This window comes from Cetorhinus maximus, chromosome 14, assembly GCF_964194155.1.
Source record: "Cetorhinus maximus chromosome 14, sCetMax3.hap1.1, whole genome shotgun sequence".
NCBI lineage: Eukaryota > Metazoa > Chordata > Chondrichthyes > Lamniformes > Cetorhinidae > Cetorhinus > Cetorhinus maximus.
Genome location: NC_135892.1, coordinates 36762713 through 36906891, shown reverse-complemented (window position 1 = coordinate 36906891; position 144179 = coordinate 36762713).

Sequence of the window (144179 nt, the reverse complement as noted above, 5' to 3'; positions counted from 1 at the left end):
CTTTTTATTTAAATGATCATCTAATGCCCTCTTGAATGCCTTGATTGAACCTGCCTCCACCACACTTCCAGATAGTGCATTCCAGACCCAAACCACTTGCTGTGTGAAAACATTTTTTCTCACATCACATTTGCTCCTTTTGCAAATCACATTTTCTCCCTATCTACTCTATCCAGCTCCCTCATGATTTTGAGCACCTCTATCAAATCTCCTCTTAGCCTGCTCCTCTCCAAGGAGAACAGTCTCAACCTCTTCAACCTATCTTTGTAACTCAAGTTTCTCATCCCTGGAACCATTCTTGTAAACTTCTTCTGCACTCTCTCCAATCAATCAATCTACAAGATCCCTATACCACTGACTTTATTTGGACTTTAAAAACTGCTTAATTTATCCTCCCACTTTGTAACTTACTTGTGTGTGTGTGATCCCTTGAATGCATGTGTGTGTGAGAGTTGGCGTGCTTTTATTATTTTTCTTTAGATTGGGTGTTAAATGCAATAAATAATTATTTTTTCTTTTTTAAAAAACAAGGAAACCTGTCTTGTGTGTGTCTTTTATAGTGACAGCAAGTAAACAATTAACACTCATGCAGTTTGTAAGCACATTCTTTAAACGAGTCATTCATGTAAGCACATTCAGTCAAACGAAGAGTGGTAAATGAGAGCGGGAGTCATTCTACCCCTCCTCACCCGATCTTAACACATTTTAGAGGCATGAAAATGCTGTGGTGGGGCTCTGTAGGCTTTTCTAGATGAATGAGTTATGTTGAAACAAATGGTCCTCTCATTATCTTGTGATGATGGGTACTAAGGGACTATCGTACATTTGTAACAAGTCTTTGTTTGAACAGATGTTTCCTCCTACCATAAAAAGGATTCTGTGAATTCATGTGACCAACCAGTGAGATAGATTTAATCAGTACATGTGAAAGTGCAGGTGAATGCCAATCAGGCGTATTCTCTGGCTCACTGAAGATAAAGATTATATTTGAAGAGAGTTATAGTGTAACCTTTATATTACTAAATGACCAGTATTAAGCAAACAACTTTTCTCATCGTAGATTAATGTTAAAATACTAAATGTATTAAAACTGTTCACAGATTATAGCAGTCACTCCAACTGAGCTTCCACATTTCATCTTTCAGGTCTAGCCATGATTACTGATATCTCCAAGATATTCAGTGTTCCTTGAATGTAGCTCTTGCTACATTCTGAGGTCCACACCCAACGCCTTGTGGTGCCACATGCACGCCCTCGGCCTCTCGCTTCAGTATCATCAATACACTCTATTTCAAACCTATCCAGGTCCACAGTTTCATTTCATCCTTTGCCTCATTCAACACTTTAACAAAACAACTTTCTCTTCCTTTCAGCTGCCATGGATCACAAACTTCAACAAATCTTGTATACCAACACCCCTCCGAATCTTTCGTTCCCTTCACTTTCCTTCGAGCTCTTCCCCCCCTTCCAAGTTCATCCTTTGTCATGTTTTTGCTATCTCCTCTGACCTACCCTCTCTGACCCTGATTGTTCTGTCCTTAGCAAAGGCCTCAACTTCATCCTCTTACAGCCTCACTTCAAGGAATTTTGAGTTCAACATGATGCTGAGCTCTTCTTCTGTTGCCTTTGCCTCTGCACCCACTTCTTTGGCCAGGAGTCCTCTCCCTACACAGTGGACCCTTTTACCTGTCTCCAGAAATCTCATTCCAGTTGGCCCTCTCCCTCTGCCCTCTTACCCTCTCTAGATCTTTTCATTGGGAACTGTCAGTGTGACACTAGTTATTTCAGATTTCTACTCCCCTCACTCAGTGTAACCTAATCCCCACTGAATTTACAGCATTCCATTCTCTCAAGTGCAACACTGATATTGGCATTAAACCTTCTGACAAAGGTGCCATTGTTATTTGGTGAACCAGCCTCTACTGTGCAGCTGCTGAACCCTCTCTGATCCCTCCTCCTACCTCCCCTTGGACAATGATTCCACCACAAAACATCAAGTAATTGATTCCCAGGCTTGTCACTGACCTCATTCCCTCAGGAGCTCTTCCCTCCATCACCTCCAACCCTGTACAGCCTGCTTCTACTCTTTCTCAAGATCCACAGACCAGATCGGCGTAGTGGACCCAATGTTTCAGCCTGTTCCTGCTCCACTGGACCTGATATCTTCCAGGCACGATTCTTTTTATTATCCTCTTGTCCTGTTTCATCCACTCTATATTTGCAATTCGAGCAACACCCTCATGATTTCAATATTTTCCTGTTTCCTGGCCTAACTGCCTCCTTTTCACAATAAGCATCTAAACCCTCTGCACCTTGATCCTTCACCAGGATGGCCTGAGGGCTCTCTGCTTTATCCTGGAACAGAGAGCCAACCACTCCCCATCCACCACCATCCTCCTCCGCATGATTAAGCTTGTTCTTAAACTGGACAATATCTCTTATGTCCTTATTCTCTTCATTCAGCTAAGAGGTGTTGTCATGGGGAGCTATATAGACCCTAACCATGTCTAACTTTTTATGGGCAATGTGAAAATCACTGTTCCAGCTCCACTCAGGTTCTGTCCCTCATCTTTTTTTTCCAGTAAATTGATGACTGTATTTCCTGATCTTGCCCCAAACTGAAAACGTTCATCAACTTTGCTTCCAATTTCCACCTGTCCCTTGCTTTTGCATAGTCCATTTTCCACTCTTCCTCTCCCTTCCTTGACTTTTTTATCTCTATTTCTTGAGATAGGCTATCTAATAATGTCTACTATAAGTCCATTGACTTCCACTGGTGCCTTGATTATGCATTGTCCCCTCTCTGGAGCTCTGTGCCCAGCCCCTCTGTCCTGTGAAGTGGAATGTGGCTGAGGAGAAGGCAGCTGCTGATGCTATTGTAGCTGCTCCTGCAGTTGCTGGGACTTGCAGTTTTTACATAAGATTACGTAGGATATGTAATACGATATGGGGTGTGAGGGAGGAATAGCACTTCTCACAGGCGGACTCGCCACATGTTTTGGAGTGGCTCAACCATGCCTGAGTGGTTGAAGCAGAGGCTTGGTGCTGGTAAAATGCAGTATGAGGCCTTCCCACTGCCTTCCCGCCCATCCTGACCTGTTTCCCATTTTACAATGGATGGGGAGGTGTCAGGCAGCTGTCTGCCCTTGAGTCTATTGAGGCCTTAAAGTGGCCAATTAATGGCCTCCATAGCTATTTTACCCAGGGCAGCATGAGGCCCATGTCAGGTGGTAGCCCGGCAGCTCTACTTGTGCAGGCTGGTGTCGGGCAAGGGGGGAAGAGCTTCCTTTGGGGGCCCCCTGTGCCCATTGGAGGTAGCCCTCCAGCTCATACCTCACCCTGGCCTCTCAAACCTTGCCTCCCCATCTCCCTCACCCCCCTCGCTGGAGTCTACCAACCAGGCCCTGCTGATACCCCGACTTACCTTGAAGACCAGCTCCATAACTTCCCCTCCTCTGTAGCCTGGTTGTAGCACCAGCAGTTGCCACTGCTTGAGCCTGGTGCACCTGGGACCTCCGAGCTGCTGCCAATCAGATTGGTTGGCAGTTCTCTAAGGTAGGACTTCCTCCTCAAATGCAAGGGCAAAGTCTTGCCCTGAGCTAATTAACGCTCTGCGGCAGCCAGCTTTTTGGTAGGCAGGCTCCCTACTGATGTTTTAGCTGGGTCGGGGGTGGGGAGGAGGTGCGGCGCAGGGAATATGTCACCCTGTAAAATCCAGCCCTAAGTCTCCTAAACCCAGAAAAATGTTATCGGTATCAAGTCATAAATAGTTGTGCTGGAATCTGTCCCTTTGTTTTAAAATGAAAAACGTAAAGGCCCCGTGGCCTTTTTGCTGTCTGCCAACTGTAAGTTTGGATAGGCAGCATGAAATTCAGGTTAATTACCTGGTTAATGGCCTTAATAGGCCTATTAATTATCAGCAGGCGCGCAGCCAACTCCAGTGTGCACCTGCCGAACGAAATATCGTGAGACAGCGTGATGACGTCGGGACACATGCCTGACGTGGTTGCATGTCGGGCCCATCCCCACATGCCGAATGTAAAGTCCTGGCCCTAAAACTAGGTTCAGCACCGCCCCCTCTCTTGTTGGACTTTCAATGCGCTGGCTTAAAAAGGTCTCCTGGATACATTTTAAGAATTCCGCCCCCTCCAAGCCTTTCACACCCAGTTAATATCGGGGAAGTTGAAATCCCCTACTATTATTACCCCATTATTTTTACACTCCTCTGAGATTTTCCTACATATTCTGTGATATCTACCCTTCTATCTCTCCCTGACTGTTTGGAGGCCTATAGTACACTCTCAGCAATGTGATTGCCCCCTTTTGGTTTTTAAGTTCTACCCATATGTCCTCATTTGAGGAACCTTCTAAGATATCATCTCTCTTTATTGCAGTAATTGATTCCTTGATCAATTGCGACACCACCTCCTCTTTTACACCCCCACCACCACCTCCCCGCTGCCCCCCCGCATCTGGCCTGAAGGTTCTATGCACCAGAATATTGAGCTGCCAGTGCTGCCCCTCCCTCAACCATGTCTCCATGATAGCAATGATATCACACCCCCATGTGTTAATCAATGCCCTTAACTCATCTGCCTTACTCGCAAGACTGTTTGCATTAAATAAATGCCAGCCAGCCTTGCTATGCTCCCTTGTGCCTTAACTTGACTATATATGGTCTGCCTTCCAGGCTGACTTGGTTTTTCTTCTAAACTTGTCTGTACATCACCCCCTGCTATACCTCCACTCCAAATCCCATCCACTGCCAAATTAGTTTAAACCCGCACTAACAGCACTAGCACCCCTCCCCACCCCCCCACTCCCACCCCCCACCCCCCACAAGTATGTTGGTCCCGCCCCAGTTCAGGTGCAACCCATCAGACTTGTACAGGTCCCAACTTCCCCAGAAATGGACCCAGTGATCCAGGAATCTAAATCCATCCCTCCCGCACTAACTCTTCAGCCACACATTCATCTGCTCTATCCGCCTATTCCTATATTCACCAGCACGTGGCACCGGGAGTAATCCAGAGATTACAACCTTTTTAGGTCCTGCTTTTCAATCTGCTACCTCATTCCCTAAATTCTTGTTGCAAGACCTCATCCTTCTTTCTACCTATATTGTTGGTACCAATGTGAACCACGATCTCTGACTGTTCACCCTCTCTCTTCAGAATGCTCTGCAGCTGTTCAGTGACATCCTTGACCCTGGCCCCAGGGAGGCAACACACCATCCTGGAGTCACATCTGCGGCTGCAGAAACGTCTGTCTGCACCCCTCACTATTCAGTCTCCTACCACTATTGCTCTTCCCCTCTTCCTCCTCCCCCTTGTGCAACTGGGCTCTGGCTGCACTCCCCAGAGGAACCGTCACTCTCATCGTTTTCAAACAGAGAAAAGCTGCTCTAGAGTGAGATGCACTCTGTGGCTTTCCTGAAGCTAGAACTCTTACCTTTCCTTAATGTAGCTTTAAAGTGAAGAAAAACAACTTACCTACTACCTACCAATCAGCTCTCTGCGTTGCGCTGACTTCACTTTTGTAAGCCTTTTCAAATTCTGGCAGAGTTCCTGTTGGGGTTAGCTGCTGCGCTGATTGGCTCGACCTGGGTCTCAACCCTCAGGCTTTTATTGAGAAGCTCTACTGGCGCCATTCACCCCCGGTACACTCCACTCTGCTCCTGCTACTGCTCCAACTGGCTCGATCTGGGCCTTGACCCTCAGCTCTGCTGGCACTGTTCACCCTCTCGATCTGGGCCTTGACCCTCAGCTCTGCTGGCACTGTTCACCCTCTCGATCTGGGCCTTGACCCTCAGCTCTGCTGGCACTGTTCACCCTCTCGATCTGGGCCTTGACCCTCAGCTCTGCTGGCACTGTTCACCCTCTCGATCTGGGCCTTGACCCTCAGCTCTGCTGGCACTGTTCACCCCCAGGTTTGCTTTGCTCCGCTCCCACTGCTGCTCCAATTGGCCTAGCCAGTGACGCCTACATCCCATGAGTTAATTAAAAATCACATCTTTCTTGTAGATTTCATTGAGGATTTCTCTTAGAAAGTTCAAACTTTTATCACTATCAAACTGATAAGCATCCATCTCAGAAAATATCTTATTTCTGATTTTACTTTGTGTAGGAAGCAGTAATCCCAGGGCCATACCGTGTTATCTCTTTGATAGAGTAGTAATCCATGTCTACTTTCTTCCACGGGTCACGTGATTCAGACTCCGAGAACCTCGGAGAGTGATTGTACCCTGACAATTGCTTTTTGCCATTATCCACGATTTACATCCGGGAATAAAATATTGGCATTTCCAACCTTCACCTTTAGGCGACCATCCCCTGCTATCATGTTACAACTCAAATAGACTGGCAGTGAAGGCTAGCACTAGAGACTAATGTTTATACACTTATATGCCATTATTTATAGAGGAATGCACATTACATATGGGAGGTCTTGTGGTGCAATGGGTAGCGTCCCTGCATCTGAGCCAGAGCTCTGGGTTCAAGTCTCACTTCAGGACTTGATGGCCATGGAAGGTGTGTTCATAATGTGGCTAAATGGGCTGAGTATCAACCTGTAAAGCCTTCACCTCACATTGATCATCACTATTTAGGGTAGTGATGAAATCCTTTGAACACACACCAATGGCAGGTGATAAGAGCGGGAGAGATTCCAGGTCAGCAATGTGATGAAAAGAATATTGGAGTCTCTACCATCGCTATCCATAGCTCCAGACTACAACATGCATGTAAAAGTGTATGTTGCCATGGCAAGTTCGACTCCCTGAGTGAACTGTAACACACCACCATCACTGCACATAACGTATGAATCTCCAAAGCTGATAACCATACTTTCAGATTGCTCCTATAGCGTTGAAGAAGATAATGATGAATCTGACACAAGGTGTTTTAATCCTGTGATGAATGTTTTAATCACAGACTCCTTCAGTTATGCAGTATTAGAAAATGCATGTAATTCAACAGCACATGTGGTAGCTTGGTTAAGATACTAACTTGATTCCCTACGTAGTGTTGATTGATGTGAGTTGTCCCAACTTCAGTCCCTATTTGGTCTTTCCATAATTTTGTCTCTAATAATTCTTGTTCTCACTATGTGTTAATGTAGAAATATTAAATCTCATAGCCAGGGATGTAGAATTATGCGAGGAATATAAAAGTACTACTTGCTTTATTTTTGGCAATGACAACACATTGAGATCACCAAAGAGAGTGGTAATTTCACATAAAGTAACAGGAATAAGCCATTTTACAGATACTGATCGTGAGATTCCTATGCTGTTGAGTAAACATTCTATGAAAAAGGCACAAATGAAGCTTGACATGGAGAATGATAAAGCAATTATTTTTGGTAAATCAGTTGATCTGCAGTTTACCCAGTCAGGACATTATTGTGTCCCCTTAACAAAACTTATTGCTTCTCATCAAAGTGTCAACATAAGAACATAAGAAACAGGAGTCGGCCATTTAGCCTTCGAGCCCACTCTGCCATTCAATGAAATCATGGCTGTTCTTCTACCTCAACACCATTTTCCTGCACGATCCTGGTATCCCTTGATGTTTTTAATATGTAAAATCTATTGATCTCAGCCTTGAACATACTCAACGACAGAACCTGCACAGCCCTATGGGGCAGAGAATTCCAAATATTCAGCACCCTCTCAGTGAAGAAATTCCTCCTCATCTCAGTCCTAAATTGCCTGCCCCTTATTCTGAGATTGTGTCCCCTGATTCTAGACACTGCCCAGCCAAGGGAAACATCCTACCTGCATCTACCCTGTCAGACCCTGTAAGAATTTTGTATGTTGGAATGAAATTATCTCATTCTTCTAAACTCCAGAGAGTAAAGGCCTAGTTTATTTAAACGTTCCTCATAGAATAACCCCTCCATCCCAGAAATTAATTCAGTGAACCTTCATTGCACTCCCTCTATGGCAAATATATCTTTCCTTAGGAAAGGAGACCAAAACTGCACACAATACTCCAGGTGAGGTTTCAGCAGGACTTTATATAACTGCAGTACTCCTATACTCAAATCTCTTGCAATAAAGGCCGACATACCATTTGCCTTTTTAATTGTTTGCTGTACCTGCATGTTAGCCTTCAGTGATTTATGAACAAGGACACCCTGGTCCCTTTGAAGTTCAACACTTCCCAGCCTCTCACTAATTAAGAAATATTCTGCCTTTTTTCCTACCAAAGTGGATAGCCTCTCCACATTGTATTCCATCTGCCAAACTTTAGCTCACTCATTTAGCCTCTCCAAATACCCTTGAAGTGTCTTTGTATCTTCCTCCCAACTCATGCTTCCACCCAGCTTTGTGTCATCTGCAAACTTGGAAATATTACCTTTAATCCCCACATCCAAATCACTGATATAGATTGTGACTAGCTGGGGGCCAAGCAATGATCCTTGTGGTACCCCATTAGTCACGACCTGCCAACCTGAAAATGACCCATCTATTCCTACTCTCTGTTTTCTGCCCATTGGCCAGTTCTCAGTCCATGCCAGTATATTACCCCCAATTCTATATGCTCTAATTTTGTTTACTAACCTCTTGTGTGGGACCTTATTAAAAGCTTTCTGAAAATCTAAATATACCACATTCACTGGTTCCCCTTTATCTATTCTGCTAGTTACATCCTCAAAAAATTCCAACAGGTTTGTTAAACATGATTTCCCTTTCATGAGTCCATGTTGACTCTGCCCAGTCCTACCATTATTTTCTAAGTGTCCTGTTACCACATCCTTTATTATAGAATCTAACATTTTTCCAACTACTGATGTCAGGCTAACAGGTCTGTAGTTCCCCATTTTCTCTCCCCCTCCCTTCTTAAATAGTGGGGTTACATTTGCCACCTTCCAATCTGCAGGAACCATTCCAGAGTCTATAGAGTTTTGAAAGATGACCAGCCAATATATCTACTATCTCTATAGTCACCTCTTTAAACACTCTGGTATGTAGATCATCATATCCAGGGGATTTATCAACTTTAAGTCTCATTAATTTCTCTAGTACTTTTTTTTACTAATATTAATATCTTGCAGTTCCTCATTTACACTAGTCTCTTGATTCTCCATCATTTCTGGGAGGTTTTTTAGTATTTTCCTCCATGAAGACAGACACAAAAGCTGGGATATTCCCTGGAATCGGCAAAATCCAATATCAGGCGAGGAAATTGTTGTTTGACCCACCAACGGCAATGGCGGTATTTCACCCCATTGTGAAATATTTCGAAAAGAATCAGAAGCACGCGTTTTATGTTGGATCGCTGGCGGGTGGCCTTGGATTTGCCTGCCTCTCCATGACCGTTCTATGATTAAATGTTTGTGAATGCAGTGCTGAGCTTGTTGCTAGTCTTCAGTGCTTCGGAAAGGGTCTGGGAGTGGCAGTGTAGATTCCATGCTTGTACCAAGCTCTGGACTTATTGCTGCTTCACCAGTGTTGCTTGTTGATTCTGGTCTGTTCTCGCTGCTGTCAGGACTCCAGAGTTGTGTTTCTGCTTGCATCTGCTGTACCCACGATTCTTGTGTCTGCTGCACCCGTGATGCTCCAAATTTTTGATGAGTCTTTAACTTTTTCCTTTCATCCTTCTTTCAGGGATCTGTAGGCTTGTCAGGTCTGTAGCCTTTTCTTGGAGTTTTTCTGGGTCTTTTACTCATTGCCCACTGCCACCATACTTCATCATGTGTTCAGGTCTACATGGTGTTCTTTGGGGTTTCTCTATTTTTCCTAACTAAGTTTCTCAAGGCTGTAGTTTACTAAGACTGTTATTATTTATTTATGGCTCTATGCACATCTTTGGAACTCTGCACAAGGTTGGAACTTCACCTTCCTCCAGATCTCTCTTAGTCATTCAGCATCAGAAATAAAAACAGAAAATTCTGGAAAAACTCAGTGCGTCTGGCAGCACCTGTGGAGAGAGAGAAACAGAGTTAATGTTTAGAGTATATATGACTCTTCTTCAGAGCTCTGTTCAGTGGGGACAGTGGTGGGGTGGTGTTGGGGTGGGGAGGGAGCAGCAAGGAAAGAGAAGTGGTACCACTTTGAGAAGAGTCCTCACTGCCGTGTGCCCTTTCTCCATCTTCCCTCTTATGACCCACCTGCTCTTATATACCAAGAGCTCTTGGCTGCATGTTAATGTGATGAGGCTTACATCCTGTGTAAAATGGCAGGCAGGGTGTGCAGGCCATTGGTCTGGGTCAACATACACTCAATGGCCTACCATGTCTGATTCTTCATGAAGGTGGCCACATTTTCCTTGGAGGTGGACATCAGCGCAAATGTCAGAGACATCATGACTCTCACGGTAGAGATGGACTCCTCCAATCTCTGTAAGGGTGTACAGTCTCTCTGAGAATGCTGTCAGCAGCACGCACATTTCCTCTTGCTGCTCCACAAGATCCCTTTTTGTGGATGGCCCCTCAAGGCTCAGAATTTGCATCCAGCTGAGCAGAGCTTGGAGTATCTTGTGTCTTCTGATGGGGACACTCTGCTGCTATCCTTGGTTCATTTGTGAAGGGTGACTGCGAGGGATGTGAGCAAGAGGGAAATAGGATGAGGGTGAGTGTTGTGTTGGCTGGCTCAGCTGGAAATTTGCGGAGGTGCCTGGAGAGAAATGAATGTGTTTGTCGGAGCAATACTGTGCAGGAAGAGACTAGGGAAGACAGAGAATGTTGGATGCAACCTTCACCTTTCCTGATCTAAGGAGGTCATTAAACCTTTTCCAGCAATGAACCTGTGTCCTGGGCACGACACTTTAGCTGCTCTCAGTCTCTGTTACTTCCAGCCATACCTGCTTTGTTTGGGTGGCTGACCTCTTCTGGCTGGCCACAGCTGTAACAGTAGACTGCAGTGTAATACAAACTTTCAAAAGTAGTGATGTAAACGATCATAATACAGTTAGAAATAAACTTTTGCTGCTAAAAGTCAATGTTTAAATAATGACTATAAGGCAGATGAGTTTCAAGGGATTGGAAAGTATTAAATAATGGGTGAAGCACACAATAAGGATATTTCGTAGCTGTGCAGCCGCAGGCTGAATGGTGCTTTCTTGTTTCCATGCCTTCTAATGCTCCTTTAAGGCAAGGCTGTAAAATAGGAAGGCCCAAAGTTTGGTAGCACTGCAGCATCAGAGATGCTAACATTATTCTATTAAAAAAGCTCAGATTCATCCAGTCTGACTCCTTTTTTAAACTTTATTAAATGTCAACTGTATGCTGCTACTATTTAGCATTGGACATTGTTGGAAGTGGTGGCATCTTGAAAGAATACGAATGCAGTCCAGACCATGGCAGCAGTGGGAAATTAGAGACTGCACAGGAGGGAACAGCAAAGAGTAGAGAGTAACTTGTTCTAGGAGGTTCCATAATCAGGGGTCAGGCAGGCAGTTCTGTCACTGTAAGTTCATATGGTGCTTTGCCTCACTGGTGTCACGGTAAAGTACATCGCAAAGAAGGTGCAGGATATCCTGCAGGGGGAAGGGTATGAGCCAGATGTAGTGCTACATATTGATGTCAAAAACATAGAGTGGGCAGCTATTGTGGTCCTATGGTCACGTTTTCAGGGTCTGGAGAGGAAGTTAAGACATAGGACCTTGAAGGTAGTAATCTCTGGATTACTTCCAGTGCCCCGTGCTGCACATGGAAGAACAGGAAGAAATGGAGCACCAATGTATGACTTGAGGCATGAGGGTTTCAGATTCTTGGGGCATTGCGACTGGTTTTGGGGCAGGAGATTCAAAAGGGACAGGTTGCATCTCAACAGGGCTGGGACCAATGTCCTCATGGGGAGGTGCTCTAATTTGTTTGGGGAGGGTTTAAAATAAATTGACAGAGGGATGGTAGCAGCATATAGAGGTAGAAAACAGGAATAATGTACATAAAGTGAGAGCGTTTGAGAGTACAAGAGAAGGACGTAGCATTTGCAGCAGGGTGGGCATTAGATTCCTCGGACATTGGGACCAATTTTAAGGGAGACGGGACCTGTACAAGTCAGATGCGTCGGACCTGAACAGAGCCATGATAAATTTCCTTGTGGATGATTTGCTAGTGCTATTGGGGAGGGTTTAATCTAGCTTGGCAGGGGTAAGAGAGGAAAAACAAGGCACATTTTTGGGATTTGGGAGAGGCAGATAGCACCAGAACAGGAAATGGTAAGGTGTTAGGTGGCGTCAGAGTAAGAGGGAATATTATATGGTCTAAATTAGGGTTACTGTGCATATGAATGTGTATATGAATGCATGAAGTGTGATAAATCATGTTGATGAGCTGTGGGTGAGGATTGCCACGTGGAAATATGATGTTGTGGTGATAATGGAGATCTGGCTCAAAGAAGGGCAGGATTGGATACTAAATATTCCTGAATACAAGGTGTTCAGGAAAGATAGGGAAGGAAAAAATGGAAGAGTGGCAGTATTGATTAGGGAGAACATTGCGGTGCTAGAGAGAAAGGATATCCTAGAGGGATCAAAGGCAGAATCTATTTGGTTTGAGAAACAACAGCAGCACTTTTATAAATATAAAACAGAAAATGCTGGCAAAACTCAGCAGGTCTGGCAGCATCTGTGGAGAGAGAAACAGGGTTGAAGTTTCGAGTCCGTGAGACTTTTCTTCAGAACAGCATTATTACATTGCTGGATGTATTCTCCAGGCCACCAACTAGCGGGAAAGTTATAGAGGAACAAATTTGCAGGAAATTACAGAGCAGTGCAAGAATTATACAGTAGCAATAATGGAGGACTTTAATTATCTGAATATAGCTAGGGATAGTAATAGTGTAAAGGGCAGAGAGGGACAAGAATTCCGAGAATGGCTCAGGACAATTTTCTGCATCAGTGTGTTTCCAGTCCCATGAGAAAGGAAGTATTACTAGACCTGGTTATTGGGAATGAGGTGGGCCAAACGGATCAAGTGTCAATATGGGAACATTTAGGGGATAGTGATCACTGTATCATAAGGTTTAGTTTGGCTATGGAAAAGAAAAGGCACCAACCCAGAGTAAGAATGATTAATTGGGCAAAAGCTAACTTGAATGGATCTGGCCCAGATATGTTGGAATCAACAACTGGCAGACAAAATTGTAACTGAACAATGGGCTGCCTTTAAAGATGAGACAGTTCAGTTACAGTTTTGGGTACAGTCAAGGTGCATTCCCATAAGTGGGAAAGGTAGATATGAATATGAATTGATATGAAAGAGATAAAGAGTCAGATGAAGCAGGAAAAAGAGTGCATATGTCAGATGTCAGGTGGATAATACAGTTCAGAATCAGGCTCAATATATAAGGTTTAGAAGGGGGAGTTGAAAAAAAACAAATAAGAGAAGCAAAGAGAGTATGAGAAGAAACTGGCAGCTCTAAAAGGGAATCCAAAAGACTTCTATAGGCATGTAAATAGTAAAAGGGTGGTAAGAGAAGTGAGGCTGATTAGGAACCTAAAAGGTGATTTATGATTGGAGGCAGGGGAAATAGCTAAGGTATTAAATTAATACTATGGATCTGTCTTTATCAAGGAGGAACATGCTGCCCAGGCCATGGTGAAAGAAGAGGGAGTTGAGACACCTGCTGGGTTAAAATTTGTTAAAGAGGAGCTATTAGATTGGCTGGCTGTATTTAAAGTTGATATGATGCCAGACCAGATGATTTGCATCCAAAGTTACTTGCATCCAAAGGGATAGAAAGAGTGGAAATTGCAGAGGCACTGGCCATAATTTTCAAATTCTCTTTAGATATAGCGGTGATGCCACAGGAGTGGAGAATTTCAAATGTTATACTTTTGTTCAAAAAGGGGTGTAGGGATAAGCCCAGTAACTACAGGGCAGCCAGTTTAATCTTGGTGGTGGGAAGCGTTTATAACCTATAATTCAGGGCAAAATTAGCAGTTACTTAGCCAAATGAGCATTAATTAAGGAAAGTCAGCATAGGTTTCTTAAGGGGAAATCTTGTTTAACTTGCTTGAGTTCTTTAATGAGGTACCAGAGATTGTTGATGAGGGTAATGTGGTTGATGTGGTGTGCAGAGACAAAAAGCATTCAATAAAGTGCCACAGAACATACTTGTAAGCAAAGTTAGACCTTGTGGATTAAAAGGGACAGGAGCAGTATGGATGCAAAAAAGACTGAGTGGCAGAGTAGTGGTAATTGTTTTTCAGACTGAAGGAAGGAAGGGGTTCCCCAGTGGTCGGTGTTAGGATTCTTGCTCTTCTTGGTATACATTAATAACCTAAACTTTGATGTATGCAAAATCAATATTTATGCATCACACAATACTTGGAATATTGTGAACTGTAGGAGGATAGTGTTAAACTTCAAAAGGACATAGATTGATGGAATGGGTGGAAAACTGACAGATGAAATTTAATGCAGAGAAATATGAAGTGATTCATTTTGGTGGGAAAAACAGGTACAACCAATCTAAAAAAAGGGGTACAATTCTAAAGAGAGTGCCAGAGCAGAATGGCTTGGGGGTACATGTGTAGTTAATAAAGCATTCGGAATCCTGGGCTTTATAAATTGGAGCATAAAATACAGAAGCAAGGAGGCTATAATAAACCTGTGAAAAAACAGTGGTTCAGCCTTAACTGGAGTATTGCACCTAATTCAGGTCACCACACTTCAGGAAAGACATGAAGGCATTAGAGAGAGTGCAGAAAAGATTCATGAGAATGTTTCCAGTGATAAGAAACTTCAATTACATAGATAGATTGGAGAAGGTGGATCTGTTCTCTTTGGAGAAGAGAAGGCTTAGAGGAGATTTGATAGAGGTATTCAAAATCATGAGGGAGTTAATCAGAGTAGATGGGGAGAAACTTCCCATTGGTGGAAAGATTGAGAACCAGAAGACACCAATTTAAGGTGATTGGCAAAAGAAACAACAGCAGCATGAGGAAAATAATTTTTACGCAGCAAGTGTTTAGGATCTAGAATGCACTGCCTGAGGGTATGGTGGGGATATCATTATCTGAAAAGAGAAAATATGCAGAACAATGGGGAAAATGCAGGTAAGTGACACTAGGTAAATTTCTCTTGCAGAGAACCAGCACAGACACGATGGGCTGAATGGCCTCCTCCTGTGCTGGAAATGTTCTATGAACCTGTGATTCTATTTTAGATAGGAGCAGACTAATAAGAGCTATGGGGAATACAAAGACAGGTTTAGAAGGCATGTATAAAACTACACAAAGTGTGATAAATAAGCTTGGTGAGCTTCAAGCGCAAATTACCGTATGAGAATATGACCTAGTGGCAATAAGGGAAATGTGAATTAAAAATTGAGCACTGGACACATAATATTCAAGGATATAAAGTGTTCAGAAAAAATAGGGAAGGAAAAAAGAGGAGTGGAGTAGCAGTACTGATTCAGGAAGATATTGTGGTGTCGGAAGGAAAGGATGTCCTTGGTAGGGTAAGGACAGAATCCATTTGGTTAGAGTTGCGAAGCAAGAAAGGTATGATCACACTGCTGGGGTATTCCATAGGCCTCCAAAAAGTCAGAAAGATAGAGGAGTAAACCTGAAGAAAATTACAGAGAAGTGCAAGAACTTTGGAGTGGTGATATTGGGGTCTTTAATTACCTAAACATCAGATGGGATAATGTTAGAGTAAAGGGAAAGGAGAGGGAGGAATTTCTGGAATGTGTTCAGGAGAACTTCCTTAACCTGTATTTTCTCAGTCCAACTAAGAAGGAGGCATTGTGATGGTGAGGAAGTGGGCCAAATGGACCAAGTGCCTGTGGGGGAACACTTGGGTAAGAGTGATTATTGTATCATAAGGATCATACTCATAATGGAAAAAAGGAAGGAATAATCTAAAGTAGAAGTTCTAAGTAGAAACAGGGCTAACTTCAGTGGGATGAGAGGGGATCTATCCAGGATAAAATGAAACCAAAGATCGACAGGAAAATCTGTAACAGAACAATGGGGGATCTTTAAGGAGGAGATATTTCAGATACAGGTAAGTACATTCCAACAAGGGGGAAAGGTAAGGGAACCAAAGCCAGGGCTCTTTGGGTGGCGGGGAAGATAGAGAATATGATGAAACAAAAAAGAGGGTGTGTGATGCATGTCAGGTAAATTCTTCGAGCAAGAACCAAGCCAAATAGAATAACTCGAGAGGGGAAGTGCAGAGGAAAATAATACTGGCAAAGAGAGAATATGGGAATAGAATGGGAATTGACATAAAGGGGAACTCAGAAATCTTCTACCAGCATGTAGACAATAAGCAGGTAAGAGGCGGGGTGTATCCTATTAGGGAGAAAGGGGGTGATTTCTGCTTAGAGGTACAGGCCAAGGCCATAATCTTATTGAGCACTTTGTATCAGTGTTTTCAAAGGAAGACAATGCTGACAAAATATTGGTAGAACCGGAGATTGCAGAGGTAATGGGTGGGGTGAAAATTGATAGGTGGGATGTCCTGGAAAAGCTGGCTAAGCTTTGAGCAGATACGTTCCTTGCTTCGGATGACTTGTATCCCAGGTTGCTGAAGGAAATAGAGGTAAAAACCAATCTCCCCTAGATACTGGCGAGGTGCCAGAGGGTTGGAAAGCAGTAAATCTAACATTCCTAGTAACTAGACTGGTCAGTTTCACATCAATGGTGGGTAAGTTTTTAAAATCATGGAAAAATATCTTCAGATTGGAAAGATTTGAGTTAATTAAGGAGATCTAGCATGGATTTGCAAAAGGCACACCGTGTTTGACTAATCAAATATAATTTTTCATGAAGTAACAGAGGAGGCTGATGAAGGGAAAGCAATGGATGTTGTCCAAATGGATTTTGAGAAGGTGTTTGACAAAGTTCCACATAAAAGGCTGGTAACAAAATTGAGACCTTGGAATAAGAGGATCAGTGTCACCTTGGATATAAATTGACTGAAGGACAGAAAAGAACAATCCATGCTAAATAGTTATTTTTCAGACTAGAAGATGGTAGGCAGTGGTGTTCCCAAAATGTCAGTGCTAGGACGATTGCAGTTTTTTAAATATATGTAAATGACTTGGAATTGGAAAATAGAGCCAAATTTCAAAATTTTGCAGTAATATCAAACTTGAAGGCATAGAAAACAGTGAGGATGATACCTAACAACTGCAATATGACATATATTAGGTTAGCAGTATGGGCAGACAAGTAGCAGATGGAATTTAATAGAGAGAAGTGTGACAATATATTTTGGCAGAAGATTAGGCATAGTTCTAGGGTACTGGAACAAAGGGTCCTGGGTGTTCTTGTACATAGATCTTTGAAGGCGGCAGGATATATTGAGAGAGTAATTAACTAAACAGGTGCGATCTTGGGCTTCATAAATAGAGGTATTGAGTACAAAAGTAGGGAAGTTATGCTGAACTTTTATAAAGCTGTGGTTAGACCACAACTAGAGCATTATGCTAACTTTAGGAAGGATGTGAAGGAGCTTGAGAGGAGATTTACCAGAATGGTTCCAGCAATGAAGGAATTTAGCTACAAACTTAGGTTGGAGAAGCTGGAGTTGTTCTCCTTGGAGCAAAGGAGATTGAGGGGAGATTTGACAGGTGTTTACAATATTATGACAGGTTTATATAAGTTAGGGGGTATGTGGGGGTGTGTGTTAAAGATTGTCCCTTTTGCAGGAGTCAGCTGCATCCTATTTCATAGCTGGATGGATAACTGCCCCTGGTCCTTGACACTCATCCAGCTCTCACCTGTGGCTCCACCTAGCTGCTTGTGCATGGCAGCTTCTTGAAACTTACAAACTCTACTTGATAAAGACAACAGCTCCCAACTCCAACGCAGAACTTCTCTGATTGGCAGGAAACTATCACGATACAATATTGACATTGCTGCTTTAAACGAAACCCACCTAACAGAGGAGGGCCAGCTAACAGAGCTATCAGTACCCTGTACATTTTTCTGAATAGGCAAGTCAAAAAGTGAGAAGCAAGAGGCAGGTGTCAGCTTAGCCAATAACTCTGACATTGTAAAAAGTCTGGATACTCTCCCTAGGAGCATAAACAATCACCTCATGACTCGACGCCTATCTCTTGTGAACAATAAGTATGCTCTGAAGAAGAGTCATAAGGACTCAAAATATTAACCCTGATTCTCTCTACACAGATGCAGTCAGACCTGCTTAGTTTTTCCAGCATTTTCTGTTTTTATTTCAGATTTCCAGCATCTGCAGTATTTTGCTTTTAACAAGCATGCGAGAATCAGCAATGCATATCTTCCAACGATGACTAGACCTGAGGATATCAAGGACAAATTCTATGAGGACTTGGACAGAGCTCTTGCAAATACTCCACAGGAGGACAAGCTCATAGTGATGGGGGACTATAATGCAAGAGTATGAGCTATCAGGTTTGTGATGGTGTCCTGGGCAATCAAGGTGTGGGAGAATGCACAGCAATGGCATGCTTCTCCTGAGTCTTTGCATCTGCTGTACATTTGATGGCCAAACACTACCACCATGTTTAGACAGAAGGCAAAGTGCAAAAACACTTGGGTGCGATCTAAACACTGGTATCAGATTAACTTTATCATCACCCAGCAGAGAAACATAAAAGATGTTCTGATTATCAAGGCTATGAGAGGAGCATAGTGCTCTACAGAATTCAGGGTGCTATGCTCCAAGATGAAGTTTACTATTGCACTGAAAAGAAGACCAACGTCCACTAGTCCCCTGAGAAAGCTAGATGTGCAGAAACTGGCATCTGCAGAGCGCTGTGCACAATTCAGGCTCAGACTTGAGGAACAGCTGTCCTTCAAAGAAAACCGAGCGATGATGTTGAAGTAGCCATGGCAAATCTTCAAATCAACAGTCCTGGAAACTGCTAAACATGCCCTGGGAACACAGAGAAGAAACTACCAAGATTGGTTCGATGAAAACCATGATCAAACCGAGGAGCTGTTGCAGGAGAAAAATGCAGCATATGCAGCATGGCTGGGAAACAAAGATATATCTGCTGCTAAGAAATAAGTCCAGGAGAGCAAAAGGAACCTGCAACAGAAGCTGCTTAAGATACAAGGCACATGATGGGCCAACAAGCTAGAGATGAGCTTCAAGCCTATGCTGAGTAGCACAGCATGAAGATTTCTATAAAGCCCTTAAGACTATGGTCCTCCGTCATGTGGCTACTCACTTGTTCTCAGCACTGATGGGGAATCTCTCTTGACAGACAGGACAGTTATCAAGAGTGCTGGGCTGACCACATTAGGGGTGTGCTTAGCCACCCATCCACCATAAACAGAGTAGCATAGAGAAGCGTAGAGTAGAGTAGAAAAGCTTCCAGACTGGCCCATTTGTGAAAACCTGGATAGCAAACCCTCTGTTATGCAGGTTGATCCCTACCCTCAAGAAAGCTCCAGGCTCTGACAGGATCCCAGGAGAAATTTACAGATGTGGAGGACCCCAGCTACCTGTCAAAGTAACACAATTATTTCACAAAAAATGTGGGATCAACAAACCATTCCTCAGGAGTTCAAGGATGCCACGATTGTTCATTTGTATAAAGAAAAAGGGCAAAAAATTGTGACAATCACAGAGGAATCTCGCTGCTTGTGAAAGCCGGTAAGATTCTAGCTAAAGTTCTACTTAACAGACTAAGTCACATAGCTGAATGTGTACGGCCAGAAAGCCAAAGTGGGTTCTGGAAAGGCACGGGCACTTATGACATGATCTTCACCGTTGGAAAATTCAAGAGAAATGCTGCGAACAACAGATGGGACTCTACTGTGCCTTTGTTGACCTGATGAAGGCCTTTGACACAGTAAATAAAGAGGCCTTGTGGAAAGTCTTAGCCAAACTTGGATGTCCTGATAGTGCTGTAAATCTGATTCAGTAGTTTCGCAATGAAATGATGGCCAGAGTCACTGATGTGAATACACTGACTTCTTTGGCCCCTGTGCTCTTCAGTATATTCTTTGCTGCCATGCTTTCTGGGCCATTTGATGGAAATGTTGACAGGCTATACACCCAATTCAGAACAGATGGCAATGTCCTCAACCTGCGATGATTGAAATCCTCAATTAAGGTACGAGGGATGACGATATGGGAACTGTTTGCCGATGACTGTGCCACGTGTCACACTGTGCATGGACTGTTTTTCAAAAGTGACTGATGACTATGGGCTATCCATCAGCTTAAGGAAGACAGAAATACTCCACCGACCACACCAAATTCTCATTATATCCCACCTACTATAACACCAAATGACATGACCCTGAAAGCTGTAGATTACCTGACTTGGAAGCACAATCTCCAGAAAATTCTGTATTGTCAGTGAGGTGCAAATAGAGTTGCCAGAGTAAGCTTAGTATATATCTATTTACACAACAGACTGTGAAGGAAATGATGTATCAAATTTACAACACAACATAACTTGCTGTGCTCAAAACTCAGGTTATACCTACCGCCCTAAATGCCTATGAGACATGAACTACCTACTCCACACGTATTAAGCAGTTGGACAGGATCCACATGAGGTGCATTTGGAACATCGTGGGCATTTAATGGAAGGACAAGAGTCCAACACTAAGGTATTTCAAAAGGCAAAAATACCTGGAATTGAAGCACTCATCATCAGAACCTAGCTCAGATGGAGTGGACATATGACTGATAATAAAATCCCTAAGGTGGTTATGTATGGACAACTCAAACTTGGACACAGTCTGTGAGGTAGGTTGAGATTAAGGTACAAGGGCCCCTTGAAGGCAAGGACTCCTCAGGAAATGTGGCACATCCATCACAAACTAGGAGAAAAATGCAAAAAAATCTCAAGTAGTGGCATTGTTTCTTTTAAACAGCAAAGAATACAGGCAGCAAAAAACAAAAGGCAAGCTAGAAAGACTGGGTAGTCCCAAAATAATTAGATAATTTATCCTTGCCTGCACTGTGGAAATCCATGCAGGCCTGTAATCAGGTTCCAAGCCACATTAGAGAATACCACAGATGACTGTACATACACAAGAAATGACCATTCTTGGTAATGAAGGGAAACCGATGATGATAAGATAAAGCAGAAAAAGAAAAGCTGTTCCCATTAGCTGATCATACAAGAAGTAGGGGACAAAGATTTAAGGTTTTATTAAAGAGATGCAGGGGGTATATGTGGAAGAACCTTTTTAATGCAGGAAGTAATAATGACCTGAAACTCCCTGCCTTTAAGGGTAGTGGAATTGAAGGTGATGGATGATTTCAAAAGGAAATTAGATGGTCACTTGAGGGAAGTAAACTTGTAGAACTACAGGGTAGAGTGGAGCAATGGGACTGATTGATTTGCTGTACAGAGAGCCAGCATTGGCTTGTTGGGTTGAATGGCCTCCTTCTGTAACATAATGCCTCTATGACTCCATGAAAATAAAAGGCTCCTCTACCAAGTCTGGGTAAGTATGAGAATTTTGTATACAGAGTGATGCTGCTTGTATCAGCATTAGAAGCTAAGTGGAGGTGGAATAGATTTGCAGACTACTTCCCTATCTTCAACCTTCCCTTCCTCTTCAAAGTCCCTGAAAGTGCTGTCACTTCTCCAATCTGTGCCCATTTTCTCTGAAACTCCTTATTTCAATCTTTCGAATAGTTGCTTGACAGACCTTTGGATACTGAATTACAGAAATTTTGACAACAAAAGGCCAAAAAAATGTTCAAACTTTGAATATACCATAGAGCAGTTTAAATGTGGTCTTTTTATTACCATTATGGCCCAAGCTTACCTGACCATCTTTAGGCTTTAAAAGTAGGCAGCATAATCAAGGATTTCCTGACTATATAAATGTGATATGAATCTCCTGCCAATATTTTGCAGCAAAGGAATAGTAAGCACTTGGGTCAGACACATTTTGTTCTTCTGTGTAGAACCATTGACGTTTTTCAAGTAGTCAGGTGTACTTTATTGTATTTATATTTCACAGCTGCTCTCACTCAATATGTTCTGCAATAGTCTCAGCTACCAGTGGTGTTGAATTCATTGGGCGGAATATGCCATCCTGTTAGCGGCGGGCGTCATGGTGTGAGGAACAGAAATCGGTCTCACACCAGTTTGAAAGCACAGCTGATGGTGTCCGTCATTTTTTTTTACTCATTCATGGGATGTGGGCTTTGCTGGCTGGGCCAGTATTTATTGCCCATCCCTAGTTGCCCTTGAGAAGGTGGTGGTGAGCTGCCTTCTTGAATCGCTGCAGCCCATGTGGTGTATGTATACCCACAGTGCTGTTTGGAAGGGGGTTCCAGGATTTTGATCCAGTGACAGTGAAGGAACGGCGATATATTTCCAAGTCAGGATGGTAAGTGCCTTGGAGGGGAACTTCCAGGTAGTGGTGTTCCAATCTATCTGCTGCCCTTGTCATGGTAGAATGCGAATCCCGCTGGAGGCTGGCGTAAACCCAATTTGCATCCCACTAATGGGATGCAAAGTAAGGCCCGATCAGAATCGTCCCCCCATGCTTGATTTACCATTACACCAGCGGGAAAACAAGCCAGTCCAGAAAAGCGACACTTACCTTACTTAGATCGCAGACATCCAAGGAGAAGAAGATGCTGGAGTCCTACAGCTACCAGACTCTGGAGGAACACATGCATCACATGCTGGAGTGCAGGTCTGCGCACATCTCCGCATTTTGCTGGAATAGGGTCTCCGTATTGTCCGGCATCCTTCCCATGGAGACCTCCCATGCGCGCACTTGTGGCCACCACTCCACCAGAGTGAGGGCGGACGCATTCCTCCAACTCAGGTGATACTCTGTTGAGGAGAGTCTGCTGACTCTCCATGATGAGTTGGAAGGCCAAATTCAGAAGCTTGTCATCTGACTCCAACCTCACAGATGCCCCTTCCCCAGCAGTCCTCCGAATGCCGCTAAACTCAGCTGAACCTGCCTCCTCCTGCTGCGGACATGTGTCCATGCGGCGACCAGCAGACTGTGAACCCAGGCCTGCTCTAGATCTACATCCCACCAATGTGTGTGTCTCTGTGCTGGTGGAGGATGTGGGTAAGCGCTGTGATGGCTCTCCCAGGCTGCATATTTCCAGCTCCTCAATGGAGGAGGTGTCCTCTTGGCTGGAGGTGAGGTCCTAGATGAAGCTGAGGGACTGGCTGGTTGAGGGTGTCAGTCACTTGCAGAGCTCCCTGTGAACCAAAATAGAGATAATTAGTTAAAAGCAAAATACTGCGGATGCTGGAAATCTGAAATAAAAACAGAAAATGTTGGAAAAACTCAGCAGGTATGACAGCAACTGTGGAGAGAGAAACAGAGTTAATGTTTTGAGCCTGTATGACCCTTCTTCAGAGCCAATGAAAAGTAAAAATGCGATGAAATTTATACTGTTTAAGGGGGATGGAGCAGGTGAAGCTGGATAGAAGGCCAGCAATAGGTGGAGGCAAAGGAGAGATTGACAAAGATATCATGGACAAAAAGACAAAGGGAGTGTTAATGGTAGTGGTACGGGCTAAAGGAGGTGCTGATGGTGCCATAAAGGTAAGAAAACAGAATGTGTTAATAGCAGCACAAGCTCTGTGAAAGAACAACATGGAACAAATAACAGATGGCCCTATTGGGGGGTGGGGTGGGGGGAGGAGGTGGTGGTTGGGGAAAAAGGATGAAAAAAGGGATAGAAAAGGTGATAAAAAGGGGGTAAAACAATGAATAAATGAATAAAAATGAAAAGTGGGTAAAAAATAAAAATACATTTTAAAGAAGGGGATTAAAAAAGTGGGGAATATAGAGATAATTAGTGCATCGCAGCAGAGCCAAATACAGGAGAGAGCACTCACAGTTGCGTTGAGAGAGCGATGATGTGGTGCCATATGAGCACCCTCATATGGATGTTCGCTGCCAACGTCATTGTTACTGCGAGCACAGTCCACATCCTCACCAGTCAGTGCGATGGCACACTCCTCAAAGCGAGTGAAGGGACTAATGTGTACCACTTCACCCCCCGGTCTGGGACCTCTTCCTGCTGCTGTGAGCCAACTTCTCCTGCATGAAAACAGATGGAGAGAGTGTTAGCAGGATGTATGGCCCTGCATGAAATGTTTGTGTGGTGAGCGGAGCCATGGACGGGATGAGGACGCGAGCTCCAGAGGATATGAGCATGATGGAGGTGTGAGGGTGTGTGAGAGAGTTAGTGATGTTGTCCCTTGCGGTGTGAGATCCCTGTGGATGTGGTTTGGGAATGTGTGAGTTGAGAGCGATGAGGTGGTTGACTTACCCTGGTAGAACGGATGAGATAATTCATCCTCTTCTTGATGGATGGATGGCTGACCTCCTCTGTGCTTTGGTGGCACTGACCACCATGCCACGGCGTCCTAGGTCAGATTGGTGACTCTGGTGGGCTTCCTGTGGCTAGAGTGGGGGTAGAGGAAATTGTGGTGGCTTTACACTGTGTCCAGCAGGTGCCCAAAGAGGCGTCACTAAAATTAGGAGCTGCTGCCTTCTTTGCTTTTGGAACCATCTGTTGCCTGGAGCAGTCCTAGTCTGAAGACATGAAGTAGGCTGCACTCTGGTGGGCTTTAAATATGGCGCCCGGCGTGAGGAAGCGCTGAGGTCACGGTGTGGCGGGCAAATCCGAGCCCGACCGCCAGTGATCTGGAGTGTTTCCCGTGAATGCATTATTAATGAGGTGGGACACACTGAGAAGGGGACGATACGGTGTGAAAGCCCACCATTGTGGCCTGTGGGTAAAATGACTTTTTTCATGCTGACCACCACACTTAATGCAAATCTGGGACGATTCCGCCCATTGTCTCTTTCTAATTCCTTTCCCACCTCCCTCATCCCCACTCTGAGCTAATATCACTCATGTGACACTACTGAACTTCCCTTTCAGAACCCCATGCTAGCTGATATTGTAAATGGTTCTCTCTTGTCAGCTAATGTCCTCACTACTTCAAAACCACTGACATCATCCCTCTTCTCAAAAATGTCACCTTTGGCCCCCAGACTATTTCCCTATCTCCAAATCTTCCTTTCCTTTTCAAAGTCTTTGGATGTGCTGTCACTTCCAAAATCTGTGCACATTTTCCCTGAAATTCCTTATTTAAATCTTTCCAATCAGGTTTCTACCAATCATAGCACAAAACTGACTGACTAAAGTCGCATAAAAATGATGGTGTCATCTTTGGTTCAGTGTTGGCAATCTCAACTATTGAGTCAGATGGATGTGGGCTCAAGCCCCACTCCAGACTTAAGCATGTAGTCCAGGCTGCCAATTCAGTACAGTACTCAGGGAGTGCCTGTTCTGGCTGTTTTTTTAGATGAGATATTGAACCAAGGCCCAACCGTTGACTCAGGTGGATTGAAAAAGTCCCATGGGATTATTTGAAAAAAGCATGGCCAACTTTTACATAGGATATAAGCCCCAGAAACATTCCACCCAACCAGCCCATGTCAGTGTTTATCCTTCATTCGAGCCTCTTCCCTCCTCCCATCTTTTCTCCTCTAAATCTACCACCAAGCTCTTCCCCACAAGAATATTTAATAATTTATTTAATTGTTTTTCCTTCCTTCCTCCCATTCCTCCCTTCCTTCCATTCCTCAATTCCTTCCTCCCTCCCTTCGTTTCTCCCTCCATCCCTTCCTTCCTTCCCTGCTTCCTCTCTCCCTTCCTTCTTCCCACTTTCCCTCCTTCCCTCCCTTCCTTCCTCCTTCCCTTCTTTCCTCCCTCTCTTCCTTCCTCCCTACCTTCCTTCCTTCCACTTTTCCTTCTTCCCTCCCTCCTTTCCTCCCTCCCTCTCTTCCTTCCTCTCTTAATTCCTCTCTCTTTCTTTCTCTCTCCCTCTTTCTCTCGCTCTTTCTTTCTCTTTGTACTGATTGTTGGTAAAAGCTCTCCTATTGCCTTTATTGTACTGATGAATCAGCCATAAGCGTGGGTAATCTTAAGGGTGGAATTTTCAAGTTGTGCACCTGTTTCAAGCATGTAGCTTCTACAAGAGCTCTGTATATAAAGTTATCTGTTTCAAGTAAGAAACCTGTCCAGTACATCAAGCTTATTGATACAATAACGAGAATAAATAGCTCCAACGCTGCACCCCGCCTCGTGAATGTGAGTGCATCAATTTTTAAGGAAAGAAAGAAAAGTATACTCACCAGTCAGGCCACTCTTTGGCAGAATCGACTCTTATGACTTGTCCATGGAAGACTGGAGCCAGTGCATAGAGCGCCTAGGTTTTTATTACATGGCAAATTAAATAACAGTGGAGGAGAAGCAGAAAGCTCCCTGTGGGAGCAAGACATATAACCTCATCTGTAGTCTGACAGCCCCAAATGCACCCAATTCTAAATCTTTAAAAGTAGATCTCGTGAAGACACATTTTCAGCTGAAGCCATCAGTAATTATGCAGAGATTTAAGTTCAACTCCAATGTTAGGGCCCCAGGTGAGACCATCCACAACTTATGTCACGAAGTTGAAACATTTGACTGAGCAACTTCGGAGATACGGAGATACACACAATGACATGTTGCGGGATGAGTTGGTTTGTGGCATTCATGATGATACCATTCAGCACCATTTACTTGCAGAAGTTAATTTGAAGTGCGCCATGGAAATAATGCTAGCAATGGAGAGTGCTGAGAGGGATTTCCAGCCTTTGCAGTGTGTAAAATTGCGCCGTTCTGCAGTTGGGGTGGGAACCTACCACCGGGCGTGGCGTGAAGACCAGATAGACAGCCACAAAATGGGAGATAGCCTTGACTGTTCGAAAAACGAAAAGGCATAGTGGAAGCATCTCACCAGCGATTCAGAAATTAATTTGCTACCGATGTGGGGGTAACCATGTACCTGAAACCTGTAGATTTAAGGAGGCAGAATGCCACCACTGTCACAAAAAAGGGTATGTTATAAAGCAATGCAGGGCGAAATTGAGGCAGCCAATCAGACAACAGACCAAGATAATTGAAGTATACAATATAACAGAACCAGAGGCAGCTGATACTGATATCTATTCCCTGTACAATGTCAAAGCAGTAAAAATTGAACCAATCACCGTCACTCTTCAAGCGAATGGGAAGCCTTTAGTCATGGAGGTAGACACAGGCATCGACCACAGTGGTGGGAGAAAACACATTTAAATACCTAAATGAAAGTGCCCAGCCACTGAATCTAGAGTAAACCACAGCTCAGCTGAAGACGTACACTGGAGAATCAATACAGGTAAAAGGCATCGCTGCAGTACCTATGTCCTATAGGCAACAGAGAGTCCAGTTTCCAGTGATCATTGTAACAGGTGAAGGACCTAGTCTTCTGGGCCTCGATTGGTTACAAAAAATTAAGTTAAACTGGTCAGAAATATTTCAAGTGAGGACAGGAGGAATTCCTGAGCTGTTAAAGAAGTACAACAGCATATTGATGAATTGGGAGAGACAAAAGGCCTACAAGCAAAAATATATGTACATTCAGATTTGACACCCCGGTTCTTTAAGGCCGGACCTGTGCCTTATGCCCTAAAGGAGAAGGTGGATGCAGAATTGTGCCGCTTAAGGAAGCTAAGCATCGTCCAGCCAGTCCAATTTTCAGAACGGCAGTGCCTATAGTCTCTGTGATGAAACCTGATCAAACATTTGCGTAGACTACAAATTAACTGTGAACAAGGCTGTCAAATTAGATAAGTATCCTATCCCGAGGATTGAAGATTTATACGCTAAGCTTGCTGGAGGAAACTCCTACACCAAACTGGACATGAGCCATGCATACCAATAGCTAGAGCTGGACAGTACGTCTAGGGGGCATGTGACCATCAACATGCACAAGGACATGTACCAATAAACATGCCCACTCTTTGGTGTATCATATGCATATGCAATTTTCCAAAGGACCGTGGAAAACCAATTGCAAGGACTTCCCCGAGTAGCAATGTAACTGGATGATGTCCTGATCACAGGATAAACGGATGCTGAACAACTGGCCGACCTAGAAGAGGTTTTAAGAAGATTTTTGGAAGCTGGTGTACGATTGAAGAAAGGGAAGTATACCTTCCAAGCAACAAACATCACTTACTTGGGCCACCGAGTGGATGACAAAGGGTTGCATCCAGTAGAGGAGAAAGTTAGGGCAATCAAGGAGATGCCCTCTCTTACCAGTGTCACCGAGCTCAAGTCTTTTTTGGGTATGATGAATTATTATGGTTGCTTCTTGCCAAACTTGTCAACAGTGTTTTACACTTATTATTGAAAAAGAACCAAATTGGTCATGGAAGGCGCACCAAGAAGATGTCTTCATAAAAGTCAAGAAGCTACTACACTCATCATGTCTGCTAGTACACTATGACCCATCAAAGAGAATTAATACTAACCTGTGATGCATCTCCCTACTGCTCCCTACTGGTGGGAGCAGTATTGTCACACAGGATGGAAGATGGTTCTGAAAGGCCAATAGGCTATGTCTCCAGAACGCTCTCTGCAGCCGAGAAATGTTATTTACAACTTGAAAAGGAAGGTTTATCCATAATATTTGGAGTCAAGAAATTCCATCAATATCCGCACGGTCAATATTTCACCATAATGTCAGATCATTAGCCACTAATTGATTTGTTTAGTGAAGAAAAAGCAATTCCACTGATCGCCTCATCCAGAATTCAACATTGGGCTTTGATTTTATCAGCACGCCTTTATGCACTGTCCGGGTGTGCAGATTGCAAATGCAGTGCACTCAGTTGTCTTCTGTTACCAGATAGCATTGTACATGCTCCAGTGCCACAAGACATTGTGCTTATTGTTTAATTTCTTGGACTCTTTGCCAATCTGTGCGAAGCAAATAAAGCATTGGACAATCAGGAATCCGGTTTTATCAAAAGTCCGAGAATAGGTATTGCAAGGATGTTGAATGCACCAGTCGCTGAAGAGGTAAGACTATTCCATGCCCGTAAAACAGAGCTAAGTTGTCAAGGCGGAATCTTGTTCTGGGGATCAAGGATTCGCAAGGAAGAGAAACATGCTTGACAGAGATTTATAGTGTGCATCCAGGCATTTTGAAGATGAAGATGCTTGCCCAAAGCTATGTCTGGTGGCCAGGTATAGACAGTGATATAGAAAAAATGGTTAAACATTGTCTCCAGTTTCAACAACAACAGAAGCTGCCTGTTTCAGCTCCACTGCATCTGTGGGAGTGGCCTGGTTGACCCTGAGTTAGACTATATATATAGGCTATGGAGGTCCGTTTTTAGGTACCATGTTTTTATTGATGCGCATTCTTAGTGGATGGATGTGTATGAAGTTAGATCACTGACATCGTGTGTAACTATTGAAATGCTGTGCCAATGTTTTAGTATACATGGTCCACCAGAAGTCATTGTTTTGGATAACGGTACTGCCTTCACTAGTATGGAATTCCAGAGATTCATGAGTTTAAATGGACTGAAACATCTTTTTTTATTCATTCATGGCATGTGGGCTTCGTTGGCTAGGCCAGCATTTATTACCCATCCCTAGTTGCTCTTGAGAAGGTGGTGGTGAACTGCCTTCTTGACCCACTGCAGTCCATGTGGTGTAGGTACACCCACAGTGCCGTTAGGAAGGGAGATCCAGGATTTTGACCCAGCGACAGTGAAGGAACAGCGATATATTTTCAAGCCAGGGTAAGTGACTTAGCGGGGAACTTCCAGGTAGTGGTGTTCCCATTTATCTGCTGCCCTTATCCTTCTAGATGGTAGTGGTCATGGGTTTGGAAGGTGCTGTCGAAGGAGCCTTGGTGAATTCCTGCAGTGCACCTTGTAGATGGTGCACACAGCTGCTACTGTGTGTCGGTGGTGGAGGGAGTGAATGTTTGTGGATGTGGTGCCAATCAAGTGGGCTACTTTGTACTCGACAGTGTCAAGCTTCTTGAGTGTTGTGGGAGCTGCATTCATCCAGGAAAGTGAGGAATATTCCATCACACTCCTGACTTGTGCTTTGTAGATGGTGGACAGGCTTTGGGGAGTCAGGAGGTGAGTTACCCGTTGCAGGATTCCTAGCCTCTGACCTGCTTTTGTAGCCACAGTATTTATATGGCTAGTCCAATTCAGTTTCTGGTCAATGGTAACTCCCAGGATGTTGATAGTGGGGGATTCAGTGATGGTAATGCCATTGAACGTCAAGGGGCGAAGATTAGATTTTCTCTTGTTGGAGATGGCACAGTGATGTCCTGGAACTGAGATGACTGACCTCCAACAACCACAACCATCCTCCTTTGCACTAGTTATGACTGCAACCAGTGGAGAGTTCTCCCCCTGATTCCCATTGACTCCAGTTTTGTTAGGGCTCCTTGATGTCACACTCGGCCAAATGCGGCCTTGATGTCAAGGGCAGTCACTCTCACCTCACCTTGGGAGTTCAGCTCTTTTGTCCATGTTTGAACCAAGGCTGTAATGAGGCCAGGAGCTGAGTGGCCCGGGTGGAGCCCAAACTGGGCATCAGCGAGCAGGTTATTGCTAAGCAAGTGCTGCTTGATAGCACTGTTGATGACCCCCTCCATTACTTTACTGATGATCAAGAGTAGACTGATGGGGCAGTAATTGGCCGGGTTGGATTTTTCCTGCTTTCTGTGTGCAGGACAAAGCTGGGCAATTTTCCACATTGTCGGGTAGATGCCAGTGTTGTAGCTGTACTGGAACAGCTTGGCTAGGGGCGTGGAAAGTTCTGGTGCACAAGTCTTTAGTACAATTGCTGGAATACCGTCAGAGCCCATCGCTTTTGTAGTATCCAGTGCCTTCAGCTGTTTCTTGATATCAATTTGAGTGAATTGAATTGGCGGAAGACTGACATCTGTGATGCTGGGGACCTCAGGAGGAGGCCGAGATGGATCATCCACTCGGCACTTCTGGCTGAAAATTGCAGCAAACGCTTCAGCCTTATCTTTTGCACAAATGTGCTGTGCTCTCCCGTCATTGAGGATGGGGATATTTGTGGAGCCTCCTCCTCCAGTGAATTGTTGAATTGTCCACCATCATTCACAACTGGATGCGCAGGACTGCAGAGCTTAGATCTGATCCGTTGGTTGTGGGATCGCTTAGCTCTGTCTGTCACTTGCTGCTTGTGCTGTTTGACACACAAGTAGTCCTGTGTTATAGCTTCACCATGTTGACACCTCATTTTTAGGTATGCCTGGTGCTGCTCCTGGCATGCCCTCCTTCACTCTTCATTGAACTAGGGTTGATCCCCTGGCTTGATGGTAATGGTAGAGTGGGGGATATGCCAGGCCATGAGGTTACAGATTCTGTTTGAGTACAATACTGCTGCTGCTGATGGCCCACAGTGCCTCATGGATGCTCAGTCTTGAGTTGCTAGATCTGTTCAAAATCTATCCCACTTAACACAGTGGTAGAGCCACACATTGCGATGGAGGGTATCCTCAGTGTGAAGACAGGACTTTGTCTCCACAAGGTGGTCACGCCTACCGATACTGTCATGGACAGATACATCTGTGGCAGGCAGGTTGGTGAGGATGAGGTCAAGTATATTTTTCCCTCTTGTTGGTTCCCTCGCCACCTGCTGCAGACCCAGTCTAGCAGTTGTGTCCTTTAGGACTCGGCTAGCTCGGTCAGTTGTGGTGCTTCCGAGCCACTCTGGTGATGGGCATTGAAGTCCCCCACCCAGAGTACATTTTGTGCCTTTGCCACCCTCAGTGCTTCCTCCAAGTGATGTTCAACTTAGAGGAGCACTGATTCATCAGCTGAGGGAGGGTGGTATGTGGTTTCTGTGCCCAAGTTTGACCTGATGCCATGAGACATATTGAAACAGCATCATATCAACCCTCATGCAATGGGTTAGCAGAAAGTGCAGTGCAAACTTTCAAATCAGGAATGAAGAAGTTATCCGAAGGAACATTAGAAATTCGAATTTCATGTTTATTTCTCAATTATTGTACAACTCCTCATGAAACTATGGGTTCAACACCGTTTGAGTTACTGATGAAACGCTGCCTTCGTACAAGGTTGAGTCTGATGTTTCCAAACTTAGAGGGGAAGTTAAAGAAGAACCAGTGTAGTCAGAAAGTGAATCACAATATTCATAGCAAAGCTCGAAAATTTCCTGTGGGAGATACAGTTTTCGTGCACAATTTTGGAAATGGACCTATTTGGGTTCCTGGTATATTTCTCTCTGAAACTGGGCCTTTGTCACACTAAGTGGAAGTGTAAGACCGGATTGTTCGAAAATACGTGGATCATCTAAGGAGTAGGGAGACACTCCAACAACCAGTCATTCTACCTGTCATTGATGTTGAACCTTTAATCTCTGAGTGCCAGATTGACCTAGAATAGGTATACCTGATGTTTCTGTTGAATTAACTAATTCTGAACTGCCATTGTCTAAGGATGTCCCTGATGCTGCAGTTCTTGATCATGTCGATCCAGTGGGAGAATCTCAAGTCTTAGAGCCACGACGGTCTAACCAAATTAGAAAACCACCTCAGAGAATTAATCTTTAATTACATGACCTGTGTATATATGCATATGTTGTAGATTCAGGTATTCTTGTAAATAAGGGGAGAATTTTCCCCATGTTGGGCAGCCCGGTTGAGAGCAGGTGCGGGTGAGCTTGGAGCCGATCGCCGCCTACGATCGGCTCCGCGCCGCCATTTTACCTGGACGGGCCAATTAAGGCCCGCCCAGCATGACGCACAGCTGGTAGTGCTAGCACTACCTGTGCAGGCGAGGGGAAGAGGGAGAGTCGGAGCCTGCGCTCTCTCGTGCATGCGCGCGAAAGAGCGCAGAAATCTCCCTGAGGCATGGAGCTGCCTCAGGGAGATTAAGTACATATGGAAATTTTTGAATAAAGAAACATAAAAATTATTTACACATGTCCCCTCATGTGACAGTGTCACATGAGCTGGGACATATTTATGAATTGTGCAAAAAATATTTATTTATTTAATAAAACCTTCAGGAAACCTCAATCCCACCCATGAATGAGGTTTCCTGAAAAACGCGAAGGCCTCTTGGACTGTTCGCCTGCTACCAACCTTAAGGTTGGATGGACAGCATTGATAATTACTTTAATTGGTTTATTAATGGCTTTAACAGGCCTTTGACAGTTTGGATAATTACTTTAATTGGTTTATTAATGGCTTTAACAGGCCTTTGACAGTTCAGCCTCCGGTGCACACCCACCAAATGATAGATCTAAATGACGCACGGTGACATTGGGATGCACGCCCAACGCCATCACGTGTAATTTTTACATGTCGGCTTGTCAGGCCCGCCCCCGCATGCCAACGTCAAAATTCTGACCTAAAAAATGCACAAAAAATCTGAAGGGGCAGGAATGTAGTGATTGTAGGTAAAACCTTTCCTACTGCCTTTCGGGGTCACATGATTGTACTGACGAATCAGCCCCAAGTACGAGTAATGTTAGGGGTGGAATTTTCTACTCGTTGACCTGGTTCACTCTTTCTTTCTCTTTCTCTTATTTCCTCTTTCTTCACATTGCTGCTCTGGCATCATGCCTCCCTACTCTTTTGATGGGCTTGATGCCACTGCAAGCCACAATTTGTATCACAGCACTGCCACTGGCATTAAAGCTACTGTTTTGGCTTTTTGGAACACAAGGGAGCAAAAGGTATTGTTGGTCTCCTTTTAAAAGAGCATTGTGAAGACAAATTTGATTTCTATTAGAAGCTACGACTTAGAAGTATTTTCCTTTATTCCAGAAATCTCATCAATGGAGGAGAAATTAGGTTCCACGGGGTAAGCAGTGTCCTTTGGGAAGACATAAAAGACTCTGAGCTTTGACTGGAATTACAGTTACACATTTGAGCCTGTGCCCCAGCAATAAAACAGGGGTTAATTTCTGTGGGGTTCCTCCCACTATTTTCTGAAATGCTTGCAGTTCTACTCTGGAGCTACTGTGGAACAACCCCTATCATCGCTGGCAGGGTTTTGGAATCCTAACACAAAAAAGGCTAACATTTATACAGTGCCCTTCACAATATCAGTATCGTGTTCAATTGTTCTGTGTTTGATTATGTGAATCTTGTAGATGATCTATGCTCACCATGTTTGATTAGTTAACCCTGGGTGTGGACTCAGAGTAAAGTTAAATAAACACCACAGAAGCTATAGAAGCTGAGCTGTAAGCATATGTGAAGATATTTTGTGATTAAAACTCTTGTGATAAACCTGTTGCACACTTAGAAACTAGTGTCATCTCTGCATTGCTCTCAGATATATAAAACGTAAAACACCCAGGACACCAAAAGTGTTTTACAACCAATGAAGTATTTTTTGAAATGCAATCACTTTTGTAATGTGTAAACCGCAGTACCCAATTTTTGCACAGCAAGCTCCAACAAACAACAATGTGAGAATGACTAGATAATCTATTTTATTTATATTGGTTGAGGGATAAATATTGACCAGGATGCTATGCTGTCCTTCTTCAAAATAGTGCAATCTGGTTTTTGGGGAGTGGTGGACACAGTTTAGCATCTTATCTGAAAGATGCCATCTCTGACAGTGCAGCACTCCATCTGCACTGCAACGTCAGACTGAAATGTGTGCTCAAATCCCTGAGTAGGACTCGTACTTATAACCTTCTTACCCAGAGGTGAGAGCGTTACCACTGTGTCACAACCGACACTGTTGCCAACTGAAATCCAAACTGCTATCAGAAACACTGATGCAAAACTGTACTGTACAGAACATAACACGGAAGCAAACTAACCTTGGGCAGTCACTGCAACACAGAATACCAGTTCTTGTTTCTAAAAGGATTGCTTTTCCATTTTAAATTAATTAAAGGGGTAACCTAATGATTCTTTCTCATTTCCTGAGTGCAAAATTTCAAGTCATAAATCTTACCCATTCAATTGTATCACTACATTCTGATGAATAGGCATTATTGCTAATGAGAAAATGGATATTACCAGAAATGATGCATAATTTATTTTTGTATAATGAAGCAATCAAAACCCTCTATCATGTTACTATAATCAGAATCAATGAAATACGCCAAGGTCAATAAAGTAGGACATCCTAGAGACTGTATTGCATGTGTGCTAAATATATGTTTGTACTGCGAAATTGTGACTCTTACTTCTAGATAAATGAAAAAATCAACAAGGAATGGAAATAATGCACAGGAGATAGAAGGGATCTATATTACTCCAACATTGATAGAGCACTTGTCTGATAAATTGTAAGATCTATTACTTTATATGGAAATCAACAATAAACCCTTTAAATATATTTTAAATGCAGAAAATACTGATATGTGGATGTCTATATTAAACTGTAAAAATTGAATCAATAACTGATAACATTGAGAAAAAAGACTGGATCTAAATCTATATATATATATTCTCCAACTGTTGATGAGGAATCTCAAAGTCATTCTCAGGAAAGAGCACAACAACCACAGTGCCACTAAATATTTTCTTCAGTAGACCTTTAGCTGTGATCACGATAACATTAAACCCAAGTAGTGAACAGGCCTTGGACTGTTAGACATTAGGAGACATGGACTGATTCGTGATGGGGCCATCACAGGATAGGGGTTTGCAGCACCCAAACATGCACAGGGTCCTTGGACATATGCATGGTGACAGCTGGATACAGCTAGGAGTGGAAAAATGGAATTGATAGATCGAGAAAAGACCAAGGTCCATCTAGTTCGCCCTCCTGGTGGTCGCACGGTACAATGATAACACAGCTGCTGACTAATCATAGGAATCAACTTCTATTAACTTGCAAGCCTCCACCAACAAATGCATCCGCGAGGTCATGAATGCCACCTTTGCGAAGGCACACAATTTGATGCATTTTGCCCAGGTGGTCAGCAGAATTCCCAGCCCATTGAAGACCCATTGCCATTGTGATAAATATTTGAGGCTGTCCTTGGAAAGCCATGTCTGGAGTTTATTTGGAAGTATGATGGAGATCTTGCTATCACTGCTGTGCATCAAGATTTTTCATGCGCAGAATTTTTACCTCAGCAGGTGGGTGGCTGTGCGCCCGACCCACTCGAGTGTAAAATGATATGCGTTGACATTGGGCAAGCATCCCGACGTCAACATGCAGTCGCGCGATATTTCGGTCAGTGGGTGTGTGTGGGAATTGACAATTAAAAGGCTTGTTAAGGCCATTAACAAGGTAATTGAAACAAATTTTTCAGTTGACGGGCAGATGAAAACGCCAAGCGGCCTTTGCACTTTTTTGGAAACCTTATCAAAGGAGGTTTCCAACATCAAATAAAAATGAAATAAAATGTTTAAAATTTCATTTATAACATGTCTCTATTCATGTGAATAGGCATTATTGCTAATGAGAAAACGGATATTACCAGAAATGATGCATAATTTATTTTTGTATAATGAAGCAATCAAAACCCTCTACCATGTTACTATAATCAGAATCAATGAAATACGCCAAGGTCAATAAAGTAGGACATCCTAGAGACTGTATTGCATGTGTGCTAAATATACGTTTGTACTGCGAAATTGTGACTCTTACTTCTAGATAAATGAAAAAATCAACAAGGAATGGAAATAATGCACAGGAGATAGAAGGGATCTATATTACTCCAACATTGATAGAGCACGCCTGCACAGGCAGTGCTGTGTGCTGCCGCTCACGTTTCAAGCTGGGTGGACCTTAATTGGCCCGCCAGCGTTAAATTGCGGTCCGGCCCTGATTGCGGGCAGCAGTCAACTTCCCGACCGCCCTTGCCAAGCCTGGCCGAAAAGGGCAAAATTCTACCACATGTGAATTTTAAAAAATCTTGCACCTTGTTGTGTATTGCATTCAGATTCACAGCAGCAGCGATTGGCGATTACTTAACTAACTTTATTTACACCTCCCCAACAGAGACAGCAGCAGAGGACGCTACACTACACTCCCTCCCCACTTATAAAAACAATTTATACATTAAAATGCAAATTGATACATGTACATAATCTCCCAGAATACTAAACCAGCATCACCAATGCCTGAAATTTAACAGGTTGCGTTGCTAATTTGTTTCAACTTTAAGCACAACCAAAACATATATGACCAATACTGCCAGAGTAATTTACATGTAAACAAAAGGTTTTTCTTAAATTTTTTCTTAAAAAATGTTTTTGTGTTTAACAAAAATATCATCATTTGACAAGAAGTAATGAGAAGAACAACTTGTTTCTTCTTACTTTCGATTAACCTAACTGGCTTCTTTCTCTTTCTGTCTGAGTATCTCCTTCCATTTCTATCAGCTTGACTCTACTCTCTCAACATTTCTAACTGTGTCAGATATGAACTTTAACTTTGACTACCAACTCCACTTAATGGCTGGGACTGTGACATAGATTGATTAATCTTAATCAAAAACCCTGACTCACTTTGCTCTACCGATGGATTCTGTGATACCGGCAAACTTTCAGTTTCTTTCTGACATTCACTTTGGACTGTAGGAGGAATTTGGACTACATCATGCTCTCCCTTTGTTAGATTTCTTTTTTTAAGCAAATGATCTACATGATCTTAATGGAGTCTCTCGCCAATCTTCACTAGATATGTGAATCCACCTAGTCTCTTTCTCAAAACTCAATAGTTTTTGCACTTACTCCCTCCTTAAAGTATTGGTTTGAAAACTATTTTTGCACTTATGGTTTTGGGCATAGACTCAACATTTATCCACTTGCTATGGCTATCGATTACAACAAAGTGCTCCTTCCCTTCCACTTCAAAGAAATCAACATGTACTCATTCCCATGGTTTTCTTGTGTTTGACTGGATTATTTCCCATTCTGAGACAACTTCACAACTTTTCACCAATTCTTCAATATCTCTATATGCCTTTCGATACCAAAATTAGCTTCTTGTTACTGCTTTCATAAGAACTATCCCTGTGTGCTCTTGATGAAGCTCCTCTAACAATCTCTCTCTCAACCTTGACTGAATAATGACTCTTCAACTTCCAGGAGCCATCCTTGAGCTATACTCAGTTCATTTCTTTGTGAAATACTCCTAAAATTTCTCTGTTTAGGCCAGCCTTTCATGACACAATCGGGCACTTTACTGAGCACCACATTCTTGTGAGTTTCTTCACTAATTTCTCTGGCAGACACTGGCATGTTATTTGTGTATATAAACTAATTCACAAGTAACTTAGGGGCTAGAAATGAATCAGTCTTCATGGGAAACCTTGAAAGAATGCCTGCATTAGCATGATCTGCTGACTTACAATATTTAGTATCATGTTGATGGCTGACTTTATCATTTGGTCCTCCTTGCTGAAAGACCACTTTGTGCTCTCTTAACACTTCCTCAATGACAGGCATACTCTCATTGATCCCTACAGTAAACAACTTGGCCCAATCTAACCATATTTGCTTAAGGCAATTCCTTCCCATCAGGGAGACTGTTCCCTCCTACTGCTGTTAATGACAAGTAATAGGATGTATCATCATATTCCACTAACTTGGGCCAAATAAGGGAATACTGTTCTTGGAATAACTGTACAGTTTCACACCAGTTTTGCATAAGGGAATGTGACTTAGGGGCACCTCATGCTCTCCTTCTGAGATAGCAGCCACAGCTACAGCTGTATCAACAATGAAACTAAGTTGTGAATCTCTGACTTTCATTTCTATTGGTTGGTGGCTCCCATGGCAAAGGTAGTAACTAAGGGCAGAATCTTCCATTCTTGAGACTACATCGGGTGGTGGGCGGGAAGGTTGATGTGATTCCCCCTGGATGGCAGGACAGCAGAACATGCATGATCTTCCACTATTCAGCTCATTAATTATGCATCCTCGAGGAGCTCAGCGAATCTCGTGGTAGGGCGGGCAGGATGTCATGTGCCCTGCTATTACATCATGGGGTTGAAGTACTGGTGCCATCTTTAAAGGGCACCTGGACACACATTCACTCAATGCAGGCCAGGAGCATTGCATTACTCCTCCAGCGTTCTTGTGGCCTCAGCTCATACTGGAGAAGCTGGCAGATGTGAGCAACCACATCCTGGCATAGACAATAGTGCCTTTCGCTCATTTCTAGATAAAAGCACCACCTTTGATACGCCATGGTCAGGCCAATGCTGGCTGCTGCAGTGGACCTTGTTCGCCAGCATCTTGACCTTCTTGAGGCCTTGCTGCCTCTTGCTGCTCAGACCCTTGCTCCTCCTGGCCCTGTGCCAACTAGCGACAGGCCCTCCATCTCCTTATCTGGGTGAGAGCCATCAGCAAGGCGGGGTTGCCTGCAGCCTGCATCATCGACACCTCAGTGCATGTGTGAATGAGTTGAAGTGATACGTTCAGTGAGCATGCCCTTTACAGCTCCATCTCAAGGCCAGCAGGCCAGTGCTAAGCCCTTCACCAGGCCTCTGCAATACATGGCATCTGCACCCCAACCCTTCCAGGCAAAGGATATCCTGGAGGACCAGAATTGGGTGTTCCTCCTGTTCATACATGACTGCACGGAGAGACCAGGGTGATGAGAGCAGTGTGCAAGAAGCCTCACGTGGACACTATTTCCTTACCTCCACTACCCTTGAGACTCTACAGATAGGCTACTGCCTTGGCAGCATAGAAAGACTAACCACACAAGCCATTGTCAGCCATTGTCAGACTATTCACCCAGGAGGATGGAAGTTTGGAGTCACGAATTGGCTGTCGTCCACCAGCCACACCCCTTGGAGACATCCACCTCCCTCCCTTCATTCTACCTCTGATTGCAGCAGATGGCGAATGCCACAGGATGAACAGCAGCTTCCCACCTCGCTGGCATTTCAATGTTATGAGACCCAAGAGTTGGGAATAGACCTGCTGCCATGTGAACTTCACCATAGACAGGAGAAAGCAACTGAGCATGGTTGACATCCAGGTACCTCTTAATTATTAGGGTGTCCCTTTAGTTTTGACCTGTGCTGACCTTGAACTCCACCCACCCGAAAAGACCCTCCTCCCGTGACTAACACTGTGGTCAAGGTCAGTTTTTAAAAATGGTGCGCGTCACATTGCAGACTCACTCCACCTCCTTCTACTCTACCCCTGTGACCCATCAGCTACCCACCCCCACATCCCCTTGACCCACCCAATATCACCATTCCTCTCTCCTCTATCACCCTTGAAACTCCTGCCATTACCCTGGATCCTATTACGATCTACCGCCACATGCCTTCACTCCTCTCAGAGCTGACACCTGGTACTGTCCCTATGCCCACCCTGACTCTGCCCCCTCCCATTATCCGAGCCACATGCCTAGTCCCTCTCCATGATGCACCCCGCTATGAGACCTTCACTTACCAAACTGTCACCTGGACCTGCCGCCTGACCACACCCCACTCCCCCCTCTGACTGTGGCTGTTCCCTCTTATCACCAGTACCCTGAGTTCGTCCCCCCCCAGGACCCCACCATCAACACCACCGACCCAGCACCCTCAGGCACTCTCTTCCCCACCTCCCCCAGACACTCTCTACCCACCTTCCCTGGACCCTCTCCCCCCTGCCTCACTTAGCCTGCCACCCATGTCCAGCCTTGGTGAAGCTTTTGCTACTGGCACTTGATATGAGTGAAGTTACGTAAGGTCCCTGAGAAGGTGAAAGCAGCATTTACTGACCACAAGGTCATGGAAGAGGTGAAGCTCACCATGTGCATGCCACTTATTTACAGTGGCAAAAATAAATATTCTAAATTCTTGCTGGCAGAGAACTTAATTTGAAGGGTGAACTTAATTCTAGTGAGGAGGCCTTTATGTGAGATTCTTTAGCATGCAAATGGAAAGGTTCCATCAGATTGGAAAGTAGCAAATATAACCCCTCTATTCAAGAAGAGAGGGAAGCAGAAAACAGGAAACTATGGGATAGTTAGCTTGCTGTCTGTCATGGGAAAGTTATTAGAATTGATCACTAAGGAGATAATAGCTGGGCACTCAGAAAACCTCAAGGCAATAGGAAAGAGTCAGCATGGTTTTGTGAAAGGAAAATCATGTTTAATCAATTTATTGGAATTTTTGAAGGAGTAATGTGCGCAGTGGATAAAGGGGAGCCTGTAGATATACTGTACTTGGATTTCCAGAAGGCATTTGATAAGGTGCCACATCAAAGGTTATTACAGAAAATAAAAGTGCATTGTATCGTGGGTAACATATTAGCATGGATAGAAGATTGGCTGGCTAGCAGTAAGCAGAGAGTATGCATAAAAGGGTCTTTTTCTGTTTGGCAAGATGTGACTAGTGGAGTCCCACAGGGGTCTGTACTGGGGCCTCAACTTTTTATGATTTACATCAATGACTTAGATGAGGGGAGTGAAGACATGGTAGCTAAATTTGTAGATGACACAAAGACAGGTAGGAAAAAATCGGTATGTTGTGAAGAGGACATGAGGGGGTTGCAGATGGATATAGGTAGGTTGAATGAGTGGGCAAAGATCTGGCAGATGGAGTGCAATGTGGGAAAATGTGAAGTTGTTCATTTTGGCAGGAAGAACAAAAAAGCAGAGTATTACTTAAATGGAGAAGGACTGCAGAATTCTGAGGTGCAGGGAGATCTAGCTGTTCTAGCATGAGTCACAAAAAGTTAGTATGCAGGTACAGCAAGTAATTAAGAAGGCTAATGGAATGCTGTCCTTTAATACGAGAGGGATTGAATATAAAAGTAAGGATGTTATGCTTCAGTTATACAGGGCGTTGGTGAGACTGCACCTCAAATACTGTGTGCAGTTTTGGTCTCCTTATTTATGGAAGGATGTAAATGCATTGGAGGCGGCTCAAAGGAGGTTTACTAGATTGAGTGGAATTTACTCCATTTACTGGAATGAGTGGGTTGTTTTATAAGGAAAGGTTGGACAGACTGGGCTTGTTTCCACTGGAGTTTAGAAGAGTGGGGAGTGACTTGATTGAAGTGTACAAGATCCTGAACGGCCTTGACAAGGTGGACATCAAAAGGATGTTTCCTCTTGTGGGTGAGTCCAGAACTAGGGGGCACTGTTTTAAAATTAGAGGTCACTCTTTTAGGACAGAGATGAGGGGAATTTTTTTCTCTCAGAGGGTTGTGTGACTTTGGAATTCTCTGCCTCAGAAGGTGGTGGAGGCAGGATCATTGAATATGTTTAAGGCAGAGGTAGATAGATTCTTGTTAGGCAAGGGAATCAAAGGTTATCAGGGTTACATGGGAACGTGGAAATTGAAACACAAGAAGATCAGCCATGATCTTATTGAATGGTGGAGCAGGCTTGAGAGGCCGAATGGTCTACACCTGTTCCTGTTTCTTATGTTCTTAAATGGGGTTCCCAACACTGTTAGTCGGGAAGCTTGACCCACCTTTAATAAAATTCAAACAGTTTACCCACTGTTGAAAAACAGATTTTTGCCTCCTACCAAATTAAGTGGCCCCACCTACCACATGTTTCTTAGTCCCCAGAGTGTGTGGTCAAATTAAAAATAGCAGCAAGCTTTCATTGGTTTAAATAAAGAGGATTATTTATTCATGCAGTCTCCCGAAAAGTCTAAACGCCCTGTCACTCACGTGTGCGCGACGCACACACGCACACACACACACACACACACACACACACATGTTACGGAATTTTAAAAAAACTTTATCCTTATTGCTATTTCTTATTTTTAAACTGGACTTCTCTGCTGAATGAAGACAATTAAGATGGCTGACCACCTGTCTGTGAATCTCTCGAACAAAGGAATTCACTTCTCAGTTTTGGAACTGTTGCACCATGTTATGTTTGAGGAGCTTCTAACAGACCACCTGGAACTGCACAAACCAACTTCAAAGACAGCTACATGAAGGCAATTTGCATTTGAAAAGCCAAACTAGTTAGTGGAGTCAGTGAGTCTTTGGAGTTAGTAACTTCCCAAACACCAGGCCCTCAACAAATAGCATCTCTTTCGATGTTATCAGTCTGGGACACAAAACCATTTCAAGACACTGAATAAACATCCTTTGTTGAAGTCATTGTGGAAAGACAAGGTCACATAACCTAAGGTTCTGGCTTGCTGAACAGGTTAATATTACTCACTGAGCTGCATACCCCAGCTGCTGTTTAACACCCGACTGGCAGGCCACCCAGAAGCAAGCTCTGGCCAGGTTGGACAACTGGTCCTCATCTAAACTGACTGTACAAAATCTCCTCAGCAATCGCCTACAGACCTCATTCAATTTCTGCATGCCTACTTCACCTTGTGACTTTAACGTCACCGGAAAAGCGAACCTTACACCGCCGGTCTCTAACCAGCCGAACTCTGTGAAAGAATTTCTCATTGCACTTTGATTTGGACTCTGGAACTCACGTGAACTAATACTTATTTTCTCTGTGGCCCTTGTACTATAAAACCTCCTTTTCTCTATCCCTCCCTTTACTTCATGAATACAGAATGGGAAGTTGCAGACACGTCTTTTTGCTTGTTTTTTTAATGTAAGTTAATTCCAATTCAAGTTTGCTGTGGTGTTATTGGTAGAAATTGGATCACATGAAAACCGAGGGATGAGGAAATATACCACTGTATATTCTAAAAAAAAAATTCAAAACACTTGTTCACAGATAAGTGGTAAGAGGAAAAATGAGTGCTGTTTGAATTGAGCCCATCCTGTCCGTAACACACACAAGAATAGTTCATAGTTCACTTGTTTGACTTGTCATAGGAAAACAGTCCTTGCGGGCCTGTTAAAGGTGGCATTTGACTCCTGAAGGGTGAGCGTAGGTAGATTTAGATAGCCAAAGTCTTATATCAGAGTTGTTGCAGGATTCCCTTGGAGGGATGAATGTCAAGAAGTTAGGCACTTATCATTTTCATACCAGGAAGTCAAGCTTCTTTACAGGTGGACTTGAAATAGGAGTCAGGCTGGGAGACTTTTATGATGTAGCAGCCTCCAAGCTTAAGAGAGGCCTTGTTCTACAGCTAGTATTGCGTAGTGGGTATTCTTTGCAGACTCACTGTTTGAATGAAAGGGGCAGCCCAAAACATGGCTGCCTCAACATGTGGCCACTCACAGTTCCCTTCCAAATATAGGCCTGAATTTTACACTCCCCACACCAGCAGATTTATAGGCAGGAGGGAGCATGAAACTGCACGAATGGGCTTCTCACTGGGTTCCCACTCACCCCGACCTCTCAGCTATTTTATTCTGGGGCGGGCGACGCCTCAAATAGGTTGCCCACACTTGCCCCAATTGAGGCCCTTAAGTGGCCAATTATTGAGCACTTGAGGACCGTTTCATGCTCAGCCTCAATTTTTAGGCTGGTGGGAGGGTTTCCCGAGTGTGGGGAAAGCCCGAATATAATTCGGTTTAGGCCTCGGGCAGGAAGGGGAAGCAACACCTCCATCAGAAGCCCCCTTCTAAATTTGAATGCCCACCCACCCCCCCAGAACTTCCCTATCCTCCCCACTCTGAGATCCTGAAAACTCACCTTTTTGTCCTCTCCTGGACTTAGACTCCATGGACTACATGAACTTCCCCTTCTGTCCACTGCAACTTCTGTCGCTGCAGGGACTAAGGCACAACTTCCTCCAGAGTGAGGGGCCAAAGTCCCACCTTTAGCCAATTAACGCTCATTGGAGAGTGAAGCGGCTGAGGGGCAGGCAGTGTTGGCAGGAATGTGTTCCCTGCCGACTCTTCGGATGGTGGATGGGAAACCCCGCCATCTGAAATAGCCTGACCATTGTGTTGGCCTTATTTGAATAGCCACAACCTGGACTATTGTTTCCAGCCATCCACCCTGAGACTTGAGGCCATTACTGTCTTTGTTTCTGAAGAGACTTATTCAAGCCAGGAATGCAGTTCTGGATGATTTTGAGATATGGGTGGTGACACCTCTTAGTCTGAAATGGGCTCCATTGACTTTTTGAGATGGTGTCAAAGTTTGAATCCATGAGACCCGTCAGATGACCCTCAGCAGCCATCTTTGCAGTTCATCAGTATCCATTTTAAATGAAACGTAGTTCTGGAAGATTGCAAACTGAGTACAGTTTTTGTTCTAAAAGTTATGGAGAGGATATGCCTTTACTGAGAATGACACAAGGAATGAAGACTGTCTTCAACTTCCCAATAGTGGAAATATATTCACAATCAGGAGGTGGGTATGTTGGTACAGTTGGCAGATGAATGCTTGCATAATATTCAATATTTGGGCATGAGGCCAATGGACAGGTGCATGTTTGACATCAATCATTAAGTGGATGATTGGGTACAGATGAATGTGTGACTGCAGTCAAGAAGTGAATGTGTGAGAACAGTCAGTACGTGGGTGTGTGAGAACAGTATGTGGATATGTGAGAACAGTCAGTACGTGGATGCTTGAGAACAGTCAGTATGTGGACACGTGAGAACTGTCAGTATGTGGACACGTGAGAACAGTCAACATGCAGATATGAAAGAACACTCAACATATGGATGTGTGAGAACAGTCAGTATGTGGATGTGTGAGAACAGTCAGTATGTGGACACGTGAGAACAGTCAGTACATGGATGTGTGAGAACAGTCTGTATATGCATCTGTGAGAACAATCAGCATGTGCATGTGTGAGAACAGTCAGTATGTGGATACGTGAGAACTGTCAGTATGTAGACACGTGAGAACAGTCAGTATATGGACATGTGAGAACAGTTAGTATGTGAATGTGTGAGAACAGTCAGTATATGGACATGTGAGAACAGTTAGTATGTGAATGTGTGAGAACAGTCAGTATGTGGATGTGTGAGAACAGTCAGTCTGTGAACGTGTGAGAATAGCCAGTATGTGGATGTGTGAGAACAGTCAGTCTATGAATGTGAGAACAGTCAGTATGTGGATGTGTGAGAGAAGTCAGTATGTGAACTCGTGAGACCAGTCAGAATGTAGATACATGAGAACAGTCAGTATGTGGATACGTGAGGACTGTCAGAATGTGAATTTATGAGAACAGTCAGTATGTGAATGTGTGAGGACCGTCAGTTTGTGAATGTATGAGGACAGTTAGTATGTGAATATGAGAACATCCAGTATGTGGATATGTGAGAACAGTCAGTATGTGGACACGTGAGAACAGTCAACATACAGATATGGGAGAACACTCAACATATGGATGTGTGAGAACAGTCAGTATGTGAATGTGAGAACAGTCAGCATGTGCATATGTGAGAGCAGTCAGGATGTGGATGTGTGAGAACAGTCAGTATGTGGATATGTGAGAACAGTCAGTTTGTGGATACGTGAGAACAGTCAGTTCATGGATGTGTGAGAACAGTCTGCATGTGCATCTGTGAGAATAATCAGCATGTGCATGTGTGAGGACAGTCAGTATGTGGATGTGAGAACAGTCAGCATGTGCATATGTGAGAGCAGTCAATATGTGGATGTGTGAGAACAGTCAGTATGTGGATATGTGAGAGCAGTCAGGATGTGGATGTGTGAGAACAGTCAGTATGTGGATGTGTGAGGACAGTCAGTATGTGGATGTGTGAGAGCAGTCAGTATGTGGATGTGTGAGAACAGTCAGTATGTGGATGTGTGAGGACAGTCAGTATGTGGATGTGAGAACAGTCAGTATGTGGATATGTGAGAGCAGTCAGTATGTGGATGTGTGAGAACAGTCAGTATGTGGATGTGTGAGAACAGTCAGTATGTGGATGTGTGAGGACAGTCAGTATGTGGATACGTGAGAACAGTCAGTATGTGGATACGTGAGAACAGTCAGTATGTGGATACGTGAGAACAGTCAGTATGTGGATACGTGAGAACAGTCAGTATGTGGATACGTGAGAACAGTCAGTATGTGGATACGTGAGAACAGTCAGTATGTGGATGTGTGAGAACAGTCTGCATGTGCATGTGTGAGAACAGTCAGTATGTGGATACGTGAGAACAGTCAGTATGTGGATACGTGAGAACAGTCAGTATGTGGATACGTGAGGACAGTCAGTATGTGGATACGTGAGAACAGTCAGTATGTGGATACGTGAGAACAGTCAGTATGTGGATACGTGAGAACAGTCAGTATGTGGATACGTGAGAACAGTCAGTATGTGGATACGTGAGAACAGTCAGTATGTGGATGTGTGAGAACAGTCTGCATGTGCATGTGTGAGGACAGTCAGTATGTGGATATGTGAGAACAGTCAGTATGTGGATACGTGAGAACAGTCAGTATGTGGATACGTGAGAACAGTCAGTATGTGGATATGTGAGAACAGTTAGTAAGTGAATGTGTGAGAACAGTCAGTATGTGGATGTGTGAGAACAGTCAGTCTGTGAATGTGTGAGAACAGTCAGTATGTGTATGTGTGAGAACAGTCAGTCTGTGAATGTGTGAGAACAGTCAGTATGTGGATGTGTGAGAACAGTCAGTCTGTGAATGTGTGAGAACAGTCAATATGTGGATGTGTGAGAACAGTCAGTCTGTGAATGTGTGAAGACAGTCGGTATGTGGATATGTGAGATCAGTCAGTATGTGAATATGTGAGAAGGGTCAGTGTGTGGATGTGTGAGAACAGTCATTATGTGGGGTTGGGAGAATAGTCAGCATGTGGATTTGTGAGAACATTCGTTATGTGAATTTGTGGTAGATGCAGAAAGGATGTGGTAGATGCAGGAAGGATGTGGTAGGTGCAAGAAGGATGTTCCTGATGGTGGGGGAGTCCAGAACCAGGGGTCACAGTCTGAGGTTACAGGGTAGACCATTTAGGACTGAGATGAGAGAAATTTCTTCACCCAGAGAGTGGTGAGCCTGTGGAATTCGTTACCACAGAAAGTAGTTGAGGCCAAAACATTGTATGTTTTCAGGAAGGAGTTAGATATAGCTCTTGGGGCGAAGGGGATCAAAGGATATGAGGAGAAAGCGGGAGCAGGCTATTGAGTTGGATGATCATCCATGATCACAATGAATGGTGGAGCAGGCTTGAAGAGCTAAATGGCCTACTCCTGCTCCTAGTTTCTATGTTTCTATGTTTTGTGAAAACAGTCAGTATATGGATGTGTGACTGCAGTCTTGATGTGAAAGTGTGAGAACAGTTAATAACTGGGTTTGTGAGAAGAGTCAGATTGTGAATGTGTGAGATCATTCAGTACGTGGGTGTTTGAGAACAGTCAGCATGTGGTTGTGTGAGAGCAATATGTGTGTGGATGTGTGAGAACAGTCAGTATGTGGATGTGCGATAACAGTCAATATGTGAATACTTGAGAACAGTGGGCATGTGGATGTGTGAGAGCAGTCAGTTTGTGGATGTGTGAGAATAGTCAATTTGTGGGTTTGTGAGAACTATCAGCATGTGGATGTGTGAGAACAGTCAGCATGTGGTTGTGTGAGGAAAATTAGTATCTGAATGTGTGGGTAGAGTCGGCATGTGGTTGTGTAAGAACAATCAGTATGTGGACGTGTGAGAACAGTCAGTATGTAAATGTCTGAGGACAGTCAGTATGTAGATATGTGAGAACTGTCAGTATGCGGTTGTGTGAAAGCAATATGTGTGTGGATGTATGAGAACAGTCAGTATGTGGATGTATGACTGCAGTCAACATGTGAATGTGTGAGGACAGTCAGTATGTGGGTTTTTGAGATCAGTCATTATGTGGAGGTGTGAGAACAGCCAGTATGTGGATGTGTCAGAACAGACATTATGTGGACATGTGAGAACAGTCAGTATGTGGGATGTGTGAGAGTAGTTAGTATGTGCATGTGTGGGAAGACTCAGTATGTGGGTGTGTGACTGCAGTCAACATGTGAATGTGTGAGAATAGTCAGCACGTGGATGTCTGAGAACAGGTAGGATGTACATTTCTGAGAACAGTCAGTATGTGGATTCGCGAGGACGGTCAGTATGCACTGGAGTGCTGCTTTGGGCTGCAGTAGAGTGCTTAAATTGGAACTTGGTGACTGAGGGAATTTAAGGGTTAATTTCAATCTAAAGTATTGAGTTTTAGCTGCAAGCAGAGCTTGTATAAACCCTGCTTTAAAGCTGGCCTAAAACTCACCATCTTCCAACCCAAACAGCAACTTTTAGTTAATTACTAAGTTAAAGAAAGACTAGAAATTAACCCTTAAATTCCCTCAGTCCCCAAACTCCAACTTAAGCACTCTACTGCAGCCTGAACTAAAGCAGAATATAGGCTTCACATCTTTTAAAAAGTACCTGGATGAGCACTTGGCACGTCATAACATTCAAGGTTATGGGCCGAGTGCTGGTAAATGGGGTTAGGTAGGTAGGTCAGGTGTTTCTCACATGTCGGTGCAGACTCGATGGGCCGAAGGGCCTCTTTTGCACTGTGATTCTGTGATTCTGTAAAGTCTAGTCTTTCTTTAATTTAGTAATTAACTAAAAGTTGCTGTTTGGGTTGGAAGATGGTGAGTTTTAGGCCAGCTTTAAAACAGGGTTTATACAGGCTCTGCTTGCGACTACAACTAGTTAATTTGATAACTGACTTAAGCAGGTTTTCAGAGGCTAGATTCAGAGAGTGTAAAAACAGGCCAACTTACAGTGCTGACTTTGTCTGTACTGGAGTGCTGCTTTGGGCTGCAGTAGAGTGCTTAAGTTGGAGTTTGGACTGAGGGAGTTTGGTGAGGAGGGAACGAGGTGATCCCTTGAGCACCGTGAGTACAGTCAGGTAAGTATTTACTACTTTTATCACTTATAGTTTTTAAGGTCTTATTTTGTGGTTCATTGTTTGTAAGGGCTATATTCTGTAACAACGAGGAGCAGGGAAGAAGGGCCTTAGAGTAATTGATATTATTTGATATTAAGTATCTTCCAAAAGGTTTATTTTAATTTTAAGGGGTAAATCATGGCAGGAGAGCTCAAAGCCATGGTGTGCTCCTCCTGCTCCATGTGGGAAGCCGGGAACATTTCCAGTGCCCAGGGCCAGCATGTGTGTAGAAGGTGTCTCCAGCTGTAGCTCCTGGAAGGCCAGGTTTTGGAGCTGGAGCGGTGGCTGGGAACACTGTGGAGCATCCGCAAGGTGGAGAGTATCGTGGATAGCACGTATAAAGTGGTGGTCACACTGTAGCTAAGAGTCCACAGGCAGGAAGGGAATGGGTGACCACCAGGCAGAGCAAGAGGACTAGGCAGGCAGTGCAGGAATCTCCTGTGGCTATTCCCCTGCAAAACAGATATACCACTTTGGATACTGTTGGGAGGAATGGCCTCTCAGGAAAAGCAGCAACAGCCAAATTCGCTGCAACATGGTTGGCTCTGCTGCACAGGGGAGGAGTAAAAAGTGTGGGAATGCAATAGCTATAGGGGATTCAATTGTAAGGGGATTAGATAGGTGGATCTGTGGCCACAAACGAGACTCCAGGATGGTATGTTGCCTCCCTGGTGCTAGGGTCAAGGATGTCTCAGAGCAGCTACAGGACATTCTGAAGGGGGAGGGTGAACAGCCAGTGGTCGTGGTACACATTGGTACAAACGACATAGGTTAAAAAAGGGATGAGGTCCTAAAAGCAAAATATAGGGAGTTAGGAAGTAAGTTGAAAAGTAGGACCTCAAAGGTAGTGAGCTCAGGATTACTACCAGTGCCATGTGCTAATCAGAGTAGAAATAGCAGGATATATCGGATGAATACGTGGCTGAAGAGATGGGGAGGGTTTCAGATTCCTGGGACATTGGGACCGGTTCTGGGGGAGGTGGGACCAGTACAAACTGGACAGGTTGCACCTGGGCAGGACCGGGACTGATGTCCTAGGGGGAATATTTGCTAGAGTGGTTGGGGAGGGTTTAAACTAAAATGGCAGGGTGATAGAAACCTATGCAAGGAGTCAGAGGAAGGGGAAACAAGGGCAAGAACAAAAGACAGAAAGCGGAATAAAAAAAGTGATATGCAGAAAATCAAGGGCAAGAATCAAACAGGGCCTCAGTGAAAAATAGTGGGAAAGGGACAAGTAATGTTAAAAAGACAAGCCTTAAGGCTTTGTGCCTTAACGCGAGGAGCGTTCGCAATAAAGTGGATGAATTAACCACACAAATAGATGTAAACAGGTATGATATAGTCGGGATTACGGAGACATGGCTGCAGGGTGACCAGGGATGGGAACTGAACATCCAGGGGTATTCAGTATTTAGGAAGGACAGACAAAAAGAAAAAGGTGGTTGAGTTGCATTGCTGGTTAAAGGGGAAATTAATGCCATAGTGAGGAAAGATATTAGCTCGGACAATGTGGAATCTGTGTGGGTAGAGCTGAGAAACACTAAGGGGCAAAAAATGTTAGTGGGTGTTGTATATAGACCCCCAAACTGTAGTGGTGATGTTAGGAATGGCATTAAACAGGAAATTAGAGACACGTGCAATAAAGGAACATCTGTAATTATGGGTGACTTTAATCTGCAAGTAGATTGGGAAAATCAAATTAGTAAAAATACCGTAGAGGAGGAATTCCTGGAGTGTATACAGGATGGTTTTCTGGACCAATACATTGAGAAACCAACTAGAGAACAGGCCATCCTAGACTGGGTATTGTGTAATGAGAAAGGAATAATTGGCAATCTACTTGTGTGAGGCCCCTTGGGGATGAGCTACCATAATATGATAGAATTCTTCATCAAGATGGAGAGTGACGTAGTTGATTCTGAGACTAGGGTCCTGAATCTTAATAAAAGAAACTACGATGGTATGAGGCGCGAGTTGGATATGATGGATTGGGAATTGTTACTTAAAGGGATGATGGTGGATAGGCAATGGCAAATGTTCAAAGAGCGCATGGGTGAATTTTAACAATTGTTTATTCCTGTCTGGCGCAAAAGTAAAATAGGAAAGGTGGCCAAACCATGGCTTAGAAGGGAAATTAGAGATAGTATTAGATCCAAGGAAGAAGCATACAAATTGGCCAGAAAAAACAACAGACCTGAGGATTGGGAGCAGTTTAGAATTCAGCAAAGGAGGACCAAGGGATTGATTAAGAAGGGGAAAATAGAGTACAAGAGTATGCTTGCAGGGAACATAAAAACTGACTGTAAAAGTTTCTATAGGTATGTGAAGAGAAAAATATTGGTGTAGACAAATGTAGGTCTCTTACAGTCAGAAATGGGAATTTATAATGGGGAAGAAAGAAATGGCTGACCAACTAAATGCATACTTTGGTTCTGTCTTCACAAAGGAGGACACTAATAACATACCAGAAATGTTGGGGAACACAGGGTTTAGTGAGAGGGAGGAACTGAAAGAAATCAATATTAGTAGTGAAATGGTGTTGGAGAAATTGATGGGATTGAAGGCCAATAAATCCCCAGGGCCTGATAATCTATATCCAAGAGTATTTAAGGAAGTGGCCCTAGAAATAGTGGATGCATTGGTGGTCTTCTTCCGAGATTCTATGGACTCTGGAACAGTTCCTACAGATTGGAGGGTAGCTAATGTAACCCCACTATTTAAAAAGGGAGGTAGAGAGAAAACAGGGAATTATAGACCAGTCAGCCTGACGTCGGTAGTGGGGAAAATTCTAGGGTCCATTATAAAAGATTTAATAGCTGAGCACTTGGAAAACAGTGGCAGAATTGAACAGAGTCCACATGGATTTATGAAAGGGAAATCATGCTTGACAAATCTACTGGAGTTTTTTGAGAATGTAACTAGTAGAGTTGATGAGGGGGAGCCAGTGGATGTGGTTTATTTGGACTTTCAGAAGGCTTTTGACAAAGTCCCACATAAGAGATTAGCGTGTAAAATTAAAGCACATGGGATTGGGGGTTGTGTATTGAGATGGGTAGAAAACTGGTTGGCAAACAGGAAACAAAGAGTAGGAATAGACGGGACCTTTTTCCGAATGGCAGGCAGTGACTAGTGGGGTACCGCAGGGATTGGTGCTGGGACACCAGTTATTCACAATATAAATCAATGATTTAGATGAGGAAACTAAATGTAATATCTCCAAATTTGCAGATGACACAAAGCTGGGTGGGAGGGTGAGCTGTGAGGAGGATGCAGAGATACTTCAGCATGATTTGGACAGTCAGTAGGTGGATGTGTGAGAATAGTCAAAATGTGGATGTGCAAGAACAGTCTGTATGTTGTTCAGGGAGAACAGTCAGTATTTGGTGTATGAGAACAGTCAGTATTTGGTGTATGAGAACAGTCAGTATTTGGTGTATGAGAACAGTCAGTATTTGGTGTATGAGAACAGTCAGTATTTGGTGTATGAGAACAGTCAGTATTTGGTGTATGAGAACAGTCAGTATTTGGTGTATGAGAACAGTCAGTATTTGGATACGCGAGAAAAGTGAGCATGTGGATGTGTGAGAGCAGTCAGAATGTGAATGTCAGAACGATCAGTGTGTGGTTTTGTTAGAACAGTCAGTATGTGGTTATTTGAGAACTATCTGTATGTGGAGGTGTGAGAACAGTCAGTATGTGGAGGTGTGAGAACAGTCAGTATGTGAATGTGTGAGAACAGTCAGTCTGTGAATTGTTGAAAACAGTCAGTATATGAATGTGTGATTGCAGTCTTGATGTGGATGTGTGAGAACATTCAGTATGTGGATGTTTGAGAACAGTCAGTATGTGGATGTATGGCTACACTCAACATGTGAATGTGTGAGAGCAGTCAGAATGTGGATGTGTGAAAACAGTCAGTATGTGGATTTGCGAGGACATTCAGTATAAAATTTGTGTGAACAGACATTACGTGAATTTGTGAGAAAAGTCAGTATGTGGGTGTGTGAGAACAGTATGTGGATTTGCGAGGACAGTCATATTATGGATGTGCAAGATCAGTTAGTATGTTGAGACGTGAGAGCAGTCAGTATTTGGTGTGTGAGAGAAGTCAGTATGCGGAGATGTGAGAACATTCAGTATGTCGTTATGCGAGAAGCATCTGTATGTGAATGTGTGAGGACAGTCAGTCTGTGGTTATGTGAGAACCATCTGTATCTGGATGTGTGAGGACACTCAGCATGTGGATGTGTGAGTGCAGTCAGTGTGTGGATGTGTGAGAACAGTCAGTATGTGGATGTGTCAGAACAGTCAGTGTGTGGATGTGTGAGAACAGTTAGTATGTTGATTCATGGGAACAGTTAGTATTTGTTGTGTGAGAACAGTCTGTTGGTAGATGTGAGAACGGTGATCATGTGGATGTGTGAGAGCAGTCAGTTTGTGGATGTGTGACAACAGTCAGTTTGTGGATGTGAGAACTGTCAGTTTGTGGATGTGTGAGAACAGACAGTCTGTGAAGGTGTGAGAGTTGTCAGTTTGTGGATGTGTGAGAGCTGTCAGCTTGTGGATATGTGACAACAGTCAGTTTGTGGATGTGAGAACTGTCAGTTTGTGGATGTGTGAGAACAGACAGTCTGTGAAAGTGTGAGAGTTGTCAGTTTGTGGATGTGTGACAACAGTCAGTTTGTGGATGTGAGAGAACAGTCAGTATGTGGATCTGTGAGAGCTGTCAGTTTGTGGATGCTTAAGGACAGTATGTGGTTTTGTGAGGATTGTTATAATGTGGTTGTGTGCGAACAGTTAGTATGTTGATTCAGGGGAACAGTTAGTATTTGTTGTGTGAGAACAGTCTGTTGGTAGATGTGTGAGGATGGTGATCATGTGGATGTGTGAGAGCTGTCAGTTTGTGGATGTGAGAACTCTCAGTTTGTGAATGTGTGAGAGCTGTCAGTTTGTGAATGTGTGAGAGCTATCAGTTTGTGGATGTGTGACAACTGTCAGTTTGTGGATGTGTGAGAACTGTCAGTTTGTGGATGTGTGAGAACTGTCAGTTTGTGGATGTGTGAGAACTGTCAGTTTGTGGATGTGTGAGAGCTGTCAATTTGTGGATGTGTGAGAACTGTCAGTTTGTGGATTTGTGAGAACTGTCAGTTTGTGGATGCTTAAGGACAGTATGTGGATTTGTGAGGATAGTTATAATGTGGTTGTGTGCGAACAGTTAGTATGTTGATTCATGGGAACAGTTAGTATTTGTTGTGTGAGAACAGTCTATTGGTAGATGTGTGAGGACGGTGATCATGTGGATGTGTGAGGGCTGTCAGTTTGTGGATGTGTGAGAAACGTCAGTTTGTGGATGTGTGAGAACAGTCAGGTTGTGGATGTCTGAGAACAGTCAGCTTGTGGACATGTGAGAGCTGTCAGTTCGTGGACGTGTGAGAACTGTCAGATGGTGGACGTGTGAGAACAGTCAGTTTGAGGATGTCTGAGAACAGTCAGCTTGTGGATGTGTGAGAACTGTCAGTTTGTGGACATGTGAGAACTGTCACTTTGTGGATGTGTGAGAATAGTCAGTATGTTGATGTGGGAAAACTGTCAGTTTGTGGATGTGTGAGAGCTGTCAGTTTGTGGCTGTGTGAGAGCTGTCAGTTTGTGGATGGTTAAGGACAGTATGTGGATTTGTGAGGATAGTTATAATGTGGATGTGTGCGAACAGTTAGTATGTTGATTCATGGGAACAGTTAGTATCTGTTGAGTGAGAACAGTCTGTTGGTAGATTTGTGAGAACGGTGATCATATGGATGTGTGAGAGCTGTCAGTATGTGGATGTGTGAGAACAGTCAGTATGTGGATGTGAAAACTGTCAGTTTGTGGATGTGTGAGAACAGTCAGTTTGTGGATGTGTGAGAATAGTCAGTATGTGCATTTGTGAGAACTGTCAATTGATGGATGTGTGAGAACAGTCAGTATGTTGATATGGGAAAACTGTCAGTCTGTAGATGTGTGAGAACTGTGAGTTTGTGGATGTGAGAACTCTCAGTTTGTGGATGTGTGAGAACTGTCCGTATGTGGTTGTGTGAGAACTGTGAGTTTGTAGATGTGTGAGAACAGTCAGTATGTGGATGTGTGAAAACTGTCAGTATGTGGTTGTGTGAGAACTGTGAGTTTGTAGATGTGTGAGAACTGTCAGTATGTGGATGTGTGCTAACTGCCAGTTTGTGGATGTGTGAGAACAGTCATTATGTGGATGTGGGAGAACTGTCAGTTCGTGGATTTGAGAACTCTCAGTTTGTGGATGTGTGAGAACAGTCAGTTTGTGGATGTGTGAGAACTCTCAGTTTGTGGATGTGTGAGAACAGTCATTATGTGGATGTGGGAGAAGCGTCAGTTTGTGGATGTGAGAACTCTCAGTTTGTGGAAGTGTGATAACAGTCAGTTTGGGGATGTGTGAGAGCTGTCAGTATGTGGATGTGTGAGAAACGTCAGTTTGTGGATGTGAGAACTGTCAGTTTGTGGATGTGAGAGAATAGTCAGTTTGGGGATGTGTGAGAACAGTCAGTTTGTGGATGTGTGAGAACTGTCAGTTTCTGGACGTATGAGAACTGTCAGATGGTGGACGTGAGAGAACTGTCAGATGGTGGACGTGTGAGAACAGTCAGTGTGTGGATGTCTAAGAACAGTCAGTTTGTGGATTTGTGAGAACTGTCAGTTTGTGGATATGTGAGAACTGTCAGTTTGTGGATGTGTGAGAGCTGTCTAGTTTGTGGATGTGTGGAGCTGTCAGTTTGTGGATGGTTAAGGACAGTATGCGGCTTTGTGAGGATAGTTATAATGTGGATGTGTGCGAACAGTTTGTATGTTGATTCATGGGAACAGTTAGTATTTGTTGTGTGAGAACAGTCTGTTGGTAGATTTGTGAGAACGGTGATCATGTGGATGTGTGAGAACTGTCAGTTTGTGGATGTGGGAGAGCTGTCAGTTTGTGGATGTGAGAACTCTCAGTTTGTGGATGTGTGAGAAATGTCAGTATGTGGATGTGTGAGAACAGTCAGTTTGTGGATGTGTGAGAACAGTCATTATGTGGATGTGTGAGAACTGTCAGTTTGTGGATGTGAGAACTGTCAGTTTGTGGATGTGTGAGAACAGTCAGTTTGTGGATGTGTGAGAACTCTCAGTTTGTGGATGTGAAAGAACAGTCAGTTTGTGGATGTGTGAGAACTGTCAGTTTGTGGTTGCTTAAGGACAGTATGTGGATTTCTGAGGATAGTTATAATGTGGTTGTGTGCGAACAGTTAGTATGTTGATTCATGGGAACTGTTAGCATTTGTTGTGTGAGAACAGTCTGTTGGTAGATGTGTGAGAATGGTGATCATGTGAATATGTGAGAGCTGTCAGTTTGTGGATGTGTGAGAAACGTCAGTTTGTGGATGTGTGAGAACAGTCAGTTTGTGGATGTGTGAGAACAGTCAGTTTGTGGCTGTGTGAGAACTGTCAGTTTGTGGATGTGTGAGAACAGTCAGTTTGCGGATGTGAGAACTCTCAGTTTGTGGATGTGAAAGAACTGTCAGTATGTGGATGTGTGAGAACTGTCAGTTTGTGGATGTGTGAGAACTGTCAGTTTGTGGATGTGAGAACTATCAGTTTGTGGATGTGAAAGAACGGTCAGTTTGTGGATGTGTGAGAACTGTCAGTTTGTGGATGTGAAAGAACAGTCAGTTTGCGGATGTGTGAGAACTGTCAGTTTGTGGATGTGAAAGAACAGTCAGTTTGTGGATGTGAGAACTATCAGTTTGTGGATGTGAAAGAACTGTCAGTTTGTGGATGTGTGAGAACTGTCAGTTTGTGGATGTGAAAGAACAGTCAGTTTGTGGATGTGAGAACTATCAGTTTGTGGATGTGAAAGAACAGTCAGTTTGCGGATGTGTGAGAACTGTCAGGTTGTGGATGTGAAAGAACAGTCAATATGTGGATGTGTGAGAACTGTCAGTTTGTGGATGTGTGAGAACGGTCATTATGTGGATGTGAGAACTCTCAGTTTGTGGATGTGAAAGAACAGTCAGTTTGTGGATGTGAGAACTGTCAGTTTGTGGATGTGTGAGAAACGTCAGTTTGTGGATGTGTGAGAACAGTCAGTTTGCGGATGTGAGAACTCTCAGTTTGTGGATGTGAAAGAACTGTCAGTATATGGATGTGTGAGAACTGTCAGTTTGCGGATGTGTGAGAACAGTCAGTTTGTGGGTGTGAGAACTATCAGTTTGTGGATGTGAAAGAACTGTCAGTTTGTGAATGTGTGAGAACTGTCAGTTTGTGGATGTGAGAGAACAATCAGTTTGCGGATGTCTGAGAACTGTCAGTTTGTGGATGTGTGAGAAATGTCAGTTTGTGGATGTGAGAACTCTCAATTTGTGGATGTGAAAGAACAGTCAGTTTGCGGATGTGTGAGAACTGTCAGTTTGTGGATGTGTGAGAACTGTCAGTTTGTGGATGTGTGAGAACAGTCAGTTTGTGGATGTGAGAACTGTCAGTTTGTGGATGTGTGAGAACAGTCATTATGTGGATGTGAGAACTGTCAGTTTGTGGATGTGTGAGAACTGTCAGTATGTGGATGTGTGAGAATAGTCATTATGTGGATGTGGGAGAACTGTCAGTTCGTGGATTTGAGAACTCTCAGTTTGTGGATGTGAAAGAACAGTCAGTTTGTGGATGTGAGAACTGTCAGTTTGTGGATGTGAGAACTCTCAGTTAGTGGATGTGTGAGAACTGTCAGTTTTTGGATGTGTGAGAACAGTCAGTTTGTGGATGTGTGAGAACTGTCAGTTTGTGGATGCTTAAGGACAGTACGTGAATTTGTGAGGATAGTTATAATGTGGTTGTGTGCGAACAGTTAGTATGTTGATTCATGGGAACTGTTAGTATTTGTTGTGTGAGAACAGTCTGTTGGTAGATGTGTGAGAACGGTGATCATGTGAATGTGTGAGAACTGTCAGTTTGTGGATGTGTGAGAAACGTCAGTTTGTGGATGTGTGAGAACTGTCAGTTTGTGGATGTGTGAGAACAGTCAGTTTGTGGCTGTGTGAGAACTGTCAGTTTGTGGATGTGTGAGAACAGTCAGTTTGCGGATGTGAGAACTGTCAGTTTGTGGATGTGAAAGAACTGTCAGTATGTGGATGTGTGAGAACTGTCAGTTTGCGGATGTGTGAGAACAGTCAGTTTGTGTATGTGAGAATTATCAGTTTGTGGATGTGTGAGAACAATCAGTTTGCGGATGTGTGAGAACTGTCAGTTTGTGTATGTGAAAGAACAGTCAGTTTGCGGATGTGTGAGAACTGTCAGTTTGCGGATGTGTGAGAACAGTCAGTTTGTGGATGTGTGAGAATAGTCAGTATGTGCATTTGTGAGAACTGTCAATTGATGGATGTGTGAGAACAGTCAGTATGTTGATATGGGAAAACTGTCAGTCTGTAGATGTGTGAGAACTGTGAGTTTGTGGATGTGAGAACTCTCAGTTTGTGGATGTGTGAGAACTGTCCGTATGTGGTTGTGTGAGAACTGTGAGTTTGTAGATGTGTGAGAACAGTCAGTATGTGGATGTGTGAAAACTGTCAGTATGTGGTTGTGTGAGAACTGTGAGTTTGTAGATGTGTGAGAACTGTCAGTATGTGGATGTGTGAGAACAGTCATTATGTGGATGTGGGAGAACTGTCAGTTCGTGGATTTGAGAACTCTCAGTTTGTGGAAGTGTGAGAACAGTCAGTTTGTGGATGTGTGAGAACTCTCAGTTTGTGGATGTGTGAGAACAGTCATTATGTGGATGTGGGAGAAGCGTCAGTTTGTGGATGTGAGAACTCTCAGTTTGTGGAAGTGTGATAACAGTCAGTTTGGGGATGTGTGAGAGCTGTCAGTATGTGGATGTGTGAGAAACGTCAGTTTGTGGATGTGAGAACTGTCAGTTTGTGGATGTGAGAGAATAGTCAGTTTGGGAATGTGTGAGAACAGTCAGTTTGTGGTTGTGTGAGAACTGTCAGTTTCTGGACGTATGAGAACTGTCAGATGGTGGACGTGAGAGAACTGTCAGATGGTGGACGTGTGAGAACAGTCAGTGTGTGGATGTCTAAGAACAGTCAGTTTGTGGATTTGTGAGAACTGTCAGTTTGTGGATATGTGAGAACTGTCAGTTTGTGGATGTGTGAGAGCTGTCTAGTTTGTGGATGTGTGGAGCTGTCAGTTTGTGGATGGTTAAGGACAGTATGCGGCTTTGTGAGGATAGTTATAATGTGGATGTGTGCGAACAGTTTGTATGTTGATTCATGGGAACAGTTAGTATTTGTTGTGTGAGAACAGTCTGTTGGTAGATTTGTGAGAACGGTGATCATGTGGATGTGTGAGAACTGTCAGTTTGTGGATGTGAGAACTGTCAGTTTGTGGATGTGTGAGAACAGTCAGTTTGTGGATGTGTGAGAACTCTCAGTTTGTGGATGTGAAAGAACAGTCAGTTTGTGGATGTGTGAGAACTGTCAGTTTGTGGATGTGTGAGAACTGTCAGTTTGTGGATGTGAGAACTGTCAGTTTGTGGATGTGTGAGAACAGTCAGTTTGTGGATGTGTGAGAACTCTCAGTTTGTGGATGTGAAAGAACAGTCAGTTTGTGGATGTGTGAGAACTGTCAGTTTGTGGTTGCTTAAGGACAGTATGTGGATTTGTGAGGATAGTTATAATGTGGTTGTGTGCGAACAGTTAGTATGTTGATTCATGGGAACTGTTAGCATTTGTTGTGTGAGAACAGTCTGTTGGTAGATGTGTGAGAATGGTGATCATGTGAATATGTGAGAGCTGTCAGTTTGTGGATGTGTGAGAAACGTCAGTTTGTGGATGTGTGAGAACAGTCAGTTTGTGGATGTGTGAGAACAGTCAGTTTGTGGCTGTGTGAGAACTGTCAGTTTGTGGATGTGTGAGAACAGTCAGTTTGCGGATGTGAGAACTCTCAGTTTGTGGATGTGAAAGAACTGTCAGTATGTGGATGTGTGAGAACTGTCAGTTTGTAGCTGTGTGAGAACTGTCAGTTTGTGGATGTGAGAACTCTCAGTTTGTGGATGTGAAAGAACTGTCAGTATGTGGATGTGTGAGAACTGTCAGTTTGCGGATGTGTGAGAACAGTCAGTTTGTGGATGTGAGAACTCTCAGTTTGTGGATGTGTGAGAACTGTCAGTTTGTGGATGTGAGAACTGTCAGTTTGTGGATGTGTGAGAACTGTGAGTATGTGGATGTGTGAGAATAGTCATTATGTGGATGTGGGAGAACTGTCAGTTCGTGGATTTGAGAACTCTCAGTTTGTGGATGTGAAAGAACAGTCAGTTTGTGGATGTGAGAACTGTCAGTTTGTGGATGTGAGAACTCTCAGTTAGTGGATGTGTGAGAACTCTCAGTTAGTGGATGTGTGAGAAATGTCAGTATGTGGATGTGTGAGAACAGTCAGTTTGTGGACGTGTGAGAACTGTCAGTTTGTGGATGTGAGAACTCTCAGTCTGTGGATGTGAAAGAACAGTCAGTTTGTGGATATGAGAACTGTCAGTTTGTGGATGTGTGAGAACAGTCAGTTTTTGGATGTGTGAGAACTGTCAGTTTGTGGATGCTTAAGGACAGTATGTGGATTTGTGAGGATAGTTATAATGTGGTTGTGTGCGAATAGTTAGTATGTTGATTCATGGGAACTGTTAGTATTTGTTGTGTGAGAACAGTCTGTTGGTAGATGTGTGAGAACGGTGATCATGTGAATGTGTGAGAGCTGTCAGTTTGTGGATGTGTGAGAAACGTCAGTTTGTGGATGTGTGAGAACAGTCAGTTTGTGGATGTGTGAGAACAGTCAGTTTGTGGCTGTGTGAGAACTGTCAGTTTGTGGATGTGTGAGAATAGTCAGTTTGCAGATGTGAGAACTCTCAGTTTGTGGATGTGAAAGAACTGTCAGTATGTGGATGTGTGAGAACTGTCAGTTTGCGGATGTGTGAGAACAGTCAGTTTGTGTATGTGAGAATTATCAGTTTGTGGATGTGAAAGAACAGTCAGTTTGCGGATGTGTGAGAACTGTCAGTTTGTGGATGTGTGAGAACTGTCAGTTTGTGGATGTGAGAACTCTCAGTTTGTGGATGTGAAAGAACAGTCAGTTTGCGGATGTGTGAGAACTGTCAGTTTGTGGATGTGTGAGAACTGTCAGCTTGTGGATGTGTGAGAATAGTCAGTTTGTGGATGTGAGAACTGTCAGTTTGTGGATGTGTGAGAACAGTCATTATGTGGTTGTGAGAGAATAGTCAGTATGTGGATGTGTGAGTAATGTCAATTTGTGGATGTGAGAACTCTCAGTTTGTGAATGTGAGAACTGTCAGTTTGTGGATGTGTGAGAACAGTCAGTTTGTGGATGTGAGAACTGTCAGTTTGTGGATGTGAAAGAACAGTCAGCTTGTGGATGTGTGAGAACTGTCAGTTTGTGGATGCTTAAGGACAGTATGTGGATTTGTGAGGATAGTTATAATGTGGTTGTGTGCGAACAGTTAGTATGTTGATTCATGGGAACTGTTAGTATTTGTTGTGTGAGAACAGTCTGTTGGTAGATGTGTGAGAACGGTGATCATGTGAATGTGTGAGAGTTGTTAGTTTGTGGTTGTGTGAGAAACGTCAGTTTGTGGATGTGTGAGAACAGTCAGTTTGTGGATGTGTGAGAACAGTCAGTTTGTGGCTGTGTGAGAACTGTCAGTTTGTGGATGTGTGAGAACAGTCAGTTTGCGGATGTGAGAACTCTCAGTTTGTGGATGTGAAAGAACTGTCAGTATGTGGATGTGTGAGAACTGTCAGTTTGCGGATGTGTGAGAACAGTCAGTTTGTGGATGTGAGAATTATCAGTTTGTGGATGTGAAAGAACTTTCAGTTTTTGAATGTGTGAGAACTGTCAGTTTGTGTATGTGAAAGAACAATCAGTTTGTGGATGTGTGAGAACAATCAGTTTGCGGATGTGTGAGAACTGTCAGTTTGTGTATGTGAAAGAACAGTCAGTTTGCGGATGTGTGAGAACTGTCAGTTTGCGGATGTGTGAGAACTGTCAGTTTGTGGATGTGTGAGAACTGTCAGTTTGTGGATGTGAGAACTCTCAGTTTGTGGATGTGAAAGAACAGTCAGTTTGCGGATGTGTGAGAACTGTCAGTTTGTGGATGTGTGAGAACTGTCAGCTTGTGGATGTGTGAGAATAGTCAGTTTGTGGATGTTGGAACTGGCAGTTTGTGGATGTGTGAGAACAGTCATTATGTGGTTGTGAGAGAATAGTCAGTATGTGGATGTGTGAGAACTGTCAGTTTGTGGATGTGAGAACTCTCAGTTTGTGGATGTGAGAACTGTCAGTTTGTGGATGTGTGAGAACAGTCAGTTTGTGGATGTGAGAACTGTCAGTTTGTGGATGTGAAAGAACAGTCAGTTTGTGGATGTGTGAGAACTGTCAGTTTGTGGATGCTTAAGGACAGTATGTGGATTTGTGAGGATAGCTATAATGTGGTTGTGTGCGAACAGTTAGTATGTTGATTCATGGGAACTGTTAGTATTTGTTGTGTGAGAACAGTCTGTTGGTAGATGTGTGAGAACGGTGATCATGTGAATGTGTGAGAGCTGTCAGTTTGTGGTTGTGTGAGAAACGTCAGTTTGTGGATGTGTGAGAACAGTCAGTTTGTGGATGTGTGAGAACAGTCAGTTTGTGGCTGTGTGAGAACTGTCAGTTTGTGGATGTGTGAGAACAGTCAGTTTGTGGATGTGTGAGAACAGTCAGTTTGTGGCTGTGTGAGAACTGTCAGTTTGTGAATGTGTGAGAACAGTCAGTTTGCGGATGTGAGAACTCTCAGTTTGTGGATGTGAAAGAACTGTCAGTATGTGGATGTGTGAGAACTGTCAGTTTGCTGATGTGTGAGAACAGTCAGTTTGTGGATGTGAGAATTATCAGTTTGTGGATGTGAAAGAACTGTCAGTTTGTGAATGTGTGAGAACTGTCAGTTTGTGGATGTGAAAGAACAATCAGTTTGTGGATGTGTGAGAACAATCAGTTTGCGGATGTGTGAGAACTGTCAGTTTGTGGATGTGTGAGAACTGTCAGTTTGTGGATGTGTGAGAACAGTCAGTTTGTGGCTGTGTGAGAACTGTCAGTTTGTGGATGTGTGAGAACAGTCAGTTTGCGGATGTGAGAACTCTCAGTTTGTGGATGTGAAAGAACTGTCAGTATGTGGATGTGTGAGAACTGTCAGTTTGCGGATGTGTGAGAACAGTCAGTTTGTGGATGTGAGAATTATCAGTTTGTGGACATGTGAGAACTGTCACTTTGTGGATGTGTGAGAATAGTCAGTATGTTGATGTGGGAAAACTGTCAGTTTGTGGATGTGTGAGAGCTGTCAGTTTGTGGCTGTGTGAGAGCTGTCAGTATGTTGATATGGGAAAACTGTCAGTCTGTAGATGTGTGAGAACTGTGAGTTTGTGGATGTGAGAACTCTCAGTTTGTGGATGTGTGAGAACTGTCCGTATGTGGTTGTGTGAGAACTGTGAGTGTGTAGATGTGTGAGAACAGTCAGTATGTGGATGTGTGAAAACTGTCAGTATGTGGTTGTGTGAGAACTGTGAGTTTGTAGATGTGTGAGTACTGTCAGTATGTGGATGTGTGCGAACTGCCAGTTTGTGGATGTGTGAGAACAGTCATTATGTGGATGTGGGAGAACTGTCAGTTCGTGGATTTGAGAACTCTCAGTTTGTGGATGTGTGAGAACAGTCAGTTTGTGGATGTGTGAGAACTCTCAGTTTGTGGATGTGTGAGAACAGTCATTATGTGGATGTGGGAGAAGCGTCAGTTTGTGGATGTGAGAACTCTCAGTTTGTGGAAGTGTGATAACAGTCAGTTTGGGGATGTGTGAGAGCTGTCAGTATGTGGATGTGTGAGAAACGTCAGTTTGTGGATGTGAGAACTGTCAGTTTGTGGATGTGAGAATTATCAGTTTGTGGATGTGAAAGAACTGTCAGTTTGTGAATGTGTGAGAACTGTCAGTTTGTGGATGTGAAAGAACAATCAGTTTGTGGATGTGTGAGAACAATCAGTTTGCGGATGTGTGAGAACTGTCAGTTTGTGGATGTGTGAGAACTGTCAGTTTGTGGATGTGTGAGAACAGTCAGTTTGTGGCTGTGTGAGAACTGTCAGTTTGTGGATGTGTGAGAACAGTCAGTTTGCGGATGTGAGAACTCTCAGTTTGTGGATGTGAAAGAACTGTCAGTATGTGGATGTGTGAGAACTGTCAGTTTGCGGATGTGTGAGAACAGTCAGTTTGTGGATGTGAGAATTATCAGTTTGTGGACATGTGAGAACTGTCACTTTGTGGATGTGTGAGAATAGTCAGTATGTTGATGTGGGAAAACTGTCAGTTTGTGGATGTGTGAGAGCTGTCAGTTTGTGGCTGTGTGAGAGCTGTCAGTATGTTGATATGGGAAAACTGTCAGTCTGTAGATGTGTGAGAACTGTGAGTTTGTGGATGTGAGAACTCTCAGTTTGTGGATGTGTGAGAACTGTCCGTATGTGGTTGTGTGAGAACTGTGAGTGTGTAGATGTGTGAGAACAGTCAGTATGTGGATGTGTGAAAACTGTCAGTATGTGGTTGTGTGAGAACTGTGAGTTTGTAGATGTGTGAGAACTGTCAGTATGTGGATGTGTGCGAACTGCCAGTTTGTGGATGTGTGAGAACAGTCATTATGTGGATGTGGGAGAACTGTCAGTTCGTGGATTTGAGAACTCTCAGTTTGTGGATGTGTGAGAACAGTCAGTTTGTGGATGTGTGAGAACTCTCAGTTTGTGGATGTGTGAGAACAGTCATTATGTGGATGTGGGAGAAGCGTCAGTTTGTGGATGTGAGAACTCTCAGTTTGTGGAAGTGTGATAACAGTCAGTTTGGGGATGTGTGAGAGCTGTCAGTATGTGGATGTGTGAGAAACGTCAGTTTGTGGATGTGAGAACTGTCAGTTTGTGGATGTGAGAGAATAGTCAGTTTGGGGATGTGTGAGAACAGTCAGTTTGTGGATGTGTGAGAACTGTCAGTTTCTGGACGTATGAGAACTGTCAGATGGTGGACGTGAGAGAACTGTCAGATGGTGGACGAGTGAGAACAGTCAGTGTGTGGATGTCTAAGAACAGTCAGTTTGTGGATTTGTGAGAACTGTCAGTTTGTGGATATGTGAGAACTGTCAGTTTGTGGATGTGTGAGAGCTGTCTAGTTTGTGGATGTGTGGAGCTGTCAGTTTGTGGATGGTTAAGGACAGTATGCGGATTTGTGAGGATAGTTATAATGTGGATGTGTGCGAACAGTTTGTATGTTGATTCATGGGAACAGTTAGTATTTGTTGTGTGAGAACAGTCTGTTGGTAGATTTGTGAGAACGGTGATCATGTGGATGTGTGAGAACTGTCAGTTTGTGGATGTGGGAGAGCTGTCAGTTTGTGGATGTGAGAACTCTCAGTTTGTGGATGTGTGAGAAATGTCAGTATGTGGATGTGTGAGAACTGTCAGTTTGTGGATGTGAGAACTGTCAGTTTGTGGATGTGTGAGAACAATCAGTTTGTGCATGTGTGAGAACTCTCAGTTTGTGGATGTGAAAGAACAGTCAGTTTGTGGATGTGTGAGAACTGTCAGTTTGTGGTTGCTTAAGGACAGTATGTGGATTTGTGAGGATAGTTATAATGTGGTTGTGTGCGAACAGTTAGTATGTTGATTCATGGGAACTGTTAGCATTTGTTGTGTGAGAACAGTCTGTTGGTAGATGTGTGAGAATGGTGATCATGTGAATATGTGAGAGCTGTCAGTTTGTGGATGTGTGAGAAACGTCAGTTTGTGGATGTGTGAGAACAGTCAGTTTGTGGATGTGTGAGAACAGTCAGTTTGTGGCTGTGTGAGAACTGTCAGTTTGTGGATGTGTGAGAACAGTCAGTTTGCGGATGTGAGAACTCTCAGTTTGTGGATGTGAAAGAACTGTCAGTATGTGGATGTGTGAGAACTGTCAGTTTGTGGATGTGTGAGAACTGTCAGTTTGTGGATGTGAGAACTATCAGTTTGTGGATGTGAAAGAACGGTCAGTTTGTGGATGTGTGAGAACTGTCAGTTTGTGGATGTGAAAGAACAGTCAGTTTGCGGATATGTGAGAACTGTCAGTTTGTGGATGTGAAAGAACAGTCAGTTTGTGGATGTGAGAACTGTCAGTTTGTGGATGTGAAAGAACTGTCAGTTTGTGGATGTGTGAGAACTGTCAGTTTGTGGATGTGAAAGAACAGTCAGTTTGTGGATGTGAGAACTATCAGTTTGTGGATGTGAAAGAACAGTCAGTTTGCGATGTGTGAGAACTGTCAGGTTGTGGATGTGAAAGAACAGTCAATATGTGGATGTGTGAGAACTGTCAGTTTGTGGATGTGTGAGAACGGTCATTATGTGGATGTGAGAACTCTCAGTTTGTGGATGTGAAAGAACAGTCAGTTTGTGGATGTGAGAACTGTCAGTTTGTGGATGTGTGAGAAACGTCAGTTTGTGGATGTGTGAGAACAGTCAGTTTGCGGATGTGAGAACTCTCAGTTTGTGGATGTGAAAGAACTGTCAGTATGTGGATGTGTGAGAACTGTCAGTTTGCGGATGTGTGAGAACAGTCAGTTTGTGGGTGTGAGAACTATCAGTTTGTGGATGTGAAAGAACTGTCAGTTTGTGAATGTGTGAGAACTGTCAGTTTGTGGATGTGTGAGAACTGTCAGTTTGTGGATGTGAAAACTCTCAATTTGTGGATGTGAAAGAACAGTCAGTTTGCGGATGTGTGAGAACTGTCAGTTTGTGGATGTGTGAGAACTGTCAGTTTGTGGATGTGTGACAACAGTCAGTTTGCGGATGTGAGAACTGTCAGTTTGTGGATGTGTGAGAACAGTCATTATGTGGATGTGAGAACTCTCAGTTTGTGGATGTGTGAGAACTGTCAGTTTGTGGATGTGTGAGAACAGTCAGTTTGTGGCTGTGTGAGAACTGTCAGTTTGTGGATGTGTGAGAACAGTCAGTTTGCGGATGTGAGAACTCTCAGTTTGTGGTTGTGAAAGAACTGTCAGTATGTGGATGTGTGAGAACTGTCAGTTTGCGGATGTGTGAGAACTGTCAGGTTGTGGATGTGAAAGAACAGTCAATATGTGGATGTGTGAGAACTGTCAGTTTGTGGATGTGTGAGAACGGTCATTATGTGGATGTGAGAACTCTCAGTTTGTGGATGTGAAAGAACAGTCAGTTTGTGGATGTGTGAGAACTGTCAGTTTGTGGATGTGAAAACTCTCAATTTGTGGATGTGAAAGAACAGTCAGTTTGCGGATGTGTGAGAACTGTCAGTTTGTGGATGTGTGAGAACTGTCAGTTTGTGGATGTGTGACAACAGTCAGTTTGCGGATGTGAGAACTGTCAGTTTGTGGATGTGTGAGAACAGTCATTATGTGGATGTGAGAACTCTCAGTTTGTGGATGTCTGAGAACTGTCAGTTTGTGGATGTGTGAGAACAGTCAGTTTGTGGCTGTGTGAGAACTGTCAGTTTGTGGATGTGTGAGAACAGTCAGTTTGCGGATGTGAGAACTCTCAGTTTGTGGTTGTGAAAGAACTGTCAGTAAGTGGATGTGTGAGAACTGTCAGTTTGCGGATGTGTGAGAACTGTCAGGTTGTGGATGTGAAAGAACAGTCAATATGTGGATGTGTGAGAACTGTCAGTTTGTGGATGTGTGAGAACGGTCATTATGTGGATGTGAGAACTCTCAGTTTGTGGATGTGAAAGAACAGTCAGTTTGTGGATGTGAGAACTGTCAGTTTGTGGATGTGAGAACTCTCAGTTTGTGGATGTGAGAACTGTCAGATTGTGGATGTGTGAGAACAGTCAGTTTGTGGATGTGAGAACTGTCAGTTTGTGGATGTGTGAGAACAGTCAGTTTGTGGATGTGTGAGTACTGTCAGTTTGTGGATGCTTAAGGACAGGATGTGGATTTGTGAGGATAGTTATAATGTGGTTGTGTGCGAACAGTTAGTATGTTGATTCATGGGAACTGTTAGTATTTGTTGTGTGAGAACAGTCTGTTGGTAGATGTGTGAGAACGGTGACCATGTGAATGTGTGAGAGCTGTCAGTTTGTGGTTGTGTGAGAAACGTCAGTTTGTGGATGTGTGAGAACAGTCAGTTTGTGGATGTGTGAAAACAGTCAGTTTGTGGCTGTGTGAGAACTGTCAGTTTGTGGATGTGTGAGAACAGTCAGTTTGTGGATGTGTGAGAGCTGTGAGTTTGTGGATGTGTGAGAGCTGTCAGTTTGTGGATGTGTGAGAACTGTCAGTATGTGGATGTGTGAGAACTGTCAGTCTGTAGATGTGTTTAGCTTTCAGTTTGCGGATGTGTGAGAAGAGTCAGTTTTTGGATGTGTGAGAAGAATCAGTTTGTGGATGTGAGAACTCTCAGTTTGTGGATGTGTGAGAACAGTCATTGTGTCGATGCGAGAGAATAGTCAGTATGTGGATGTGTGAGAACTCTGAGTTTGTGGATGTGTGAGAACAGTCAGTTTGTGGATGTGTGAGAACAGTCAGTTTGTGGATGTGAGAACTCTCAGTTTGTTGATGTGAAACAACAGTCAGTATGTGGATGTGTGAGAATAGTCAGTTTGTGGATGTGTGAGAATAGTCAGTATGTGGATGTGTGAGAACTGTCAGTTTGTGGATGTGTGAGAACAGTCAGTTTGTGGATGTGTGAGAACTGTCGGTTTGTGGATGTGTGAGAACTGTCAGTTTGTGGATGTGTGAGAATAGTCAGTTTGTGGATGTGTGAGAACTGTCAGTTTGTGGATGTGTGAGAACAGTCAGTTTGTGGATGTGTGAGAACTGTCAGTTTGTGGATGTGTGAGAACTGTCAGTTTGTGGATGTGTGAGAACAGTCAGTTTGTGGATGTGTGAGAACAGTCAGTTTGTGGATGTGAGAACTCACAGATTGTGGATGTGAAAGAACAGTCAGTATGTGGATGTGAGAACTGTCAGTTTGTGGATGTGTGAGAAACGTCAGTTTGTGGATGTGTGAAAACAGTCAGTTTGTGGCTGTGTGAGAACTGTCAGTTTGTGGATGTGTGAGAACAGTCAGTTTGCGGATGTGAGAACTGTCAGTTTGTGGATGTGAAAGAACTGTCAGTATGTGGATGTGTGAGAACTGTCAGTTTGCGGATGTGTGAGAACTGTCAGTTTGTGGATGTGTGAGAACGGTCATTATGTGGATGTGAGAACTCTCAGTTTGTGGATGTGAAAGAACAGTCAGTTTGTGGATGTGAGAACTGTCAGTTTGTGGATGTGTGAGAACTTTCAGTTTGCGGATGTGTGAGAACAGTCAGTTTGTGGGTGTGAGAACTATCAGTTTGTGGATGTGAAAGAACTGTCAGTTTGTGAATGTGTGAGAACTGTCAGTTTGTGGATGTGAGAACTATCAGTTTGTGGATATGAAAGAACTGTCAGTTTGTGGATGCGTGAGAACAATCAGTTTGCGGATGTCTGAGAACTGTCAGTTTGTGGATGTGTGAGAACTGTCAGTTTGTGGATGTGAAAACTCTCAATTTGTGGATGTGAAAGAACAGTCAGTTTGCGGATGTGTGAGAACTGTCAGTTTGTGGATGTGTGAGAACTGTCAGTTTGTGGATGTGTGACAACAGTCAGTTTGCGGATGTGAGAACTGTCAGTTTGTGGATGTGTGAGAACAGTCATTATGTGGATGTGAGAACTCTCAGTTTGTGGATGTGTGAGAACTGTCAGTTTGTGGATGTGTGAGAACAGTCAGTTTGTGGCTGTGTGAGAACTGTCAGTTTGTGGATGTGTGAGAACAGTCAGTTTGCGGATGTGAGAACTCTCAGTTTGTGGTTGTGAAAGAACTGTCAGTATGTGGATGTGTGAGAACTGTCAGTTTGCGGATGTGTGAGAACTGTCAGGTTGTGGATGTGAAAGAACAGTCAATATGTGGATGTGTGAGAACTGTCAGTTTGTGGATGTGTGAGAACGGTCATTATGTGGATGTGAGAACTCTCAGTTTGTGGATGTGAAAGAACAGTCAGTTTGTGGATGTGAGAACTGTCAGTTTGTGGATGTGTGAGAAACGTCAGTTTGTGGATGTGTGAGAACAGTCAGTTTGCGGATGTGAGAACTCTCAGTTTGTGGATGTGAAAGAACTGTCAGTATGTGGATGTGTGAGAACTGTCAGTTTGCGGATGTGTGAGAACAGTCAGTTTGTGGGTGTGAGAACTATCAGTTTGTGGATGTGAAAGAACTGTCAGTTTGTGAATGTGTGAGAACTGTCAGTTTGTGGATGTGAGAACTATCAGTTTGTGGATGTGAAAGAACTGTCAGTTTGTGGATGCGTGAGAACAATCAGTTTGCGGATGTGTGAGAACTGTCAGTTTGTGGATGTGTGAGAACTGTCAGTTTGTGGATGTGAGAACTCTCAATTTGTGGATGTGAAAGAACAGTCAGTTTGCGGATGTGTGAGAACTGTCAGTTTGTGGATGTGTGAGAACTGTCATTTTGTGGATGTGTGACAACAGTCAGTTTGCGGATGTGAGAACTGTCAGTTTGTGGATGTGTGAGAACAGTCATTATGTGGATGTGAGAACTCTCAGTTTGTGGATGTGTGAGAACTGTCAGTTTGTGGATGTGAGAACTGTCAGTTTGTGGATGTGTGAGAACTGTCAGTATGTGGATGTGTGAGAATAGTCATTATGTGGATGTGGGAGAACTGTCAGTTCGTGGATTTGAGAACTCTCAGTTTGTGGATGTGAAAGAACAGTCAGTTTGTGGATGTGAGAACTGTCAGTTTGTGGATGTGAGAACTCTCAGTTAGTGGATGTGTGAGAACTGTCAGTTTGTGGATGTGTGAGAACAGTCAGTTTGTGGATGTGTGAGAACTGTCAGTTTGTGGATGCTTAAGGACAGTATGTGGATTTGTGAGGATAGTTATAATGTGTTTGTGTGCGAACAGTTAGTATGTTGATTCATGGGAACTGTTAGTATTTGTTGTGTGAGAACAGTCTGTTGGTAGATGTGTGAGAACGGTGATCATGTGAATGTGTGAGAGCTGTCAGTTTGTGGATGTGTGAGAAACGTCAGTTTGTGGGTGTGTGAGAACAGTCAGTTTGTGGCTGTGTGAGAACTGTCAGTTTGTGGATGTGTGAGAACAGTCAGTTTGCGGATGTGAGAACTCTCAGTTTGTGGATGTGAAAGAACTGTCAGTATGTGGATGTGTGAGAACTGTCAGTTTGCGGATGTGTGAGAACAGTCAGTTTGTGGATGTGAGAATTATCAGTTTGTGGATGTGAAAGAACAGTCAGTTTGCGGATGTGTGAGATCTGTCAGTTTGTGGATGTGTGAGAACTGTCAGTTTGTGGATGTGAGAACTCTCAGTTTGTGGATGTGAAAGAACAGTCAGTTTGCGGATGTGTGAGAACTGTCAGTTTGTGGATGTGTGAGAACTGTCAGCTTGTGGATGTGTGAGAACAGTCAGTTTGTGGATGTGAGAACTGTCAGTTTGTGGATGTGTGAGAACAGTCATTATGTGGTTGTGAGAGAATAGTCAGTATGTGGATGTGTGAGAAATGTCAGTTTGTGGATGTGAGAACTGTCAGTTTGTGAATGTGAGAACTGTCAGTTTGTGGATGTGTGAGAACAGTTAATTTGTGGATGTGAGAACTGTCAGTTTGTGGATGTGAAAGAACAGTCAGTTTGTGGATGTGTGAGAACTGTCAGTTTGAGGATGCTTAAGGACAGTATGTGGATTTGTGAGGATAGTTATAATGTGGTTGTGTGCGAACAGTTAGTATGTTGATTCATGGGAACTGTTAGTATTTGTTGTGTGAGAACAGTCTGTTGGTAGATGTGTGAGAACGGTGATCATGTGAATGTGTGAGAACTGTCAGTTTGTGGATGTGTGAGAAACGTCAGTTTGTGGATGTGTGAGAACTGTCAGTTTGTGGATGTGTGAGAACAGTCAGTTTGTGGCTGTGTGAGAACTGTCAGTTTGTGGATGTGTGAGAACAGTCAGTTTGCGGATGTGAGAACTCTCAGTGTGTGGATGTGAAAGAACTGTCAGTATGTGGATGTGTGAGAACTGTCAGTTTGTGGATGTGTGAGAATAGTCAGTTTGTGGATGTGTGAGAACAGTCAGTTTGTGGATGTGAGAACTCTCAGATTGTGGATGTGAATGAACAGTCAGTATGTGGATGTGAGAACTGTCAGTTTGTGGATGTGTGAGAAACGTCAGTTTGTGGATGTGTGAGAACAGTCAGTTTGTGGATGTGTGAGAACTGTCAGTTTGTGGATGTGTGAGAACTGTCAGTTTGTGGATGTGTGAGAATAGTCAGTTTGTGGATGTGTGAGAACAGTCAGTTTGTGGATGTGAGAACTCTCAGATTGTGGATGTGAAAGAACAGTCAGTATGTGGATGTGAGAACTGTCAGTTTGTGGATGTGTGAGAAACGTCAGTTTGTGGATGTGTGAAAACAGTCAGTTTGTGGCTGTGTGAGAACTGTCAGTTTGTGGATGTGTGAGAACAGTCAGCTTGCGGATGTGAGAACAGTCAGTTTGTGGATGTGAAAGAACTGTCAGTATGTGGATGTGTGAGAACTGTCAGTTTGCGGATGTGTGAGAACTGTCAGGTTGTGGATGTGAAAGAACAGTCAATATGTGGATGTGTGAGAACTGTCAGTCTGTGGATGTGTGAGAACGGTCATTATGTGGATGTGAGAACTCTCAGTTTGTGGATGTGAAAGAACAGTCAGTTTGTGGATGTGAGAACTGTCAGTTTGTGGATGTGTGAGAAACGTCAGTTTGTGGATGTGTGAGAACAGTCAGTTTGCGGATGTGAGAACTCTCAGTTTGTGGATGTGAAAGAACAGTCAGTATGTGGATGTGTGAGAACTTTCAGTTTGCGGATGTGTGAGAACAGTCAGTTTGTGGGTGTGAGAACTATCAGTTTGTGGATGTGAAAGAACTGTCAGTTTGTGAATGTGTGAGAACTGTCAGTTTGTGGACGTGAGAACTATCAGTTTGTGGATGTGAAAGAACTGTCAGTTTGTGGATGCGTGAGAAAAATCAGTTTGCGGATGTCTGAGAACTGTCAGTTTGTGGATGTGTGAGAACTGTCAGTTTGTGGATGTGAAAACTCTCAATTTGTGGATGTGAAAGAACAGTCAGTTTGCGGATGTGTGAGAACTGTCAGTTTGTGGATGTGTGAGAACTGTCAGTTTGTGGATGTGTGACAACAGTCAGTTTGCGGATGTGAGAACTGTCAGTTTGTGGATGTGTGAGAACAGTCATTATGTGGATGTGAGAACTCTCAGTTTGTGGATGTGTGAGAACTGTCAGTTTGTGGATGTGTGAGAACAGTCAGTTTGTGGCTGTGTGAGAACTGTCAGTTTGCGGATGTGAGAACTCTCAGTTTGTGGTTGTGAAAGAACTGTCAGTATGTGGATGTGTGAGAACTGTCAGTTTGCGGATGTGTGAGAACTGTCAGGTTGTGGATGTGAAAGAACAGTCAATATGTGGATGTGTGAGAACTGTCAGTTTGTGGATGTGTGAGAACGGTCATTATGTGGATGTGAGAACTCTCAGTTTGTGGATGTGAAAGAACAGTCAGTTTGTGGATGTGAGAACTGTCAGTTTGTGGATGTGTGAGAAACGTCAGTTTGTGGATGTGTGAGAACAGTCAGTTTGCGGATGTGAGAACTCTCAGTTTGTGGATGTGAAAGAACTGTCAGTTTGTGAATGTGTGAGAACTGTCAGTTTGTGGATGTGAGAACTATCAGTTTGTGGATGCGAAAGAACTGTCAGTTTGTGGATGCGTGAGAACAATCAGTTTGCGGATGTCTGAGAACTCTCAGTTTGTGGATGTGTGAGAACTGTCAGTTTGTGGATGTGAAAACTCTCAATTTGTGGATGTGAAAGAACAGTCAGTTTGCGGATGTGTGAGAACTGTCAGTTTGTGGATGTGTGAGAACTGTCAGTTTGTGGATGTGAGAACTCTCAGTTTGTGGATGTGAAAGAACAGTCAGTTTGCGGATGTGTGAGAACTGTCAGTTTGTGGATGTGTGAGAACTGTCAGCTTGTGGATGTGTGAGAACAGTCATTATGTGGTTGTGAGAGAATAGTCAGTATGTGGATGTGTGAGAAATGTCAGTTTGTGGATGTGAGAACTCTCAGTTTGTGAATGTGAGAACTGTCAGTTTGTGGATGTGTGAGAACAGTTAATTTGTGGATGTGAGAACTGTCAGTTTGTGGATGTGAAAGAACAGTCAGTTTGTGGATGTGTGAGAACTGTCAGTTTGTGGATGCTTAAGGACAGTATGTGGATTTGTCAGGATAGTTATAATGTGGTTGTGTGTGAACAGTTAGTATGTTGATTCATGGGAACTGTTAGTATTTGTTGTGTGAGAACAGTCTGTTGGTAGATGTGTGAGAACGGTGATCATGTGAATGTGTGAGAACTGTCAGTTTGTGGATGTGTGAGAAACGTCAGTTTGTGGATGTGTGAGAACAGTCAGTTTGTGGATGTGTGAGAACAGTCAGTTTGTGGCTGTGTGAGAACTGTCAGTTTGTGGATGTGTGAGAACAGTCAGTTTGTGGATGTGTGAGAGCTGTGAGTTTGTGGATGTGTGAGAGCTGTCAGTTTGTGGATGTGTGAGAACTGTCAGTATGTGGATGTGTGAGAACTGTCAGTCTGTAGATGTGTTTAGCTTTCAGTTTGCGGATGTGTGAGAAGAGTCAGTTTGTGGATGTGTGAGAAGAATCAGTTTGTGGATGTGAGAACTCTCAGTTTGTGGATGTGTGAGAACAGTCATTGTGTCGATGCGAGAGAATAGTCAGTATGTGGATGTGTGAGAACTCTGAGTTTGTGGATGTGTGAGAACAGTCTGTTTGTGGATGTGTGAGAACAGTCAGTTTGTGGATGTGAGAACTCTCAGTATGTTGATGTGAAACAACAGTCAGTATGTGGATGTGTGAGAATAGTGAGTTTGTGGATGTGTGAGAACAGTCAGTTTGTGGATGTGTGAGAACTGTCGGTTTGTGGATGTGTGAGAACTGTCAGTTTGTGGATGTGTGAGAATAGTCAGTTTGTGGATGTGTGAGAACTGTCAGTTTGTGGATGTGTGAGAACAGTCAGTTTGTGGATGTGTGAGAACTGTCAGTTTGTGGATGTGTGAGAACTGTCAGTTTGTGGATGTGTGAGAATAGTCAGTTTGTGGATGTGTGAGAACAGTCAGTTTGTGGATGTGAGAACTCGCAGATTGTGGATGTGAAAGAACAGTCAGTTTGTGGATGTGAGAACTGTCAGTTTGTGGATGTGTGAGAAACGTCAGTTTGTGGATGTGTGAAAACAGTCAGTTTGTGGCTGTGTGAGAACTGTCAGTTTGTGGATGTGTGAGAACAGTCAGTTTGCGGATGTGAGAACTGTCAGTTTGTGGATGTGAAAGAACTGTCAGTATGTGGATGTGTGAGAACTGTCAGGTTGTGGATGTGAAAGAACAGTCAATATGTGGATGTGTGAGAACTGTCAGTTTGTGGATGTGTGAGAACGGTCATTATGTGGATGTGCGAACTGTCAGTTTGTGGATGTGAAAGAACAGTCAGTTTGTGGATGTGAGAACTGTCAGTTTGTGGATGTGTGAGAAACGTCAGTTTGTGGATGTGTGAGAACAGTCAGTTTGCGGATGTGAGAACTCTCAGTTTGTGGATGTGAAAGAACTGTCAGTATGTGGATGTGTGAGAACTTTCAGTATGCGGATGTGTGAGAACAGTCAGTTTGTGGGTGTGAGAACTATCAGTTTGTGGATGTGAAAGAACTGTCAGTTTGTGAATGTGTGAGAACTGTCAGTTTGTGGATGTGAGAACTATCAGTTTGTGGATGTGAAAGAACTGTCAGTTGTGGATGCGTGAGAAAAATCAGTTTGCGGATGTCTGAGAACTGTCAGTTTGTGGATGTGTGAGAACTGTCAGTTTGTGGATGTGAAAACTCTCAATTTGTGGATGTGAAAGAACACTCAGTTTGCGGATGTGTGAGAACTGTCAGTTTGTGGATGTGTGAGAACTGTCAGTTTGGGGATGTGTGACAACAGTCAGTTTGCGGATGTGAGAAATGTCAGTTTGTGGATGTGTGAGAACAGTCATTATGTGGATGTGAGAACTCTCAGTTTGTGGATGTGTGAGAACTGTCAGTTTGTGGATGTGTGAGAACAGTCAGTTTGTGGCTGTGTGAGAACTGTCAGTTTGTGGATGTGTGAGAACAGTCAGTTTGCGGATGTGAGAACTCTCAGTTTGTGGTTGTGAAAGAACTGTCAGTATGTGGATGTGTGAGAACTGTCAGTTTGCGGATGTGTGAGAACTGTCAAGTTGTGGATGTGAAAGAACAGTCAATATGTGGATGTGTGAGAACTGTCAGTTTGTGGATGTGTGAGAACGGTCATTATGTGGATGTGAGAACTCTCAGTTTGTGGATGTGAAAGAACAGTCAGTTTGTGGATGTGAGAACTGTCAGTTTGTGGATGTGAGAACTCTCAGTTTGTGGATGTGAGAACTGTCAGTTTGTGGATGTGTGAGAACAGTCAGTTTGTGGATGTGAGAACTGTCAGTTTGTGGATGTGAAAGAACAGTCAGTTTGTGGATGTGTGAGAACTGTCAGTTTGTGGATGCTTAAGGACAGGATGTGGATTTGTGAGGATAGTTATAATGTGGTTGTGTGCGAACAGTTAGTATGTTGATTCATGGGAACTCTTAGTATTTGTTGTGTGAGAACAGTCTGTTGGTAGATGTGTGAGAACGGTGATCATGTGAATGTGTGAGAGCTGTCAGTTTGTGGTTGTGTGAGAAACGTCAGTTTGTGGATGTGTGAGAACAGTCAGTTTGTGGATGTGTGAGAACAGTCAGTTTGTGGCTGTGTGAGAACTGTCAGTTTGTGGATGTGTGAGAACAGTCAGTTTGTGGATGTGTGAGAGCTGTGAGTTTGTGGATGTGTGAGAGCTGTCAGTTTGTGGATGTGTGAGAACTGTCAGTATGTGGATGTGTGAGAACTGTCAGTCTGTAGATGTGTTTAGCTTTCAGTTTGCGGATGTGTGAGAAGAGTCAGTTTGTGGATGTGTGAGAAGAATCAGTTTGTGGATGTGAGAACTCTCAGTTTGTGGATGTGTGAGAACAGTCATTGTGTCGATGCGAGAGAATAATCAGTATGTGGATGTGTGAGAACTCTGAGTTTGTGGATGTGTGAGAACAGTCAGTTTGTGGATGTGTGAGAACAGTCAGTTTGTGGATGTGAGAACTCTCAGTTTGTTGATGTGAAACAACAGTCAGTATGTGGATGTGTGAGAATAGTCAGTTTGTGGATGTGTGAGAATAGTCAGTATGTGGATGTGTGAGAACTGTCAGTTTGTGGATGTGTGAGAACAGTCAGTTTGTGGATGTGTGAGAACTGTCGGTTTGTGGATGTGTGAGAACTGTCAGTTTGTGGATGTGTGAGAATAGTCAGTTTGTGGATGTGTGAGAACTGTCAGTTTGTGGATGTGTGAGAACAGTCAGTTTGTGGATGTGTGAGAACTGTCAGTTTGTGGATGTGTGAGAACTGTCAGTTTGTGGATGTGTGAGAATAGTCAGTTTGTGGATGTGTGTGAACTGTCAGTTTGTGGATGTGAGAACTCTCAGATTGTGGATGTGAAAGAACAGTCAGTATGTGGATGTGAGAACTGTCAGTTTGTGGATGTGTGAGAAACGTCAGTTTGTGGATGTGTGAAAGCAGTCAGTTTGTGGCTGTGTGAGAACTGTCAGTTTGTGGATGTGTGAGAACAGTCAGTTTGCGGATGTGAGAACTGTCAGTTTGTGGATGTGAAAGAACTGTCAGTATGTGGATGTGTGAGAACTGTCAGTTTGCGGATGTGTGAGAACTGTCAGGTTGTGGATGTGAAAGAACAGTCAATATGTGGATGTGTGAGAACTGTCAGTTTGTGGATGTGTGAGAACGGTCATTATGTGGATGTGAGAACTCTCAGTTTGTGGATGTGAAAGAACAGTCAGTTTGTGGATGTGAGAACTGTCAGTTTGTGGATGTGTGAGAAACGTCAGTTTGTGGATGTGTGAGAACAGTCAGTTTGTGGATGTGAGAACTCTCAGTTTGTGGATGTGAAAGAACTGTCAGTATGTGGATGTGTGAGAACTTTCAGTTTGCGGATGTGTGAGAACAGTCAGTTTGTGGGTGTGAGAACTATCAGTTTGTGGATGTGAAAGAACTGTCAGTTTGTGAATGTGTGAGAACTGTCAGTTTGTGGATGTGAGAACTATCAGTTTGTGGATGTGAAAGAACTGTCAGTTTGTGGATGCGTGAGAACAATCAGTTTGCGGATGTCTGAGAACTGTCAGTTTGTGGATGTGTGAGAACTGTCAGTTTGTGGATGTGAAAACTCTCAATTTGTGGATGTGAAAGAACAGTCAGTTTGCGGATGTGTGAGAACTGTCAGTTTGTGGATGTGTGAGAACTGTCAGTTTGTGGATGTGTGACAACAGTCAGTTTGCGGATGTGAGAACTGTCAGTTTGTGGATGTGTGAGAACAGTCATTATGTGGATGTGAGAACTCTCAGTTTGTGGATGTGTGAGAACTGTCAGTATGTGGATGTGTGAGAACTGTCAGTCTGTAGATGTGTTTAGATTTCAGTTTGCGGATGTGTGAGAAGAGTCAGTTTGTGGATGTGTGAGAAGAATCAGTTTGTGGATGTGAGAACTCTCAGTTTGTGGATGTGTGAGAACAGTCATTGTGTCGATGCGAGAGAATAGTCAGTATGTGGATGTGTGAGAACTCTGAGTTTGTGGATGTGTGAGAACAGTCAGTTTGTGGATGTGTGAGAACAGTCCGTTTGTGGATGTGAGAACTCTCAGTTTGTTGATGTGAAACAACAGTCAGTATGTGGATGTGTGAGAATAGTCAGTTTGTGGATGTGTGAGAATAGTCAGTATGTGGATGTGTGAGAACTGTCAGTTTGTGGATGTGTGAGAACAGTCAGTTTGTGGATGTGTGAGAACTGTCGGTTTGTGGATGTGTGAGAACTGTCAGTTTGTGGATGTGTGAGAATAGTCAGTTTGTGGATGTGTGAGAACTGTCAGTATGTGGATGTGTGAGAACAGTCAGTTTGTGGATGTGTGAGAACTGTCAGTTTGTGGATGTGTGAGAACTGTCAGTTTGTGGATGTGTGAGAACAGTCAGTTTGTGGATGTGTGAGAACTGTCAGTTTGTGGATGCTTAAGGACAGGATGTGGATTTGTGAGGATAGTTATAATGTGGTTGTGTGCGAACAGTTAGTATGTTGATTCATGGGAACTGTTAGTATTTGTTGTGTGAGAACAGTCTGTTGGTAGATGTGTGAGAACGGTGATCATGTGAATGTGTGAGAGCTGTCAGTTTGTGGATGTGTGAGAAACGTCAGTTTGTGGATGTGTGAGAACAGTCAGTTTGTGGATGTGTGAGAACAGTCAGTTTGTGGATGTGTGAGAACTGTCAGTTTGTGGATGTGTGAGAACAGTCAGTTTGTGGATGTGTGAGAACTGTCAGTTTGTGGATGTGTAAGAACAGTCAGTTTGCGGATGTGAGAACTCTCAGTTTGTGGATGTGAAAGAACTGTCAGTATGTGGATGTGTGAGAACTGTCAGTTTGTGGATGTGTGAGAAAAGTCAGTTTGTGGATGTGAGAATTATCAGTTTGTGGATGTGAAAGAACTGTCAGTTTGTGAATGTGTGAGAACTGTCAGTTTGTGTATGTGAAAGAACAGTCAGTTTGTGGATGTGTGAGAACTGTCAGTTTGTGGATGTGTGAGAACAGTCAGTTTGTGGATGTGTGAGAACTGTCAGTTTGCGGATGTGAGAACTCTCAGTGTGTGGATGTGAAAGAACTGTCAGTATGTGGATGTGTGAGATCTGTCAGTTTGCCGATGTGTGAGAACAGTCAGTTTGTGGATGTGAGAATTATCAGTTTGTGGATGTGAAAGAACTTTCAGTTTGTGAATGTGTGAGAACTGTCAGTTTGTGGATGTGAAAGAACAATCAGTTTGTGGATGTGTGAGAACAATCAGTTTGCGGATGTCTGAGAACTGTCAGTTTGTGTATGTGAAAGAACAGTCAGTTTGCGGATGTGTGAGAACTGTCAGTTTGCGGATGTGTGAGAACTGTCAGTTTGTGGATGTGTGAGAACTGTCAGTTTGTGGATGTGAGAACTCTCAGTTTGTGGATGTGAAAGAACAGTCAGTTTGCGGATGTGTGAGAACTATCGGTTTGTGGATGTGTGAGAACTGTCAGCATGTGGATGTGTGAGAATAGTCAGTTTGTGGATGTTGGAACTGGCAGTTTGTGGATGTGTGAGAACAGTCATTATGTGGTTGTGAGAGAATAGTCAGTATGTGGATGTGTGAGAACTGTCAGTTTGTGGATGTGAGAACTCTCAGTTTGTGGATGTGAGAACTGTCAGTTTGTGGATGTGTGAGAACAGTCAGATTGTGGATGTGAGAACTGTCAGTTTGTGGATGTGAAAGAACAGTCAGTTTGTGGATGTGTGAGAACTGTCAGATTGTGGATGCTTAAGGACAGTATGTGGATTTGTGAGGATAGTTATAATGTGGTTGTGTGCGAACAGTTAGTATGTTGATTCATGGGAACTGTTAGTATTTGTTGTGTGAGAACAGTCTGTTGGTAGATGTGTGAGAACGGTGATCATGTGAATGTGTGAGAGCTGTCAGTTTGTGGTTGTGTGAGAAAAGTCAGTTTGTGGATGTGTGAGAACAGTCAGTTTGTGGATGTGTGAGAACAGTCAGTTTGTGGCTGTGTGAGAACTGTCAGTTTGTGGATGTGTGAGAACAGTCAGTTTGTGGATGTGTGAGAGCTGTGAGTTTGTGGATGTGTGAGAGCTGTCAGTTTGTGGATGTGTGAGAACTGTCAGTATGTGGATGTGTGAGAACTGTCAGTCTGTAGATGTGTTTAGCTTTCAGTTTGCGGATGTGTGTGAAGAGTCAGTTTGTGGATGTGTGAGAACAGTCATTGTGTCGATGCGAGAGAATAGTCAGTATGTGGATGTGTGAGAACTCTGAGTTTGTGGATGTGTGAGAACAGTTAGTTTGTGGATGTGTGAGAACAGTCAGTTTGTGGATGTGAGAACTCTCAGTTTGTTGATGTGAAACAACAGTCAGTATGTGGATGTGAGAGAATAGTCAGTTTGTGGATGTGTGAGAATAGTCAGTATGTGGATGTGTGAGAACTGTCAGTTTGTGGATGTGTGAGAACGGTCATTATGTAGATGTGAGAACTCTCAGTTTGTGGATGTGAAAGAACAGTCAGTTTGTGGATGTGCGAACTGTCAGTTTGTGGATGTGTGAGAAACGTCAGTTTGTGGATGTGTGAGAACGGTCAGTTTGTGGATGTGTGAGAACAGTCAGTTTGTGGATTTGTGAGAACTGTCAGTTTGTGGATGTGTGAGAACGGTCAGTTTGTGGATGTGTGAGAACTGTCAGTTTGTGGATGTGTGAGAACAGTCAGTTTGTGGGTGTGAGAACTATCAGTTTGTGGATGTGAAAGAACTGTCAGTTTGTGAATGTGTGAGAACTGTCAGTTTGTGGATGTGAGAACTATCAGTTTGTGGATGTGAAAGAACTGTCAGTTTGTGGATGCGTGAGAACAATCAGTTTGCGGATGTCTGAGAACTGTCAGTTTGTGGATGTGTGAGAACTGTCAGTTTGTGGATGTGAAAACTCTCAATTTGTGGATGTGAAAGAACAGTCAGTTTGCGGATGTGTGAGAACTGTCAGTTTGTGGATGTGTGAGAACTGTCAGTTTGGGCATGTGTGACAACAGTCAGTTTGCGGATGTGAGAACTGTCAGTTTGTGGATGTGTGAGAACAGTCATTATGTGGATGTGAGAACTCTCAGTTTGTGGATGTGTGAGAACTGTCAGTTTGTGGATGTGAGAACTGTCAGTTTGTGGATGTGTGAGAACTGTCAGTATGTGGATGTGTGAGAATAGTCATTATGTGGATGTGGGAGAAATGTCAGTTCGTGGATTTGAGAACTCTCAGTTTGTGGATATGAAAGAACAGTCAGTTTGTGGATGTGAGAACTGTCAGTTTGTGGATGTGAGAACTCTCAGTTAGTGGATGTGTGAGAACTGTCAGTTTGTGGATGTGTGAGAACAGTCAGTTTGTGGATGTGTGAGAACTGTCAGTTTGTGGATGCTTAAGGACAGGATGTGGATTTGTGAGGATAGTTATAATGTGGTTGTGTGCGAACAGTTAGTATGTTGATTCATGGGAACTGTTAGTATTTGTTGTGTGAGAACAGTCTGTTGGTAGATGTGTGAGAACGGTGATCATGTGAATGTGTGAGAGCTGTCAGTTTGTGGATGTGTGAGAAACGTCAGTTTGTGGATGTGTGAGAACAGTCAGTTTGTGGATGTGTGAGAACAGTCAGTTTGTGGATGTGTGAGAACTGTCAGTTTGTGGATGTGTGAGAACAGTCAGTTTGTGGATGTGTGAGAACTGTCAGTTTGTGGATGTGTAAGAACAGTCAGTTTGCGGATGTGAGAACTCTCAGTTTGTGGATGTGAAAGAACTGTCAGTATGTGGATGTGTGAGAACTGTCAGTTTGTGGATGTGTGAGAAAAGTCAGTTTGTGGATGTGAGAATTATCAGTTTGTGGATGTGAAAGAACTGTCAGTTTGTGAATGTGTGAGAACTGTCAGTTTGTGTATGTGAAAGAACAGTCAGTTTGTGGATGTGTGAGAACTGTCAGTTTGTGGATGTGTGAGAACAGTCAGTTTGTGGATGTGTGAGAACTGTCAGTTTGCGGATGTGAGAACTCTCAGTGTGTGGATGTGAAAGAACTGTCAGTATGTGGATGTGTGAGATCTGTCAGTTTGCCGATGTGTGAGAACAGTCAGTTTGTGGATGTGAGAATTATCAGTTTGTGGATGTGAAAGAACTTTCAGTTTGTGAATGTGTGAGAACTGTCAGTTTGTGGATGTGAAAGAACAATCAGTTTGTGGATGTGTGAGAACAATCAGTTTGCGGATGTCTGAGAACTGTCAGTTTGTGTATGTGAAAGAACAGTCAGTTTGCGGATGTGTGAGAACTGTCAGTTTGCGGATGTGTGAGAACTGTCAGTTTGTGGATGTGTGAGAACTGTCAGTTTGTGGATGTGAGAACTCTCAGTTTGTGGATGTGAAAGAACAGTCAGTTTGCGGATGTGTGAGAACTATCGGTTTGTGGATGTGTGAGAACTGTCAGCATGTGGATGTGTGAGAATAGTCAGTTTGTGGATGTTGGAACTGGCAGTTTGTGGATGTGTGAGAACAGTCATTATGTGGTTGTGAGAGAATAGTCAGTATGTGGATGTGTGAGAACTGTCAGTTTGTGGATGTGAGAACTCTCAGTTTGTGGATGTGAGAACTGTCAGTTTGTGGATGTGTGAGAACAGTCAGATTGTGGATGTGAGAACTGTCAGTTTGTGGATGTGAAAGAACAGTCAGTTTGTGGATGTGTGAGAACTGTCAGATTGTGGATGCTTAAGGACAGTATGTGGATTTGTGAGGATAGTTATAATGTGGTTGTGTGCGAACAGTTAGTATGTTGATTCATGGGAACTGTTAGTATTTGTTGTGTGAGAACAGTCTGTTGGTAGATGTGTGAGAACGGTGATCATGTGAATGTGTGAGAGCTGTCAGTTTGTGGTTGTGTGAGAAAAGTCAGTTTGTGGATGTGTGAGAACAGTCAGTTTGTGGATGTGTGAGAACAGTCAGTTTGTGGCTGTGTGAGAACTGTCAGTTTGTGGATGTGTGAGAACAGTCAGTTTGTGGATGTGTGAGAGCTGTGAGTTTGTGGATGTGTGAGAGCTGTCAGTTTGTGGATGTGTGAGAACTGTCAGTATGTGGATGTGTGAGAACTGTCAGTCTGTAGATGTGTTTAGCTTTCAGTTTGCGGATGTGTGTGAAGAGTCAGTTTGTGGATGTGTGAGAACAGTCATTGTGTCGATGCGAGAGAATAGTCAGTATGTGGATGTGTGAGAAGTCTGAGTTTGTGGATGTGTGAGAACAGTTAGTTTGTGGATGTGTGAGAACAGTCAGTTTGTGGATGTGAGAACTCTCAGTTTGTTGATGTGAAACAACAGTCAGTATGTGGATGTGAGAGAATTATCAGTTTGTGGATGTGAAAGAACTTTCAGTTTGTGAATGTGTGAGAACTGTCAGTTTGTGGATGTGAAAGAACAATCAGTTTGTGGATGTGTGAGAACAATCAGTTTGCGGATGTCTGAGAACTGTCAGTTTGTGTATGTGAAAGAACAGTCAGTTTGCGGATGTGTGAGAACTGTCAGTTTGCGGATGTGTGAGAACTGTCAGTTTGTGGATGTGTGAGAACTGTCAGTTTGTGGATGTGAGAACTCTCAGTTTGTGGATGTGAAAGAACAGTCAGTTTGCGGATGTGTGAGAACTATCGGTTTGTGGATGTGTGAGAACTGTCAGCATGTGGATGTGTGAGAATAGTCAGTTTGTGGATGTTGGAACTGGCAGTTTGTGGATGTGTGAGAACAGTCATTATGTGGTTGTGAGAGAATAGTCAGTATGTGGATGTGTGAGAACTGTCAGTTTGTGGATGTGAGAACTCTCAGTTTGTGGATGTGAGAACTGTCAGTTTGTGGATGTGTGAGAACAGTCAGATTGTGGATGTGAGAACTGTCAGTTTGTGGATGTGAAAGAACAGTCAGTTTGTGGATGTGTGAGAACTGTCAGATTGTGGATGCTTAAGGACAGTATGTGGATTTGTGAGGATAGTTATAATGTGGTTGTGTGCGAACAGTTAGTATGTTGATTCATGGGAACTGTTAGTATTTGTTGTGTGAGAACAGTCTGTTGGTAGATGTGTGAGAACGGTGATCATGTGAATGTGTGAGAGCTGTCAGTTTGTGGTTGTGTGAGAAAAGTCAGTTTGTGGATGTGTGAGAACAGTCAGTTTGTGGATGTGTGAGAACAGTCAGTTTGTGGCTGTGTGAGAACTGTCAGTTTGTGGATGTGTGAGAACAGTCAGTTTGTGGATGTGTGAGAGCTGTGAGTTTGTGGATGTGTGAGAGCTGTCAGTTTGTGGATGTGTGAGAACTGTCAGTATGTGGATGTGTGAGAACTGTCAGTCTGTAGATGTGTTTAGCTTTCAGTTTGCGGATGTGTGTGAAGAGTCAGTTTGTGGATGTGTGAGAACAGTCATTGTGTCGATGCGAGAGAATAGTCAGTATGTGGATGTGTGAGAACTCTGAGTTTGTGGATGTGTGAGAACAGTTAGTTTGTGGATGTGTGAGAACAGTCAGTTTGTGGATGTGAGAACTCTCAGTTTGTTGATGTGAAACAACAGTCAGTATGTGGATGTGAGAGAATAGTCAGTTTGTGGATGTGTGAGAATAGTCAGTATGTGGATGTGTGAGAACTGTCAGTTTGTGGATGTGTGAGAACGGTCATTATGTAGATGTGAGAACTCTCAGTTTGTGGATGTGAAAGAACAGTCAGTTTGTGGATGTGCGAACTGTCAGTTTGTGGATGTGTGAGAAACGTCAGTTTGTGGATGTGTGAGAACGGTCAGTTTGTGGATGTGTGAGAACAGTCAGTTTGTGGATTTGTGAGAACTGTCAGTTTGTGGATGTGTGAGAACGGTCAGTTTGTGGATGTGTGAGAACTGTCAGTTTGTGGATGTGTGAGAACAGTCAGTTTGTGGGTGTGAGAACTATCAGTTTGTGGATGTGAAAGAACTGTCAGTTTGTGAATGTGTGAGAACTGTCAGTTTGTGGATGTGAGAACTATCAGTTTGTGGATGTGAAAGAACTGTCAGTTTGTGGATGCGTGAGAACAATCAGTTTGCGGATGTCTGAGAACTGTCAGTTTGTGGATGTGTGAGAACTGTCAGTTTGTGGATGTGAAAACTCTCAATTTGTGGATGTGAAAGAACAGTCAGTTTGCGGATGTGTGAGAACTGTCAGTTTGTGGATGTGTGAGAACTGTCAGTTTGGGCATGTGTGACAACAGTCAGTTTGCGGATGTGAGAACTGTCAGTTTGTGGATGTGTGAGAACAGTCATTATGTGGATGTGAGAACTCTCAGTTTGTGGATGTGTGAGAACTGTCAGTTTGTGGATGTGAGAACTGTCAGTTTGTGGATGTGTGAGAACTGTCAGTATGTGGATGTGTGAGAATAGTCATTATGTGGATGTGGGAGAAATGTCAGTTCGTGGATTTGAGAACTCTCAGTTTGTGGATATGAAAGAACAGTCAGTTTGTGGATGTGAGAACTGTCAGTTTGTGGATGTGAGAACTCTCAGTTAGTGGATGTGTGAGAACTGTCAGTTTGTGGATGTGTGAGAACAGTCAGTTTGTGGATGTGTGAGAACTGTCAGTTTGTGGATGCTTAAGGACAGGATGTGGATTTGTGAGGATAGTTATAATGTGGTTGTGTGCGAACAGTTAGTATGTTGATTCATGGGAACTGTTAGTATTTGTTGTGTGAGAACAGTCTGTTGGTAGATGTGTGAGAACGGTGATCATGTGAATGTGTGAGAGCTGTCAGTTTGTGGATGTGTGAGAAACGTCAGTTTGTGGATGTGTGAGAACAGTCAGTTTGTGGATGTGTGAGAACAGTCAGTTTGTGGATGTGTGAGAACTGTCAGTTTGTGGATGTGTGAGAACAGTCAGTTTGTGGATGTGTGAGAACTGTCAGTTTGTGGATGTGTAAGAACAGTCAGTTTGCGGATGTGAGAACTCTCAGTTTGTGGATGTGAAAGAACTGTCAGTATGTGGATGTGTGAGAACTGTCAGTTTGTGGATGTGTGAGAAAAGTCAGTTTGTGGATGTGAGAATTATCAGTTTGTGGATGTGAAAGAACTGTCAGTTTGTGAATGTGTGAGAACTGTCAGTTTGTGTATGTGAAAGAACAGTCAGTTTGTGGATGTGTGAGAACTGTCAGTTTGTGGATGTGTGAGAACAGTCAGTTTGTGGATGTGTGAGAACTGTCAGTTTGCGGATGTGAGAACTCTCAGTGTGTGGATGTGAAAGAACTGTCAGTATGTGGATGTGTGAGATCTGTCAGTTTGCCGATGTGTGAGAACAGTCAGTTTGTGGATGTGAGAATTATCAGTTTGTGGATGTGAAAGAACTTTCAGTTTGTGAATGTGTGAGAACTGTCAGTTTGTGGATGTGAAAGAACAATCAGTTTGTGGATGTGTGAGAACAATCAGTTTGCGGATGTCTGAGAACTGTCAGTTTGTGTATGTGAAAGAACAGTCAGTTTGCGGATGTGTGAGAACTGTCAGTTTGCGGATGTGTGAGAACTGTCAGTTTGTGGATGTGTGAGAACTGTCAGTTTGTGGATGTGAGAACTCTCAGTTTGTGGATGTGAAAGAACAGTCAGTTTGCGGATGTGTGAGAACTATCGGTTTGTGGATGTGTGAGAACTGTCAGCATGTGGATGTGTGAGAATAGTCAGTTTGTGGATGTTGGAACTGGCAGTTTGTGGATGTGTGAGAACAGTCATTATGTGGTTGTGAGAGAATAGTCAGTATGTGGATGTGTGAGAACTGTCAGTTTGTGGATGTGAGAACTCTCAGTTTGTGGATGTGAGAACTGTCAGTTTGTGGATGTGTGAGAACAGTCAGATTGTGGATGTGAGAACTGTCAGTTTGTGGATGTGAAAGAACAGTCAGTTTGTGGATGTGTGAGAACTGTCAGATTGTGGATGCTTAAGGACAGTATGTGGATTTGTGAGGATAGTTATAATGTGGTTGTGTGCGAACAGTTAGTATGTTGATTCATGGGAACTGTTAGTATTTGTTGTGTGAGAACAGTCTGTTGGTAGATGTGTGAGAACGGTGATCATGTGAATGTGTGAGAGCTGTCAGTTTGTGGTTGTGTGAGAAAAGTCAGTTTGTGGATGTGTGAGAACAGTCAGTTTGTGGATGTGTGAGAACAGTCAGTTTGTGGCTGTGTGAGAACTGTCAGTTTGTGGATGTGTGAGAACAGTCAGTTTGTGGATGTGTGAGAGCTGTGAGTTTGTGGATGTGTGAGAGCTGTCAGTTTGTGGATGTGTGAGAACTGTCAGTATGTGGATGTGTGAGAACTGTCAGTCTGTAGATGTGTTTAGCTTTCAGTTTGCGGATGTGTGTGAAGAGTCAGTTTGTGGATGTGTGAGAACAGTCATTGTGTCGATGCGAGAGAATAGTCAGTATGTGGATGTGTGAGAAGTCTGAGTTTGTGGATGTGTGAGAACAGTTAGTTTGTGGATGTGTGAGAACAGTCAGTTTGTGGATGTGAGAACTCTCAGTTTGTTGATGTGAAACAACAGTCAGTATGTGGATGTGAGAGAATAGTCAGTTTGTGGATGTGTGAGAATAGTCAGTATGTGGATGTGTGAGAACTGTCAGTTTGTGGATGTGTGAGAACAGTCAGTTTGTGGATGTGTGAGAACTGTCGGTTTGTGGATGTGAGAACTGTCAGTTTGTGGATGTGTGAGAATAGTCAGTTTGTGGATGTGTGAGAACTGTCAGTTTGTGGATGTGTGAGAACAGTCAGTTTGTGGATGTGTGAGAACTGTCAGTTTGTGGATGTGTGAGAACTGTCAGTTTGTGGATGTGTGAGAATAGTCAGTTTGTGGATGTGTGAGAACAGTCAGTTTGTGGATGTGAGAACTCTCAGATTGTGGATGTGAAAGAACAGTCAGTTTGTGCATGTGAGAACTGTCAGTTTGTGGATGTGTGAGAAACGTCAGTTTGTGGATGTGTGAAAACAGTCAGTTTGTGGCTGTGTGAGAACTGTCAGTTCGTGGATGTGTGAGAACAGTCCGTTTGCGGATGTGAGAACTGTCAGTTTGTGGATGTGAAAGAACTGTCAGTATGTGGATGTGTGAGAACTGTCAGTTTGCGGATGTGTGAGAACTGTCAGGTTGTGGATGTGAAAGAACAGTCAATATGTGGATGTGTGAGAACTGTCAGTTTGTGGATGTGTGAGAACGGTCATTATGTGGATGTGAGAACTCTCAGTTTGTGGATGTGAAAGAACAGTCAGTTTGTGGATGTGAGAACTGTCAGTTTGTGGATGTGTGAGAAACGTCAGTTTGTGGATGTGTGAGAACAGTCAGTTTGCGGATGTGAGAACTCTCAGTTTGTGGATGTGAAAGAACTGTCAGTATGTGGATGTGTGAGAACTGTCAGTTTGCGGATGTGTGAGAACAGTCAGTTTGTGGGTGTGAGAACTATCAGTTTGTGGATGTGAAAGAACTGTCAGTTTGTGAATGTGTGAGAACTGTCAGTTTGTGGATGTGAGAACTATCAGTTTGTGGATGTGAAAGAACTGTCAGTTTGTGGATGCGTGAGAACAATCAGTTTGCGGATGTCTGAGAACTGTCAGTTTGTGGATGTGTGAGAACTGTCAGTCTGTGGATGTGAAAACTCTCAATTTGTGGATGTGAAAGAACAGTCAGTTTGCGGATGTGTGAGAACTGTCAGTTTGTGGATGTGTGAGAACTGTCAGTTTGTGGATGTGTGACAACAGTCAGTTTGTGGATGTGAGAACTGTCAGTTTGTGGATGTGTGAGAACAGTCATTATGTGGATGTGAGAACTCTCAGTTTGTGGATGTGTGAGAACTGTCAGTTTGTGGATGTGAGAACTGTCAGTTTGTGGATGTGTGAGAACTGTCAGTATGTGGATGTGTGAGAATAGTCATTATGTGGATGTGGGAGAACTGTCAGTTCGTGGATTTGAGAACTCTCAGTTTGTGGATATGAAAGAACAGTCAGTTTGTGGATGTGAGAACTGTCAGTCTGTGGATGTGAGAACTCTCAGTTAGTGGATGTGTCAGAACTGTCAGTTTGTGGATGTGTGAGAACAGTCAGTTTGTGGATGTGTGAGAACTCTCAGTTTGTGGATGCTTAAGGACAGTATGTGGATTTGTGAGTATAGTTATAATGTGGTTGTGTGCGAACAGTTAGTATGTTGATTCATGGGAACTGTTAGTATTTGTTGTGTGAGAACAGTCTGTTGGTAGATGTGTGAGAACGGTGATCATGTGAATGTGTGAGAGCTGTCAGTTTGTGGATGTGTGAGAAACGTCAGTTTGTGGATGTGTGAGAACAGTCAGTTTGTGGATGTGTGAGAACAGTCAGTTTGTGGATGTGTGAGAACTGTCAGTTTGTGGATGTGTGAGAACAGTCAGTTTGTGGATGTGTGAGAACTGTCAGTTTGTGGATGTGTAAGAACAGTCAGTTTGCGGATGTGAGAACTCTCAGTTTGTGGATGTGAAAGAACTGTCAGTATGTGGATGTGTGAGAACTGTCAGTTTGTGGATGTGTGAGAAAAGTCAGTTTGTGGATGTGAGAATTATCAGTTTGTGGATGTGAAAGAACTGTCAGTTTGTGAATGTGTGAGAACTGTCAGTTTGTGGATGTGAAAGAACAATCAGTTTGTGGATGTGTGAGAACAATCAGTTTGCGGATGTGTGAGAACTGTCAGTTTGTGTAAGTGAAAGAACAGTCAGTTTGCGGATGTGTGAGAACTGTCAGTTTGCGGATGTGTGAGAACTGTCAGTTTGTGGATGTGTGAGAACTCTCAGTTTGTGGATGTGTGAGAACTGTCAGTTTGTGGATGTGAGAACTCTCAGTTTGTGGATGTGAAAGAACAGTCAGTTTGCGGATGTGTGAGAACTGTCAGTTTGTGGATGTGTGAGAACTGTCAGCTTGTGGATGTGTGAGAACAGTCAGTATGTGGATGTGAGAACTGTCAGTTTGTGGATGTGTGAGAACAGTCATTATGTGGTTGTGAGAGAATAGTCAGTATGTGGATGTGTGAGAAATGTCAGTTTGTGGATGTGAGAACTGTCAGTTTGTGAATGTGTGAGAACTGTCAGTTTGTGGATGTGAAAGAACAATCAGTTTGTGGATGTGTGAGAACAATCAGTTTGCGGATGTGTGAGAACTGTCAGTTTGTGTAAGTGAAAGAACAGTCAGTTTGCGGATGTGTGAGAACTGTCAGTTTGCGGATGTGTGAGAACTGTCAGTTTGTGGATGTGTGAGAACTGTCAGTTTGTGGATGTGTGAGAACTGTCAGTTTGTGGATGTGAGAACTCTCAGTTTGTGGATGTGAAAGAACAGTCAGTTTGCGGATGTGTGAGAACTGTCAGTTTGTGGATGTGTGAGAACTGTCAGCTTGTGGATGTGTGAGAACAGTCAGTATGTGGATGTGAGAACTGTCAGTTTGTGGATGTGTGAGAACAGTCATTATGTGGTTGTGAGAGAATAGTCAGTATGTGGATGTGTGAGAAATGTCAGTTTGTGGATGTGAGAACTCTCAATTTGTGAATGTGAGAACTGTCAGTTTGTGGATGTGTGAGAACAGTCAGTTTGTGGCTGTGTGAGAACTGTCAGTTTGTGGATTTGTGAGAACAGTCAGTTTGTGGATGTGTGAGAGCTGTGAGTTTGTGGATGTGTGAGAGCTGTCAGTTTGTGGATGTGTGAGAACTGTCAGTATGTGGATGTGTGAGAACTGTCAGTCTGTAGATGTGTTTAGCTTTCAGTTTGCGGATGTGTGAGAAGAGTCAGTTTGTGGATGTGTGAGAAGAATCAGTTTGTGGATGTGAGAACTCTCAGTTTGTGGATGTGTGAGAACAGTCATTGTGTCGATGCGAGAGAATAGTCAGTATGTGGATGTGTGAGAACTCTGAGTTTGTGGATGTGTGAGAACAGTTAATTTGTGGATGTGTGAGAACAGTCAGTTTGTGGATGTGAGAACTCTCAGTTTGTTGATGTGAAACAACAGTCAGTATGTGGATGTGAGAGAATAGTCAGTTTGTGGATGTGTGAGAATAGTCAGTATGTGGATGTGTGAGAACTGTCAGTTTGTGGATGTGTGAGAACAGTCAGTTTGTGGATGTGTGAGAACTGTCGGTTTGTGGATGTGTGAGAACTGTCAGTTTGTGGATGTGTGAGAATAGTCAGTTTGTGGATGTGTGAGAACTGTCAGTTTGTGGATGTGTGAGAACAGTCAGTTTGTGGATGTGTGAGAACTGTCAGTTTGTGGATGTGTGAGAACTGTCAGTTTGTGGATGTTTGAGAATAGTCAGTTTGTGGATGTGTGAGAACAGTCAGTTTGTGGATGTGAGAACTCTCAGATTGTGGATGTGAAAGAACAGTCAGTTTGTGGATGTGAGAACTGTCAGTTTGTGGATGTGTGAGAAACGTCAGGTTGTGGATGTGTGAGAACAGTCAGTTTGTGGCTGTGTGAGAACTGTCAGTTTGTGGATGTGTGAGAACAGTCAGTTTGCGGATGTGAGAACTGTCAGTTTGTGGATGTGAAAGAACTGTCAGTATGTGGATGTGTGAGAACTGTCAGTTTGCGGATGTGTGAGAATTGTCAGGTTGTGGATGTGAAAGAACAGTCAATATGTGGATGTGTGAGAACTTTCAGTTTGTGGATGTGTGAGAACGGTCATTATGTGGATGTGAGAACTCTCAGTTTGTGGATGTGAAAGAACAGTCAGTTTGTGGATGTGAGAACTGTCAGTTTGTGGATGTGTGAGAAACGTCAGTTTGTGGATGTGTGAGAACAGTCAGTTTGCGGATGTGAGAACTCTCAGTTTGTGGATGTGAAAGAACTGTCAGTATGTGGATGTGTGAGAACTGTCAGTTTGCGGATGTGTGAGAACAGTCAGTTTGTGGGTGTGAGAACTATCAGTTTGTGGATGTGAAAGAACTGTCAGTTTGTGAATGTGTGAGAACTGTCAGTTTGTGGATGTGAGAACTATCAGTTTGTGGATGTGAAAGAACTGTCAGTTTGTGGATGCGTGAGAACAATCAGTTTGCGGATGTCTGAGAACTGTCAGTTTGTGGATGTGTGAGAACTGTCAGTTTGTGGATGTGAAAACTCTCAATTTGTGGATGTGAAAGAACAGTCAGTTTGCGGATGTGTGAGAACTGTCAGTTTGTGGATGTGTGAGAACTGTCAGTTTGTGGATGTGTGACAACAGTCAGTTTGTGGATGTGAGAACTGTCAGTTTGTGGATGTGTGAGAACAGTCATTATGTGGATGTGAGAACTCTCAGTTTGTGGATGTGTGAGAACTGTCAGTTTGTGGATGTGAGAACTGTCAGTTTGTGGATGTGTGAGAATTGTCAGTATGTGGATGTGTGAGAATAGTCATTATGTGGATGTGGGAGAACTGTCAGTTCGTGGATTTGAGAACTCTCAGTTTGTGGATATGAAAGAACAGTCAGTTTGTGGATGTGAGAACTGTCAGTTTGTGGATGTGAGAACTCTCAGTTAGTGGATGTGTGAGAACTGTCAGTTTGTGGATGTGTGAGAACAGTCAGTTTGTGGATGTGTGAGAACTGTCAGTTTGTGGATGCTTAAGGACAGTATGTGGATTTGTGAGGATAGTTATAATGTGGTTGTGTGCGAACAGTTAGTATGTTGATTCATGGGAACTGTTAGTATTTGTTGTGTGAGAACAGTCTGTTGGAAGATGTGTGAGAACGGTGATCATGTGAATGTGTGAGAGCTGTCAGTTTGTGGATGTGTGAGAAACGTCAGTTTGTGGATGTGTGAGAACAGTCAGTTAGTGGATGTGTGAGAACAGTCAGTTAGTGGATGTGTGAGAACTGTCAGTTTGTGGATGTGTGAGAACAGTCAGTTTGTGGATGTGTGAGAACTGTCAGTTTGTGGATGTGTAAGAACAGTCAGTTTGCGGATGTGAGAACTCTCAGTTTGTGGATGTGAAAGAACTGTCAGTATGTGGATGTGTGAGAACTGTCAGTTTGTGGATGTGTGAGAAAAGTCAGTTTGTGGATGTGAGAATTATCAGTTTGAGGATGTGAAAGAACTGTCAGTTTGTGAATGTGTGAGAACTGTCAGTTTGTGGATGTGAAAGAACAATCAGTTTGTGGATGTGTGAGAACAAGCAGTTTGCGGATGTGTGAGAACTGTCAGTTTGTGTATGTGAAAGAACAGTCAGTATGCGGATGTGTGAGAACTGTCAGTTTGCGGATGTGTGAGAACTGTCAGTTTGTGGATGTGTGAGAACTGTCAGTTTGTGGATGTGTGAGAACTGTCAGTTTGTGGATGTGAGAACTCTCAGTTTGTGGATGTGAAAGAACAGTCAGTTTGCGGATGTGTGAGAACTGTCAGTTTGTGGATGTGTGAGAACTGTCAGCTTGTGGATGTGTGAGAACAGTCAGTTTGTGGATGTGAGAACTGTCAGTTTGTGGATGTGTGAGAACAGTCATTATGTGGTTGTGAGAGAATAGTCAGTATGTGGATGTGTGAGAAATGTCAGTTTGTGGATGTGAGAACTCTCAGTTTGTGAATGTGAGAACTGTCAGTTTGTGGATGTGTGAGAACAGTCAGTTTGTGGATGTGAGAACTGTCAGTTTGTGGATGTGAAAGAACAGTCAGTTTGTGGATGTGTGAGAACTGTCAGTTTGTGGATGCTTAAGGACAGTATGTGGATTTGTGAGGATAGTTATAATGTGGTTGTGTGCGAACAGTTAGTATGTTGATTCATGGGAACTGTTAGTATTTGTTGTGTGAGAACAGTCTGTTGGTAGATGTGTGAGAACGGTGATCATGTGAATGTGTGAGAACTGTCAGTTTGTGGATGTGTGAGAAACGTCAGTTTGTGGATGTGTGAGAACTGTCAGTTTGTGGATGTGTGAGAACAGTCAGTTTGTGGCTGTGTGAGAACTGTCAGTTTGTGGATGGGTGAGAACAGTCAGTTTGCGGATGTGAGAACTCTCAGTGTGTGGATGTGAAAGAACTGTCAGTATGTGGATGTGTGAGAACTGTCAGTTTGCGGATGTCTGAGAACAGTCAGTTTGTGGATGTGAGAATTATCAGTTTGTGGATGTGAAAGAACAATCAGTTTGTGGATGTGTGAGAACAATCAGTTTGCGGATGTGTGAGAACTGTCAGTTTGTGTATGTGAAAGAACAGTCAGTTTGCGGATGTGTGAGAACTGTCAGTTTGCGGATGTGTGAGAACTGTCAGTTTGTGGATGTGTGAGAACTGTCAGTTTGTGGATGTGAGAACTCTCAGTTTGTGGATGTGAAAGAACAGTCAGTTTGCGGATGTGTGAGAACTATCGGTTTGTGGATGTGTGAGAACTGTCAGCTTGTGGATGTGTGAGAACAGTCAGTTTGTGGATGTTGGAACTGGCAGTTTGTGGATGTGTGAGAACAGTCATTATGTGGTTGTGAGAGAATAGTCAGTATGTGGATGTGTGAGAACTGTCAGTTTGTGGATGTGAGAACTCTCAGTTTGTGGATGTGAGAACTGTCAGTTTGTGGATGTGTGAGAACAGTCAGATTGTGGATGTGAGAACAGTCAGTTTGTGGATGTGAAAGAACAGTCAGTTTGTGGATGTGTGAGAACTGTCAGTTTGTGGATGCTTAAGGACAGTATGTGGATTTGTGAGGATAGTTATAATGTGGTTGTGTGCGAACAGTTAGTATGTTGATTCATGGGAACTGTTAGTATTTGTTGTGTGAGAACAGTCTGTTGGTAGATGTGTCAGAACGGTGATCATGTGAATGTGTGAGAGCTGTCAGTTTGTGGTTGTGTGAGAAACGTCAGTTTGTGGATGTGTGAGAACAGTCAGTTTGTGGATGTGTGAGAACAGTCAGTTTGTGGCTGTGTGAGAACTGTCAGTTTGTGGATGTGTGAGAACAGTCAGTTTGTGGATGTGTGAGAGCTGTGAGTTTGTGGATGTGTGAGAGCTGTCAGTTTGTGGATGTGTGAGAACTGTCAGTATGTGGATGTGTGAGAACTGTCAGTCTGTAGATGTGTTTAGCTTTCAGTTTGCGGATGTGTGAGAAGAGTCAGTTTGTGGATGTGTGAGAAGAATCAGTTTGTGGATGTGAGAACTCTAAGTTTGTGGATGTGTGAGAACAGTCATTGTGTCGATGCGAGAGAATAGTCAGTATGTGGATGTGTGAGAACTCTGACTTTGAGGATGTGTGAGAACAGTCAGTTTGTGGATGTGTGAGAACAGTCAGTTTGTGGATGTGAGAACTCTCAGTTTGTTGATGTGAAACAACAGTCAGTATGTGGATGTGTGAGAATAGTCAGTTTGTGGATGTGTGAGAATAGTCAGTATGTGGATGTGTGAGAACTTTCAGTATGTGGATGTGTGAGAACAGTCAGTTTGTGGATGTGTGAGAACTGTCGGTATGTGGATGTGTGAGAACTGTCAGTTTGTGGATGTGTGAGAATAGTCAGTATGTGGATGTGTGAGAACTGTCAGTTTTTGGATGTGTGAGAACAGTCAGTTTGTGGATGTGTGAGAACTGTCAGTTTGTGGATGTGTGAGAACTGTCAGTTTGTGGATGTGTGAGAACAGTCAGTTTGTGGATGTGAGAACTCTCAGATTGTGGATGTGAAAGAACAGTCAGTTTGTGGATGTGAGAACTGTCAGTTTGTGGATGTGTGAGAAACGTCAGTTTGTGGATGTGTGAGAACAGTCAGTTTGTGGCTGTGTGAGAACTGTCAGTTTGTGGATGTGTGAGAACAGTCAGTTTGCGGATGTGAGAACTGTCAGTTTGTGGATGTGAAAGAACTGTCAGTATGTGGATGTGTGAGAACTGTCAGTTTGCGGATGTGTGAGAACTGTCAGGTTGTGGATGTGAAAGAACAGTCAATATGTGGATGTGTGAGAACTGTCAGTTTGTGGATGTGTGAGAACGGTCATTATGTAGATGTGAGAACTCTCAGTTTGTGGATGTGAAAGAACAGTCAGTTTGTGGATGTGCGAACTGTCAGTTTGTGGATGTGTGAGAAACGTCAGTTTGTGGATGTGTGAGAACGGTCAGTTTGTGGATGTGTGAGAACAGTCAGTTTGTGGATTTGTGAGAACTGTCAGTTTGTGGATGTGTGAGAACGGTCAGTTTGTGGATGTGTGAGAACTGTCAGTTTGTGGATGTGTGAGAACAGTCAGTTTGTGGGTGTGAGAACTATCAGTTTGTGGATGTGAAAGAACTGTCAGTTTGTGAATGTGTGAGAACTGTCAGTTTGTGGATGTGAGAACTATCAGTTTGTGGATGTGAAAGAACTGTCAGTTTGTGGATGCGTGAGAACAATCAGTTTGCGGATGTCTGAGAACTGTCAGTTTGTGGATGTGTGAGAACTGTCAGTTTGTGGATGTGAAAACTCTCAATTTGTGGATGTGAAAGAACAGTCAGTTTGCGGATGTGTGAGAACTGTCAGTTTGTGGATGTGTGAGAACTGTCAGTTTGGGCATGTGTGACAACAGTCAGTTTGCGGATGTGAGAACTGTCAGTTTGTGGATGTGTGAGAACAGTCATTATGTGGATGTGAGAACTCTCAGTTTGTGGATGTGTGAGAACTGTCAGTTTGTGGATGTGAGAACTGTCAGTTTGTGGATGTGTGAGAACTGTCAGTATGTGGATGTGTGAGAATAGTCATTATGTGGATGTGGGAGAAATGTCAGTTCGTGGATTTGAGAACTCTCAGTTTGTGGATATGAAAGAACAGTCAGTTTGTGGATGTGAGAACTGTCAGTTTGTGGATGTGAGAACTCTCAGTTAGTGGATGTGTGAGAACTGTCAGTTTGTGGATGTGTGAGAACAGTCAGTTTGTGGATGTGTGAGAACTGTCAGTTTGTGGATGCTTAAGGACAGGATGTGGATTTGTGAGGATAGTTATAATGTGGTTGTGTGCGAACAGTTAGTATGTTGATTCATGGGAACTGTTAGTATTTGTTGTGTGAGAACAGTCTGTTGGTAGATGTGTGAGAACGGTGATCATGTGAATGTGTGAGAGCTGTCAGTTTGTGGATGTGTGAGAAACGTCAGTTTGTGGATGTGTGAGAACAGTCAGTTTGTGGATGTGTGAGAACAGTCAGTTTGTGGATGTGTGAGAACTGTCAGTTTGTGGATGTGTGAGAACAGTCAGTTTGTGGATGTGTGAGAACTGTCAGTTTGTGGATGTGTAAGAACAGTCAGTTTGCGGATGTGAGAACTCTCAGTTTGTGGATGTGAAAGAACTGTCAGTATGTGGATGTGTGAGAACTGTCAGTTTGTGGATGTGTGAGAAAAGTCAGTTTGTGGATGTGAGAATTATCAGTTTGTGGATGTGAAAGAACTGTCAGTTTGTGAATGTGTGAGAACTGTCAGTTTGTGTATGTGAAAGAACAGTCAGTTTGCGGATGTGTGAGAACTGTCAGTTTGTGGATGTGTGAGAACAGTCAGTTTGTGGATGTGTGAGAACTGTCAGTTTGTGGATGTGTGAGAACTCTCAGTTTGTGGATGTGTGAGAACAGTCAGTTTGTGGATGTGAGAACTCTCAGATTGTGGATGTGAAAGAACAGTCAGTTTGTGGATGTGAGAACTGTCAGTTTGTGGATGTGTGAGAAACGTCAGTTTGTGGATGTGAGAGAACAGTCAGTTTGTGGCTGTGTGAGAACTGTCAGTTTGTGGATGTGTGAGAACAGTCAGTTTGCGGATGTGAGAACTGTCAGTTTGTGGATGTGAAAGAACTGTCAGTATGTGGTTGTGTGAGAACTGTCAGTTTGCGGATGTGTGAGAACTGTCATTATGTGGATGTGAGAACTCTCAGTTTGTGGAAGTGAAAGAACAGTCAGTTTGTGGATGTGAGAACTGTCAGTTTGTGGATGTGTGAGAAACGTCAGTTTGTGGATGTGTGAGAACAGTCAGTTTGCGGATGTGAGAACTCTCAGTTTGTGGATGTGAAAGAACTGTCAGTATGTGGATGTGTGAGAACTGTCAGTTTGCGGATGTGTGAGAACAGTCAGTTTGTGGGTGTGAGAACTATCAGTTTGTGGATGTGAAAGAACTGTCAGTTTGTGAATGTGTGAGAACTGTCAGTTTGTGGATGTGAGAACTATCAGTTTGTGGATGTGAAAGAACTGTCAGTTTGTGGATGCGTGAGAACAATCAGTTTGCGGATGTCTGAGAACTGTCAGTTTGTGGATGTGTAAGAACAGTCAGTTTGCGGATGTGAGAACTCTCAGTTTGTGGATGTGAAAGAACTGTCAGTATGTGGATGTGTGAGAACTGTCAGTTTGTGGATGTGTGAGAAAACTCAGTTTGTGGATGTGAGAATTATCAGTTTGTGGATGTGAAAGAACTGTCAGTTTGTGAATGTGTGAGAACTGTCAATTTGTGGATGTGAAAGAACAATCAGTTTGTGGATGTGTGAGAACAATCAGTTTGCGGATGTGTGAGAACTGTCAGTTTGTGTATGTGAAAGAACAGTCAGTTTGCGGATGTGTGAGAACTGTCAGTTTGCGGATGTGTGAGAACTGTCAGTTTGTGGATGTGTGAGAACTGTCAGTTTGTGGATGTGTGAGAACTGTCAGTTTGTGGATGTGAGAACTCTCAGTTTGTGGATGTGAAAGAACAGTCAGTTTGCGGATGAGTGAGAACTGTCAGTTTGTGGATGTGTGAGAACTGTCAGCTTGTGTATGTGTGAGAACAGTCAGTTTGTGGATGTGAGAACTGTCAGTTTGTGGATGTGTGAGAACAGTCATTATGTGGTTGTGAGAGAATAGTCAGTATGTGGATGTGTGAGAAATGTCAGTTTGTGGATGTGAGAACTCTCAGTTTGTGAATGTGAGAACTGTCAGTTTGTGGATGTGTGAGAACTGTCATTTTGTGGATGTGAGAACTGTCAGTTTGTGGATGTGAAAAAACAGTCGGTTTGTGGATGTGTGCGAACTGTCAGTTTTTGGATGCTTAAGGACAGTATGTGGATTTGTGAGGATAGTTATAATGTGGTTGTGTGCGAACAGTTAGTATGTTGATTCATGGGAACTGTTAGTATTTGTTGTGTGAGAACAGTCTGTTGGTAGAAGTGTGAGTACGGTGATCATGTGAATGTGTGAGAGCTGTCAGTTTGTGGATGTGTGAGAAACGTCAGTTTGTGGATGTGTGAGAACTGTCAGTTTGTGGATGTGTGAGAACAGTCAGTTTGTGGCTGTGTGAGAACTGTCAGTTTGTGGATGTGTGAGAGCAGTCAGTTTGCGGATGTGAGAACTCTCTGTTTGTGGATGTGAAAGAACTGTCAGTATGTGGATGTGTGAGAACTGTCAGTTTGCGGATGTGTGAGAACAGTCAGTTTGTGGATGTGACAATTATCAGTTTGTGCATGTGAAAGAACTGTCAGTTTGTGAATGTGTGAGAACTGTCAGTTTGTGGATGTGAAAGAACAATCAGTTTGTGGATGTGTGAGAACAATCAGTTTGCGGATGTGTGAGAACAATCAATTTGCGGATGTGTGAGAACTGTCAGTTTGTGGATGTGTGAGAACTGTCAGTTTGTGGATGTGTGAGAACAGTCAGTTTGTGGCTGTGTGAGAACTGTCAGTTTGTGGATGTGTGAGAACAGTCAGTTTGCGGATGTGAGAACTCTCAGTTTGTGGATGTGAAAGAACTGTCAGTATGTGGATGTGTGAGAACTGTCAGTTTGCGGATGTGTGAGAACAGTCAGTTTGTGGATGTGAGAATTATCAGTTTGTGGATGTGAAAGAACTGTCAGTTTGTGAATGTGTGAGAACTGTCAGTTTGTGGATGTGAAAGAACAATCAGTTTGTGGATGTGTGAGCACAATCAGTTTGCGGATGTGTGAGAACTGTCAGTTTGTGTATGTGAAAGAACAGTCAGTTTGCGGATGTGTGAGAACTGTCAGTTTGCGGATGTGTGAGAACTGTCAGTTTGTGGATGTGTGAGAACTGTCAGTTTGTGGATGTGTGAGAACTGTCAGTTTGTGGATGTGAGAACTCTCAGTTTGTGGATGTGAAAGAACAGTCAGTTTGCGGATGTGTGAGAACTGTCAGTTTGTGGATGTGTGAGAACTGTCAGCTTGTGGATGCGTGAGAACAGTCAGTTTGTGGATGTGAGAACTGTCAGTTTGTGGATGTGTGAGAACAGTCATTATGTGGTTGTGAGAGAATAGTCAGTATGTGGATGTGTGAGAAATGTCAGTTTGTGGATGTGAGAACTCTCAGTTTGTGAATGTGAGAATTGTCAGTTTGTGGATGTGAAAGAACAGTCAGTTTGTGGATGTGTGAGAACTGTCAGTTTGTGGATGCTTAAGGACAGTATGTGGATTTGTGAGGATAGTTATAATGTGGTTGTGTGCAAACAGTTAGTATGTTGATTCATGGGAACTGTTAGTATTTGTTGTGTGAGAACAGTCTGTTGGTAGATGTGTGAGAACGGTGATCATGTGAATGTGTGAGAGCTGTCAGTTTGTGGATGTGTGAGAAACGTCAGTTTGTGGATGTGTGAGAACAGTCAGTTTGTGGATGTGTGAGAACAGTCAGTTTGTGGCTGTGTGAGAACTGTCAGTTTGTGGATGTGTGAGAACAGTCAGTTTGCGGATGTGAGAACTCTCAGTTTGTGGATGTGAAAGAACTGTCAGTATGTGGATGTGTGAGAACTGTCAGTTTGCGGATGTGTGAGAACAGTCAGTTTGTGGATGTGAGAATTATCAGTTTGTGGATGTGAAAGAACTTTCAGTTTGTGAATGTGTGAGAACTGTCAGTTTGTGGATGTGAAAGAACAATCAGTTAGTGGATGTGTGAGAACAATCAGTTTGCGGATGTGTGAGAACTGTCAGTTTGTGTATGTGAAAGAACAGTCAGTTTGCGGATGTGTGAGAACTGTCAGTTTGCGGATGTGTGAGAACTGTCAGTTTGTGGATGTGTGAGAACTGTCAGTTTGTGGATGTGAGAACTCTCAGTTTGTGGATGTGAAAGAACTGTCAGTATGTGGATGTGTGAGAACTGTCAGTTTGTGGATGTGTGAGAAAAGTCAGTTTGTGGATGTGAGAATTATCAGTTTGTGGATGTGAAAGAACTGTCAGTTTGTGAATGTGTGAGAACTGTCAGTTTGTGGATGTGAAAGAACAATCAGTTTGTGGATGTGTGAGAACAATCAGTTTGCGGATGTGTGAAACTGTCAGTTTGTGTAAGTGAAAGAACAGTCAGTTTGCGGATGTGTGAGAACTGTCAGTTTGCGGATGTGTGAGAACTGTCAGTTTGTGGATGTGTGAGAACTGTCAGTTTGTGGATGTGTGAGAACTGTCAGTTTGTGGATGTGAGAACTCTCAGTTTGTGGATGTGAAAGAACAGTCAGTTTGCGGATGTGTGAGAACTGTCAGTTTGTGGATGTGTGAGAACTGTCAGCTTGTGGATGTGTGAGAACAGTCAGTATGTGGATGTGAGAACTGTCAGTTTGTGGATGTGTGAGAACAGTCATTATGTGGTTGTGAGAGAATAGTCAGTATGTGGATGTGTGAGAAATGTCAGTTTGTGGATGTGAGAACTCTCAATTTGTGAATGTGAGAACTGTCAGTTTGTGGATGTGTGAGAACAGTCAGTTTGTGGCTGTGTGAGAACTGTCAGTTTGTGGATTTGTGAGAACAGTCAGTTTGTGGATTGTGAGAGCTGAGAGTTTGTGGATGTGTGAGAGCTGTCAGTTTGTGGATGTGTGAGAACTGTCAGTATGTGGATGTGTGAGAACTGTCAGTCTGTAGATGTGTTTAGCTTTCAGTTTGCGGATGTGTGAGAAGAGTCAGTTTGTGGATGTGTGAGAAGAATCAGTTTGTGGATGTGAGAACTCTCAGTTTGTGGATGTGTGAGAACAGTCATTGTGTCGATGCGAGAGAATAGTCAGTATGTGGATGTGTGAGAACTCTGAGTTTGTGGATGTGTGAGAACAGTTAATTTGTGGATGTGTGAGAACAGTCAGTTTGTGGATGTGAGAACTCTCAGTTTGTTGATGTGAAACAACAGTCAGTATGTGGATGTGAGAGAATAGTCAGTTTGTGGATGTGTGAGAATAGTCAGTATGTGGATGTGTGAGAACTGTCAGTTTGTGGATGTGTGAGAACAGTCAGTTTGTGGATGTGTGAGAACTGTCGGTTTGTGGATGTGTGAGAACTGTCAGTTTGTGGATGTGTGAGAATAGTCAGTTTGTGGATGTGTGAGAACTGTCAGTTTGTGGATGTGTGAGAACAGTCAGTTTGTGGATGTGTGAGAACTGTCAGTTTGTGGATGTGTGAGAACTGTCAGTTTGTGGATGTTTGAGAATAGTCAGTTTGTGGATGTGTGAGAACAGTCAGTTTGTGGATGTGAGAACTCTCAGATTGTGGATGTGAAAGAACAGTCAGTTTGTGGATGTGAGAACTGTCAGTTTGTGGATGTGTGAGAAACGTCAGTTTGTGGATGTGTGAGAACAGTCAGTTTGTTGCTGTGTGAGAACTGTCAGTTTGTGGATGTGTGAGAACAGTCAGTTTGCGGATGTGAGAACTGTCAGTTTGTGGATGTGAAAGAACTGTCAGTATGTGGATGTGTGAGAACTGTCAGTTTGCGGATGTGTGAGAATTGTCAGGTTGTGGATGTGAAAGAACAGTCAATATGTGGATGTGTGAGAACTGTCAGTTTGTGGATGTGTGAGAACGGTCATTATGTGGATGTGAGAACTCTCAGTTTGTGGATGTGAAAGAACAGTCAGTTTGTGGATGTGAGAACTGTCAGTTTGTGGATGTGTGAGAAACGTCAGTTTGTGGATGTGTGAGAACAGTCAGTTTGCGGATGTGAGAACTCTCAGTTTGAGGATGTGAAAGAACTGTCAGTATGTGGATGTGTGAGAACTGTCAGTTTGCGGATGTGTGAGAACAGTCAGTTTGTGGGTGTGAGAACTATCAGTTTGTGGATGTGAAAGAACTGTCAGTTTGTGAATGTGTGAGAACTGTCAGTTTGTGGATGTGAGAACTATCAGTTTGTGGATGTGAAAGAACTGTCAGTTTGTGGATGCGTGAGAACAATCAGTTTGCAGATGTCTGAGAACTGTCAGTTTGTGGATGTGTGAGAACTGTCAGTTTGTGGATGTGAAAACTCTCAATTTGTGGATGTGAAAGAACAGTCAGTTTGCGGATGTGTGAGAACTGTCAGTTTGTGGATGTGTGAGAACTGTCAGTTTGTGGATGTGTGACAACAGTCAGTTTGTGGATGTGAGAACTGTCAGTTTGTGGATGTGTGAGAACAGTCATTATGTGGATGTGAGAACTCTCAGTTTGTGGATGTGTGAGAACTGTCAGTTTGTGGATGTGAGAACTGTCAGTTTGTGGATGTGTGAGAATTGTCAGTATGTGGATGTGTGAGAATAGTCATTATGTGGATGTGGGAGAACTGTCAGTTCGTGGATTTGAGAACTCTCAGTTTGTGGATATGAAAGAACAGTCAGTTTGTGGATGTGAGAACTGTCAGTTTGTGGATGTGAGAACTCTCAGTTAGTGGATGTGTGAGAACTGTCAGTTTGTGGATGTGTGAGAACAGTCAGTTTGTGGATGTGTGAGAACTGTCAGTTTGTGGATGCTTAAGGACAGTATGTGGATTTGTGAGGATAGTTATAATGTGGTTGTGTGCGAACAGTTAGTATGTTGATTCATGGGAACTGTTAGTATTTGTTGTGTGAGAACAGTCTGTTGGAAGATGTGTGAGAACGGTGATCATGTGAATGTGTGAGAGCTGTCAGTTTGTGGATGTGTGAGAAACGTCATTTTGTGGATGTGTGAGAACAGTCAGTTAGTGGATGTGTGAGAACAGTCAGTTTGTGGATGTGTGAGAACTGTCAGTTTGTGGATGTGTGAGAACAGTCAGTTTGTGGATGTGTGAGAACTGTCAGTTTGTGGATGTGTAAGAACAGTCAGTTTGCGGATGTGAGAACTCTCAGTTTGTGGATGTGAAAGAACTGTCAGTATGTGGATGTGTGAGAACTGTCAGTTTGTGGATGTGTGAGAATAGTCAGTTTGTGGATGTGAGAATTATCAGTTTGAGGATGTGAAAGAACTGTCAGTTTGTGAATGTGTGAGAACTGTCAGTTTGTGGATGTGAAAGAACAATCAGTTTGTGGATGTGTGAGAACAATCAGTTTGCGGATGTGTGGGAACTGTCAGTTTGCGTATGTGAAAGAACAGTCAGTATGCGGATGTGTGAGAACTGTCAGTTTGCGGATGTGTGAGAACTGTCAGTTTGTGGATGTGTGAGAACTGTCAGTTTGTGGATGTGAGAACTCTCAGTTTGTGGATGTGAAAGAACAGTCAGTTTGCGGATGTGTGAGAACTGTCAGTTTGTGGATGTGTGAGAACTGTCAGCTTGTGGATGTGTGAGAACAGTCAGTTTGTGGATGTGAGAACTGTCAGTTTGTGGATGTGTGAGAACAGTCATTATGTGGTTGTGAGAGAATAGTCAGTATGTGGATGTGTGAGAAATGTCAGTTTGTGGATGTGAGAACTCTCAGTTTGTGAATGTGAGAACTGTCAGTTTGTGGATGTGTGAGAACAGTCAGTTTGTGGATGTGAGAACTGTCAGTTTGTGGATGTGAAAGAACAGTCAGTTTGTGGATGTGTGAGAACTGTCAGTTTGTGGATGCTTAAGGACAGTATGTGGATTTGTGAGGATAGTTATAATGTGGTTGTGTGCGAACAGTTAGTATGTTGATTCATGGGAACTGTTAGTATTTGTTGTGTGAGAACAGTCTGTTGGTAGATGTGTGAGAACGGTGATCATGTGAATGTGTGAGAACTGTCAGTTTGTGGATGTGTGAGAAACGTCAGTTTGTGGATGTGTGAGAACTGTCAGTTTGTGGATGTGTGAGAACAGTCAGTTTGTGGCTGTGTGAGAACTGTCAGTTTGTGGATGGGTGAGAACAGTCAGTTTGAGGATGTGAGAACTCTCAGTGTGTGGATGTGAAAGAACTGTCAGTATGTGGATGTGTGAGAACTGTCAGTTTGCGGATGTCTGAGAACAGTCAGTTTGTGGATGTGAGAATTATCAGTTTGTGGATGTGAAAGAACAATCAGTTTGTGGATGTGTGAGAACAATCAGTTTGCGGATGTGTGAGAACTGTCAGTTTGTGTATGTGAAAGAACAGTCAGTTTGCGGATGTGTGAGAACTGTCAGTTTGCGGATGTGTGAGAACTGTCAGTTTGTGGATGTGTGAGAACTGTCAGTTTGTGGATGTGAGAACTCTCAGTTTGTGGATGTGAAAGAACAGTCAGTTTGCGGATGTGTGAGAACTATCGGTTTGTGGATGTGTGAGAACTGTCAGCTTGTGGATGTGTGAGAACAGTCAGTTTGTGGATGTTGGAACTGGCAGTTTGTGGATGTGTGAGAACAGTCATTATGTGGTTGTGAGAGAATAGTCAGTATGTGGATGTGTGAGAACTGTCAGTTTGTGGATGTGAGAACTCTCAGTTTGTGGATGTGAGAACTGTCAGTTTGTGGATGTGTGAGAACAGTCAGATTGTGGATGTGAGAACAGTCAGTTTGTGGATGTGAAAGAACAGTCAGTTTGTCGATGTGTGAGAACTGTCAGTTTGTGGATGCTTAAGGACAGTATGTGGATTTGTGAGGATAGTTATAATGTGGTTGTGTGCGAACAGTTAGTATGTTGATTCATGGGAACTGTTAGTATTTGTTGTGTGAGAACAGTCTGTTGGTAGATGTGTGAGAACGGTGATCATGTGAATGTGTGAGAGCTGTCAGTTTGTGGTTGTGTGAGAAACGTCAGTTTGTGGATGTGTGAGAACAGTCAGTTTGTGGATGTGTGAGAACAGTCAGTTTGTGGCTGTGTGAGAACTGTCAGTTTGTGGATGTGTGAGAACAGTCAGTTTGTGGATGTGTGAGAGCTGTGAGTTTGTGGATGTGTGAGAGCTGTCAGTTTGTGGATGTGTGAGAACTGTCAGTATGTGGATGTGTGAGAACTGTCAGTCTGTAGATGTGTTTAGCTTTCAGTTTGCGGATGTGTGAGAAGAGTCAGTTTGTGGATGTGTGAGAAGAATCAGTTTGTGGATGTGAGAACTCTAAGTTTGTGGATGTGTGAGAACAGTCATTGTGTCGATGCGAGAGAATAGTCAGTATGTGGATGTGTGAGAACTCTGAGTTTGAGGATGTGTGAGAACAGTCAGTTTGTGGATGTGTGAGAACAGTCAGTTTGTGGATGTGAGAACTCTCAGTTTGTTGATGTGAAACAACAGTCAGTATGTGGATGTGTGAGAATAGTCAGTTTGTGGATGTGTGAGAATAGTCAGTATGTGGATGTGTGAGAACTGTCAGTATGTGGATGTGTGAGAACAGTCAGTTTGTGGATGTGTGAGAACTGTCGGTATGTGGATGTGTGAGAACTGTCAGTTTGTGGATGTGTGAGAATAGTCAGTATGTGGATGTGTGAGAACTGTCAGTTTGTGGATGTGTGAGAACAGTCAGTTTGTGGATGTGTGAGAACTGTCAGTTTGTGGATGTGTGAGAACTGTCAGTTTGTGGATGTTTGAGAACAGTCAGTTTGTGGATGTGAGAACTCTCAGATTGTGGATGTGAAAGAACAGTCAGTTTGTGGATGTGAGAACTGTCAGTTTGTGGATGTGTGAGAAACGTCAGTTTGTGGATGTGTGAGAACAGTCAGTTTGTGGCTGTGTGAGAACTGTCAGTTTGTGGATGTGTGAGAACAGTCAGTTTGTGGATGTGAGAACTGTCAGTTTGTGGATGTGAAAGAACTGTCAGTATGTGGATGTGTGAGAACTGTCAGTTTGCGGATGTGTGAGAACTGTCAGGTTGTGGATGTGAAAGAACAGTCAATATGTGGATGTGTGAGAACTGTCAGTTTGTGGATGTGTGAGAACGGTCATTATGTAGATGTGAGAACTCTCAGTTTGTGGATGTGAAAGAACAGTCAGTTTGTGGATGTGAGAACTGTCAGTTTGTGGATGTGTGAGAAACGTCAGTTTGTGGATGTGTGAGAACGGTCAGTTTGTGGATGTGTGAGAACAGTCAGTTTGTGGATTTGTGAGAACTGTCAGTTTGTGGATGTGTGAGAACGGTCAGTTTGTGGATGTGTGAGAACTGTCAGTTTGTGGATGTGTGAGAACAGTCAGTTTGTGGGTGTGAGAACTATCAGTTTGTGGATGTGAAAGAACTGTCAGTTTGTGAATGTGTGAGAACTGTCAGTTTGTGGATGTGAGAACTATCAGTTTGTGGATGTGAAAGAACTGTCAGTTTGTGGATGCGTGAGAACAATCAGTTTGCGGATGTCTGAGAACTGTCAGTTTGTGGATGTGTGAGAACTGTCAGTTTGTGGATGTGAAAACTCTCAATTTGTGGATGTGAAAGAACAGTCAGTTTGCGGATGTGTGAGAACTGTCAGTTTGTGGATGTGTGAGAACTGTCAGTTTGGGGATGTGTGACAACAGTCAGTTTGCGGATGTGAGAACTGTCAGTTTGTGGATGTGTGAGAACAGTCATTATGTGGATGTGAGAACTCTCAGTTTGTGGATGTGTGAGAACTGTCAGTTTGTGGATGTGAGAACTGTCAGTTTGTGGATGTGTGAGAACTGTCAGTATGTGGATGTGTGAGAATAGTCATTATGTGGATGTGGGAGAAATGTCAGTTCGTGGATTTGAGAACTCTCAGTTTGTGGATATGAAAGAACAGTCAGTTTGTGGATGTGAGAACTGTCAGTTTGGGGATGTGAGAACTCTCAGTTAGTGGATGTGTGAGAACTGTCAGTTTGTGGATGTGTGAGAACAGTCAGTTTGTGGATGTGTGAGAACTGTCAGTTTGTGGATGCTTAAGGACAGGATGTGGATTTGTGAGGATAGTTATAATGTGGTTGTGTGCGAACAGTTAGTATGTTGATTCATGGGAACTGTTAGTATTTGTTGTGTGAGAACAGTCTGTTGGTAGATGTGTGAGAACGGTGATCATGTGAATGTGTGAGAGCTGTCAGTTTGTGGATGTGTGAGAAACGTCAGTTTGTGGATGTGTGAGAACAGTCAGTTTGTGGATGTGTGAGAACAGTCAGTTTGTGGATGTGTGAGAACTGTCAGTTTGTGGATGTGTGAGAACAGTCAGTTTGTGGATGTGTGAGAACTGTCAGTTTGTGGATGTGTAAGAACAGTCAGTTTGCGGATGTGAGAACTCTCAGTTTGTGGATGTGAAAGAACTGTCAGTATGTGGATGTGTGAGAACTGTCAGTTTGTGGATGTGTGAGAAAAGTCAGTTTGTGGATGTGAGAATTATCAGTTTGTGGATGTGAAAGAACTGTCAGTTTGTGAATGTGTGAGAACTGTCAGTTTGTGTATGTGAAAGAACAGTCAGTTTGCGGATGTGTGAGAACTGTCAGTTTGTGGATGTGTGAGAACAGTCAGTTTGTGGATGTGTGAGAACTGTCAGTTTGTGGATGTGTGAGAACTCTCAGTTTGTGGATGTGTGAGAACAGTCAGTTTGTGGATGTGAGAACTCTCAGATTGTGGATGTGAAAGAACAGTCAGTTTGTGGATGTGAGAACTGTCAGTTTGTGGATGTGTGAGAAACGTCAGTTTGTGGATGTGAGAGAACAGTCAGTTTGTGGCTGTGTGAGAACTGTCAGTTTGTGGATGTGTGAGAACAGTCAGTTTGCGGATGTGAGAACTGTCAGTTTGTGGATGTGAAAGAACTGTCAGTATGTGGATGTGTGAGAACTGTCAGTTTGCGGATGTGTGAGAACTGTCATTATGTGGATGTGAGAACTCTCAGTTTGTGGATGTGAAAGAACAGTCAGTTTGTGGATGTGAGAACTGTCAGTTTGTGGATGTGTGAGAAACGTCAGTTTGTGGATGTGTGAGAACAGTCAGTTTGCGGATGTGAGAACTCTCAGTTTGTGGATGTGAAAGAACTGTCAGTATGTGGATGTGTGAGAACTGTCAGTTTGCGGATGTGTGAGAACAGTCAGTTTGTGGGTGTGAGAACTATCAGTTTGTGGATGTGAAAGAACTGTCAGTTTGTGAATGTGTGAGAACTGTCAGTTTGTGGATGTGAGAACTATCAGTTTGTGGATGTGAAAGAACTGTCAGTTTGTGGATGCGTGAGAACAATCAGTTTGCGGATGTCTGAGAACTGTCAGTTTGTGGATGTGTAAGAACAGTCAGTTTGCGGATGTGAGAACTCTCAGTTTGTGGATGTGAAAGAACTGTCAGTATGTGGATGTGTGAGAACTGTCAGTTTGTGGATGTGTGAGAAAACTCAGTTTGTGGAAGTGAGAATTATCAGTTTGTGGATGTGAAAGAACTGTCAGTTTGTGAATGTGTGAGAACTGTCAATTTGTGGATGTGAAAGAACAATCAGTTTGTGGATGTGTGAGAACAATCAGTTTGCGGATGTGTGAGAACTGTCAGTTTGTGTATGTGAAAGAACAGTCAGTTTGCGGATGTGTGAGAACTGTCAGTTTGCGGATGTGTGAGAACTGTCAGTTTGTGGATGTGTGAGAACTGTCAGTTTGTGGATGTGTGAGAAATGTCAGTTTGTGGATGTGAGAACTCTCAGTTTGTGGATGTGAAAGAACAGTCAGTTTGCGGATGAGTGAGAACTGTCAGTTTGTGGATGTGTGAGAACTGTCAGCTTGTGTATGTGTGAGAACAGTCAGTTTGTGGATGTGAGAACTGTCAGTTTGTGGATGTGTGAGAACAGTCATTATGTGGTTGTGAGAGAATAGTCAGTATGTGGATGTGTGAGAAATGTCAGTTTGTGGATGTGAGAACTCTCAGTTTGTGAATGTGAGAACTGTCAGTTTGTGGATGTGTGAGAACTGTCATTTTGTGGATGTGAGAACTGTCAGTTTGTGGATGTGAAAAAACAGTCGGTTTGTGGATGTGTGCGAACTGTCAGTTTTTGGATGCTTAAGGACAGTATGTGGATTTGTGAGGATAGTTATAATGTGGTTGTGTGCGAACAGTTAGTATGTTGATTCATGGGAACTGTTAGTATTTGTTGTGTGAGAACAGTCTGTTGGTAGAAGTGTGAGTACGGTGATCATGTGAATGTGTGAGAGCTGTCAGTTTGTGGATGTGTGAGAAACGTCAGTTTGTGGATGTGTGAGAACTGTCAGTTTGTGGATGTGTGAGAACAGTCAGTTTGTGGCTGTGTGAGAACTGTCAGTTTGTGGATGTGTGAGAGCAGTCAGTTTGCGGATGTGAGAACTCTCAGTTTGTGGATGTGAAAGAACTGTCAGTATGTGGATGTGTGAGAACTGTCAGTTTGCGGATGTGTGAGAACAGTCAGTTTGTGGATGTGACAATTATCAGTTTGTGCATGTGAAAGAACTGTCAGTTTGTGAATGTGTGAGAACTGTCAGTTTGTGGATGTGAAAGAACAATCAGTATGTGGATGTGTGAGAACAATCAGTTTGCGGATGTGTGAGAACAATCAATTTGCGGATGTGTGAGAACTGTCAGTTTGTGGATGTCTGAGCACTGTCAGTTTGTGGATGTGTGAGAACAGTCAGTTTGTGGCTGTGTGAGAACTGTCAGTTTGTGGATGTGTGAGAACAGTCAGTTTGCGGATGTGAGAACTCTCAGTTTGTGGATGTGAAAGAACTGTCAGTATGTGGATGTGTGAGAACTGTCAGTTTGCGGATGTGTGAGAACAGTCAGTTTGTGGATGTGAGAATTATCAGTTTGTGGATGTGAAAGAACTGTCAGTTTGTGAATGTGTGAGAACTGTCAGTTTGTGGATGTGAAAGAACAATCAGTTTGTGGATGTGTGAGAACAATCAGTTTGCGGATGTGTGAGAACTGTCAGTTTGTGTATGTGAAAGAACAGTCAGTTTGCGGATGTGTGAGAACTGTCAGTTTGCGGATGTGTGAGAACTGTCAGTTTGTGGATGTGTGAGAACTGTCAGTTTGTGGATGTGTGAGAACTGTCAGTTTGTGGATGTGAGAACTCTCAGTTTGTGGATGTGAAAGAACAGTCAGTTTGCGGATGTGTGAGAACTGTCAGTTTGTGGATGTGTGAGAACTGTCAGCTTGTGGATGCGTGAGAACAGTCAGTTTGTGGATGTGAGAACTGTCAGTTTGTGGATGTGTGAGAACAGTCATTATGTGGTTGTGAGAGAATAGTCAGTATGTGGATGTGTGAGAAATGTCAGTTTGTGGATGTGAGAACTCTCAGTTTGTGAATGTGAGAATTGTCAGTTTGTGGATGTGAAAGAACAGTCAGTTTGTGGATGTGTGAGAACTGTCAGTTTGTGGATGCTTAAGGACAGTATGTGGATTTGTGAGGATAGTTATAATGTGGTTGTGTGCAAACAGTTAGTATGTTGATTCATGGGAACTGTTAGTATTTGTTGTGTGAGAACAGTCTGTTGGTAGATGTGTGAGAACGGTGATCATGTGAATGTGTGAGAGCTGTCAGTTTGTGGATGTGTGAGAAACGTCAGTTTGTGGATGTGTGAGAACAGTCAGTTTGTGGATGTGTGAGAACAGTCAGTTTGTGGCTGTGTGAGAACTGTCAGTTTGTGGATGTGTGAGAACAGTCAGTTTGCGGATGTGAGAACTCTCAGTTTGTGGATGTGAAAGAACTGTCAGTATGTGGATGTGTGAGAACTGTCAGTTTGCGGATGTGTGCGAACAGTCAGTTTGTGGATGTGAGAATTATCAGTTTGTGGATGTGAAAGAACTTTCAGTTTGTGAATGTGTGAGAACTGTCAGTTTGTGGATGTGAAAGAACAATCAGTTAGTGGATGTGTGAGAACAATCAGTTTGCGGATGTGTGAGAACTGTCAGTTTGTGTATGTGAAAGAACAGTCAGTTTGCGGATGTGTGAGAACTGTCAGTTTGCGGATGTGTGAGAACTGTCAGTTTGTGGATGTGTGAGAACTGTCAGTTTGTGGATGTGAGAACTCTCAGTTTGTGGATGTGAAAGAACAGTCAGTTTGCGGATGTGTGAGAACTGTCAGTTTGTGGATGTGTGAGAACTGTCAGTTTGTGGATGTGTGAGAATAGTCAGTTTGTGGATGTTGCAACTGGCAGTTTGTGGATGTGTGAGAACAGTCATTATGTGGTTGTGAGAGAATAGTCAATATGTGGATGTGTGAGAACTGTCAGTTTGTGGATGTGTGAGAACTGTCAGTTTGTGGATGTGTGAGAACAGTCAGTTTGCGGATGTGAGAACTCTCAGTTTGTGGATGTGAAAGAACTGTCAGTATGTGGATGTGTGAGAACTGTCAGTTTGCGGATGTGTGAGAACAGTCAGTTTGTGGATGTGAGAATTATCAGTTTGTGGATGTGAAAGAACTGTCAGTTTGTGAATGTGTGAGAACTGTCAGTTTGTGGATGTGAAAGAACAATCAGTTTGTGGATGTGTGAGAACAATCAGTTTGTGGATGTGTGAGAACTGTCAGTTTGTGTATGTGAAAGAACAGTCAGTTTGCGGATGTGTGAGAACTGTCAATTTGCGGATGTGTGAGAACTGTCAGTTTGTGGATGTGTGAGAACTGTCAGTTTGTGGATGTGTGAGAACTGTCAGTTTGTGGATGTGAGAACTCTCAGTTTGTGGATGTGAAAGAACAGTCAGTTTGCGGATGTGTGAGAACTGTCAGTTTGTGGATGTGTGAGAACTGTCAGCTTGTGGATGCGTGAGAACAGTCAGTTTGTGGATGTGAGAACTGTCAGTTTGTGGATGTGTGAGAACAGTCATTATGTGGTTGTGAGAGAATAGTCAGTATGTGGATGTGTGAGAAATGTCAGTTTGTGGATGTGAGATCTCTCAGTTTGTGAATGTGAGAATTGTCAGTTTGTGGATGTGAAAGAACAGTCAGTTTGTGGATGTGTGAGAACTGTCAGTTTGTGGATGCATAAGGACAGAATGTGGATTTGTGAGGATAGTTATAATGTGGTTGTGTGCAAACAGTTAGTATGTTGATTCATGGGAACTGTTAGTATTTGTTGTGTGAGAACAGTCTGTTGGTAGATGTGTGAGAACGGTGATCATGTGAATGTGTGAGAGCTGTCAGTTTGTGGATGTGTGAGAAACGTCAGTTTGTGGATGTGTGAGAACAGTCAGTTTGTGGATGTGTGAGAACAGTCAGTTTGTGGCTGTGTGAGAACTGTCAGTTTGTGGATGTGTGAGAACAGTCAGTTTGCGGATGTGAGAACTCTCAGTTTGTGGATGTGAAAGAACTGTCAGTATGTGGATGTGTGAGAACTGTCAGTTTGTGGATGTGTGAGAACAGTCAGTTTGTGGATGTGAGAATTATCAGTTTGTGGATTGAAAGAACTTTCAGTTTGTGAATGTGTGAGAACTGTCAGTTTGTGGATGTGAAAGAACAATCAGTTAGTGGATGTGTGAGAACAATCAGTTTGCGGATGTGTGAGAACTGTCAGTTTGTGTATGTGAAAGAACAGTCAGTTTGCGGATGTGTGAGAACTGTCAGTTTGCGGATGTGTGAGAACTGTCAGTTTGTGGATGTGTGAGAACTGTCAGTTTGTGGATGTGAGAACTCTCAGTTTGTGGATGTGAAAGAACAGTCAGTTTGCGGATGTGTGAGAACTGTCAGTTTGTGGATGTGTGAGAACTGTCAGTTTGTGGATGTGTGAGAATAGTCAGTTTGTGGATGTTGCAACTGTCAGTTTGTGGATGTGTGAGAACAGTCATTATGTGGTTGTGAGAGAATAGTCAATATGTGGATGTGTGAGAACTGTCAGTTTGTGGATGTGAGAACTCTCAGTTTGTGGATGTGAGAACTGTCAGTTTGTGGATGTGTGAGAACAGTCAGTTTGTGGATGTGAGAACTGTCAGTTTGTGGATGTGAAAGAACAGTCAGTTTGTGGATGTGTGAGAACTGTCAGTTTGTGGATGCTTAAGGACAGTATGTGGATTTGTGAGGATAGTTATAATGTGGTTGTGTGCGAACAGTTAGTATGTTGATTCATGGGAACTGTTAGTATTTGTTGTGTGAGAACAGTCTGTTGGTAGATGTGTGAGAACGGTGATCATGTGAATGTGTGAGAGCTGTCAGTTTGTGGTTGTGTGAGAAACGTCAGTTTGTGGATGTGTGAGAACAGTCAGTTTGTGGATGTGTGAGAACAGTCAGTTTGTGGCTGTGTGAGAACTGTCAGTTTGTGGATGTGAGAACAGTCAGTTTGTGGATGTGTGAGAGCTGTGAGTTTGTGGATGTGTGAGAGCAGTCAGTTTGTGGATGTGTGAGAACTGTCAGTATGTGGATGTGTGAGAACTGTCAGTCTGTAAATGTGTTTAGCTTTCAGTTTGCGGATGTGTGAGAAGAGTCAGTTTGTGGATGTGTGAGAAGAATCAGTGTGTGGATGTGAGAACTCTCAGTTTGTGGATGTGTGAGAACAGTCATTGTGTCGATGCGAGAGAATAGTCAGTATGTGGATGTGTGAGAACTCTGAGTTTGTGGATGTGTGAGAACAGTCAGTTTGTGGATGTGTGAGAACAGTCAGTTTGTGGATGTGAGAACTCTCAGTTTGTTGATGTGAAACAACAGTCAGTATGTGGATGTGTGAGAATTGTCAGTTTGTGGATGTGTGAGAATAGTCAGTATGTGGATGTGTGAGAACTGTCAGTTTGTGGATGTGTGAGAACAGTCAGTTTGTGGATGTGTGAGAACTGTCGGTTTCTGGATGTGTGAGAACTGTCAGTTTGTGGATGTGCGAGAATAGTCAGTTTGTGGATGTGTGAGAACTGTCAGTTTGTGGATGTGTGAGAACAGTCAGTTTGTGGATGTGTGAGAACTGTCAGTTTGTGGATGTGTGAGAACTGTCAGTTTGTGGATGTGTGAGAACAGTCAGTTTGTGGATGTGTGAGAACAGTCAGTTTGTGGATGTGAGAACTCTCAGATTGTGGATGTGAAAGAACAGTCAGTTTGTGGATGTGAGAACTGTCAGTTTGTGGATGTGTGAGAAACGTCAGTTTGTGGATGTGTGAGAACAGTCAGTTTGTGGCTGTGTGAGAACTGTCAGTTTGTGGATGTGTGAGAACAGTCAGTTTGCGGATGTGAGAACTCTCAGTTTGTGGATGTGAAAGAACTGTCAGTATGTGGATGTGTGAGAACTGTCAGTTTGCGGATGTGTGAGAACAGTCAGTTTGTGGATGTGAGAACTATCAGTTTGTGGATGTGAAAGAACTGTCAGTTTGTGAATGTGTGAGAACTGTCAGTTTGTGGATGTGAGAACTATCAGTTTGTGGATGTGAAAGAACTGTCAGTTTGTGGATGTGTGAGAACAATCAGTTTGCGGATGTGTGAGAACTGTCAGTTTGTGGATGTGTGAGAACTGTCAGTTTGTGGATGTGAGAACTCTCAATTTGTGGATGTGAAAGAACTTTCAGTTTGCGGATGTGTGAGAACTGTCAGTTTGTGGATGTGTGAGAACTGTCAGTTTGTGGATGTGTGAGAACAGTCAGTTTGCGGATGTGAGAACTGTCAGTTTGTGGATGTGTGAGAACAGTCATTATGTGGATGTGAGAACTCTCAGTTTGTGGATGTGTGAGAACTGTCAGTTTGTGGATGTGAGAACTGTCAGTTTGTGGATGTGTGAGAACAGTCAGTTTGTGGATGTGAGAACTCTCAGTTTGTGGATGTGAAAGAACTGTCAGTATGTGGATGTGTGAGAACTGTCAGTTTGCGGATGTGTGAGAACAGTCAATTTGTGGATGTGAGAACTATCAGTTTGTGGATGTGAAAGAACTGTCAGTTTGTGGATGTGTGAGAACTGTCAGTTTGTGGATGCTTAAGGACAGTATGTGGATTTGTGAGGATAGTTATAATGTGGTTGTGTGCAAACAGTTAGTATGTTGATTCATGGGAACTGTTAGTATTTGTTGTGTGAGAACAGTCTGTTGGTAGATGTGTGAGAACGGTGATCATGTGAATGTGTGAGAGCTGTCAGTTTGTGGATGTGTGAGAAACGTCAGTTTGTGGATGTGTGAGAACAGTCAGTTTGTGGATGTGTGAGAACAGTCAGTTTGTGGCTGTGTGAGAACTGTCAGTTTGTGGATGTGTGAGAACAGTCAGTTTGCGGATGTGAGAACTCTCAGTTTGTGGATGTGAAAGAACTGTCAGTATGTGGATGTGTGAGAACTGTCAGTTTGTGGATGTGTGAGAACAGTCAGTTTGTGGATGTGAGAATTATCAGTTTGTGGATGTGAAAGAACTTTCAGTTTGTGAATGTGTGAGAACTGTCAGTTTGTGGATGTGAAAGAACAATCAGATAGTGGATGTGTGAGAACAATCAGTTTGCGGATGTGTGAGAACTGTCAGTTTGTGTATGTGAAAGAACAGTCAGTTTGCGGATGTGTGAGAACTGTCAGTTTGCGGATGTGTGAGAACTGTCAGTTTGTGGATGTGTGAGAACTGTCAGTTTGTGGATGTGAGAACTCTCAGTTTGTGGATGTGAAAGAACAGTCAGTTTGCGGATGTGTGAGAACTGTCAGTTTGTGGATGTGTGAGAACTGTCAGTTTGTGGATGTGTGAGAATAGTCAGTTTGTGGATGTTGCAACTGTCAGTTTGTGGATGTGTGAGAACAGTCATTATGTGGTTGTGAGAGAATAGTCAATATGTGGATGTGTGAGAACTGTCAGTTTGTGGATGTGAGAACTCTCAGTTTGTGGATGTGAGAACTGTCAGTTTGTGGATGTGTGAGAACAGTCAGTTTGTGGATGTGAGAACTGTCAGTTTGTGGATGTGAAAGAACAGTCAGTTTGTGGATGTGTGAGAACTGTCAGTTTGTGGATGCTTAAGGACAGTATGTGGATTTGTGAGGATAGTTATAATGTGGTTGTGTGCGAACAGTTGGTATGTTGATTCATGGGAACTGTTAGTATTTGTTGTGTGAGAACAGTCTGTTGGTAGATGTGTGAGAACGGTGATCATGTGAATGTGTGAGAGCTGTCAGTTTGTGGTTGTGTGAGAAACGTCAGTTTGTGGATGTGTGAGAACAGTCAGTTTGTGGATGTGTGAGAACAGTCAGTTTGTGGCTGTGTGAGAACTGTCAGTTTGTGGATGTGAGAACAGTCAGTTTGTGGATGTGTGAGAGCTGTGAGTTTGTGGATGTGTGAGAGCAGTCAGTTTGTGGATGTGTGAGAACTGTCAGTATGTGGATGTGTGAGAACTGTCAGTCTGTAGATGTGTTTAGCTTTCAGTTTGCGGATGTGTGAGAAGAGTCAGTTTGTGGATGTGTGAGAAGAATCAGTGTGTGGATGTGAGAACTCTCAGTTTGTGGATGTGTGAGAACAGTCATTGTGTCGATGCGAGAGAATAGTCAGTATGTGGATGTGTGAGAACTCTGAGTTTGTGGATGTGTGAGAACAGTCAGTTTGTGGATGTGTGAGAACAGTCAGTTTGTGGATGTGAGAACTCTCAGTTTGTTGATGTGAAACAACAGTCAGTATGTGGATGTGTGAGAATTGTCAGTTTGTGGATGTGTGAGAATAGTCAGTATGTGGATGTGTGAGAACTGTCAGTTTGTGGATGTGTGAGAACAGTCAGTTTGTGGATGTGTGAGAACTGTCGGTTTCTGGATGTGTGAGAACTGTCAGTTTGTGGATGTGCGAGAATAGTCAGTTTGTGGATGTGTGAGAACTGTCAGTTTGTGGATGTGTGAGAACAGTCAGTTTGTGGATGTGTGAGAACTGTCAGTTTGTGGATGTGTGAGAACTGTCAGTTTGTGGATGTGTGAGAACAGTCAGTTTGTGGATGTGTGAGAACAGTCAGTTTGTGGATGTGAGAACTCTCAGATTGTGGATGTGAAAGAACAGTCAGTTTGTGGATGTGAGAACTGTCAGTTTGTGGATGTGTGAGAAACGTCAGTTTGTGGATGTGTGAGAACAGTCAGTTTGTGGCTGTGTGAGAACTGTCAGTTTGTGGATGTGTGAGAACAGTCAGTTTGCGGATGTGAGAACTCTCAGTTTGTGGATGTGAAAGAACTGTCAGTATGTGGATGTGTGAGAACTGTCAGTTTGCGGATGTGTGAGAACAGTCAGTTTGTGGATGTGAGAACTATCAGTTTGTGGATGTGAAAGAACTGTCAGTTTGTGAATGTGTGAGAACTGTCAGTTTGTGGATGTGAGAACTATCAGTTTGTGGATGTGAAAGAACTGTCAGTTTGTGGATGTGTGAGAACAATCAGTTTGCGGATGTGTGAGAACTGTCAGTTTGTGGATGTGTGAGAACTGTCAGTTTGTGGATGTGAGAACTCTCAATTTGTGGATGTGAAAGAACTTTCAGTTTGCGGATGTGTGAGAACTGTCAGTTTGTGGATGTGTGAGAACTGTCAGTTTGTGGATGTGTGAGAACAGTCAGTTTGCGGATGTGAGAACTGTCAGTTTGTGGATGTGTGAGAACAGTCATTATGTGGATGTGAGAACTCTCAGTTTGTGGATGTGTGAGAACTGTCAGTTTGTGGATGTGAGAACTGTCAGTTTGTGGATGTGTGAGAACAGTCAGTTTGTGGATGTGAGAACTCTCAGTTTGTGGATGTGAAAGAACTGTCAGTATGTGGATGTGTGAGAACTGTCAGTTTGCGGATGTGTGAGAACAGTCAATTTGTGGATGTGAGAACTATCAATTTGTGGATGTGAAAGAACTGTCAGTTTGTGAATGTGTGAGAACTGTCAGTTTGTGGATGTGAGAACAATCAGTTTGTGGATGTGAAAGAACTGTCAGTTTGTGGATGTGTGAGAACAATCAGTTTGCGGATGTGTGAGAACTGTCAGTTTGTGGATGTGTGAGAACTCTCAGTTTGTGGATGTGAGAACTCTCAATTTGTGGATGTGAAAGAACAGTCAGTTTGCGGATGTGAGAGAACTGTCAGTTTGTGGATGTGTGAGAAACGTCAGTTTGTGGATGTGTGAGAACAGTCAGTTTGTGGCTGTGTGAGAACTGTCAGTTTGTGGATGTGTGAGAACAGTCAGTTTGCGGATGTGAGAACTCTCAGTTTGTGGATGTGAAAGAACTGTCAGTATGTGGATGTGTGAGAACTGTCAGTTTGCGGATGTGTGAGAACAGTCAGTTTGTGGATGTGAGAACTATCAGTTTGTGGATGTGAAAGAACTGTCAGTTTTGTGAATGTGTGAGAACTGTCAGTTTGTGGATGTGAGAACTATCAGTTTGTGGATGTGAAAGAACTGTCAGTTTGTGGATGTGTGAGAACAATCAGTTTGCGGATGTGTGAGAACTGTCAGTTTGTGGATGTGTGAGAACAGTCAGTTTGTGGATGTGAGAACTGTCAGTTTGTGGATATGTGAGAACAGTCATTATGTGGATGTGAGAACTCTCAGTTTGTGGATGTGTGAGAACTGTCAGTTTGTGGATGTGAGAACTGTCAGTTTGTGGATGTGTGAGAACTGTCAGTATGTGGATGTGTGAGAATAGTCATTATGTGGATGTGGGAGAACTGTCAGTTCGTGGATTTGAGAACTCTCAGTTTGTGGATGTGAAAGAACAGTCAGTTTGTGGATGTGAGAACTGTCAGTTTGTGGATGTGAGAACTCTCAGTTAGTGGATGTGTGAGAAATGTCAGTATGTGGATGTGTGAGAACAGTCAGTTTGTGGATGTGTGAGAACAGTCATTATGTGGACGTGTGAGAATTGTCAGTTTGTGGATGTGAGAACTCTCAGTCTGTGGATGTGAAAGAACAGTCAGTTTGTGGATATGAGAACTGTCAGTTTGAGGATGTGTGAGAACAGTCAGTTTTTGGATGTGTGAGAACTGTCAGTTTGTGAATGCTTAAGGACAGTATGTGGATTTGTGAGGATAGTTATAATGTGGTTGTGTGCGAACAGTTAGTATGTTGATTCATGGGAACTGTTAGTATTTGTTGTGTGAGAACAGTCTGTTGGTAGATGTGTGAGAACGGTGATCATGTGAATGTGTGAGAGCTGTCAGTTTCTGGATGTGAGAACTCTCAGTTTGTTGATGTGAAACAACAGTCAGTATGTGGATGTGTGAGAATAGTCAGTTTGTGGATGTGTGAGAATAGTCAGTATGTGGATGTGTGAGAACTGTCAGTTTGTGGATGTGTGAGAACTCTCAGTTTGTGGATGTGTGAGAACTGTCGGTTTGTGGATGTGTGAGAACTGTCAGTTTGTGGATGTGTGAGAATAGTCAGTTTGTGGATGTGTGAGAACTGTCAGTTTGTGGATGTGTGAGAACAGTCAGTTTGTGGATGTGTGAGAACTGTCAGTTTGTGGATGTGTGAGAACTGTCAGTTTGTGGATGTGTGAGAACTGTCAGTTTGTGGATGTGTGAGAATAGTCAGTTTGTGGATGTGTGAGAACAGTCAGTTTGTGGATGTGAGAACTCTCAGATTGTGGATGTGAAAGAACAGTCAGTTTGTGGATGTGAGAACTGTCAGTTTGTGGATGTGTGAGAAACGTCAGTTTGTGGATGTGTGAGAACAGTCAGTTTGTGGCTGTGTGAGAACTGTCAGTTTGTGGATGTGTGAGAACAGTCAGTTTGCGGATGTGAGAACTCTCAGTTTGTGGATGTGAAAGAACTGTCAGTATGTGGATGTGTGAGAACTGTCAGTTTGCGGATGTGTGAGAACAGTCAGTTTGTGTATGTGAGAACTATCAGTTTGTGGATGTGAAAGAACTGTCAGTTTGTGAATGTGTGAGAACTGTCAGTTTGTGGATGTGAGAACTATCAGTTTGTGGATGTGAAAGAACTGTCAGTTTGTGGATGTGTGAGAACAATCAGTTTGCGGATGTGTGAGAACTGTCAGTTTGTGGATGTGTGAGAACTGTCAGTTTGTGGATGTGAGAACTCTCAATTTGTGGATGTGAAAGAATAGTCAGTTTGCGGATGTGAGAGAACTGTCAGTTTGTGGATGTGTGAGAACTGTCAGTTTGTGGATGTGTGAGAACAGTCAGTTTGTGGATGTGAGAACTGTCAGTTTGTGGATGTGTGAGAACAGTCATTATGTGGATGTGAGAACTCTCAGTTTGTGGATGTGTGAGAACTGTCAGTTTGTGGATGTGAGAACTGTCAGTTTGTGGATGTGTGAGAACTGTCGGTATGTGGATGTGTGAGAATAGTCATTATGTGGATGTGGGAGAACTGTCAGTTCGTGGATTTGAGAACTCTCAGTTTGTGGATGTGAAAGAACAGTCAGTTTGTGGATGTGAGAACTGTCAGTTTGTGGATGTGAGAACTCTCAGTTAGTGGATGTGTGAGAACAGTCAGTTTTTGGATGTGCGAGAACAGTCATTATGTGGATGTGAGAACTCTCAGTCTGTGGATGTGAAAGAACAGTCAGTTTGTGGATATGAGAACTGTCAGGTTGTGAATGTGTGAGAACTGTCAGTTTGTGGATGTGTGAGAATAGTCAGTTTGTGGATGTGTGAGAACAGTCAGTTTGTGGATGTGAGAACTCTCAGATTGTGGATGTGAAAGAACAGTCAGTTTGTGGATGTGAGAACTGTCTGTTTGTGGATGTGTGAGAACTGTCAGTTTGTGGATGTGAAAGAACTGTCAGTTTGTGAATGTGTGAGAACTGTCAGTTTGTGGATGTGAGAACTATCAGTTTGTGGATGTGAAAGAACTGTCAGTTTGTGGATGTGTGAGAACAGTCAGTTTGCGGATGTGTGAGAACTGTTAGTTTGTGGATGTGTGAGAACTGTCAGTTTGTGGATATGAGAACTCTCAATTTGTGGATGTGAAAGAACAGTCAGTTTGCGGATGTGTGAGAATTGTCAGTTTGTGGATGTGTGAGAACTGTCAGTTTGTGGATGTGTGAGAACAGTCAGTTTGTGGATGTGAGAACTCTCAGATTGTGGATGTGAAAGAACAGTCAGTTTGTGGATATGAGAACTGTCAGTTTGTGAATGTGTGAGAACTGTCAGTTTGTGGATGTGAAAGAACTGTCAGTTTGTGAATGTGTGAGAACTGTCAGTTTGTGGATGTGAGAACTATCAGTTTGTGGATGTGAAAGAACTGTCAGTTTGTGGATGTGTGAGAACGGTCAGTTTGCGGATGTGTGAGAACTGTCAGTTTGTGGATGTGTGAGAACTGTCAGTTTGTGGATGTGAGAACTCTCAATTTGTGGATGTGAAAGAACAGTCAGTTTGCGGATGTGTGAGAACTGTCAGTTTGTGGATGTGTGAGAACTGTCAGTTTGTGGATGTGTGAGAGCAGTCAGTTTGTGGATGTGAGAACTGTCAGTTTGTGGATGTGTGAGAACAGTCATTATGTCGATGTGAGAACTCTCAGTTTGTGGATGTGTGAGAACTGTCAGTTTGTGGATGTGAGAACTGACAGTTTGTGGATGTGTGAGAACTGTCAGTATGTGGATGTTTGAGAATAGTCATTATGTGGATGTGGGAGAACTGTCAGTTCGTGGATTTGAGAATTCTCAGTTTGTGGATGTGAAAGAACAGTCAGTTTGTGGATGTGAGAACTGTCAGTTTGTGGATGTGAGAACTCTCAGTTAGTGGATGTGTGAGAAATGTCAGTATGTGGATGTGTGAGAACAGTCAGTTTGTGGATGTGTGAGAACAGTCATTATGTGGACGTGTGAGAACTGTCAGTTTGTGGATGTGAGAACTCTCAGTCTGTCGATGTGAAAGAACAGTCAGTTTGTGGATATGAGAACTGTCAGTTTGTGGATGCTTAAGGACAGTATGTGGATTTGTGAGGATAGTTATAATGTGGTTGTGTGCGAACAGTTAGTATGTTGATTCATGGGAACTGTTAGTATTTGTTGTGTGAGAACAGTCTGTTGGTAGATGTGTGAGAACGGTGATCATGTGAATGTGTGAGAACAGTCAGTTTGTGGATGTGTGAGAAACGTCAGTTTGTGGATGTGTGAGAACAGTCAGTTTGTGGATGTGTGAGAACAGTCAGTTTGAGGCTGTGTGAGAACTGTCAGTTTGTGGATGTGTGAGAACAGTCAGTTTGCGGATGTGAGAACTCTCAGTTTGTGGATGTGAAAGAACTGTCAGTATGTGGATGTGTGAGAACTGTCAGTATGTGGATGTGTGAGAATAGTCATTATGTGGATGTGTGAGAACTGTCAGTTCGTGGATTTGAGAACTCTCAGTTTGTGGATGTGAAAGAACAGTCAGTTTGTGGATGTGAGAACTGTCAGTTTGTGGATGTGAGAACTCTCAGTTAGTGGATGTGTGAGAAATGTCAGTATGTGGATGTGTGAGAACAGTCAGTTTGTGGATGTGTGAGAACAGTCATTATGTGGACGTGTGAGAACTGTCAGTTTGTGGATGTGAGAACTCTCAGTCTGTGGATGTGAAAGAACAGTCAGTTTGTGGATATGAGAACTGTCAGTTTGTGAATGTGTGAGAACTGTCAGTTTGTGGATGTGAAAGAACTGTCAGTTTGTGAATGTGTGAGAACTGTCAGTTTGTGGATGTGAGAACTATCAGTTTGTGGATGTGAAAGAACTGTCAGTTTGTGGATGTGTGAGAACGGTCAGTTTGCGGATGTGTGAGAACTGTCAGTTTGTGGATGTGTGAGAACTGTCAGTTTGTGGATGTGAGAACTCTCAATTTGTGGATGTGAAAGAACAGTCAGTTTGCGGATGTGTGAGAACTGTCAGTTTGTGGATGTGTGAGAACTGTCAGTTTGTGGATGTGTGAGAGCAGTCAGTTTGTGGATGTGAGAACTGTCAGTTTGTGGATGTGTGAGAACAGTCATTATGTGGATGTGAGAACTCTCAGTTTGTGGATGTGTGAGAACTGTCAGTTTGTGGATGTGAGAACTGACAGTTTGTGGATGTGTGAGAACTGTCAGTATGTGGATGTTTGAGAATAGTCATTATGTGGATGTGGGAGAACTGTCAGTTCGTGGATTTGAGAATTCTCAGTTTGTGGATGTGAAAGAACAGTCAGTTTGTGGATGTGAGAACTGTCAGTTTGTGGATGTGAGAACTCTCAGTTAGTGGATGTGTGAGAAATGTCAGTATGTGGATGTGTGAGAACAGTCAGTTTGTGGATGTGTGAGAACAGTCATTATGTGGACGTGTGAGAACTGTCAGTTTGTGGATGTGAGAACTCTCAGTCTGTCGATGTGAAAGAACAGTCAGTTTGTGGATATGAGAACTGTCAGTTTGTGGATGCTTAAGGACAGTATGTGGATTTGTGAGGATAGTTATAATGTGGTTGTGTGCGAACAGTTAGTATGTTGATTCATGGGAACTGTTAGTATTTGTTGTGTGAGAACAGTCTGTTGGTAGATGTGTGAGAACGGTGATCATGTGAATGTGTGAGAACAGTCAGTTTGTGGATGTGTGAGAAACGTCAGTTTGTGGATGTGTGAGAACAGTCAGTTTGTGGATGTGTGAGAACAGTCAGTTTGAGGCTGTGTGAGAACTGTCAGTTTGTGGATGTGTGAGAACAGTCAGTTTGCGGATGTGAGAACTCTCAGTTTGTGGATGTGAAAGAACTGTCAGTATGTGGATGTGTGAGAACTGTCAGTATGTGGATGTGTGAGAATAGTCATTATGTGGATGTGTGAGAACTGTCAGTTCGTGGATTTGAGAACTCTCAGTTTGTGGATGTGAAAGAACAGTCAGTTTGTGGATGTGAGAACTGTCAGTTTGTGGATGTGAGAACTCTCAGTTAGTGGATGTGTGAGAAATGTCAGTATGTGGATGTGTGAGAACAGTCAGTTTGTGGATGTGTGAGAACAGTCATTATGTGGACGTGTGAGAACTGTCAGTTTGTGGATGTGAGAACTCTCAGTCTGTGGATGTGAAAGAACAGTCAGTTTGTGGATATGAGAACTGTCAGTTTGTGGATGTGTGAGAACTGTCAGTTTTTGGATGTGTGAGAACTCAGTTTGTGGATGCTTAAGGACACTATGTGGATTTGTGAGGATAGTTATAATGTGGTTGTGTGCGAACAGTTAGTATGTTGATTCATGGGAACTGTTAGTATTTGTTGTGTGAGAACAGTCTGTTGGTAGATGTGTGAGAACGGTGATCATGTGAATGTGTGAGAGCTGTCAGTTTGTGGATGTGTGAGAAACGTCAGTTTGTGGATGTGTGAGAACAGTCAGTTTGTGGATGTGTGAGAACAGTCAGTTTGTGGCTGTGTGAGAACTGTCAGTTTGTGGATGTGTGAGAACAGTCAGTTTGCGGATGTGAGAACTCTCAGTTTGTGGATGTGAAAGAACTGTCAGTATGTGGATGTGTGAGAACTGTCAGTTTGCGGATGTGTGAGAACAGTCAGTTTGTGGATGTGAGAATTATCAGTTTGTGGATCTGAAAGAACAGACAGTTTGCGGATGTGTGAGAACTGTCAGTTTGTGGATGTGTGAGAACTGTCAGTTTGTGGATGTGTGAGAACTCTCAGTTTGTGGATGTGTGAGAACTGTCGGTTTGTGGATGTGTGAGAACTGTCAGTTTGTGGATGTGTGAGAATAGTCAGTTTGTGGATGTGTGAGAACTGTCAGTTTGTGGATGTGTGAGAACAGTCAGTTTGTGGATGTGTGAGAACTGTCAGTTTGTGGATGTGTGAGAACTGTCAGTTTGTGGATGTGTGAGAACTGTCAGTTTGTGGATGTGTGAGAATAGTCAGTTTGTGGATGTGTGAGAACAGTCAGTTTGTGGATGTGAGAACTCTCAGATTGTGGATGTGAAAGAACAGTCAGTTTGTGGATGTGAGAACTGTCAGTTTGTGGATGTGTGAGAAACGTCAGTTTGTGGATGTGTGAGAACAGTCAGTTTGTGGCTGTGTGAGAACTGTCAGTTTGTGGATGTGTGAGAACAGTCAGTTTGCGGATGTGAGAACTCTCAGTTTGTGGATGTGAAAGAACTGTCAGTATGTGGATGTGTGAGAACTGTCAGTTTGCGGATGTGTGAGAACAGTCAGTTTGTGGATGTGAGAACTATCAGTTTGTGGATGTGAAAGAACTGTCAGTTTTGTGAATGTGTGAGAACTGTCAGTTTGTGGATGTGAGAACTATCAGTTTGTGGATGTGAAAGAACTGTCAGTTTGTGGATGTGTGAGAACAATCAGTTTGCGGATGTGTGAGAACTGTCAGTTTGTGGATGTGTGAGAACAGTCAGTTTGTGGATGTGAGAACTGTCAGTTTGTGGATATGTGAGAACAGTCATTATGTGGATGTGAGAACTCTCAGTTTGTGGATGTGTGAGAACTGTCAGTTTGTGGATGTGAGAACTGTCAGTTTGTGGATGTGTGAGAACTGTCAGTATGTGGATGTGTGAGAATAGTCATTATGTGGATGTGGGAGAACTGTCAGTTCGTGGATTTGAGAACTCTCAGTTTGTGGATGTGAAAGAACAGTCAGTTTGTGGATGTGAGAACTGTCAGTTTGTGGATGTGAGAACTCTCAGTTAGTGGATGTGTGAGAAATGTCAGTATGTGGATGTGTGAGAACAGTCAGTTTGTGGATGTGTGAGAACAGTCATTATGTGGACGTGTGAGAATTGTCAGTTTGTGGATGTGAGAACTCTCAGTCTGTGGATGTGAAAGAACAGTCAGTTTGTGGATATGAGAACTGTCAGTTTGTGGATGTGTGAGAACAGTCAGTTTTTGGATGTGTGAGAACTGTCAGTTTGTGAATGCTTAAGGACAGTATGTGGATTTGTGAGGATAGTTATAATGTGGTTGTGTGCGAACAGTTAGTATGTTGATTCATGGGAACTGTTAGTATTTGTTGTGTGAGAACAGTCTGTTGGTAGATGTGTGAGAACGGTGATCATGTGAATGTGTGAGAGCTGTCAGTTTCTGGATGTGAGAACTCTCAGTTTGTTGATGTGAAACAACAGTCAGTATGTGGATGTGTGAGAATAGTCAGTTTGTGGATGTGTGAGAATAGTCAGTATGTGGATGTGTGAGAACTGTCAGTTTGTGGATGTGTGAGAACTCTCAGTTTGTGGATGTGTGAGAACTGTCGGTTTGTGGATGTGTGAGAACTGTCAGTTTGTGGATGTGTGAGAATAGTCAGTTTGTGGATGTGTGAGAACTGTCAGTTTGTGGATGTGTGAGAACAGTCAGTTTGTGGATGTGTGAGAACTGTCAGTTTGTGGATGTGTGAGAACTGTCAGTTTGTGGATGTGTGAGAACTGTCAGTTTGTGGATGTGTGAGAATAGTCAGTTTGTGGATGTGTGAGAACAGTCAGTTTGTGGATGTGAGAACTCTCAGATTGTGGATGTGAAAGAACAGTCAGTTTGTGGATGTGAGAACTGTCAGTTTGTGGATGTGTGAGAAACGTCAGTTTGTGGATGTGTGAGAACAGTCAGTTTGTGGCTGTGTGAGAACTGTCAGTTTGTGGATGTGTGAGAACAGTCAGTTTGCGGATGTGAGAACTCTCAGTTTGTGGATGTGAAAGAACTGTCAGTATGTGGATGTGTGAGAACTGTCAGTTTGCGGATGTGTGAGAACAGTCAGTTTGTGTATGTGAGAACTATCAGTTTGTGGATGTGAAAGAACTGTCAGTTTGTGAATGTGTGAGAACTGTCAGTTTGTGGATGTGAGAACTATCAGTTTGTGGATGTGAAAGAACTGTCAGTTTGTGGATGTGTGAGAACAATCAGTTTGCGGATGTGTGAGAACTGTCAGTTTGTGGATGTGAGAACTCTCAATTTGTGGATGTGAAAGAATAGTCAGTTTGTGGATGTGAGAACTCTCAGTTTGTGGATGTGTGAGAACTGTCAGTTTGTGGATGTGAGAACTGTCAGTTTGTGGATGTGTGAGAACTGTCGGTATGTGGATGTGTGAGAATAGTCATTATGTGGATGTGGGAGAACTGTCAGTTCGTGGATTTGAGAACTCTCAGTTTGTGGATGTGAAAGAACAGTCAGTTTGTGGATGTGAGAACTGTCAGTTTGTGGATGTGAGAACTCTCAGTTAGTGGATGTGTGAGAAATGTCAGTATGTGGATGTGTGAGAACAGTCAGTTTTTGGATGTGCGAGAACAGTCATTATGTGGATGTGAGAACTCTCAGTCTGTGGATGTGAAAGAACAGTCAGTTTGTGGATATGAGAACTGTCAGGTTGTGAATGTGTGAGAACTGTCAGTTTGTGGATGTGTGAGAATAGTCAGTTTGTGGATGTGTGAGAACAGTCAGTTTGTGGATGTGAGAACTCTCAGATTGTGGATGTGAAAGAACAGTCAGTTTGTGGATGTGAGAACTGTCTGTTTGTGGATGTGTGAGAACTGTCAGTTTGTGGATGTGAAAGAACTGTCAGTTTGTGAATGTGTGAGAACTGTCAGTTTGTGGATGTGAGAACTATCAGTTTGTGGATGTGAAAGAACTGTCAGTTTGTGGATGTGTGAGAACAGTCAGTTTGCGGATGTGTGAGAACTGTCAGTTTGTGGATGTGTGAGAACTGTCAGTTTGTGGATATGAGAACTCTCAATTTGTGGATGTGAAAGAACAGTCAGTTTGCGGATGTGTGAGAACTGTCAGTTTGTGGATGTGTGAGAACTGTCAGTTTGTGGATGTGTGAGAACAGTCAGTTTGTGGATGTGAGAACTCTCAGATTGTGGATGTGAAAGAACAGTCAGTTTGTGGATATGAGAACTGTCAGTTTGTGAATGTGTGAGAACTGTCAGTTTGTGGATGTGAAAGAACTGTCAGTTTGTGAATGTGTGAGAACTGTCAGTTTGTGGATGTGAGAACTATCAGTTTGTGGATGTGAAAGAACTGTCAGTTTGTGGATGTGTGAGAACGGTCAGTTTGCGGATGTGTGAGAACTGTCAGTTTGTGGATGTGTGAGAACTGTCAGTTTGTGGATGTGAGAACTCTCAATTTGTGGATGTGAAAGAACAGTCAGTTTGCGGATGTGTGAGAACTGTCAGTTTGTGGATGTGTGAGAACTGTCAGTTTGTGGATGTGTGAGAGCAGTCAGTTTGTGGATGTGAGAACTGTCAGTTTGTGGATGTGTGAGAACAGTCATTATGTGGATGTGAGAACTCTCAGTTTGTGGATGTGTGAGAACTGTCAGTTTGTGGATGTGAGAACTGACAGTTTGTGGATGTGTGAGAACTGTCAGTATGTGGATGTTTGAGAATAGTCATTATGTGGATGTGGGAGAACTGTCAGTTCGTGGATTTGAGAATTCTCAGTTTGTGGATGTGAAAGAACAGTCAGTTTGTGGATGTGAGAACTGTCAGTTTGTGGATGTGAGAACTCTCAGTTAGTGGATGTGTGAGAAATGTCAGTATGTGGATGTGTGAGAACAGTCAGTTTGTGGATGTGTGAGAACAGTCATTATGTGGACGTGTGAGAACTGTCAGTTTGTGGATGTGAGAACTCTCAGTCTGTCGATGTGAAAGAACAGTCAGTTTGTGGATATGAGAACTGTCAGTTTGTGGATGCTTAAGGACAGTATGTGGATTTGTGAGGATAGTTATAATGTGGTTGTGTGCGAACAGTTAGTATGTTGATTCATGGGAACTGTTAGTATTTGTTGTGTGAGAACAGTCTGTTGGTAGATGTGTGAGAACGGTGATCATGTGAATGTGTGAGAACAGTCAGTTTGTGGATGTGTGAGAAACGTCAGTTTGTGGATGTGTGAGAACAGTCAGTTTGTGGATGTGTGAGAACAGTCAGTTTGAGGCTGTGTGAGAACTGTCAGTTTGTGGATGTGTGAGAACAGTCAGTTTGCGGATGTGAGAACTCTCAGTTTGTGGATGTGAAAGAACTGTCAGTATGTGGATGTGTGAGAACTGTCAGTATGTGGATGTGTGAGAATAGTCATTATGTGGATGTGTGAGAACTGTCAGTTCGTGGATTTGAGAACTCTCAGTTTGTGGATGTGAAAGAACAGTCAGTTTGTGGATGTGAGAACTGTCAGTTTGTGGATGTGAGAACTCTCAGTTAGTGGATGTGTGAGAAATGTCAGTATGTGGATGTGTGAGAACAGTCATTATGTGGACGTGTGAGAACTGTCAGTTTGTGGATGTGAGAACTCTCAGTCTGTGGATGTGAAAGAACAGTCAGTTTGTGGATATGAGAACTGTCAGTTTGTGGATGTGTGAGAACTGTCAGTTTTTGGATGTGTGAGAACTCAGTTTGTGGATGCTTAAGGACACTATGTGGATTTGTGAGGATAGTTATAATGTGGTTGTGTGCGAACAGTTAGTATGTTGATTCATGGGAACTGTTAGTATTTGTTGTGTGAGAACAGTCTGTTGGTAGATGTGTGAGAACGGTGATCATGTGAATGTGTGAGAGCTGTCAGTTTGTGGATGTGTGAGAAACGTCAGTTTGTGGATGTGTGAGAACAGTCAGTTTGTGGATGTGTGAGAACAGTCAGTTTGTGGCTGTGTGAGAACTGTCAGTTTGTGGATGTGTGAGAACAGTCAGTTTGCGGATGTGAGAACTCTCAGTTTGTGGATGTGAAAGAACTGTCAGTATGTGGATGTGTGAGAACTGTCAGTTTGCGGATGTGTGAGAACAGTCAGTTTGTGGATGTGAGAATTATCAGTTTGTGGATCTGAAAGAACAGACAGTTTGCGGATGTGTGAGAACTGTCAGTTTGTGGATGTGTGAGAACTGTCAGCTTGTGGATGTGTGAGAACAGTCAGTTTGTGGATGTGAGAACTGTCAGTTTGTGGATGTGTGGGAACAGTCAGTTTGTGGATGTGAGAACTGTCAGTTTGTGGATGTGAAAGAACAGTCAGTTTGTGGATGTGTGAGAACTGTCAGTTTGTGGATGCTTAAGGACAGTATGTGGATTTGTGAGGATAGTTATATTGTGGTTGTGTGCCAACAGTTAGAATGTTGATTCATGGGAACTGTTAGTATTTGTTTTATGAGAACAGTCTGTTGGTAGATGTGTGAGAACGGTGATCATGTGAATGTGTGAGAGCTGTCAGTTTGTGGATGTGAGAACTCTCAGTTTGTTGATGTGAAACAACAGTCAGTATGTGGATGTGTGAGAACAGTCAGTTTGTGGATGTGTGAGAATAGTCAGTATGTGGATGTGTGAGAACAGTCAGTTTGTGGCTGTGTGAGAACTGTCAGTTTGTGGATGTGTGAGAACAGTCAGTTTGTGGATGTGTGAGAGCTGTGAGTTTGTGGATGTGTGAGAAACGTCAGTTTGTGGATGTGTGAGAACAGTCAGTTTGTGGATGTGTGAGAACAGTCAGTTTGTGGCTGTGTGAGAACTGTCAGTTTGTGGATGTGTGAGAACAGTCAGTTTGTGGATGTGTGAGAGCTGTGAGTTTGTGGATGTGTGAGAAACGTCAGTTTGTGGATGTGTGAGAACAGTCAGTTTGTGGATGTGTGAGAACAGTCAGTTTGTGGCTGTGTGAGAACTGTCAGTTTGTGGATGTGTGAGAACAGTCAGTTTGTGGATGTGTGAGAGCTGTGAGTTTGTGGATGTGTGAGAAACGTCAGTTTGTGGATGTGTGAGAACAGTCAGTTTGTGGATGTGTGAGAGCTGTGAGTTTGTGGATGTGTGAGAAACGTCAGTTTGTGGATGTGTGAGAACTGTCAGTTTGTGGATGTGTGAGAACAGTCAGTTTGTGGCTGTGTGAGAACTGTCAGTTTGTGGATGTGTGAGAACAGTCAGTTTGTGGATGTGTGAGAGCTGTGAGTTTGTGGATGCTTAAGGACTCTATGTGAATTTGTGAGGACAGTTATAATGTGGATGTGTGCAAACAGTTAGTATGTTGATTCATGGGAACAGTATTTGTTGTATGAGACCGTTCTGTTGTTAGATTTGTGAGAACGGTGATCATGTGGATGTGTGAGATATGTCAGTTTGTGGATGTGTGGGAACTGTCAGTTTGTGGATGTGTGAGAGTTGGTAGTTTGTGGATGTGTGAGAACAGTCCGTTTGTGGATGCGTGGGAACAGTCAGTATGTCGATTCTTGAGAGCTGTCAGTTTGTGGATGTGTGAGAACTGTCAGTATGTGGATGTGTGAGAACTGTCAGTTTGTAGATGTGTTTAGCTGTCAGTTTGCGGATGTGTGAGAAGAGTCAGTTTGTGGATGTGTGAGAACTGTCAGTTTGCGGATGTGAGAACTCTCAGTTTGTGGATGTGAAAGATTTGTCAGTATGTGGATGTGTGAGAATAGTCATTATGTGGATGTGGGAGAACTGTCAGTTCGTGGATTTGAGAACTCTCAGTTTGTGGATGTGAAAGAACAGTCAGTTTGTGGATGTGTGAGAACTGTCAGTTTGTGGATGTGAGAACAGTCAGTTTGTGGATGTGTGAGAACTGTCAGTTTGTGGATGCTTAAGGACAGTATGTGGATTTGTGAGGATAGTTATAATTTGTCTGCGAACAGTTAGTATGTTGATTCATGGGAACTGTTAGTATTTGTTGTGTGAGAACAGTCTGTTGGTTGATGTGTGAGAACGGTGATCATGTGAATGTGTGAGAGCTGTCAGTTTGTGGATGTGTGAGAAACGTCAGTTTGTGGATGTGTGAGAACAGTCAGTTTGTGGATGTGTGAGAACAGTCAGTTTGTGGCTGTGTGAGAACTGTCAGTTTGTGGATGTGTGAGAAACGTCAGTTTGTGGATGTGTGAGAACTGTCAGTTTGTGGATGTGTGAGAACAGTCAGTTTGTGGCTGTGTGAGAACTGTCAGTCTGTGGCTGTGTGAGAACTGTCAGTTTGTGGCTGTGTGAGAACAGTCAGTTTGTGGCTGTGTGAGAACTGTCAGTTTGTGGATGTGTGAGAACAGTCAGTTTGTGGCTGTGTGAGAACTGTCAGTTTGTGGATGTGTGAGAACTGTCAGTTTGTGGATGTGTGAGAACAGTCAGTTTGTGGATGTGTGAGAACTGTCACTTTGTGGATCGTTAAGGACAGTATGTGGATTTGTGAGGATAGTTATAATGTGGATGTGTGCGAACAGTTAGTATGTTGATTCATTGGAACAGTTAGTATTTGTTGTGTGAGACCATTCTGTTGGTAGATTTGTGAGAACGGTGATCATGTGGATGTGTGAGATCTGTCAGTTTGTGGATGTGTGGGAACTGTCAGTTTGTGGATGTATGAGAACTGTCAGTTTGTGGATGTGTGAGAACTGTCAGTTTGTGAATGTGTGAGAACAGTCAGTTTGTGGATGTGTGAGAACAGTCAGTTTGTGGATGTGTGAGAGCTGTCAGTTTGTGGATGTGTGAGAACAGTCAGTTTGTGGATGTGTGAGAGCTGTCAGTTTGTAGATGTGTGAGAACAGTCAGTTTGTGGATGTGTGAGAGCTGTCAGTTTGTAGATGTGTGAGAACTGTCAGTTTGTGGATGTGAGAACTCTCAGTTTGTGGATGTGTGAGAACTGTCAGTTTGTGGTTGTGTGAGAGCTGTCAGTTCGTATATGTGTGAGAGCTGTCAGTTTGTGGATGTGTGAGAACTGTCAGTTTGTGGATGTGTGAAAACTGTCAGTTTGTGGATGTTTGCGAACGGTGAGTATATGGATGTACGACTGCTGTCAACATGTGGATGTGTGAGAACCGTCAGTATGTCGATCTGAGAATAATCATGACGTGGTTCTGTGAGAATAGTCAATGGGCAGAATTTTTTGTCCCGCTGGTGGGCGCATTCCTGACCCGAACGGGAATGAAATAGTGCATGATGAAGTCGGGACACACGCACTCTTGTGAACTCTTGATTTTCTACTACCTTGGACTCGCAAGATTTGTTTTCTGTTTCGTTCTGGCTTCACCTTCAGTGTCCATCCAGGCAGTGTGGGGCTGGTATGCTGCTCAATTTCTCTAGTTGCATTATGGGGCAAGGGCACATTCGACATGGATGTTGAGATGTTGCTGAGGGCAGATGTGATGACTCGGCAGGGCAGTCAGATTTAGTCCAGAATCAGTTATCTTTATTACAGTGAGATTTACGGATACTTTCACACTCGAACAGGACTCTTGTCAGGAAGCTCCAATTCCCGGATTGGTCGGACTCTCCCAAAAAACATCACGTTGTCCCTGATAGACAGCAGGAGGGGCTATACTCTCCATTACCACATTTCCTCCCCCTTTAATTTTTTACAATTTCTATTTGCAGGAAAACATTTGAACATCCAAGAACATATACATATATACAATTTCAGGTGATTAAAGGTCAGGTCTCTGAGGGGCTCTCCTTATAGGGTTAGAGCAGTGTAGCACCACTACTTGAGGTTCCTCAACAGGATCAACAGAATCTGGAACTGCACTATGGGACACATTAACAGAATAGTGGCAAATCAGGATTTAGCAACTCAACAGAGACATTGGGCATGTCTATTCTAGGTCGATCAGTTACCTCAGGAATTGATGGTTCGAATTAATCACAGGTGGATCAGTTGATTGTTGGAATGTCTCCCTGGCAAGAATATGATCTACATGCTTTTGGATTATTCTACCTCCCACTTGTACTTGGTAGGATAGTGGACCAGTCCCTGAGGCAATGGCTCCAGGAGCCCAACAGGGTCTACTGCCAAAATTTCTGTACGTATACCTTGTCACCTATGCTGAAAGTACGAGCTTTACAAGTGTATGTCATGGTTAAACTTCTGATTACTCTGGTTTTGCGCCACCTTCCCCTCTTAGTTTGGAAAGATGAAATGTAGACGTGTACACAGATGCCATTTCACTGATAACTCCAATGGTGTTGAACCTATAGCTGAATGTGGTATTGTACGATAGCTGAAAAGAAACTGGGAAGTTGAGGCTCCAGAGTGCCTTCCGATAGCTTTCTCATACCAGACTTAGAAGTTTGTACTGCCCTCTCGGCTAGGCTATTTGATGATGGATGGTAAGGGGCTGTTTTATTATGTCAGATTCTATTCAGATCCATAAATTTCTGAAACTCTGTGCTGGTAAAAGCGGCGCCATTATCTGAAATGACAATTTTAGGTCGGCCATGTATGTTAAACTGTGACGTAGCTTCTCAATAGTTGCATTTGTCATTGGCAACTTGACTTCATATACATCATCCATTTGGAATGTGCATTATCCATTTGGAATGTGCACCTACAATTAACAAGGACATGGTACCCAAGAATGGTCCTGCGTGATCGCTATGTAATCGAACCCAGAGTCGACCAGGCCACCTCCACAGATACAGGGAGCCCGAATCGGCAACTTCTGTTGTTGCTGACAGTGGAGACAGTGCTTCACCAAGTTTCAATATCTCCATCAATGCCTGGTCACCGTACATAGCTTCGCACAAACGATTTCATTTCTGATATGCCCAGTTGGGCATTATGGAGTTCTGTCAAGAGCAGCTCTCTGCCCTGTGGTGGGACGACCGACAACAAATTCCCACCTTGGCAGCTCAATTCCCTCTGTCTGACATGGAATGGTCTCAATTCTTCAGATACAGGCAACTTTGGACATCATTTTAAGACAAAGTCTCTGACTTTCGATAATGTTGGATCTTTATATGTCCAATTTCTAATTTGTTTTGCACACACAGGCGAAGAATCTCAAACTCAATAATAGCACAAATTCCTGTGGAACGTGAGTATGCACAATACTGTCTCTCAATGGGAGATGACTGAGTGCATTTGCATTTGCAGTGTGTAGGCCAGGACGGTACATAGAAGTATACTCCTACGCAGTCAATGTCAGAGCTCATCGTTGTATTCTTGCTGATGTTATTGGTAGGATGGCCTTGTCCTCACTGAATAAACCCATTCATGGTTTATGGGTCTGACACAATGGTGAAATGGAGACCATACAAATACTGGTGGAATTTTTTCACCTTGAATACCACTGATAAACCTTCCTTTTCTAGCTGGGAATAGCCCTCCTCGGCTGTGGAGAGGGTTCTCAAGACATAACCAATGGGCCTTTCAGACTCATTTTCCATTTTTTGGGATAACACAGCTCCCACCCCATAGGGAGAGGCATCACATGTTAATACCAGCTCTTTCGAAGGGTCGTGGACACGATGAATGCAACAATTTCCTTTGCTTCCTGTTGTGATCTCCAAAGCCAATGGTGGTTCTTTTTTAGTAACGAGTGTAACGGTGCCAACGCAGTTGATAGGTTTGGTAAGAAGTGGCTATAATAGTTGATCATGCCCAGGAAGGACTTGAGTTCTATTATATTGGATGGTGATGACACAACTTTTATTGCCTGAGCTTTATCTTCTACTGGGTGCCATCCTATGGCATCCACCATGTGGCTTAGATAAGTTATTTCTGGTGCCTGAAATGTTCACTTTCCTCCTTTAACAGTACGCCGGCTTCCATGCACCTTCTTAGCACCTCCTCCAGTTTGGTCAAGTGTTCATTCTCGGTTAATCCTGTGATGAAGGCATAATCTAGATATACAATTACTCGTGGGAGTCCTTGCAAAAGGCTCCCCAGTGTTCTCTGGAAGATAGCGCATGCTGACGAGAACCTGAAGGGTAGACAGGTGGACTGATAGAGACCCTTTTGTATGTTAATAGTTACATATTCTCTCGATGTGCTATCCAGCTCTGGTTGCGGGTATGCGTGGCTCAAATCCAATTTTGTATAGGAATTGCCTCCAGCCAGTTTGGCATATAAGTCATTTATCCTTGGGATAGGGTACTTGTCTAGTTTGGCTGCCTTATTTATGGTCAGTTTATAATCTCCACAGATATGTATGGTGCAGTTGGGCTTAACCACTGGAACTATGGGCATTGCCCATTCTGACAATTGAACAGGTTGGATAATGCCCAGCTTTTCTAACCGGCACAGCTCCACATCAACCTTTTCTTTCAATGTATAAGGCACAAGTCTTGCCCTAAAGAAGCGAGGTGTTGCCTGTGGCTCCACATGTATCTTGGCCTGCATGCCTTTTAACTTTCCTAGTTCATCCTGAAAAACCATGTTGTATTTTCTTAGAAATTCTGGAACTCCATCTGATTTCAGGTGAAATATCTCAGACCAGTTGAGTTTGATCTTCCGTAGCCAGTCTCAACCTCAAATACTGGGTCCTTCTCCTTTCACAACTATTACAGGCAGTTGTCTGTTGCTTGTAAGAGACTAGGACTGTGGCGATGCCCTTTACCTGAATGGATTCTCCCCTGTACGTCCTTAATTTAGTGGTTGTCTGCTCCAGGTTTATTGGCTGTCTTCCTTCATTAAGGTACCTGAAAGTGTGCTCTCCCTCCATCGTGGTCAAGGCACCCGTGTCCACTTCCATTTTTAGTGGCTTCTCATTAACTTTTATGGTCACAGTAATAGGTTCGGTCTTCACAGCAGTCAAATTATATAAGGAGTAAAAGTCAGGAGCAGCAGCTTCAGCTGTTGTTGTACCCATTATTTCTGTCATGTTTGTTTGCTGTTTTGCAGACTGCTTCAACTTTGTTCGGCATTGCCTAACCACATGACCCTTCTTATGACAGTAATGGCACTCTGCCTCTTTGAATTTACAGGTATCTGCCCCGTGGTCACCCCCACATCTATAACAACTTTGCCTTGAAGTCACTGCTGAAGTGTTTCTGCTAGGCTTTTTAATGTTTCTCACAGTGGGCATTGGATTATGCTTTGATTCTGCAGGCATGGCTTTTGCGCCATGCTAGGCGGTAGGTTCCCGCCCAACATGAAGAATGGCGCCATTTTCCATGTTTTGCAAAGCCTGCGAGTCTCTCGCAGAACTTTCCATGGCAAGGGAGATTTCTAGGGCATGCTTAAAGTCGATGCTGACCTTGGCGCGTAAACAGCACAGTATAGCGTTGTCCTTAACTCCACAGACTAATCGGTCCTGCAGCATATCATTTAACGTGTCCCCGAAGTTGCAGTGTTCTATTAACTGCTTGAGGTTCGCAACATGGACTCTTCTGTGGCCCTAATTCTTGAATCAAATTTAAAATGCTGCATTATTATGGATGGCTTCAGCTGGAAGTGTGTTTTCATGAGGTTCATCAATTCATTATAGGACTTGGATTTGGGCACACTCAGGGCCATCAGGTTGCAAATTAGATTTTATGTTTTACTGCCACATACACTTAAGAGGGTCGCTTTCTGCTTTTCTTCCACGGTAATCTCGTTTCCTACAAATAAATTCTGAGGTGCTCTGCATACTGACTCCAGTCTTCCATAGTTGCATCATTTGGATCAATTCTGCCGAAGAGTGACATGACTGTTGAGTAGTTTTCTTTTTCTTTAAATTTGATGTACTCACAGTAATGGGCGAGGTGCAGAGGCGGAGCTAACTTTACCCTCGTCGCCAATAATGATGACTCAACGGAGCCGACAGGTTTCATCCAGAAACAGTTAAACTTTATTACAGAGAGATTTACAGATGCTTTCATGCTCGAACAGGACTCTCGTCAGGAGGCTCCACTCTCCGGATTGCCCATGCAAAGGGCTCACTGGTTGGAGCCTCCACAGAACATCACGCAACCCCTGATAGACAGCAGGAGGGGCTATACCCTCCTTTACCACATCAGTCTTCTTACGGTCTTAGTCATTGCCCTTAATATTGGGGCATGCTTGCCATTTCAGGCAAACTATAGGCCTTGGGCCTTTGTGTTAACATTACTTGTCCCAGAGTTTCTTATGGTACAGAAGCTGAAAGCAGGGGACACATTCATTGACACTGGAATAACTTATGGGAGCACAATATTTAATAGAATCAAAGTCCTTCTATGCTTCATGCAGATCATAAAGTATTTACCTGTTAAATCTAAATCAGCATAAATAATCTGAGTCAGAATAATGTTTAAAACTAATATAGGGCGGAATCATCCCAGATTTGCACTAAGTGTGGTAGTGGACGGTAAAAACGACGTTTTTCCCGCCGGCCGCAATGGCGGTTTTTCACGCCGTATCATCCCAAACCCGGTGCATTCATTTTGCATTCGCAGGATACACGCCGTTTCGATGGTGGGTGGGCAGGCTCCGATTCGCCCACCCTGTCATCACCTCGTCGCTTCATCATGTCAGACACCACGTTTAAAGTACAGCCACACTCAGTGCTTCTAGCCCAGGACTGCAGCAAAAAAGACATGATCCCAAAAGGCAAGAAGACTGCAGCCCTCGAGCGCCTTTTGGACAACGTGGAGGCCCGCTGTGATGTCCTCTATCCCCGCTCTGGCCGCAGGGGGGGCAGCAACATTTTCACTTCAGCTTGGTAGGTGATGGCAGTAGTGATCAGTGCCAGTGCTGCACAGAAGAGGTTGGCCATCCAGTGCAGATAGAGGATGAATAATCTCATCCGTGCAGCCAAGGAATGGCAACCATTTCATCACTCTAAACTCTGCCAGCTCAAGGGACATCACCACCTATTCTTACACACATATCCTCACATGTCCATCTGGCCTCATCTCCTCTGGAGACTGCCTCCTCAGCCCTCCCCATCTTGAGGCCATTTGCACAGATCAACATGTGTCCCCACACACCCTGGGTTACCCTCCTTCCCTAGTACAGCCCTCATCCTACAGCCCCTTCCCTTCTCCCCCCTCCCCAAGCAAGCCATCGCCCGCCAGCTGTTGAAAAGCTACCCCTGCCTTATGGCTGATTTGGTAGGTAGAGACCTGCCCGTGAGCCCCCCTAAAAGTTATATGGTGCTGCCTGTGATGACTGTGAATGCTGACCGAAGCAAGGTAGGCAAATAAACCCTGAAGTCCCGAGCGCAGTGCAGCCCGCCAAGTTTACGCCTTATATATGCTGTTGTGAAACACATAGGCGTGTTTCCCCAGCAACATGGGTGGATGATCCAGCGAGGGTGGGTAGGGGGGATGAGTCCGGCGGGCTAGCTTTATAATATCCTGATGTATTACAATGAGATTCCCGATGTCTGATGGCGGCCCACCATCGACAGGCTGAGTGGACGATTGCAAACTGGTTTCACGACGTTGCGAAACTCATTTTTGGCCTTCTCCGTCCACGCCACTGAACACACCTGACCCCAGCAGGCATGGAAAATCCTGGCCAGAATGTCTGAAACCCTGAGCGATGCTCTTATCTTGCAACTTAATCACAATGGAGCGATCACTAACCATCAAGCATCATAACCATCAAAAAATCCTTGCAGTGTCTGAGTTTATGAGTTTAACTCTTTATATCCCTGTGTTAATCCACCATTGACTGTGTTAATGAAGAAAAATAGCTGTTTAAATTTCCATACACCAAAGTGAACCAGTTTCAAATTATAACAATGTTAGACACAGTAGGATCGATTATTATTACTGTGGATTTTCAGGGCAGGCTTTGGCGAGGAAGCTCAGGCAGTATAAATGCAGGACTTTTTCTTTTAATTTGGGAGTAAGAAGTCACAGGATTAATACAGATAATAGGAACCTATTTCAGGTCATCCAAAAATAAATATGACAATTTCATAATCACATTATCCAGTTGTATCTTAAATGAATCTTGACTTTTTCCCTCCATTACTCCTGGTGAAAGCCATTCAAATGTTGATCATACTTTGCATTTATTTTAAATTATGCTTTCACCAGTTTTAATCTATGCTGCTTCATGAAAAGAAAGTCTTCCATTTATAATGTGTCCTTCATGATCTCAGGACATTCAAAAGCATTCTGAAGTGCTTTTGAGGTATGGTCACTGTTGTAAGGTGGAAATGCAGTAGCCAATTTGTGTACAGCAGTGTCCCACAAACAGCAATGTGACAATGACCGAAAAACTGAAACAGAGGGCAGGATTTTCCGTGCCCACTGGCATCGGGTGTCATGGCAGGAGTGAGTGGACAATATGGCGATAAGACCAAAAATCGGTTTCACTCCGTTGTGAAACCAGTTTGCAATTGTCCGCTCCGCCTGTCAATGGTGGGCCTCGTTTCCCACCTCTGCACGTCAGGAACTTCATTATAATACATCTGCATATGATTATAAGCTCGGCTTGCCGGAATCATCTCCCCACACTGGATCATCTGAGAACATTAGCGTGATTACACACTGACATGTTTCACAACTGAACATAAGTGACATGTACCTGGCGAGCTGCACTTCGCTTGGGATTTCGAGGTTTGTTTGCCTACCTTGCTTTAGGCTGCACTCATGGTCATCAGTACCAGGCTTTGCAGGCAGCACCACATCACTTTTAAGGGGCTCACAGGCAATCTCTGCCTACCTGGCTATCGTAAGGTGTGGGTGGCTTCAATAGCTGCAGGGCTAGGGTTTGCTTGGGGAAGGGGGAGAATTGGCCTCATGCAAGGGAAGAGGCTGCAGGGCTAGGGCATTACTGTGGGAAAGGGGGGTATCCCAGGGTGTGTGTGGGGGGACACATGTTGATCTGTGCAAGTGGCCTCAAGATGTTGAAGGCTGAGGAGGCAGACTCCAGAGGAGATGAGGCCAAATGGACATGTGAGGGTGTGTGTGTGAGAATGGGTGGTGATGTCCCTTGAGCTGGCAGTGAGTGAGATGCCAGTGAATGTTTGATGGGCTTAAGTGTATGAGTTTAGAGTGATAAGATGGTTGCCTTACCCTGACGGCACAGATGAGACCATTAATCTGTTTTCTGCACTGAAGGCCGACCTCATCTGTGCAGCGTTGGCACTGACAACATCTGCCACTGCTTCCCAAGCCAGAGCGGTGACACTGATGGGCCTCCTATTGCCAGAGCTGGAGTAGAGGACATCGTGGCAGACTCCAACGGTGCCCAGAAGGCATCCCACGAATGCATCACTGAATTGGGGGGCAGTCTTCCTGCCTTTTGGGGCCATGTTTTCTATGCAGCAGTCCTGGGCTGGAAGAACTGAGAGGTGCGCCCGTGGCTGCAGTTTACATATGGCATCTGGCGTGAGGAAGCGGGGAGGTGATGGCATGGCAGGTGACTCGGAGGCCGCATGCCAGCAAAACGGCGTGTTTCCTGGGAATACATGATTAGTGAGACAGGATTGGGATGATATGCCATTGCGGCCAGATGGTTCTTTGTCCCGCCTGCTACCGCACTTAGTGCAAACCTGGGACGATTCTGCCCAGAATCTGTTTCAATAATACAAGATTAAAATACTTCAGGTGCTAGAAATCTGAACTGAAAACAGAAAATGCTGGAAATACCCAGCAGTTCTGGCAGCGTCTGTGGAGAAACAAAGTTAATGAGCTGAATTTTATTGAACCCTGGGTGGTGGCAATGGATGCGGGCGGTGCTGTTAAATAGCTGAAGCTTCCCAGCAGCAGGCTGCGAGCTCCAATGATTCCTAGGATGGGGAGGGCTTCCCCTTCTGTCCTTCCTTTGGCCTGCTAAATTTAATTTGTACTTACCTGTTTCAGGGCGCTTCCACGTTGAGGTGCCCCGAGGTCTCTTACCTGCTTCAGGAGTGCCCACCTCCCTTGATGGTGCTGTTTAGGCTTCAGAGCTGCCAGCCCTCTGACTGGGCCAGAATCAGAACCTACCGCTATCCTTAATGGGATGACATGCATGCAGAGGGCCAATGTGGGGGACGACTGCGGTAAAATCACAGAGCCAGTCAGGCTGTTGGCAAGTGTGGGCTTGGGACTTGCTTTTCTATAGCTCCATGCACTATAAGATTGGCTTTATCAGTAATATTGTAAATAGGGCCATATCAATTTGCTCACTTTGCAAGCTTGACACAAAAATAGAGCGCATCAAAGCTATCCTATTGGACAATGGCTAATCTGGTCAGATCATTGTTCATGGTGTATCACAGAAACTCCCAAATGAGCCAAAGGCCACAGCTGTTGTCAATCCAAAAAGATGTTCTGCCTACCATGAAATTGAGCAATGTCATACATGAATTTCAGTGCCAGTGCAATTCCAGGTATGTAGGCTTTAACTTCCCAACCATTGGCTGAGTGAATCAAAGAACATCCTCTGGCTTTTTATAATGGGCAGAATACAGATTGTGCTCAACCAGTCTGCACTTGCAAAACCCAAAACAAAATGCCAGCTGTTAGATGTGATTTCATGAATGGGCAGC